At 39.0% G+C, this 144,179-nt stretch overlaps 5 protein-coding genes across 14 annotated transcripts in view; 3 read left to right on the top strand and 2 right to left on the bottom strand.

Annotated features, from left to right (window-relative positions):
- rnf157 (ring finger protein 157) overlaps window positions 1-25,168 on the bottom strand; it is a 36,144-nt gene extending 10,976 nt beyond the window's left edge. For 5 of the 7 annotated variants that reach the window (XM_041815602.1, XM_041815604.1, XM_041815605.1 and 2 more), the window contains exons 1-17: window positions 24,199-25,168; window positions 20,069-20,187; window positions 15,569-15,657; window positions 15,038-15,187; window positions 14,484-14,601; window positions 14,319-14,385; window positions 14,196-14,239; window positions 13,617-13,664; window positions 13,386-13,457; window positions 13,068-13,227; window positions 10,333-10,445; window positions 10,012-10,244; window positions 8,031-8,133; window positions 7,803-7,911; window positions 4,259-4,473; window positions 4,109-4,171; window positions 3,485-3,533 (exon numbers count right to left, since the gene is read on the bottom strand). In XM_041815602.1, the coding sequence (XP_041671536.1) occupies window positions 3,485-3,533; window positions 4,109-4,171; window positions 4,259-4,473; window positions 7,803-7,911; window positions 8,031-8,133; window positions 10,012-10,244; window positions 10,333-10,445; window positions 13,068-13,227; window positions 13,386-13,457; window positions 13,617-13,664; window positions 14,196-14,239; window positions 14,319-14,385; window positions 14,484-14,601; window positions 15,038-15,187; window positions 15,569-15,657; window positions 20,069-20,187; window positions 24,199-24,286 (1,840 nt within the window). In that variant the 5' untranslated portion in view covers window positions 24,287-25,168. The remainder of the gene's footprint in view (window positions 1-3,484; window positions 3,534-4,108; window positions 4,172-4,258; window positions 4,474-7,802; window positions 7,912-8,030; window positions 8,134-10,011; window positions 10,245-10,332; window positions 10,446-13,067; window positions 13,228-13,385; window positions 13,458-13,616; window positions 13,665-14,195; window positions 14,240-14,318; window positions 14,386-14,483; window positions 14,602-15,037; window positions 15,188-15,568; window positions 15,658-20,068; window positions 20,188-24,198) is intronic. The other 2 variants (XM_041815603.1, XM_041815607.1) reach the window with 2 other exon arrangements.
- Window positions 25,169-25,288: 120 nt separating this feature from the next.
- srsf2a (serine and arginine rich splicing factor 2a) lies at window positions 25,289-29,094 on the top strand. Of its 3 annotated transcripts, XR_005993479.1 has the most exons (4): window positions 25,289-25,826; window positions 26,764-27,106; window positions 28,041-28,133; window positions 28,642-29,094. XR_005993479.1 is itself a non-coding variant. In XM_041815610.1 (3 exons), exons 1-2 carry the CDS (start codon window positions 25,471-25,473, stop codon window positions 27,080-27,082), a joined length of 675 nt encoding a protein of 224 aa, XP_041671544.1. In that variant the 5' UTR covers window positions 25,289-25,470; the 3' UTR covers window positions 27,083-27,106; window positions 28,041-29,094. The 3 variants fall into 3 exon arrangements, 2 of the variants coding, with proteins under 2 accessions (XP_041671544.1, XP_041671545.1); XM_041815610.1 differs by having other exon boundaries at window positions 28,041-29,094; XM_041815611.1 differs by having other exon boundaries at window positions 25,290-25,805; window positions 28,041-29,094.
- A 3,443-nt stretch (window positions 29,095-32,537) lies between these two features.
- LOC121528746 (matrix-remodeling-associated protein 7-like) lies at window positions 32,538-46,737 on the top strand. Of its 2 annotated transcripts, none has more exons than XM_041816320.1 (4): window positions 32,538-32,963; window positions 39,495-39,708; window positions 39,819-39,927; window positions 45,379-46,737. In XM_041816320.1, the coding sequence occupies exons 1-4, from the start codon at window positions 32,688-32,690 to the stop codon at window positions 45,491-45,493; spliced, it is 714 nt and encodes a 237-aa protein (XP_041672254.1). In that variant the 5' UTR covers window positions 32,538-32,687; the 3' UTR covers window positions 45,494-46,737. The 2 variants fall into 2 exon arrangements, with proteins under 2 accessions (XP_041672254.1, XP_041672253.1); XM_041816319.1 differs by having other exon boundaries at window positions 39,816-39,927.
- A 2,327-nt stretch (window positions 46,738-49,064) lies between these two features.
- LOC121527839 (alpha-N-acetylgalactosaminide alpha-2,6-sialyltransferase 1-like) lies at window positions 49,065-57,474 on the top strand. Its single transcript, XM_041814848.1, has 9 exons — window positions 49,065-49,328; window positions 49,465-49,765; window positions 50,058-50,220; window positions 51,626-51,788; window positions 55,187-55,325; window positions 55,409-55,512; window positions 56,237-56,320; window positions 56,535-56,634; window positions 57,186-57,474. The coding sequence occupies exons 1-9, from the start codon at window positions 49,228-49,230 to the stop codon at window positions 57,375-57,377; spliced, it is 1,347 nt and encodes a 448-aa protein (XP_041670782.1). The 5' UTR covers window positions 49,065-49,227; the 3' UTR covers window positions 57,378-57,474.
- An 18,349-nt stretch (window positions 57,475-75,823) lies between these two features.
- Window positions 75,824-143,683, bottom strand: kcnh4b (potassium voltage-gated channel, subfamily H (eag-related), member 4b). The gene is made up of 16 exons (XM_041815826.1): window positions 143,575-143,683; window positions 123,186-123,419; window positions 118,888-119,019; window positions 118,359-118,492; window positions 104,251-104,491; window positions 99,787-99,944; window positions 99,249-99,450; window positions 94,481-94,675; window positions 93,827-94,026; window positions 93,314-93,563; window positions 93,013-93,227; window positions 84,855-84,893; window positions 83,879-84,264; window positions 79,848-79,939; window positions 78,925-79,001; window positions 75,824-77,095 (listed from the first exon to the last, which is right to left on the bottom strand). Exons 1-16 carry the CDS (start codon window positions 143,648-143,650, stop codon window positions 76,211-76,213), a joined length of 3,516 nt encoding a protein of 1,171 aa, XP_041671760.1. The 5' UTR covers window positions 143,651-143,683; the 3' UTR covers window positions 75,824-76,210.
- Window positions 143,684-144,179: the final 496 nt, after the last annotated feature.

The following is a 144,179-nucleotide window of genomic DNA, read 5'->3' as shown; positions in this document are numbered from 1 at the left end:
ACTGATTTACATAAACATGTTTCAGACTGTTTTCTAATGAAGGTGACCTTGTTGTTTTTGCTCAAGCCTTCTGGTCATTCACTCACACTCTCAGCACACTACAACACTTCTACAGCATTCTCACTCTAACAAACACAAAGACAGAAATGGAGCATGAAAAGCGTTCGCTTCATGATGCAGCAGCTGCAACAAGCAGAGGCAAAGTGCAGAGCTTTTTGAGTAATCAAATGAAAATGACAAACCCCACAAATGTACGTACTAATGCACAGGCATACACACGCACATACACACACAGATTTATATTAAGAAAAGTGCAGATCATGCATGTGCAAGGCGTTAGCCTAGTGTGCAACAGAACCTTATCTAAGCAACACAGGATGCTTCCATGTTCTCGTTTCCTGAATGAAAGGATTCTCTGATTGCTTTCAATCAGTCCATATTATTTGTTAATTACTTGATGAGCAGGTATTAGATTACTGAAGCAAACTCTGTGAGGATGATTTTACCGAAGGGCATTAGAAATAAAGTTTTAACTCCTGCTTGGTCTTCAGTGGTCTGGTCTAGTCTAGTTTTGCACCATGAGTGAAGTTACTGACTCAGTTAGAGAAGTCCCGCATGTGGGGAGCCACCGCAATAGATGGTATACTAAACATGATGGGAGAGGGCTTCCTGGTTCAATATGCACTTCCAGTTATTGCCACATTTAGTCACTTCAGTCGGCCTACCTTGAGTGGTATAAATGTTCAAGACTGATGTATGTGAAAGACATAAGAGAAAATTACAGTGAATGAAAATATGTAGCTTTATGAAAAGTACCTAAAAATGTTGTTCTGTGTTGGATTTAAACAGAGTTCTTAAGTGAGGGAAAGTTTCAAAAGTGTAGTTTTTTAAGTTATTAATTGAATTGATATTAAATTAAAATGGCTAAGTACCTGCTACAAGTAGCCGATTTGACTTGAAATTCTACTTCTTCACTTAGTCATTCTTGAATTTCCTTTGGGATTAATAAAGTATTCATCTATCTAGCTTGTACATCTTAATTAATCAAGTATTAATTACAAAGTTATCTAAATTTTAGAGCAAGTCCACAACACTAAAAAGCAATATCTTTACCGAGGTCAAACAGCTACTTCTACTTAGTTTTTTAAGGCAGTTAATCTGTATGATTTATTATATAGGTAATCTTGTAGATGCCTGATCAAAACAAAATTAACAGCAGTGGCTGGTTAATGGTACTTCATGGCTCCATAAATGCTTTCTTATTGATGTTAATGTCTCTGAAAACTAACTAACTGCATTGAAATGATCTGATTTTGAAAATCAGTAAATATGAAAGATAATACATTGAGAGGCCCTAGATAAATTTCAGGTGTCACACTGGGCCACAGTACTCTTGAGTTTGGGAAAGGCTGAACTCATGGTGAAAAATGTCATGATACACTTTTAAAGTATGTCTCTAAACATTGCTTTAAGGGGGCAGATTAGGGGCTGGATAAAGTGTTGCGAAAAAGGTGACTCAGTACTTTCACATGCAGTTAAAACAAACTGAATCATTGTATTGAGATCTGTAAAAAGTGCATTAATATTTCTAAATTAATTGATCACATGCTTTATTGTGCCTTTTAGCACTCTTTAGCTAAGCCATTGCAATCTTTATCCACAGCCACAGTGATGTAAAATAAATACACCACTGCTCCTTAATGTCTTGTTTTAGTTCTGTGGACAAGTCAAAAGTCATCTGGGCCTATTCTTATCAAAAATAACAAGTTCTTTTTTCCATTGTTACATCTATCTCATAAACATTGGTCTACCCTAACTTCCTCCTTTTATTTCAAAATAAAAGCTGGTTTGTATCCAAACACGAAGTTACCCTCAGTTTAAAGCACAAAACTTCAAAATTAAACAAAAAACGTTTTAAATACAAATTTGTGTAATTTCAAAGTGCAACATGAGCAAAGTCGCAATTGATTTAAAATTCTGAGATTAACAGTGATAAAAATGTTGATCATTTGAAAGCCTTTATAACAAGTATATACATGTAATTACTGTTCAAAGGGGTAAAAATGAATCATCCCTATAATAATAACTAAGTCTTGACATCAGGAATTTTTACCTGATTGGTGAATCTGTGATATACAGTGCTTAACAAATTTATTAGACCACCACCCAAAGTAAGGTCTATGCCACAGCTGCTCTAAATTAACAGCATTGGTAATTACCAAAGTCATTTTTTATGTTTCTGCAATGGTTAATACACCAATATGTAGAAGCTCTTTAACTGAAATTATATTTTTAATGCTAAAATATAATTATTGTTGTTATCCATGAATTTTCAAATTTACTGATTTACAAAAAAACTGAAAAAATAGTAAAGCACATTATTATTTCTTGATTAATATGTCAAATTATAGTTATTTACTTGCATTCCTGAACAGAAAAAATAGTTTTAGTGGTTGAATGTTATGCTTGATTTCTGACTTCTCAGAGAAGCCCAGTGAGCCGGCTCAAATTTGGGTATAAAAAAGGTGAATTCAGTTTGAAATTCCTCATTCCTGATAAAAATTGTAAAACATGGAGAGCTCACTGAAAATGAAAGAGTCCGCATTAAAGCACTTCATGATGCTGGATGGTCTTTGAGACAAATATGACAGGTGGTCTAATAAATTTGTTAAGCACTGTATTTCGGTTTCTATTTTTAACAAAAAAGTGACCAAGCAGGAATTTAAAAAACAAAAAAGAACAAGGAAGTTTTGTTTCTATTGTTAATTTTTTCCTTCCATTCATCCACCCGTTATTATCCTGGGGTTGCGGAGAGCTGAAGCCAATTCCAGCTGTCATTGGGCGAGAAGTGGGGAACATCCTGGACTGTTCGCCAGCCAGTCACAAGGACCAAGGATATCTTTATTATCCCCAAGGGGCAATTTGCTTGACAGGCAGCAGTACCATACAAGTAGTTCTGTGTTGAAATTGGAAAAGCTTGCTTAATGTAACAGGCTTTGTTGTTTCAGTCTAAAAATATTAGAATTGACCCCAATGTTTCCATCAAATCCCAAAGTCCTAACAAAAGCAGTTGTATGTTGTGGGACACACAGTTATTACTTCCAAGTGGTTTCTCTGATGGAGTTTCAAGACCTCAGCCTTCACTGTGGAGTAGATTAAGGTTCTAATGCACACACATTATATGAGAAGTCATTCCTTTCATGTCATGGTGTTAACAGCCAGCATCACATGCATTCTAAAAGGGACTGCCCCATCTAGAGGACAATATCTGATATTTATGACATCATTTTGAAAAGATTGTCCTGCTCAGCCATGATCCAAAAGGATTTACAGACAGCAACCATTTATGTGTATATATTAGATAGACTTCTGGGTCCATAATATAGTTGGTATGACAGGCGTCTTTCACATGACCTGAGAGCAACAAATGCAAAGGAAGGTGGCGGGTAAGGGGTAAGAGGTGAGGAATGGTCGATATAGTTACCTTTCCCGTTAGATGGTGAGGAGCAGTCCTCCTCAGTGACATCATTTCCCTAAAACAGGAAGGAAAAACAAATAAAAGGTAAGAAATTTAAGCAGCTATAAAAAACATAAATGAGATCATCAACTCTTGCTCTGCAATATAAGAGGGATAATACAGCAGTATAATGTCATTCTGACTCTTGTGATAAAACTTTTAAATGGTTGGTGCCAAATTTAGATGTTTTAATAAAGAAAAGTGCAGCTCTTAACAGATTTCACTGCCTGTTGGACTCACAGCATCAATAGTTCATGAATTATCAGTGTGAACTTTGACAACAGAATGAAAGAAGAAGGCAGCACCAATATTTTTGACAGTGGTGAAATGTTTAAGGATTAGGTGTGAAAAGAAGTAAAAGTGACATTTAAAATGCAGTTTATTAGTAAATGAATGCTCCACTTGATCTTTTAGGGGCCTATTATATTCTTCTGTTAATGAGATATCATAACATCACTGTAGGATTGTCTTATCATACATCAGTTACACCAGAATCACTTCAATTGTGGTATTATTAGAACCACAAGCCACATACTGAGACTCTAATCATATCCATCTACTTCTCTATAAACATGCATGTGTTACAGTCACCTCTGAATCCTGCTCTTCTACGGCCAGAGAGTAGTTTTGTTCCTTTGGCTCCTGGGAAAACTCCTGCATGTTTGAGGTAATGAAACAATTTTAAATACAAGTCAAGGGAATTTTTCTTCATTCATCAATTAATATGTACAGTTTCCTTACCCCGTCCTGCTGTGACGGTCCTCGGCTTTCCATGGGGGCGTCTTGATTCTCCTCTGCCTCCACGTCTCCCCCGTCGTCCCCCGCGGGATCGCCATCGGCCCCGGCCAGGTAGGACCCTGACATGGAGGACATGGTGTCAATGCTGATGTGGGAGTGCTGCGAGTGGGAGGAGGCCATCGACATCACTGACTGGACCAGGCTGCAGCTCACGGGGTCTGGCACACACACGGAGACACACATCACTGTCGGGGTCGATTTATCTGGTTTTCTTTCAGATTGATTCTTTCATTGCCAGGTGAGGTTTTTCGATTTTTACTTAGAGGAAGGATACTTACTCTCATAGAGTTTAAGAAAAGAAGGCTGTTTATTCCCATAGTAAAGGAATAGTTTAACATGTTTGGATGTCAACTGGGATGTTTCGCTGTCCTTAAAAGAAATAGATTAAATAATTGATGACTATTTTTGTTTGCATCTTTAAGTTCTGAGCATGGAGCAGAGGTCTGGTTGATGAACATAGCTAAGAATAAAGGCAATGCATAAAGTTGTTGCTTTTAGAAAGGTCAACTTCTGTAACTTTTTCTCAGCTTATGGTAGCAGAATGGGGAATTTTTTGCAGTAAGGACATGCTGCAGTTAGCATGTAGCTTCCCCCAATAAAACCAAATATGTCCTCTTTACATTTACACATTGACATCACTTTCAGTGTGCTTGAGACTGCACAGATGGGCCAAGTGGTAACATTTTCTGTAACACAGCTGTCGCTCAATAGGGAACAGACAAAAACAGGCGGAAACAGACTAACATCTGTCTAAATAAGGAATAGTTGGATTTAACAGAGATCTAAACTGTTTCCTAAAGACACAGTGGACCGTTGACATTGATATATGATCATGAATCGAGTTTCCTGACTTTATAAGGACCTGATTTTGAATACATAAACCAAATCCTCAAAGCAGACATCAGTCCGGTTCATGAAAGTCAGCAGGGGGATAAAAGCTGTCTGGGTATTGTAAATGATTGGCAGAAATATCTTTATAAGACGCCAGTTGAACATGAGATAAGAAAAGGTAACCAGTGTAACCTAACACATAAATCACACACATCCCGTACGGATTTCTTGCCTTTTATATGGGGTAGCAAGGGGTCACATTGGGGTGGTGGGGTAACAAAATGAAGTATCGTGTTGTAATTCTGCCTGTAGATATCAGATGTGTTGGCACTGGGTTTCGATATTCATCCTGACTGACAAACTGAATAACATGTTAAAATATACTAAAATCTTTATTGCTCAGTCTTTTTAGCAGATAGAGAGCTGAAATAAAAAATGAAAGCTTTAATCTTTAGCCCTAGAAATTTTTAATAATTCTTGAAATCATCAATCAATCAAATCAAAATCAACATCTCCCTCTTTAAACCTGCCCTTCATCCATTCAGGCTTCTCTAACAGGTCTGTAGGCACATCATAAAGCAGGTTCAAGCCATTTTTGTCCTCAGTGTCTAAAATACAGCTGTAGCGGGCTACCACAGCTCAGGTTGTCAGCTATTGTCTGTGTTTCTGTTCAACTTTTAAAAACTTTTCATCCATCAACTTCTGCATGTGGAGGCTAAAGAGGCTGAAACTGAAACTTGAAAAAAAATCCCATCTATCTTCCAGCATGTATTTAAGCAAATCACACCACTGTTTGCTGGTCAGGTGTCTCATCAGGTCTTAAAGGTATTTACATATAAAAGTTGCATCTGGTCTCAATTGGTTAACATAGCTGGTTAAAAAGAAAGCTTCCTGAAAAAAACTCGTCCCTCATGAAAACACACTAATGCAGCTATTGTAGCTGAAGCTAAATGGGATGCCTCTTGTAGCTCCTGAAATATCAGTAATCATTGCCAGCATTCACAGTCTTGGCAACAATACTTTAAAAGTCTTGTTCAAATCAGAATCACAATTTGCAAGGCATTCTGGGAAATTTCTCATAACACTCAGTTTTAAGTGTGCCTTCTGAAAATCTGTATTTGAGTGGCCATGTAGCCTGAGCACTTTAGGTTACCCTCCATTCCAACAAAGATAGGGACAAACCTTAGACGTGAACGTGCATAATATAGAAGTAGGCTTAAGTGTTGAGGTTAGGGGATGTATTGGGATTTAGCCTCGGTCTAACCAGCTAACATAGCCAAGGAGAATGGGGCTTGACTGCCACCTGACTCAGGCTTTAACTTAACTGAAACAAAAAAACAGTGAGGATAGTTTCCATTGGTTAATTGGTGTGATAAAAAAGCAGAAATCCCATAGATGAAAAACTTCTTAAGCCTTTAGTTTCACACTCTTTTGACTAAAAATATTCCGGCCTGAATCAGAACAGATTTTAAGTTTCATTTTTATATCAAGCCTTTGATCCCAGCTGAAATAACAACCCATTCTTCGTGTTTTGATCAAAAAGCCATCTTGCACATTTCCCATAAAATCTGATCCAGTGGCACCGACATAAAACGCTGCTGTGGTTCCAGCTTTTGATTTATTCATGTTAAAAGGCTCCATGCAGTGATGTGAGGTCTGTGCTTTTAGCTTTCCTGCTAAATTTTAGAGATAGTGAACACTACTCTGAGGAGTTTTTCACCACTATGTTACTTTAATAATAAGGTGAAAAATCTGCTGCAGATATGGATTATTTGGGATATTTTTTTTATTATTCAATTTTTTTTTAATATACAAGGTTAGAGAGCATGATCAAGAGGGTTTCCTCTGCTCCAAAGCAGCAGCGAAGTCTTAATGTCATTTTCTTATTAATCTGTTGTTCAAGTGAAAAAGTGTTTAAAAAAGTCATTCATCTAGGCTACAATCATTTATGAATTTGGTCTAAATACATGTAAAATTACAGAGTTGGGGTGTTGGAAGGATTTTTTTAAATTACATTTCACCTAGGGGACAATGTGCTTTCACAGCCAGAGTAACAGAGAACTACACAGATATATAGACGCCAACAGACAAAGATGAATGAATGAAAACTTATAACAGGGTAGTTACTACCTTATTCTTGAGAAATTACTACATAATTACACTTATTACAAAAATTTACTAGGTAATAAGGACCGACTAGAATAAAGTTTTCTACTGGTTGACCTCATGACAAGTAAGAAAGTGTCTAACGGGTGTATGAGGAAGAAGAAAACACAGATAACATTCCAGCTCTATACATTTTGTACATTCCCTTTGCTTTTATTTTGGTACAGCTAGTGTGGACATTATCTCCCTACCTTATGTGGATATCAGAAGGCAGATAATAAAACGTCTTATGCCTTGCTTAGCCTAGTGTTTCCATGCACTTTAAAAAAGTCCAGCTTTAGCCCGACTAATCTGACAGTTACGCATGGATTTGCATTGTATCTTCTTGTTTATTTTGGGTTAAAAAAGCCTCAAAGGATATATAACTAAGGAAAAATAAAAATGCATTAGGACTGCTATGGTTAGTAATTAAAGTCTAGTTACAGGAAATGCTTTATGAAATCCACTGTGCTTGTATACAAAGGCAAACATGTGTGAGTGTCATGCGTACCTTCAGGTGAGGTGATTGTGGAAGACAGCGGTGTCCCGGTGCAGGACGAATGGTCGATGGCACCTGATGAGGAGAGAGTCAGGTTCTCGCTGTCTGGAGTCACTCCATTCTGATTAAAAAAAAAAAAAAAACACACTTAGGAAGAAGCTCAAGTCTCAATACACAAACAAACCAAGAAGTTCATCCATGATAACAACTACACAAAGATTTATTTTCAGGCTCACACACCTCCTGTTGGTCTACAGCGAGTTTGTGCCGACAGGCCTCTGATTCACTGCAAGATTTCTCATCCTCCTCCTCGGGAAGCACAGAGGAATTCTGGGACAGTGACCTGAAATAAACAAAATTCAGAAACCAAAATTAAACAAGCAGAGAAAGGTAAATGTAGCTTTGTTATCAGGAACAAGAGGATTGAAAAAAAAAAACCTTTAACTCAGTAAGATAAATAATGAGGTTTAATTTAAATGAAGTACGATGGGGTTCATTTGTTCCAGTTTATTTTCTCTCTAACAAATCAGTAAAAAAATCAACCTATGTAAATTTTGACATCCCTTGTGATCAAAACAGGAACCCAATTTGCAGATTTTATTCTGTACATGTATAAACAGGGTTTCAACAAAAAAACAACCTATCCTGATGTTGATGAAACAGTCAGATGTGTCTCTGCTGTGGAAATATTATTTTTAAAGGCTGTTTCTGCAGCATGCTGTCAATCACGCCATGTGACTCATACCTGCAGCAGCAGTTGCAGGCCTTAAAAATAACGTAACTGGAATTGTCGATGTTTGATTGTTTGTTTGTTAAGTCTGACATAGAAATCAGAGTAAATCATTCATAACAAGCTAAAACCTCTGACAGGAGATTTGAATGTAGAAATTCAATAATCAAAGAAATTATTAATACGGAAACTCCAACAAATAAACAGTTAAAATCAGCTATAAATACCAAAACAATTTTTCAAATATGACAGGGCAACTAATTTTTCTTCAAATTTTCTTAAAACTTTCAGACTTCAACTCCTCACACCGGTTAAACACTGTATATTTTGTATTTTGATGCTTTCTTTGTCTTTAACTACATTATTTGTTTATTTTTAACAGTGTAAAGCATTTATCTAAATCATTCTTTGTACAAACCTCAATTCCAGAAAAGTTGGGATATTGTGTGAAAATGCTACTGAAACTGGACAAAGTGATTTGCACATTTTTTTCAACCTATATTCAACTGAAAACAGCACAAACACAAGATATTCAATGTTTATGCTGATAAATTTGATTTTTTTTTATAATACACACGTATTCTGAATTTGATGCGTGCAACATATTCCGAAAAAAGACAGGCAAAGTTGTGGAATGTTCATCATTGGTAACAGGTGATAGTACCAAAAACTGCATGGGTAAATATTTCAACACTTAATGTTCAATGTTCCTCTATGTGCAATTGCAAGTGTAGAGATTTCACCATCTATAGTCAAAATATCATCAAAAGATACAGAGAATCTTGAGACATATGCATCACTTTATTCTAACCTTGCAAAGCAGATGGATACGCCTGTTTCCTTATTTCTCACTGGCGAATCCATCTTGCAAAGCTACCATCTGAACCGTTTGGGCCCGGTTAGAAAGTGGACCAATCAGTTTCGAGGGGCAGTACTTTTAAGCACAGCAGAGTGACGTTAACAAGCAGCAGCAAGAGTTGGTGCAGTTATGGAGGGAGACATTAGCGTGGATGCTGCTGAAGCGCCAGTTTTATCAGAACTTGACGACATTTCTTTGTTAAAAGAAGAACAAAGAACAGCAGTGAGTTGTTTTCTTTTAAAAAACGACAAAAGTCAAGTACTTACATGTCTATAGTCGCCATGTTTCGCGTTATTCCTGAGTAGCTGCACACGCGCAGCTTGATAGCGGCTACGTCACGTGTTTTGTTGCCCTGATTGGCCCGTAGAGATGTGACAGACAGAATGTTCACCCAATCACACTCCGAGGTTTTTTCAAAGCCTCTGCCTTTTCTCAAATGTTTCTTATTGAAGCTTTCCCAGATGGATGCGTGAAACAAATCCATCTGGCATGTAAGGTTAAGTTTATTCTGTTCTCATTCATATTTTACAACCTGTCCCAACTTTTTTGGGAATTGGGGTTTTATAACAATGTATTAGAGATTTATGGTTAAAATTAGAGCTAAACTCCATCTTGTTTACTGCCTGACTCACTTTGAACCACTCTTCTTGAGTTTGAGTCCCTGACTGGAGTTCGAGTGGTCTAGAGGGGAGAGTGAGCGGGCCGGTGCTGGGTGAGGCTCGCTGCTGTAAGGGGGCAGTGCTCCGGAGACGTGGCTGGGGCCCGAGTGGAGAGGAGGAGGAACCACTGAGGAGGTGGTGAGGGGACCGTTCAACGCCTCCAGGAGAGACACGGCCTCGTAGCCTGGTGGGATGTGCTCTGACGCCTTTGAACAAAGACAGAACACCAGACATATGAACAAAGTGGTGCTATCACGATTGTTATTTGATATATTTATCATGTCTGTGACTCACTGAGTGCTCTTCTGAGTCAGAGGTCTGTGACGTGATGACGGGGTTATAGTTGGTGGGTGACAGAGGGCTGAGTTTCTTCCTCATGGCTCGGATCTGTAGCAGAGCTCTGAATGCTGAAAAAAACACATTTAAATTTACTCCTCAGTCAAATAAAATCAAACATTGTATGTATATTGTAAGTGCAGGTCCTTTTTAAGATGGCAGCTTGATTCTAGTGCTCACTTAAAACCTATGCAGAAATTGTTGAAACCTGTAGCTGCAGGGTCATATGTGAAGGAATGTTAAGCATTATGATCTTATCAATGCAAGAAAAAGGAATTGTGGGAATTTTAAACAATGCTGATAAGATTATTAATAGACACCGCAAAATACAGAATCCCGTTGACTGTGACTGAGTACAACTAGCTGCTTTAAAAATATTCTGGATTCGCAGGGGTGTCATTGAAAGTAAGGGCAATAAGCAGGCATCAAGTGCAGGAAACAAAAGTTATAAAAATTGTTGGCTGGTGCATTGGGTTTTTTGTTTTGTTTTATTTTGTATTGTTGAGCAGTCTTCCTCGTACTGAATGTTCTCTCTGCTCTAGTTTTTCTCTCTCTCTGTCAGTAAACAGTAAAACAATGCAGCAAATTTTAATCCTGCTTTTCCCACATGTTGAAATTCAGCTGCAGTGCTCGGTCAGCTCTGTTAAATTAGCTGCAGTAGCTATTGTTGAAATCTCTTCAGTGTTGAAGGTCTTTAGATATGGATCATATTGCAGTCTGTTCAATTATTATTTGGGCCTCAGAGGTATTTAGATAAAATCTGATTTTGACCATTCATTGCAATGTACATATTTCAGCTACAGGAGTCTAACTTTCTAACTTTGATGTTTTAAATAACATTACACCAAGTCTGCAAAGGCACAGACTTACTGAAACATACCAGTAAAAGACGAACACAATGACAGTTTATGTGCAGCTGTAGTACCATTAGTTTTGCAATGTGGCTTTTACCCCCACTAGTCACTTGTTATCTTTGACTGAGAAGTCATTTAATCCACTCCACAAGGTTTAGTTACTTAACAGTGAACCACTGTTTTCTTATAATGCAGAGTAACTCTCTAACAAGGGAGAAAAGCTGTTAAAAAGTGTCCATCCCAGTCTGGTCTGTATAAGTGTTGGGGCTTTTCCACTACATTGAGTGACTTGGCACTACTTGGTTTGACTTGGCATGGCAGACCAGCACATCCGGGTATTTGCTTTTCTCCAAAAACTAAGCAACCCATTCGGGGTCTAGAGCTCATGATGCGGCGTTCTGAGTTGATGATGTTAAATAGCTGTGCTTCAGTAAGCACTGTTTTGTTCCACAAGAAGAAGAAGAAGTACTGTTTGGTTTAGCTGTCCACTCACATCATGCCTGTCCATGCTGTTGTCCTGAGGTGGTAGTGGAAAAGCCCCATATGTATTCTAGTACACTTAAAGCAACCATGTGGCTGCTTGCAATACACAATGAATATGGCAAATTCAACTACGTAAGTTAAAAAGGTGATGGTGGCTGCACTAGCAGTAATGACGGCATGGATCTCTGCATTTTATTCTGGTATATTAGTTGTATCTGTGTATAGGATGCAGCAAACTTTTTAGATGAAAATACAGGTATCAAAAGTACATCATACACTCAGTTTTGTAGTAAAAGCATTTTGAAAAAACTACACTACATTATATGTCTATAATAAAGTAACTCCTCTCAGTTTCAATTGTTTAAGTTTGTGCTTAGAAAAACATCATGAAGGGTGTTTCCTGTAAGTGGAGGTCTGCAGGAAGTTCACCTGAGGTTGCTTTTGTCCTGCATGGTTGAATTGTGGGTTTGGTCACTCACAGACTAATGTGAAAGACACCTGCAAAGTCTGCATACCTGCAGAATGCTGAAGTCTGGACTTTTGAATTCACTCCCTTCTGACAACCATGATAAGCTTTATAAATTATTTGGGCCAAGTAAGCAGGGGGGTCTGAAAATTGAGATTTTTCTTTACCTTTTGTCTTTTGTACAAACAGAAAATTCTTGCAGTGTGTAAATCTTTGGGGACTTTGTTTAGGGTGTTGGTGTAGAAACTTTCTGTTGGATGTCACTAGTGAACGATATGACTTATGTTTATAAAGCAACAACAGATACCAAACTTGTGGTGGTGTTCATGTTGATTTTTTTTTCAATTTAGATTTTTTTTTGTCCTTGATTTTTTTAAATGCTTATTCATACAAAACCATTTGCTCCCCAACTAGTTTCATGAACAGGAAAGCCTGAACAGGCTACAGAGGTCACAGCTGCTTCATTCAACACACTGAAGACACAAATCCCACCACCAACATCTGCAGTTTAGGATCTCACCCAGTTTAGGTTGGAGGGAAAACTCTGAAAATGAAATGAGCTGTTTTGACCCCACATTAGAGGACAGACTGCTGTTGATATTGCATGCTCTTTACAGCATATAAGGGTGCTTCTTTGCATTTTACTGTGGATGAGGATGTTTTCTGAGAATGTAACATGTATGGAATTTTACGTGCACAAGCCTCTTTAACCTCTTTATTCCAGAAAAAGACTTGTTTTTGACCCAAATTTGTGTAATATGAAGTCTAGAAAATGAAATTTTAAATGACTTGAAAGTGTTAAAGTCCCTTTTTTCAACATTGGCAACCACTTTTCCACCAGCTGGGAGTCTAATTTGGTAAAGAAATCCTTGATGCTTGGTAAAACTCACGCAGTCTGCAGATGGGGCAGCAGTTGGCCTGGTAGCGCAGTGTATCGGCACAGGCGTTGCAGAGACACAGATGTCTGCACGGCAGGATGAGAGTGTCTCGCACGTCTGACAAACACACCACACACTCAGCACTGTTATCACTGATCTCGTCGTCAGCAACCTGCAGATAAAAAGTATTTGAATGTGAGGAAGAAGGAAAACTTTTAAGTCCTTGTTACAGGCAGACACACTGATTTATTCCAACATGCTGCTACATCACCTCTGATGCACACAAATGCAAGCAGACAGAGAAATCCTGCCATGTTCTCTGATGTTTACCTTTGATTCTTGGCTGTTGTATTTGTTCTCGATCCCATAGATCTCCTGCAGGAGATAACTCACTCCATCCACCTGGGAATGGGAACAAAGTGAAGATTAAAAGGCAGTGGGTCTCATGGGCCAGGTGCAATGATTGAGCTTTGGTGCTTCTTTGTCTTTCAAAATCATAAAACAAAAGTTACACAAAGGAGATAAAAAAAAAAGAAAAATAAGAAGGGGAGATGTACAAACCACTTGTTTCTGCTTCAGAGGCTTTACACAGTAGCTCCCGTCCATGTGCTGCAAAAAGGCAACAGTTTATAATGCTGGTATCATGATTTAACAAACACAATTATCATAAAAATAGTAGGTTTTTTAGTTACTAAAATTTGTTACATTTCAAATGGTATTTTTTAATATTTTTTACTTTTTGATTACTCTCTTCCTGGCATTAGTCTTTTAGGATTTTTTTCTACTTTTGTCAATATCTGTGAAGCACTTTGTGCTGGAAGCTTTCATGCATGGAAAGCTCTCTTCAAATAGAGTTGACGGGAGCTAAACTTCTGGTGCCATGTATTGAAAAGGTAAGGTGATTTTTTGATTTTTACCAGTATAATATTGAAGTTTTAACATTCTGCTGTCATGGCACCCTTACTAAATTCATTGCAACATTTCATTTGCTTGCACAAACCAAAGTCTAACACGAACTACAAACCCAAAACTTAGTGTATGATTACCCTAATAATGGATACAAACCAGAAAAAAAAGGTAAAAACTGGCAAAAACAAATTACACAAGAGTGCACAGTCTTGATAAACATGCCTTTCTCACCTTTTCAAATGTAGCCAGCAGTATGTGAGAGTGTCCCAAATGTTCTATAACAAACAAAAGACAATGCAATGTAATCGATTATAATGCTTGGCTTTAATTCAGTTCCAAAAGACTGTCACTCACCTTCCCCTTCATCTACAACTGCCTGCACCACCATGGGAAAAATCTCTTTGTCCATATCAAACAGTAGCTGAGGAGGAAACAAGGAAAGTGAGAAGAGAAGCAAAGCATCCGTCCAATTACAATCTCACAGATTATTCGGCCTCAGACGACATGCACGCTGCTTACCTCCTCATCAGCCCACTCACTGAGGTTAACGGTATGTGAGGGCAGACAGAACTGTTGGCACACTCCTCTCTTAAAGTGAACCGTCTCAGACTGCAGGGAGCTGTCCTGAGGCAGGTAACTGCAGGAAACACAGGAGCAATCAATCAGTGCAATAAAGTTGTTGGTTTGATTTTCACAGATGTGCTTTTTGAAATTACATGTATCATAGCGGGTTGTTCCTTTTTTGATGTATTTTTTGAATCTTTTTATGCCTTTATTGATTTAATTTAAAAAATCCTTTTCTAATATTTTTATTGTTGCTGGGCTGATTGCCATCAATATCCTTTTATTGTATTCTCTCAATGACAATAATGTATTCAACCAATTTACAGAAAGCAACCACCCCCTCTTTATCAAAAAAAAAAAAAAAACACCAAAAGATGAACACCACACATGTCTAATAAAGGTCACATGACACTTCATTGCTGTTGTGACACTTAAATTTAGTCTAATGCTTGTTGTTTTTGGGATGCTTTAATAGTTGTAGTTGTAGATGTAGTTGTAGTTGTACTCACACTGGCACTCCATTGTGAAACTCCTCTATGGCCTGGTAGTAGATGGTGATGGCCACTTGTGTGTCAGCATCGAAGGTAAACTCTATGTTATAACAGGCCCTGTTCTTCCCAGCTGCCTCATCACCAGGCAGCTTCAGGTCCTCGCTGCACCTATGGGTAGCAGTTGGAGAGGATGCAAAGAAGACAAGGATGAGTGAAAAATATAGGATTCTGACCTCAATACAAAATCAGTTATCATAGCATTTCAGTCATGGAGAACTGGCATTTTTAAAATAGGATATCGAATTGTAAAAAAATCCAAAAATTATCAAGAATTGAATCTCAAAAGGTGGGTTAATCTATAATATATCATTTTTAGTTGGATGCTGTCACAATTTGATTCTATTTTTGAAAAACATGTCTGATTTGTCACTTTTCCTCTAGAGAGATCCTAAAGAGATTTGTGTCTTTTCTAAAATAGCTCAGTGGACAACAGACAACAGTGGTGTAATGACAGGTTTTACATGTGTCTAGGTAAATAACAGCATGTACCGTACGAGCCGCAGCGTGTCCTTGCGGATGTTTATAAGGCTTCGTAACGTCTTTACTGGTTCCTGAGGTGGAGGGGCAGCATATGGGAACTGAAAACACAAAGAAAACAAATTATATATACAAGAAAATAAAGCACATGTTGAGAGACTAAAGAAAAGTAGTATTCATTTTCCCTGAACCGCCCCGACATTCCTCCCTTCACCGCAGGAATTCAGGGTTATACAGTGGCTACTGCTGCTCTCGGTTTAACCTTTACAAAAAAACGTTTGGATTGGTCAGCACCACAAGATGCGAGCTGACAAGTGCTGAGCCAGAACGAAAAAACTGCTCAGACTGTGTCTTTTCAGGGACAAGGCTGACATTTCAGACAGCGTTTTTCTGCACACACAGGGACCACAGGAGTGTAGAAAAGTCCAAGGTCAAGCATGCGTCTTTTATGTTCTGAAGCTAAACTAAAGTAAAAGATAGGCAAAGTTATCCAAATAAGACTGATAAGAGCTGAGGTATTGAAGGAGTTGACTGCCTTTTATGCTGGTTCTCTCCAATCTCTAACAACAAACCCAAGATCTAAAGAAATCGACACCTTTTACATGACCCAGTCTGTGATCCCTTTCTCAGCACTCTTTCTTGTGTGTTCGAAGCCAGGAGCTGCTGACAGAGCGTAAAAGGAGAGTGGACATGGTTTGAGGATCACTGCTGGAGAAACATGCAGGATGTGGTCAGATACCTCCACAGTACAACCCCTCATCTGTTTGAGTGTCTGTATATAAGGGTGTTTGAGTGGTGGTGAAAGGCACCATATTCAGTGCTATTACACATCTGGGATCAGCAGGAGTCACGCCTGTAAACTACACAAACAAACTGAAAAGAGCCATTCATGAGGAAACATAGAGATAACACTGTAGGTCTCATTCATCAAATTTACACTAAATCCATTTTCCTCTGACATCCTGGGCATGCTCACAGTTAGAAATTTTACCGCTGATGCTTTAAGGAGTGCTAATACCACATCCACCTATTCCCTCATCATCCACAACTAAAATGACACTGGATTGTCTAAGAATATGGATGATGAATGTTAAGCTACATTAAAGGAAAAAAAAACGTACTTGATTACTTGATAATCCTTTGACTGCAGTATGACCAAAGCTAATGTTAGTATTCTTGCTGTGTTGGCCAAAAGCGTTACACAACAACCAAATACATCAACTTTAACAGTACAGCTAACAAACTGTAAAAGTGAGCACCACAAGCTGATTCTACAGTAGAACACCATGCAAATGTTAGGCTGGTTATGTTAATTTAAAAACATCTTTATTAAAGACCTTATTGTGATGTGAAGGACTGTTTCTTTATTATCGCCTTTCTAGATTACTGCAGGCTTTTAACACATTCTTTAGATTACTGTCTCACCCTCTTCATGTGACAAAAACAATATAAATGAACTATAAACATAGGCTTATTAGCATGTTTACTTTACTGGCAAAATAAGAGATGAAGTGCCTGTTTTTAGGACCCCTGCTGCTTACTAATTGGCCCACAGAAGTAATATTAGTACTTTTTTAAATTGGCAACGGAGACATAGAACTGCTTTGATGACTTTCTTTTAGTCCATGATGATTAATCCAATATTCATATAGAAAGTTTATTCTTTTTCAGCCAATAATGTCCGTAAAATTCCATGCCAATCCATCCAGCTGTTGCTCAAACATTGCCATCCACTGAGCAACAACATAGCATGGCTAAAAATCCATTTTTTTATATTCATGTGCTTCTCAGAAGCTCTAAAAATAGCTTCATCCATTATCATATTTGTTGAACAGTGGCAGGAGATCGAGAACACAACAACTGCGGTTGGTTTTATGATTCCACAGCACCATCTGCTCAGAAACCACACACATTATATAATGCTGGTAAAGCTTCAGTCACACGTGCAAGGAAGAAAAAAACATGCTATCACGGCTGAATTCTCTTCCCACAGGAGGCTTTTAATCACCCATATAATCTGCAGAAAAACTGCCCTCCTTATTTTAGTCTCAGACTAGACAGAAAAAGCACTTGGACTTTCCATATCAGCTTTACTTTGCCAAATACTTTAATTCAATCAAATTCTTTCATGCTTTAGACTCTTTTCTCTCTAGACTTGAGCTCATTTCTATCTGCAGCTCTCATTAGTTTGACCTTCAGGTTCATGATGAGGTTGAACGAAGCCTCAGGAGGGGCGTCAGTTATCAGCCGCTCCATGCAGAGAGGCAGCAGACTGTCGTTTCACTGCAAATTAGTCTGAAGCTGGAATAAATTTCAATTGGTCACAGACTGAAAGCTTGTTAATTGCTACTGCAGGAGTCAGGGCTGCTGAAATGTATCAGCCTCTGTTTGATGGAGGGAAGACAGTAACACCTTTTGATGCTGAAAGAGACACTGACACATTAATCATTTTCCCGGTGAAAGAAATTTGACAGTTTATCATGAACAAAGTGCAGCATTTTTGCTTTTTAAATTCTGTGAATCCCTGCTTCTCTCTGTGTTAAACCATGATAATTGTCACATTTATGAATTGATTCTTAAATCAAGTGAAAAAGCTAGTCAACAGAGTCACTTTCAGCACTGAGATTGACATTTTTCACTATTGATGACTAAAAGAAATTAATAAAAAATACCTAAATCAAAACGCTGTATGTTGAAAACTGCATGCAAAGGAGAGTATGTAAGAATATTCAGCTTGTCTTTGTATTCTTGGATAATCTCAGTCATCCATTATGGAATAAAAGTTGAGTTTGAAACAGTCAAAACATAGGCAATGAAGCCAAGCAATGTTTGAGCCTTGTATTTATCTGTTTGAGGCTGAAAGCCTCCCTCCATTTTGCCCTGTTTACTTATCATATCTATACGAGTTGTCTAACTATGAAACTAAACATGAAGACAAAAAGTCTATCAGACCAACAAGTAAATCAAGTTTTATTTGAAATACCCAGGAAAAAGACAAATATAAACTCTAAATAATTCCTAAACCACCAGGTAAAAACTACCCACTGACCAAGATAAATTGAAGTGATCCAAAGCTCCGAACCAACAGCATTTGAAAGAAGTGGTTTGCAAATTTCTAACCACCTCTCCATCTTGGTGAGTAAGCCACAAATGGGGAAGAACTTCCTAAGGAACAAAATGCAGCTGTAAAATCTGTAATTAACCGAGACCCCAATGGGATCATAACAATCACAACATTTAAGTTGGCACCAGATAATTAATCAAGTTGGTTCAGTTATAATTTTGGCGTCCTTCCTACAAGCAGGAAAACAAGATAATCAAGATTAAATGGTCACTGTGCCGTGTGGTAAATGAAGTCCACCCTCCCTCCCTTCCTTCACAGTACAGCATGCGCTCTGGCCGTCCCACCAAAAAAGCTCTCACTTTAATTTAAGTGAGGAGCAGGGGGAGCTACGACAACTACTCCTGTTAGTTTTAAAGGCGAGAGAACTGAAGATGTAAAAATAGCAACTGCCGGTTAACAAAAAACTAAGACAGTCTCAGTCGCATGGGATCGCTCTAGTTTTGGGGAGCCCAACCTGGAACAACCCAAAATAACCTGCAGAATATCCTACATGGGTTTGACTGCTCCTAAAGGCAGTACAACAAATTACTCAATCATTTGGTATGTGTGCACAAAGTGGTATATTAAGTTATTTTGATTTTAATATCAATCAAAAATCAAGGTTGAACCAGGTTTTGACATAGAGGTGTTTATGGTGTTTGGCGGATATTATGCTGTAGTGAACTTTTGAAAGGCTAAATGACATGGAAAAACCTCCTCCGTTCTAAAGCTAAATCCATATACATTCAAACCAAGGACTACATCCATTAAAAATTGAATTCCCTGCCCTGTGAATTACAGGTTCCACTTAAAAATAGTATGACATATAGCACTTTCATCTAAAGTGCAGAGAAACAGAAGTTTGATGCTCCTTTTACTTGACAAACCTTTGACATCTGTGAACCGAATAGTTTTGCCTCCATGTTAACAAAAGTCAGAGCGTAAAAATTCAAACATGGGTACGGACATTATTAATGCACAACTATTTCCACAGGCAAGCAAACTGAAAGCTCTGTTGAGTGAGGAAAGTGAGAGAAAATCAAGGAAATATTCCTGTCAAACACTCCTGATCCCTTGTCATCTCACTCTTCCTTTGTTCTTCACCCATCTCAATGCAAATAACACAGAGGAAATAAAATGTCATGCCATGTGACAACCCAATGTAATCATAGCTGATGTTGTTGCTGACAGTAACTCATATCACATGCAGTTAGGACCTGATTTTATGCTGCAGCTCTTTGGATGCAATGCATTCTAGTAAATGCAGGTGTAACGGTTCTGCTATCACAATAATTTAGCTCTTATATTCAACATAGCACACAGCAATACATTTAATTCGTCAGGGGATGATTAGCATCAATTCTGTTTGGATATTCATATAGATTATAAAACCTTTGAGAACAACTCACCGCTACAGGTCTGGTCCCCAGGAAGTTAAGGTCTGTGTTTTCCCCAAACAGGTAACCCTCTGGATGAGTGGAGTCAAACTTTTCGCCTCCCATGATGAAATGGCTGGCGAAGTAACTCCCTGCACATGAGAGAGAGCAACTTTTACTAAACAAACTCAGAATACATAAATTCTACAAAGAATAAAAAAACCTATATTAGTGGAAAAAACACCGTAGATTATGTGAAAAATTTAAGTGTTTAAACATGCTTTCAAGGTATTTAAATTAGTTTTCAATATTCTGTCACAGATTTAAATACTATCAGGTTCTTCACTCAAGTTATTTTGTACATTTATCTCAATCATCTTTTCGATATGAAAGCGACAGTTTCCTGAATCTTTGTGCCTTATTATTAAGAACATGAACTTGATTCTTTGGTGGCTTTGTGGTAAATCTGAGCTGTGGCTCCTTACATGCAAGTCATTCCCCAGTCTCTCCCTGTCTCCAATTCCGCATTCAACCAACTGTCCTGTCAAATAAAGGAATCCAAAGCCCAAAAACATTCTTCAAAAAAGCTTGACTCTTTAAACCATAAAGCAAAGGCAGCTGCTTATTTTAAGATGATCCGTGAATAAATGTTAAATACATTTCTACTCTTTTTTATCACTACAAAAAGTAAGAGCTAAGGCCTCCTAGATTTTCATCTTCAGATTCTTTTGCAGTCATTTTACCCATCTGGCACCTAACTAGCATAAAAAATGAACATTTCCTTTAAATATTTGATCAATTAAGCTTGCACCATCATGCACTAATACATCATGGCAACAGCCAAGTATGCTCCGGTTCTCAAGCACCGGTCACAGTCAATAGTGAGATGTATATGGGTTTTACCTGCAAGTTATCAGGTAGAATTTCAAGTAAGATTACAATGTTAAGAAAATGTTTAGTTTTTATATAAATATAAAGAATACAAACAAAGCCTTAAAAAGGCTTTTCTCTGACTGGTGTGGGGTTGTTTTGGAGCTGCGGCTGGTCTACCTGTTTACCAAGGTTGATGCAAACAGGACTAAATAGTCATTCTGCTTTTTAACCACAGGGTGAGGTGATATCTTAAGTCTGTAATGCTGGTTTGGAGTCTTAAAATACCAGCTGGGAGGACATGAAGTCAGGCATCTCTTATTTAAATAAGGCACCTTTGTTGATGCTGTGAGGAAGGAGTCACCTCAAACTCATATGCTCTAAAAATACAAAGCAACTTTCATGATACTATATTATACTCATTTTGATGTTTTAAAACGATTCAATCCAAATTATTTAATGATTGATATCATCGTACACGCACAAATTTCTATATTTAAGTATACTGCCACTGTTTTAGTAGGAGACATGTGATGCATTTTTTGCAGAAGTTTGCCTGCAATTTTTGTCAGTTATGAACAACATATTTCCAAATATCATGTGCCTTTTACTGTTCTACTTCTACTTCTACTTTTGCTCCCCTGGTATCAAAACACTTATCAGAGTAGCTGTCCATGTTACCGATAATGCACAAGAGAAGAAAATAAGGTCTCTCTCTCTCTCTCTCTCTCTAACACATTATTATTTACAGCAGGTAGGAGAGAGGAACTGGGCCAAAGCTTTGTCACCAGATCCCAGAAACAGGAACTAGGGCTGACAGATCAGTTTCAGCAGCAGCCATCGCCACAACCTTCCTCCCCTCCCAACCGCAACACCACCACCACCGCTTCTCTTTCAGGCTCAAACCAGAACTGCTTCATCACAAATACACACAGTCTGTGACAAATTCAGAGAGGCACTAATGGCTACTAAAAGTCAACAGCTTTTTTTCCTTTCTACCCATAATGTCACTTTAAATCTAAAATATTATTATGATATCAGACTACAGCCTGACTAATCACATCTGAACATGATGTAACTCTACTTTTATTGGACCAGTCCCATCCAATGTAATAATTTGGGACAAATTTAAATTGACTTAATGTCTCTGCCCACAATGGAGCTGAAAAGCAATACCAGTATTTCTTTACAATGCAATTTTTTGACAGCAAAATTGGATTAAAGCTAAGCCATGGACACGAGCTAAACTCATAGCTGCAATCAAAAAATCAGACACAGGGCCAAACAAAGACAGACTGAACACACACAGGTCAGTTTGAGGTCCGATGGGACGTTTGTGAGCCGGGTAAACTGGGAAAAAAGATTATATAAGAGGTTTGATACAGATGCCAAAAACAAAACCTGGGATTTAGTAACAATATGAAAATGGAATCATTTTTTAAAATTAAGAAAAAATGCAATTGTGTGAGTGCCTTCCTAAAGCAAAGATATGTGACAAATAATAAAATCTTCAAGATTAATTTAAAAGAATTACCGACTGAATAAGAGGGAGACAGGACATGTGTCCAGACAGAATATGTAAAGAGTTTGTAGAGATGCGCGTTGTTAAATCAAAACTAGATTAAAAAAATAACATGTTATGCTGTGTTATCAAATGTGTCTTTTCTGTTTTTATACTCTACTACTGTGGTAAATTAATACAATATCATAAAGTCTGAGTTTGTCAAATATATCAATATATCATACATCAGTATTCTGAGTTTTACAATGGACATTATTCCCAATTTGGTTAAAAATATGCTTTATTGACATCAAGAAATGAATTTCCACAAGATGATTGAAACAATACTTAATAAAGGTGCATTTTCATTGCACAACTACTGCTAATATTGAAAAAATGGCTTTATTTGATATCTTGGCAGTGATCTGTTTCTGTCTTTGTTTTTTAGTCAGGTCAAATGACTTAAAACAACCTTTTCTGTCTGATCTACAGAGTGAGTTTGCCACGTATCTCCTTATTTGCATATGAATATTAATGTTGTCATTTGTGTTATATTAAAAAATACATACTGTGCTTAACAAATTTATTGGACCACCTGTCATATTTGTCTCAAAGACCATCCAGCATCATGAAGTGCTTTAATGCGGACTCTTTCATTTTCAGTGAGCTCTCCGCATTTTACCATTTTACCATTTTGATCAGGAATGGGGAATTTCAAACTGAATTCACCCAAATTTGAGCCGGCTCACTGGGCTTCTCTGAGAAGTCAGAAATTAATCAAGCATAACATTCAACCACTAAAACTATTTTTTCTGTTCAGGAATGCAAGTAAATAACTATAATTTGACATATTGATCAAGGAATGTTAATGTGCTTCACTAATTTTCAATTTTTTTTGTAAATCAATAAATTTGAAAATTCATGGATAACAATAATAATTATATTTTAGCATTAAAAAATATCATTTGAGTTAAAGAGCTTCTACATATTGGTGTATTAACCATTGCAGAAACATAAAAAATGATTTTGGTTATTACCAATGCTGTTAATTTAGGGCAGCTGTAGCATAAACCTTACTTCGGTTAGGGTTAGGGTGGTCTAATAAATTTGTTAAGCACTGTATATATAATTTTTGTAATTTTAGATAGCAAAAATACAAGTATTTTGAAGCCACCAGGCTGTGGGAAAGCAAATGTTTTCACTATTTTGATTTTAAAAATTAGGAATAAAATGTACAAGTCAAAGAATAATATATCTGATCACCTTTTAGTACCTTGTTTTAAAGGAAAAATAAAAATTAAATTACAAGGATATGTCTTAAATGTATTTTACAGACTGATGCCAGTGCAACACACTGCTACATGATGCACCAAAATAAGATAGGATCCCATAATGTTTTGGCAGAACATATCAAGTTAGCCTGAATGCACGGAGATAAATGGATAAATAAGCCTCTGTGTTGGTGTTACTATCTTCAAGGACAAAATACTTATTCCGTCCTACAAAAACAAACAAGAATGGATGATTAAATGTAAGATACAATCATTTAGTAAAGGTAATATTGCTAGTATGGAAGTGATGCACTGGCCCTCCCCTCTCTCCACAGGTAGCTGCTCCAGGTTGAAGGCTCGGATGCCCCGCAGGCCTGTCAGCTACAAGGTAAAATGGTGATGGCTATGATGGTGCTGCCTCGGCTACTTTCCACAAATCACAAAATAAACCATATACAGTGAGCTTTACAAGCATGTAAATGTTACCTGTCCTCAGTCTGACCTGTTGTTCGGTAACTTACCAGATTTCGGCGGATAACGGTAGACCGAATTGGACGGAATGTCCACTTCTTCCACGCCTATGTTTTGTCTGCTCGTTAATGCTCCCATTTCCAGTCAAATACAGGCTACACGGGTTGACGGGCATAACACTGAAACGGGTTCGCTTTGTTTGCGGCGTGTCCTTTATTCCAGATCATTTAATCCCGTTCGTGCTGCCCTGACCATTTTCTGTCTGGTCCGAACCCCACCAGCCGCGGATATGATAGTCCCAGGGATTAGTAGTTGTTCTGTGGCTGCTTATCCCTCCCGAGTGAACGCTGCAGATCGTTTTGAGGCAGAAAACAGCCGTTGGAGTCCCTTTAATAACGGATAAGCGCGCTCGTATGATACACCGCAATCGCACAATTGAGCAAAGCGGAGATTTGCACCATGCCTCGCTGTCCTTACTTCTCTCTGGCACTAAACTGCGAGGTCCTCGTCGACATCACCCGGCCCGCTAGATGTTGATCATAAACCTCCGGTGCTTTCCTTTGCTGGACCCTGTCAAAGAGGTCTGTGGCTCCACATGACGTCAGTAAGGCTGAAATCCGGGCCGTGGTTTTTGCGCAGTCCTCCTCTCTCCGGCAGCAGCTAGTGCCGACCCGCTTTGTAACGTGACCTTCCTACGCCAAATGTAAGAGTGGCGCTGACTGCAGTGCAGAGAGGACGTTACTGTGGGGCAGAAATAACTTAACCACCTTAAAGTGCTAGTAGGAAGCAGCAATATGCATAAGGACTGGAAAGACCCTCGTTATGATATAACTGAAGCTATTTTTGCAACAAGTAGGGTCACGTTAATCGACAACAGTTGTACAACGACATTAAAAGCATTGTTCTTAGTGTAAAACTTAAATAATCAAAGTTTTCCAACGATAAATACCGAGGGGAATGTCGTTGGAAATAACTAAACGAAACAAAGAAGAATAGTAGTCAAAATAGCCGTTATAATTGACTCCTTGTCAGCAGGGGGCAGTGTAACGGTTTACATTCGGTCGGAGTAGTCAAGTAACCAATCAGGACAGACCAACACAAAGCGCTAAGCTAAGGGAAAGGGAAGCCTTGTTGCCGCCATTTCACGTGAAAGCAGCGCGATAGGAGCAACGTCCAGCGCGAAACTATCTAACTAAACACCAATAATTTGTTTAAAACAACAACTGGGCATTTTAACGCTGTAGGTTACCGTTTAAGAACACGAAAGAGCCCGACGGTTTTTGTCTTCAGCAGCCCGCTCTGTTGTTGGAAACGAAGAAAAAATGAGCTACGGAAGGCCGCCACCAGACGTTGAGGGGATGACCTCCCTGAAAGTGGATAACCTGACTTACCGAACCTCGCCGGAGACTCTGCGTAGAGTTTTTGAGAAGTACGGCCGTGTCGGAGATGTGTACATCCCCCGAGATAGATACACCAAGGAGAGTCGCGGGTTCGCCTTCGTGCGGTTCCTCGACAAGCGCGACGCAGAGGACGCCATGGATGCTATGGACGGCGCGCTACTCGACGGGCGGGAGCTCAGGGTGCAGATGGCCCGATACGGAAGACCGCCGGACTCCATGTACAGCCGGAGAGGGGCTCCGCAACGCAGATACGGAGGGTATGGACGAAGAAGCAGGAGGTAATGCTGGTGTGGTTAGGCCCAGCTGAGGAACTCCATTAGGTTAGAATGGCTGAGGAGAAGACGAGCACATGGTGGCCTTTGTACTTTGGCTACTGTCCTAGACTACAGTCAGTCTGTAAGGGGAAAATAAACCGCTCGTCTACTGATAATACAGGGTTTCTGCAGATCCTTGAAAAGTCTTAAACTGAACTTTTTTAATTTGCCCTTAAGTCTTATATTTACTTGTGAGAGGTCTTAAATTTTATTATGTAGATTGACAAATATATGCCTTCATCTAATTCTCTTTTGCTAAACTTATTCAACCTTAACCATTCATTTTGCATTTAAGCTTTATAAACAAAACAGCACTCTCCATTTGTTATTAATAAATAATTGTGTATCTCTTCCTGAATCTATACCGTTAATTGTTTCATAAGTATTTATTAGAATGCAGGAAATAATGTGTGGATGATCAAATTGTATCAATATTACACAAGCCTCGTCCTGTTGTGAAACAACTCTTCAAGTCCAAGTCTCCAAACCAAATTATTAGGTAGCTCACCTTTTATCTTTGTATAACACAGCCTTATTCCCTGTTATTCTGCTTTTCAAAAATGTAACTGTACTGTTCAGAATAATTTCTTCCAAAACAGATGACTATAGGGTTTATTGAAACACTAAAGGCTTTCACTGTGCCAGAAATCATCAGATTTGGAGGTTGAAATCAGAAAATTTCGTTGCCCTACCAAGTACCAAGAATCACCCCACTGTGCAAAAACAGCATTAATTTTTCTCAGCTCAGGTCTTTTAATGAGGTCTTAAAGAATGTAGGAGTCCTGTAACAATTTAAAACACAGTCCCTGTAATATATAGGATATAATCCCATCTTCTGTTTCTCACCTTCTTGGGCCTTTCTGATGCCGTTTTGCTGAATGACTTCTCTCCTTATCCACAGCCGCTCAGCCAGCCCCCGTCGCAGGAGACGAAGCCGCAGCCGCTCCAGGAGCAGAAGCCGTTCCCGATCCAGGAGCCGCCACCATTACAGCCGCTCCAGGTCCCGCTCCTACTCCAGGTCCCGATCCAAGTCTAAGTCAAAGTCCAGAACCCCTAGAAGAAGCAAGTCTAAGTCTCCCTCCAGGTCTCGATCCCGCTCCAGGTCGAAGTCAAGGAGTAGGACCCCGCCTTCCAACAGGGGGTCCAAATCAAGATCCAGGTCCAGGTCCAAATCCAAGAGTAGGCCTAAATCTCCAGAGGACAACGGAGAAGAGTCTTAACCCAAACCCGGACACGACATGACGGTATTCAAGGGAGAAGGGGGGGTCATTATTTATGTCACATGATATGTCTGAGATGGCTACATGCCATCAGTCAAGTTTGCATTCTGCAGCCTTGGTGCTTCAATAGACAATAAACGGAAGCAACAATGTTTGCAGAATGTTTGTAGATATTTACTTAATGTTGGATTGATGTAGCCCACAGTCTTTGCTCTGTGTTTGCTTTACATTGCTCCTAGGGTTAATCAATCTAAAGTACACACAGGCAAAGGAAGAGATGGGCTGATAAGAAAAATTATATTCTATTAAAAGAGGGATTAACCATATATATAGATATGGGAGGGAGGGGAGGTTCTGACATGGGGTGCTTAACTCTAAACGTTCACCTAAATGTGGAATTCTTTCCTCCAAGCTGCTGAGTCCTGTTTGCAAAGAGAGGAGAAGGAGGAGATGGGGGTGTTGCAGTGTGAGAGCAGTTAGTGTGTGACCCGCCCATGTGACCTGCCTGTTGCTGAGAGCGATGGCAGTTGCTAAGGAGCAGGTCGTCATGGCGGTGGTTCGGGCTGTCAGTTGGTGTTTGAGGTGGTGTGGTGAGGTACGTTCACGGGGATCACAGGCAGATGCACTGAGCAGTGTTCCCACCCGTGCCTGTGGTTTTCCCTCCGCCTCTCACAAAGGGAACGGACCCCGAGGTTTGTTTTTCAAATATGCCCGAGTGTCATAGTTTCATAGAGCTACTATTGTGGAAGAAGGGGACAAGGAATTTGTGTAAGCAAATGTGAAAATAACTAGAATTGATGCACAAAGATAGATGTCTAATAAAGGTAGATTTATGAATGTTATTGCCAGGGGACAATAAGACCAGACAAGTACTGCTTTGACAATTTCTAAGTCAGCTGCAGATGAGATCGTCTTCTTGCTTTGCTCTTTTTTAACTCTGCTTTGTCTTTCCTTGCAGATCTCAGATGACTGAGCGTTTACGGAGGACTTCAGGAAGAGTCTCACAATGAGCAAGTGGACTCCACTATTACAACTGAATGCAGACTGAAAGGTTATTGAAGCTCGATATAAAATGTTTTAAATGTTTCATTTGATTACATTTTCCTGAACAAATTCTGTAAGTTTTGATGTGATTGTTTTTTGTAGAGTTCAGCATTTTGAAAGGGATTTGTAAGTTTTTTTTCTCATTAAATTGGATTTTTGCATTTTGATTTTATTTTCCTGTTAATAAATCATTTTTTCATTGAAGATAGATTTCTTACTTCAAATCCTCTGTTCAACAAGTTTCTTGATGGTTCTGAGAGTTATGTCTAAAACTGGAGAAAGGGTTGTCATGTTTGGATGTTTAAAGGCTTCAGAGCTGTTAAGCCCCTCATTAAAAATGGCTTGCTGTACAGATTTTAAAAAAATCCACAAAAACGATCTTAGCGCCACTTATTTTGTCACGTGCTAATCCAGCAGGAAAGCATTCTTTTTGTCGCATCACTTTTTTTCCTGTCTCGTTAAAGTTGCTTTCCTATGACTCTAACCCTCTTTCTTGTGTATCTTTTGTGCACTAGGCGCAGTTGTGTAGCAGTTGAGTAATGCTGGTTAGCTGTTAAGATGCGGTGCAGTGCGGTGGTGACATGGTGTGGCGTGTTGCGGTGCTGGGTGCCCGGCGCTGTTCCGGGGCTCGACCCTCCGCTGCTGTTTTCCGGTTTGTAAGCTCACAGGTGTGACAGATCAACCATCCTCTCCTGTCTTGTGACCTTTCCTTCCCTCCATGTGCTGTACAGATTCTTTCCTTTTTCTCTGTGCTCCCACCTCTCCTTTGTCTCCCCTCTGTGGTTTATCCACTGTTTATAACTGGTTTTTGCTCTTTTTTAAAATGGGTCCAGTGTGACTCCCATTGAAGGGTTTAAAGGGCAGTCCATACTGCTTTTAATTTGTGTATTGCATTCCTCTGTGAACCTCTCAGTTGTCTTGTAATTGCTTCAGGTGAATGCCAATAAACATCTTTGTCTTTAAATATGGCTCGAGAGAAGTTCCTTAATTTGCTTCCATTTTTTGGCTTGTAAAATTGTACTTGGGTTTTGGTTTTTTTTTTAACAAATTTTTTTTTTTTTCTTGAAGAAACTGTCTTTCCCCAAAGTATGTTTTCAAAAAGAATCAGAAACCAGTCGCAAGACAACATTCTGGAGGTCTTGTCTCGGCCTCGAGAGCATTCTTACTTGGTCTTGTCTCGGTCTCAGCCCGCCCAGATTTTGTGGATTTTCCATTGAGACCAGCACTAATTTGCTATTCTTCGACTTCATTAATGTGATAATAAGGAGCAGCACTTGCTAAACAACAAATAGCTACACCTGCAAAAACTAAGACATCAGTCCATCTTATTTCTAGTCAGAAATACTTCTGAACACTTACTTTAGGCCTCTTTCACATGACAAATCTAGATAAACGTCTCATTTTTGGATATTTAAAATAATTCCAGACTTGTCAGTGGCTTTTTAAATATATACAAGGATTTATTTTTTTACATGAAGTTCATTAACTTTGATAAAATTTGAGATTTTTCCAGACTTGTGGACACTTTGTTATATCTGTCAAATTTATTTAAAAGAAAAAAAAAGAGAATGCTCTTTAATTACTGTTCAAGCTTGTCATAGTTTTTGAAAATTGATTTTTCTGGTCTTGGTCTTAGTCTTGGCTTGTCTCGGTCTCGACCCCCCTAAAAATCTTGGTCTTGGATCATGCTGTCTTGAGTACAACACTACTTTATACCATTGTCAAGTACTTCTTCCTGTGTAACACTCCCACAATGCCAACATTTTTATGAGTTGGACCATGATAACAGATTAGAGTTTGTCCGACGTGCAACTTCCCAGGACCAATACAAAATCTGATATCAATTCATGCCGCACTAATCGCAGATGTGCAGTGTCTGATTAAAGGGCCAGAAATGTATTCATACTTGTGTATTTAAAAAACTTATGTTTTTGCCTGAATGTCGCACTTGGTGATTTTAGATAAAATGTTAGAGATTATGTGTAAATGGCAGGATTTGCATTAACTTTTATAAGAAACTTTTTTTCTACCTCAAACTTTCGACCCCCTGATTTATTGTAATAATGGCACAACACAGCTGCTTGGTTTTTCCTGTTAGTTGAAGATGACCACTATAATTAAAACTTGTATTTAAGTGAGAAACCGTAGAAGGCTTTGCTTTTTAAACCAAGCATGAGCAAAGACATCTGGATGTATAAAGATTCAAAAGCATCTGTATTTGAACAACCAGTAAACACACTCCATCTTGGAAAACATTTAAAACTTATGAAGTTTTCATATGCAAGTCATGCGTCTCAACCATGTTTTAGCTGTGCAACAGTGATTTTTCCACTCAATTATAGTATGTTGTATAGGATTTCTAAAACAGACACTCAATTAACAATATACTTGATAGTAGCTTCTAGATTACATGACTAAGATATAGTCTTAATGTAAGTAAGTAAGAGATTGAGGAGTTAACACTTCTTTATATTGGATTGATTACTTTTTTAAAAATTCCCTTATCCTATCACTTTTATGGTGTGGGCCTGTGTCCTCAAGTCAGTCCCAGATGTATTAAAATACACTTAGAAAGAAGGCAACTCATTGCACGTATTTTTTTCTGTTCCTGTTTTTATTGCTTTTTTTTTTGTTTTTTGTTTTTACATAATTTATATTATGTCATAGTTACAACTCAAGTACTAGTAAATCAATATGTTGATACATAGCTAAGTATGACATAACTTTTGAATATAACATAATCACTTAAACGTAATCATGCTCTTATTTTCTATATCATTTTTTAATACCCTCCATGTCAGCTTACCAAGGTAACCAAATCAATCTCTTCACATACTCTAGATTAGATAGAACTTTCTACTTTCTACTACTCAAAGCTAAACGCATGAAGTCAAGAGAGCTGATTTCCAGGTCATTAACAGGAACCAGCCAAGGAGTATGTGAATGCAGTATTGTCTCCTGCTATGTATATAACACGAGTCCTGTCACGAACCATTAAAGTCTCCCAATGAGCGCGAGACACCCGCCGCTGATGGGATTAGAAGAAGAGAGCAGAGCACGTTGCAGTGGTCTGTGCCAGCAACACCTGAGCTGTCGGACACAGTGATGTGTTGTTTGAAAACGATATGGCTCTTAGAACTGACTCTTTTAATTTTGAAGGGATTGTTGCATTGCTACAGATGTTGTTTGTCCTGTACTGAAAGTAATATGTAATATTACATGCAATAGTATGTAATGTCTCTGTTTATTTGTTTCTTTGCTGTACATAAATATGTACTTTATATATGAGTAAAATAAAAAAGGAAAATATAGGTAGGAATGATTGAAATTTGCTGATATGTTATATGCCTCTAAGTAAAAATTAATTTTAGCTGATACCAGTATTCACAACGATAAGTAAATCTATGTCAGACCTAAAACTTCCATCCCTAAAACTCTCAATTGAAATTTTTAAAATTAACAAATTTCAGTCTTTAAAACAAACTTTAATGAAGGAAATAATGTTGAATAAAGTAAAAGACTTTAGCTGACATAAGTGTTGATCCAGCTTAAACACTAAAAACATATTTGTTCATACAGCCAAGATTTACAGCTGATATAGGCAGATGATTTTTTTAATGCCACTATATACGTTTTAAATGTCGCCAGAAATGTTTAAACCGGCTGATATGGATAATTCAATTTTTTCATCCAAAGCAAAACCAGGGCCTGGAAGGTACCTATGGCCATGTTTAATTACCCCCCTTCCCCCACCCTAAATATGTTGACTTTTAAATATTTAATAGATTATTTTCCCATGCCACTGGTAACATTCAAGGACATCCAGAGCACCACCTGGGTTGTGTCAATCATCCTTCTCGCCTGATGATGCCCTCAGGTGGGCTTGCCTTCCCATTTCACGCCTTACTTCAGCCTCAGTTTTTGGTCCAAACATGCCTTAAAGTTCTGCACACTACAGACAGTTATATGAACACATATTAACGAAGTAATGAACTACAGGACTATTACTGCTATAAGGAAATATAAATAATGCTGTGAAAATAAATACAGTATGTGACACAACTAGAGTGTGTATGGCAGTTTCAATATTTAATTTGGCTTAGTATGAGGGTATTAGTATCAAAGTTAAAATTTTATATCAACGGCATTTTGTGTGGGAAAAATAGGTAACAAGTGGTGTACATAAACAAATGTCAATTATCAGTTGAATTATTCGTGATTCCAAATAACCAAAATTTCTGAAATGGTTTTTGGTTAATAGCCAGTTGGAGCAAAATAAGGGTCGGATTATTTCGTGGACTCGAATCAAATAGTCCGAATCACTAGAAGAACCGAATTTCCCACTAGTTGTCTGGGATGGAACACAGAGGAACACCGAGGGTTGTGGGGGCGTGACTGAAGGATGTGACGTGCTGCTCGGACAGGAGATTGTACCACATCCAGTAAACTCCGCTCGTTGGTGTTAATGTTTACGGAGGATTACAGCAAGCAGCGGAATGGAGAGCAGCAGACAGTGAGCAGACTTGAGGAGGCATAATAACAAAGCCAAAAATAAACCATCATGGATTTCACTTTTTTATTATCAGCCGCTATTTTCACACTTCTCGCCATCGTGATCGCTACATCCTTATTTAACGGCTCATCGTCCTCTGGCGACGCGACAAACTCGCTGCGATATTTCGGACGAGGTTCAACCGGAGGATTAGACCAAGATGGGCCAAAGCTGAACGGTCATATACCCGACAAGAAGGAGAAGAAACCGGAGACGGGGGACGACTGGTGCGACATCAGCGGGAGCTCACACGACCACTGGGATGTAGTAAAATCAGTGCTTTCAGTAAGTCACCTGGTTCTTCCACAGCATGTACACTCAGGGACAGGTTTGTGTGGTCTGCCTGTTTGTTTGTTTAATTAAGTAGTTCTCTCCTAATCTGTTTAAATGACTCTCCCTCCCACAGCTCACATGTCCAGTCACAGGTGGAGCACTCAGTTCTCCCCTTAAGTAAAAGTTACAATGCTGGCCATATGGAGCAAAAACGCACAGTATCTCATTATTTATCTCATCCTATCTTTTTCTCTTGGTCCGTTTCTTTCTTTATTTCGCTGAATGATAAAATATTTCTCAAAATATGTCTCTGCAACAAAGTACCAAATGGTTGTCACAATAACAAAAATTACAAACTTTGACATGATTCTAGGAAAAAATCAAACAAACTAAGCCAACAAAAACAGAAGTCTCTGACACCAAATTTCAGGCTTGTTGTTTGTATCATCCAATATAGCAGATAAACTCCAATAAGCACTGTCTAAATTGAACAAAAACTTTTGCAACATTTATATTTATATAAAACATCTGTATATTTTATATTATGTTTCAGAATGATAAAATCTCAATTATTTTAATGATTGGCAGTATCAAAATGTACAGAAATGTATTTATCACCAGTCCAAAGGCATTTAAAAATCCTTTTCAGTAGTACTGAAGCACCCTTTAATGTCATTTTAGCACCTCTAAAATACTTAACGTAAGTGCCCTACCAGAATTTTGAAATTTGACACATATTTTGCATTTCTTAATTTGAATCAATTCCACAATAAAAGCAGAAAAATACAGAATCAAATTATGTAACAATAATGATATTTATTTTAGGTCCTTTAACTTTACAGACGTGTAAATTACTTATTAGTATATGGACTCAGAGGTTACAGTGTAAAAAGGTGGTGACAGTGCACCATGTAGATACACAAAAGTCCTGTGTTCAAAACTTCATTGATATGGGGTTGGAATATGGTTCATCAGTGAATATTTCTCTCCTTAATAGTAGTTAAGGAGGGAAATATTCATGCAAAACAAAGTGTAACAGGAGGATTACACACTTGCAAGAAACTTTGCTTGCTACAATTTGATCAGAAGCTGAGCACCCCCAAAGGTCTGCTCCTTCAGATGCCCCTGCATCAGTCATCTTTTAACACAAATGCGTCTGAAACATTTGGAGAAGCTGGTGCAGCTTGTGACGCAGTTACCTGTTATTAATGTATATATTTCCCTGGCCTACTTAAAGTTATGCAGTTGCATCTGATAAACTACTATAATGTTAAAAAGACTGGCACAATAAAGTAAACATAATTGTGGAAAAATAGTTGCAAATGACATCGTGTGCGATAACAATTCACCATTACTAAAGGGAGTCACCCAACTCTGGGCTTTAATGTGATTAGAGTATTTTTTTAATTGTGTTGTAAAAGTAGGAAAAGTACAGTAAGTGTTCGGCTACAAAGGTCATAACAGTAAATGTAATGTAAATCAGAAGTAAACAGGGTTGGGTATCATTTGGGTTTTTTCAGATACTGATGCAAATTGATACTTTGACAACGCCTGGACCTATACTTTCACACAAAAAAAGAATAGTAAACAGCAGTGGATGAATAAAAGCTGTCTTGTAATCATAACCGATTCAAAGAACAATCTTGAGGATGTCAATAGAACATATAAGTTAAGGTGTAACTTCTTTATATAAGATGCTCAGACAGAACACATTTTGTGCCTGTCTATTTGGAGTCTGGTCAGGGGGGCAGGGTACCAAAATGAAGCACTGAAATCTGCCATTTAATTTGGTATGGTAGGTATGTGATGCGTTAGTACCAGCTTTTGGTTTCTCATTTCTAGAAGAAAAAAAGCAAATTTTACCTAGTGAATGTTTTTACAATGTACAGCTCATCTAATTAAAGTCATTCAGTTGTATTGGTAAGAGAACGCATGGACTGGTAGATGAAGCCAATTTCAACTGCTTTATAGTCTTTTGGGTATAATCTGTTGTACATTACACAACATTTATAAGCAGATTCAATACTTTTGCTCACCCAAGAAAAACTTTGTTTTATTTGGTTTTATTTGTATATGACAGGTTTAGGACCCCTTTTGTTCAGACATATTTTACTGCTTTTTGATTCATGTCTGGCTGATTAAAAGAGGTTATCTTGATCAAAATGTCCGTACACAAGGTCAGGTCACAGGTTGGATTTAGTTAAAAGGATGTGGGTTGTTTCTGTATGGTGCACAATGTTCGCTGGTTAGGAAGGGTGAATTGGTTAACCCCAGAACTTTGTTTAACCTTACAAAGCCTGTGGATTGGCCACATTCCACATCTGTCATCAGGAAAATCCACCATGCAAAGCTTGAAGCTGTGGTTTTATCAGAACTGGATGATTTCTTTACGAAAAGAAGAGCAAAGACCCACACACAAAGCTTTCTTTAGGGATGCATCGATTCAACATCAGTATCAGAGGTGTCACAAGGGATGGAGATAGATGTTCTTTTTTTCTTTTAAGCCAAAAATCAATTCTAGCTTATTGATACTGCAATAGAGTGTCACAGGCTCTGTGATATAATTTCATTTTATGTTGTCGCTGGTGTAAAGACATGCACCAGTTTTTGCAAGGGGAGCCTAAGCGTAAAGCATATCAGCATTGTGCAACAAGTCGAACTAAAATGCGGTACCTTTCACCGCTATGAGTGGCATACACTGATATCACAGGCTTCAGCTGCTACAGGACAATTTTGCTCATTCAGATCAGATCACTGAAAAGTGCTCCCAAATTTTGTAGTGAGTCCCTTTACTTAAAAATATGAATCCACCTTTGAAATCAGTGGTGGCAAAATAAAAGTGGACTCAACAAGCTGAAAGACGGTTTTAAGCCCTGTCATCAGGTCAGCTCACATATCAGAGTAATTTCAGTAAAATGATGTAATGTGTTCGAATGTCCCATAACGAAAAGAAAATTCATTTTTTGATGAAAACGTCAATGAATGCAGTTGTGAATATGAGGAATGTGTTTGTATGGAGGGATATAGAATAGATGTATCAGATTTGATCGGAACGTTTTAGCTCCAACTCTACTCGGCTTAAAACTCTCCGAAAATGAAAATGTACTGTCATCATTTAATCTTTCAGCCAAACACATCGAAAATTATAAATAGTGGCACAGATACAAACTCTGATCAATAGTGAGCATCAATAAAGGTATTAATATCAATAAAAATCAACAATCTCCATTCTTGGTATTAGTTCTAATGACAGACATCAACACATCTTCAAATAATCTGGCATGAACAAATATCAGTAGCAGATGTATCTGCTGTGTAGCATCATCATTTTAACGCTGGCATCAAAGAATTCTAATTGCTGATATAGAGATATTTTTAGCAGGCGTAAGTAGTGACCTCTTGGGCAGACTCTGATCTGTTTTTGGTCAAACTTGAGAGAAATGTCAGCATTTTGGGAGCCTTACACCCAACAAAAAGATGAGAAAAAATATGCCAATACTAGAATGTTATTTTAAACATCTCTACAGGCTCTGATTTCCACTATCGGAGCATCTTCACTGCTCTTGGTGGAAAGGATTTTTCTCAGCTTCAGCAAGATTTTGCTCTGCCAGCGGGCTCCTCTGATATTAAAGAGTGATAACGGCTGCATGTCAGCAGTAACATGTAGTAATATGTCATTTTTTTCCCCAGGGAAGTGCATGCATACAGTTTTTCTTTAACCTTTAAGTGTGACCAAAAGGACTGAAATTTCTTGTCCGAAAAGCATATTTAAATATTGGCATGTTGGATATCGACAAAAATCCAACATCATTCTTCTCTAGTTTTTCTCTGTGTTTGGCCAGTAATGACTGTGACAGAAACTCTGAGTTTTGTGGGAAAGGTTCTGCCTTTTGTCTTTTATTTCAGTTGCTGTGTTATTAGATGGGTCTCAATACTGTTTGTTCTTATATAGAACCATATTAGAATTTATAGTTATGTGATTGTGGAAACCATTTCTTAAACAGTTAAAGAAAAAATCTCTATATATATTGAGTATGACCATTCAGCTTAACAAATATTGACATATTATATATAAGCTTTTTGACCATATTGCCCTGCCCTAGGATCATTAAGTTAGGCACAACAGCACATGGGGAGGGGTCAAATCCGCACCCAAGGGTACAGGGTGTGAAACAAATACCTGGGTTTTCAAATCCCTGACACCTGCAGTTGCTGTTGGCCAGATAAGCATCCAGAACAGGTGAGAAAAACACACAGGTGGTTTGTTTGTTGGAGTTCTCCCTTGAGATAACTGCTGGTGGAGCAGTTCCTCGTCACTGACCAGATCAAAACAGATGGATAAGAATATGGCCTGATGCCCTTCACCTGAGCCTTTAACCCTGTCCGATTTAAACCATCAAATAATTGTCAGAAAATTCAAATGGAGCCTAAAAAGAATAAAACCAAAAACTGAATTACACATTTCATGCATGAGTTTTGTTTTGTGTCATATATGATAGTCTACATCAAGCATGGATCCATTTTTCTGATTCAAAAATATTTTATAAATGTGACTGTATACGCAACGGTTTTTAAATAATATAGATTTTTTTTTGGTCCAGTTGAGGTTTAATTGCCAAACATCCAGTCACTCATATGTAGCTGTATTACAACACGATAATTATTATAATTATCCCACTTTACACTCAATATATTTATAAAATTCTGCCATGAATGCTGGCTGCACAGGAGATGACACAGAAGCCTGATTTTGGCCAGAGCTCCTCTTGCAAAAATATTAATTAAAACTCCAATTTCTGCTGTTTATGTCAACAGTTATCTGTAGTGTGCTGTATGGGGCCGGTAAATTTTAACCTCAGTTTTTAAAAAAGTTGGAATGCTGTGTAAAATGTAAACAAAAACAGAATGCAATGATTTGCAAATCTTATAAACCCAAATTTTATTCACACTCAGAAATCATTGTTTTTCAACATTGTTTGCCCATCCATCCACAAAATGAAGTTCAGCGTTCATGCAGGACACGGTAGTCACACACAAAGCCGTGATCAGCTGATCCTACTTATCTCTTCCCAGCTCCCACAGCCAAACACAGCTCTTTCTCTCAACACAGAGATGTATTTAAATATGGCGTAATTCTCACTAATCCCTGCTCGCATTAATGCTGACGCACCACGCTGCTGCTGCTGGCATAGCTTAACCTCCTCCACTCCAGCCCCCTCCTTTATGGCATAAACCTTACTGCATCCTCATATTGAGATTCATGCTGTATTAATTGTTTTTAGACTAATTTTGTATCCATCCGTATGGGGGGTTTCTAGCTATGCACTCCCTTGAAAGTCAAAGCATGCTGTTTGATGAACCCAGGGCGCATCTTTTAAGCAGAGCATTCACCGTCAAGTAAAACCGTATGTCCGCTCTGCAATAAAATTGTTAAAATGTATGATGAGAGAGTTCCTGACTGAATTCAAGTTAAAGCTGTATCATGAACATGATCCATAAACACAGCTGCCTTCTCTGGCCGAAGCTCATTTACATTGGACTGAGACAAAATGGAAAACTGTTCTGTGGTCAGATGAATCGAAATTAGAAGTCGGAAACCATGGATGCCATGTCCTATGGACTAAAGAGCAGAGGGACCTTGTTATCACTGTTGTAACTTTGTGTTTTTTGCTGCTGCCTGTCTTGGCCAGGTCTCCCTTGAAAAAGAGGTTTTTAATCTCAGTGGGACCAACCTGGTTAAATGAAGCTTAAATTAAAATAAAATAAAATAAAATAAAATATCAACACACAGTTCAAAAGCCTGCATCTCTGATGGTTTGGGGTTGCATTAGTGCATATGGTGTGGTCAGCTTACCCATCTGGAAAGACTCTATCAATGCTGAAAAGTATATAGAGGTTTAAAAGCAACATATGCTCCCATCCAGACACTGTCTCTTTCAGGGAAGGCCTTGCATGCTTCAGCAAGACAATGCTAAACCACATACCACACCCGTCACAACAGCATGGCTTCAATGTAGAAGAGTGCAAGTGCTGAACTGACCTGCCTGCACTCCAGACCATTCACCAACAGAAAAACTTTACTGCATCATAAAACAAAATACCCAGCAAAGAAGACCAAGGACTGCTGAGCAGCTAGAAACCTACATCAAACAAAAATGGGACAACATTCCTTTACCAAAACTCTGGCAACTGGTCTCCTTACTTCCCAGATGTGGAAAGTGTGAACATGGCTCTGTCCCAAACTTTTCTGAGATGTGTTGCTTCTATCAAATTCGAATGGAGCTCATATTTTTATGAAATGGTAAAAGCATCAGTTTATGCTCTATTATGAATAAAATATGGGTTTGTGAGATTTGAAAATCCTTGCATTCTGTTTTTATTTATTTACACTGTGCCCTAACTTCTTTGGATTTGTAGTTATATATCTTCACAGATGACACTGGTTGTATTCATCATGTTTTTAAGAAAAGTAACATCATTGAGGATGCAGAGGTCTCTAAGATAGTGTTTTAGATCTGATTTGACTTGTTAACTGTCTAACAGGAGGACACACATTCCCACGCTCCCACTGAAGAGCAGTCAGCACCAGCTGACTGTTCATCCTCCACCTCCATGAGTTTAGAGGTAGACTCGTCATCCGAGGCCTCATCGGTGAAGAGCCGCAGGTCTTTCATTGGGCTCTCTGATAAGGAACTCCTAAAGTGTGCTTTCTCTCACCCCCAGACTGAAGGAGCCACAGAGAGCCCAGGCGTCAATGGTGGGCACTTCTGCACACTTTGAAAAAATTGAAATGCACAGAACCAATTCCTATCTACAGAAATATTTCACACACATTTCCAATCAGCTTGTGTTTTGTTTATTTAGCAGATGAGGAGTCGTCAAATGAAAATGATGCCTTGAAGTACATTCCTGGAAAGGCTCGATCCCACCACTTGCAGATGATGATGTCCACAGAGGAGCTGGAGGAGGAACAAAGGTTGGTAAAAACAAAAATGAGGCTCACTTCCTGATACAGAAGAATTTAGAAAGACTTATATGGTCTAAAGACTGAAGACTTCAGAAGGCCTAGTATAAAAACAATCTTTGGAGAGACCTATCTAATGGATCCCTGTAGTGGTTGAACAGGTCATTTTAGGAGTCCCCAAGAGCTAGCTAATAAAATCACTACATAAAAATAGCACCTATTTTTCGCACAAATTTTTATGTGGTCACATTTAAAATGAGCAGTATGTTTCTGCTGTTAAAATGTCCATTTTAAATATAGGACCTATGAGGTTTCCCTGGTTTGATTAAGTTCACCTCTGTCTTTGTACCTGCTTCACCTTCTGTCCTCTCTATCCTCCTCCTAATCTCCTCTACGCTGTCTTCACGTGTGTTTATGTGTGCTTGGTGTTGCTAGCCTCTTTAGCTGCTGTATCAGCCGGTCTTGTTGGGTCAGTCTGAGTAAGGGCCAGATTGAGTCTCCACAGAGCATTAGCTGAAGACTGAATGACACAAGACTTAAAACAACCACTTGCACTTTTCTTCCGCGACACTTCTCTATACTCCTACAAATACTCTGTTATGACCTTTTCACACATGATAAACTTAAAAATGTTCTGATATTTCTGGGGTGAGCTGCTTGTGCATATCTTCAGCTCATCTGGTGAAGGGGTGGTTGAGTTTGAAAAGGGTTTAATAATCAAAAAATTCAAACTGCAACTGTTTTTCAAAAAGCAATCCAAGGTACATTGTAGGTTTATTATAATCATTTTATTTTACACGGCAAAATACATTTAGAAAATAGCCAATGTGTTGCAACCTACTCAGGTCTTCACCAGTGCCTTTGTCAGCAGTGACCTGCACACCTGTGAAGAGTTGTACTAATCAGGTGAGTGTGAGGACCATTTCCCTTGGGCCATTGTTTAAAAGCGGGAGTGTCATTCATCAAAAGAAATGGGGAAAAAGACAGTGTGTAAAGAAAGAAGGAGGATGTTGAGTGGATAAAGGAAATTAATGTAAAGACAAAAAAGCGAGGTGAACAACAAAAATACTTTTAGTAAACACATTTCCAATCAGCTTGTATTCTAGCATACCAAAACAAAATCAAAGTTGACAAACTAAAGCCAAAAGATGCTGCATTTCTCACAGGCCTCTGTAATACCGCTTACAAATAGCAAAAGAAAAACACAACCATTGAAAACTATTTTTGGCAAATATATGTTTTTTGTTCACCAAGAAACAGAAAGTAGTTTTATGAAAGACTTAAAACTCTCCTACTTCACACTTGCAAAAAAAAAAAAAAAAAAACCAATTCAAATTGATTTTGTCGATGGGCATGGCTAAATGTCTCAGTGTTGCCCCCCTACAATATTTCAAATAACTATCCCCTGCAGCAGGTTAAACCAAGGATTTTGAAATTTGCCTGGCATATTCAGCGTGCCAGGACCTACAAAAAAACCTATTGGGCCAACATTTACAAATCAACAGGAAGACTGCCATTTACTTTTTTGAAAATTGGATAAAGTAGCAATTCCATAACCTTGATGGATCCGCCTGTTTCCGTGTTTCTCACTGGCAAATCCATCTTGCAAAGCTCCCATCTTAACTGTTTGGGCCCGGTTAGAAAGTGACAGGACCAATCAGCGACGAGGAGCAGTGCATCTATGGCGGAAGAGATTAGCGTGGATGCTGCTAAAGCGCCAGTTTTATCAGACCTTGACAACATTTCTTCGTTAAAGTAAGAACAAGGAGCAATTGTTTTCTTTTCAAAAACAGCAAAAGTTGTGTACTGACATGTCTACAGTCACCATGGTTCGGGTTATGCTGTTTTCTATGGAGTTTTTTCCTCAGTAGCGGCGCTCACACACCTTGGTAGCGGCTATGGCATAACGTGTTTTTGTTGCTCTGATTGGCCTGTAAAATTGTGATTGACAGAACGTTCATCCAATCACCTTCCGAGTATTTTTTCAAAGGCTCTGCCCTTTCCCAAACACCATCTATCAGAGGTTTTCCAGATGGATGTGGGAAACACATCCATCTGGAGTTAGATTGACAGGCGGATTGGTGCAGCGTCAGCAGTTTTACAGGCGCTGTACCGTACCGTTGTGGTGACGAGGGAGTTGAGCCAAAAGCTCTCAATTTACCAACCAGTCTATGTCCCAACCCTCACCTATGCTCATGAACTCTGGGTAATGACCAAGAGAATGAGATCTTGGGTACAAGTGGTTGGGAGAGTGGCTGGGCTCAGCCTTAGAGATAGGGCAAGGAGCTAGTACATCCAGAAGGATCTCAAAGTAGAACCGCTGGTCCTTCACGTCGAAAGAAAACAGTTGCGGTGGTTCAGGCAACTGATCAGGATGTCTCCTGGGCGTCTTCCTGTGGAGGTCTCCAAGGCAGGTCCTACTGGGAGGAGACCTCAAGGAAGGCCCAAAACTCGCAGGAGGGATTACATATCCCATCTGGCCTGGGAACGCCTTGGAATCCTTCAGGAGGAACTGGAAAGTGTTGTGGGGGAGAGAGGGATGTCTGGGTTGACCTGCTTTGCCTGCTGCCACTGCGACCTGACCCCAGATAAGCGGAGAAGACGGATGGAAGTTAGGAGAGCCTTCAAGGATGAATAGTTCCCCAAATGTTGCTTCCAGGACAACCAGCAAGTCTTCCTAAAGGGGCACCAGTCACTGAAATCTCTGGAGGCTGCTTCTTTTGACATCTCTCTGTCTTATGCAAACTCTGTCCCAGCACTCCCAGGCCTTCATTCACATTGGTCCAAGCCCAAGTAGTAGCCCTGAGCGCAGTTGGGTTGCCATGTTGTAATCAGAGTCTGCTATAAGCGTGGTCTTGAGGCAGTACAACAGAGAAATACACAGACCACATGAAGGGAACAGTCCTCAAACCCTGGCACTTTAAAATGATTCCCGATAGGAACAGTCGTATCAAGTTTATATTAGGTCCACGCTGCACACCTATGCATGCATCAATCACCCTATGCTGAAGCACACCTCTCCTATCGAGGGCCAAGAGAATGTAACATACTTGAGCTCTCACATTGGTAGAATAAACTGGACTGGAGGGTCAAACTTGCTTGGGCATGATACAGATGCCCTTGTGCTTGGAATTCAGAGTACAATCATTTCAATTAAAGCAATCCCAATGACTCTATCATCTCTTAATCCAGTTTCTCTGTGAGTGAGGGGTGGAAGTGTTGTGGCTGAAAGAAGCTACTCTCATCTCCTGTGCCTTTTCAAGAAAAGCCAAACTCCTGTATTGTTTGCAATGATTTATGCCTCTTTCATTTGTAATCCTCATGTGGCCACGGAGTGACTGATCTGCTGACCTGGTCCCACCCTCTTTATCCTACCCTCCTGCTATCCCTGTTATTCCACATTGGAGGTGTGACTTTAAGGTGTAACAGCAGGTGTTGTTTGGGCCTCAGCTCATCACAGCTGACACAAAGGTATTAGTTAGTTAATCCTCTGAGGACTCCCCGTTCTGCCACAAGGAGGAGGCAGTGTATAATACAGCACTGGGACATTGAACAGGCGGTCACTTTTAAAGCCTTTTAGTCACACTGTGAGGAGTAAAGGTTTCTTTTGATAAAGGAAATATATATTTTTAAAGTTAAAAATGAGGTTGGGAAAGAACCATTGATATTTATAATTGGACTAAAATTCCAAAATGTATTATTTGATACTGCTCATAGTTTTCCATTTCTTAGAAGTGTTAGTGTTAGGTGATGGATGAAAACCCCCCAAAAATTTACATGTTCATTTATGTTGATGTTATACTGATGGAAACCCCTGCAGGAGTCTGATAGGTACATTAAACAGTTTTGAGAACTCTACTTTGAAAGCTGGACACATTGTCTGTTTGGACAGGTTTTTGGTTTGCCTTGTAAGTTTATTAAAGATTTCTGTTGACACATGCATGTCATGTCTGAGACATGCAGGAAGCAGGAAACCACAGTCTAGGTTAAACTTAAGATCGTTGCACCTGAGCAATGAGGTCAAGCTAAAATGCCAAGAGTTTTATTGTTGCATTCTATTCTTGAGACAATGATGAAGTTAATACTGTCCACTGCAAATACTGTCTTCTCCAGGTGGAAATATCTTGTCTGTCTATTTGCTGGGAAACCGGATAAGACCATTGTGCAAATAGAAGCAGCCTTACTGCGACACCGTGACTATTTGTCTTGGCATCGTTAACGACTTTGATTGGATAGTGTTCAACATTTCCAACCTATCCTTATCCAGTCCTAGATTTTATTTCCAAACTTAATCAGCTTACTGCTTTCTTTCTGTGCCAGCGATATCTTTATTAGATGTCCATACCAGCTGAATATAGGGAGATCCTGTAGAGAGAACTGTCACCAAAACCTCCTGGCCATGTCCATACAGTTGGAAGCTCCATGTATAATGAGTTGATAAGCTACAGTGTTGGCCATCTTTATCAGCTTTTATTGCTTGGTGTGTTTGTTTTCCTGCTCATGTGAATGATTAACATGTCAGGTGTCTCAGTTTTCCACTTATTACATCCTCTTAGTGCTGCTTTAAGAGTTTGACAGTGAAGCCAAATAAGAGGATATGAAAGAATAGTTCTCTTATTTTTATTTATTTTATTTACAACTTAAAAACCAGGGACACATTTTTAAGATTAAGAATCTTGTTCACAAGAGTGTCCTGACCAGGATAGACAGCAGCACATTTAACAAAGATACAGACATAAAAAACAGAGCAACTGCAAATATAGCTCAACCAAACCATGGGTGACAGAGCAGTAAGTTGTCAGTCGAAACAACTACAACTTGATTTGTCTTCCTTGAATGCTTTCAATCTATTTTCTAAAAAAAGATTCAGAGATCAGCTTCCCCAGACACAAATTTTTCTGCAGCAGATTCCAGGCTGTTAAAGTACTGATCTGTAGGTTATGCCAAGATTTTGACCAATGTAGACCAATCAACTTGATACAGAGTACAGTAATGAGTTAAAGACTTGAGTCTTGTTATGAACCTCAGAGCCTCATCCAAAGATTATTTTGCCCAGCAATATTGTTGGTGACTTTAATGATCTCCTTTCTTCATATTTTAAGAATAAGCACACAGAATAATGCAGCCGTTTGCTTTTTCCTGCTCCCCAGCAGTTTTTACCAGTCTTAAAAGCAAATGACTGTCTTTATTGTGCTGACATCTGGGATATGTTGTGAACATTATACTGGAGAAAGCCAGGCGAGCTGCTTCCTTGTGACCTGTCTTTTTGCTGAGCTGAACTGCAGTAGAGCCAGGAGAAAGTGTCAGTTTTAAAGAAAAGGGTGGTAATAAGAAACTAGAAAAGGCTCAAGAGGGAATTTCATTTGAAGCTTTCTAAATATGAGTGATACTAGTGCTATATGTTAACAGAAATTTTAGTTTCTGTCCTTCCTAATCTTACATTTCTAATATTTGTCTTCTCAGGGTGCAACGAGAGCAGCTGGCAGCCATCTTCCAGCTGCTGAAGGACAACAAGGAGACATTTGGGGATGTGACAGAGGGAGACATGGAGGAGCAGCTCAGACTTTACTCCATCTGACGCTCCACAACCATCTGACACATGTCGTGTTTGCCATCCTGCCTCTGATGGCGCCCCTCAACCTGCGGGCGCTCCCAAAGGACTACTCCAGTACACCAAATACTTAAATAAACTCTTTCACAGTATTCTACACTCTATACTTCCACCAAAACAACAGTCATCCTTGTGTCAATACGCCACTATATGTTCTGTTTTATTGTGTTGTTGCTGTTAAAGCCAACGGTTAATCATACCAACCACACCAAACAACTCAGGCTCTTTCAGATAAAAGGGAGGATTTTCTAGCTAAGAAGGAATCAAAGACTACAGGAGGATCTCAGACAATTAGAGTATCATGGAAACTTTTTTTTTTTTGCTGAGTTAATTCAAAAAGTTAAACTTTGGTTGAATCTAGTCATTGCATATACAATGAAATATTTTTAACATTTTAATCCTGATGCTTTTAGCATACAAAAACAGCATTTCAAAATATTATAAACCCCAATTTCAAAAAAATTGGGACACTCTTTAAAATGTGAATAAAAATAGAATGCAGTGATTTGCAAATACTCTTCAACTTATATTCACTTAAGTACTGCACAAAGATGAGATTTGTACAAATTCTAATTGATGCTTACAACATGTTCCAAAAAAGTTGGGACAGAGGCAAAATAGACTGAGTAGGTTGTTGAATACTCAAAAAAAAATCTACAAGTTTAATTGGTGAGGTGATAATTCCATGACTATGTAAGGGGAAAAAGCCAGCATCTGTGATGGTGGGGGGTGTATTGGTGCCCTTGACATGGGTAATTTGCATATCTGTGAAGGCATCAATGATACTGAGAGGTACATAAAGATTTTAATGCAAGGTATCTATCCAGACAACATCACTCTCATAGGCATCCCTTATTTCAGCAAGAGAAATCCAAGCCACACTGCACGAGTTACAACAGCATGGCTTCATAGTAAAAGAGTTTGAGTGCTAGACTGACCTGCATGTAGTGCAAACCTATGGCACAAAATACAACAATGGAAACCCAGCACTGTTGGGTAACTTAAGATGTACATCGAGCAAGAATAGGAATCCTCTTTCAATACTTCACCAACTAGTGTCTTCAGGCCCCAGTCTTTTACAGTGTTGTTAAGTTGCTCAACACAATGGTGAAAATGCTCATGTCCCAACTTTTTTCGGATGTGTTTCAGGAATCAAATTTAGAAAACATTGATATTTCGAAAACAAACTAAATAAAGCCGATCAGTTTAAACATTGAATACTTGTCTTTGTGCTGTACTCAATTTTCTAATCACTTTATTTTATTATATACACATTTTACGCATTGTCCCAACTTTTTGGGAATTGGGCGTTGTAGAGTATCATGAAAGACCAGTTTTAAAAATCATTTATAATGTAGAATTATCAACCTTCTGAAAAGTTTGCATATACTTGGGCGCCTTTTGCAGAAATTACTGCATCAGTGCTGAGTGGCATGGCGGCGCTCAGGCTGTGGCACTGCTGAGGTGCTTTGGAAGATTACTCTGATAGCTGCTTTCAGCTCATCTGTATTGCTGAATCTACTGTCTCATCATCCTCTGGACCATATCCCAAAGATTCTTTACAGGGTTCAGGTCAGACCAGTCATTCTACCCAACCAAACACAGCAGTACTATGGCAACTGAATTATCAAGGTCTGCTGGAAAAAGGAAATCAGCATCTCCATAGATGTAAGAGGTCAGAGTGTACTCTAAAATATCCTGGTGAAGCTGTGTTGACTCTGGATTGATAAAACAGCGGACCAACACCAGCAGATGACAAGGCACCACAAATCACTACTGACTGTGGGAACTCCCCACTTACCTTTAAACAACTTGGATTCTGTGCCTCTCCACTCTTCCTCCGGTCCCTCTGACTTTTATTTCCATTCGAAATGAAAAATTTACTCTCATCTGAAAAAGCACTTGGAACTACTTAGCAATAGATTGTTGCCTTGTCATCTGCTCATGTTATGAAAGTTTCCCTTTTTGAATTAAATAACTGAGAGAAATGATTTTTTCTATGATATTCAGATGTGTAGAGATGCACCTGTAGTTTTACATTAAAAATAAAATGTGTTTAATTTTTAACTAAATCTGCTTTTTAACTGAATGTGTTCATCTTTTATGTGAAACAGGGAGGGTACCCATCCTGTAAAGTTTCGTCCTGCAAAATGTCCAACGGGACTCATTCACCAACTGCTCTTAGGAGGAAACTTTTCTTTAAACTCACCTGTGCAATTTTAGAGATATTCTTTTCTCATCAGATTTGTCCTTAGAAGTTAAATTCACAACCACACCAAAGCACAGTGCTAATACACATTTGAGGACTGTCATTCTGTTGCAAACTGATTGGTTATTGTTTTCATTCATTTTACACCTCTATGTTATTAAATAAAATACATAAATGCATCATTTGAATGTAGTCTGCTTTTATTTCAATCATGCAGAGTTCAGTCAAAACTCAGATTTTTTTCATGGATGTCGCAAAGAGAAGAGTTGTTTGCAGAAACAATAACAAACGTTTACATAAGGATGGCCTAAAGCTCCTGTGAGGAAGTTTCTGTTTGTTTTGGAACCCCTGTGGATGTAGTTTTCTGGAGAAAAATCAGTTGTGTCTCTTACTAAATCTTTAATATGGGAATTGTCAACTAAGGCAGTCTCTGCAGCATAAAAAAGCAAAAAAAAGGAGCACTAAACTTAAACTGGGAAGGTCAGTGCTCAAAATGTCCTTTAGAGCAGTCTATTTAGGCTTAAGGCACAATAGACATGGTTTGACCCGTGGTCTTCTTCAGCGTTCTCATGAAAAAGGAACCACATGACATCCACATTCGATGTTGCAGTGCACTTCCTTATAAAGGTGTGCCTTTAATTAAACAATCTAGTTGGAAGGCTCTTTTTTTTTTTTTTTTTTTTTTGCATTTACAGGAAGGAAAGATAATATCTTATTTTCCAGCCTGACCTGTTTCAACCTCTCAGGTGTCTAAAATAAACCTCTGTTCTCATTACTCTGGGTAAACTTTAGATGGATTAGTATTTACTTAAGTAAATATTTAGAGCATCATTTTACTGAAACATAAGTGGTTTGAATCAAAATAATTGTACCCTTACCTGAGAATATTATTAAGATGGATGTTGACATAAAGGGAGTTGGATGTGTTGATACAATACAATACAAGAACTTGATTTATCCCCGAAGGGAAAATCAATCGTCTGGGATTCTCATCTGTTTACTGTAGAATTATAAAGTCTAATAGCTGACGGTATGAAAGATTTTCTAAATCTTTCTGTCCTGCAGCGCAGGGATAAGGAGCCGTCCTTTAGAAATAAAATAAATAAAATTACTTAAATGGGTTTTTCATACAGTATTTATCACAAATTTCCAAAGCTTGCTTCAATTGTATACCACTAAATACCCGTTAGGCTAGTTAACGCCCTTTAATGGGCATTAATGACGGCAAATATGAGAAACCAGCTCGAGCTCCCAACTTACGGAAACGCTCATTAGTAAGGGCACAGGTGCAAACAATTGTGCCGTAAATGAGTAAAAAGGTGTGGTGAAAGTTCAGTGTCTCTGCCTCTGTACACTGAGCAGCAGCCCTGCCCAGCAATCACTCAGGTCTACAGGTCACTTACACGTCAGGTGGTTTTATCCCCAAGTATGAAGGCAAAGAAACCGCTGACACTCGGCTCTTAATTGAACATAAAGCCTGTGGCTGTGAGGAATGGCGCTCCTAAGCCCTAAGATTTTCTATATGGTGTTTGTCACAGTACTTGCCTGCGCCACTTTAATGCTTTCTTGGGAATTTTTACCTGAAAACATCGGGTAAGTTCATTTACACTTCCGTCTTTCAGATTTTATGCTAAGTTTTTTCTACCGCGGTGCGTGAACTTAGCCTATTTAAACCCAGAACTAATATTTTGAATTATGGATATATATATTTTTTAAATTTCCTCGTCAGCTGGCCGACCTTCTCTGGATACAGACCCAAAGATGAGAGCTTTGTTATTGTTGGGAATTTTAAACTCTGGGGCACAAAAGGAAACTCGACTCGACCACCTGATGATCTTAAGACACACGGAGATAAACTTGCTGTTTCAGCAAAGGCAAACTCCGTGTCAAACCCCAAAACTGACCCTCAGAGAGTCTCCACACGTGAACCTGAGACTCCCATGCCTCCTCTCGACATAAAGGCCTACAAGAAGCTTCCTATCTGGGACTTTGAGGATGTTTATAACCAGGATGCCCTACCCATGCAGACTGTAAGCATGTAAAAACAAGATTGGACTGTAAACACCTTGACACTGTTTTAGTGGGTACAAATGGCGTGAGCTGATCTACTGCACACTAGTTTGTCTTAGGTGTGACTTTCGTGCGTTTCTGTTTACTTTCCCTTCATACTTTGACATCTTATTTGATCAGTTACTCTTCTGTGATTTAATTGTTTTCCCATTCTTCCAGGCCTCAAATAAAGCAATAGATTCAGCCACATTTCAGTGAAATTCTACCTTTTCTGCCTGTTTCATAAACTTACATCTTGTCCTTTACTCTCAGACTTGTGCCCAATCTCTGCGAAAGTCCAAGAATGAGAGCTTCAAGAAGACTTTCCTTCCCAACATCCGTATGTATATGTATAAAGACAACGTCAACATGAGCGAGTGGAACAGGCTGTCACATTTTAACAACCCTTTTGGTTTTTTGGGATTCAAGTATGAAGGTGAGTTTGAGTGTCTGTGTTTTTCCATAATTGCTATGTGTGAGTGCTGGCTGATGGATATGCATTTATTGTGGATACTTATTATCTCGGTTTTCTCTGAATACTACAAAACTGCACCTGTCTTTTATTACCATAACTGTGGTTTGGAGTATTCGAAGGATTCTTGCTCACTGGATGACCCATTTTACAGTCCTCATATTGGAAAATAGGGAAAGATTGCAAATCTCAACAATTTTCACATTAAGGTTGCCAAATTAAATTATAGTTTACATTCGTACATACAAAAAATGAAAATGTGTTATTGTAATGAAAAGTTGGATTTCAGTCAAACTAACAATACTTTCTAACAGTCGGGGAAATGACAGCTATGCTCAGAACCAAGCCAGCCCATGACAGTGACAGTCCCCTGAAAAGCCCAATAAAATAGTGATTAAACACGTGTGTTGGATCAGTAACTTTGATGCAAACTTCTCTCTCAGCATTCTGAATTTTGTGCAGGTCGTGGCTTCGCTACGAGGTTCTACATAACCAAGCCAAATAGTTAAGTTCAATGACAGACTAGGCAGCATTCATTTTTTTAAGAACTTAAAAGCTTCCCCAAATTCTACCCAGGTATAATCCACATTATGCAAGCACTTGCCAGGGTCCACACTTTTGACACTTTTTTAACTAATTTTTGCCACTGTTTTGTTCACATTTGACCACTTTTTGCCAATTTTCTTTGTCTCTTTAATCCATTTCCACCTTTTTTTTTTTACACCTTTTAACAATTGCAGTTTTTCCCATTTTTTTCTTTTAACTCATTTTTCCTCTCATTGAATTTTCACTACTTTTTGGCCACTTTCAACAAATTTTTGCCACTTTTTTGGTTGCGTAACCTATATTTTCCTGTTTATGATAAGCACAGTGAGCCCAGCATATACCTCTAGTGGTACTTCCTTTATTTAGAATCAAAATCAAGTTTTATTGGGAAGTAGATTAGGAATTTTACTTTTTATTTGGTGCAAATTTAGAAGAAAATTATCAAAAGATTAATCAAAAAATGAGGGGCTAATAAAAATGTAAGGTTAGGAACTTAAATAGATTATTTTAGAAAAATCTAGTAGAGAAACACGACGTATTGCACGTATAAGGGGAAATGGTGTTTCTCACAGGAAACTTGCCAGTGAAGGTGGTGATGGGATGTTCAGATTTGTGAGTGTGGGAGGTGTTAGTAAACGAAACACAACTTCTTTACGTATCTGTACATGTTTACTTAACATTATACTTAACGGATGTATTGATTACAGAAACACTAGTGCATAAGTTCTGCTTAATCTGTTGGCTTCACTTGAGAAGTTTTCAGTTTTCCATCGAAGAAGTTCTTGATATAAGTGTTAATGTGCATGATTCTTTTGTTTTGCAGAAGTGATGAGAGCAGTGAGGTTGATCCCAAAGCCAAGAGAGCCGCTCTTTGCTCCATTGCCGGGCAGTAATGGGTGTATTACCTGTGCAGTGGTGGGCACAGGAGGGATCCTGAATGGCTCTAAGATGGGGAAAGAAATTGATGCTCATGAATACGTTATCAGGTAAGAGAGAATAATCCTTACAGGATATTTTTAGGACCTTTTGCTACTGGAAAGAAGATTTTTAAAACACTAAAAGGCTTTTTACGCAAGGGATTTTAATTGTATTTGATCATTTGAACCAACATATCCAGAGACTCGCTGAAAAAAAAAAAATTCAGAGGAGCTGGTGGACTGTAAATCTGTTTATGCTCGTTCAAAAAGGTACTGGTAGGCATGAAACTTTATGCTCTTCAAGATAATTGTTTTAGTGACCTAGTGTTGGCTACAGTAGGTAATACTAGTGCAGCTGTTTGCAAGGTGACAGAGGCCTCTGTAAGTGTTTCAGTTCTGTCTGAGGAGTCTGTGCAGGATGGGTCTCTGTGGTGGCTGCAGATCCAAACATTTATTTTTTTATTTTCAAATAAAACCCAGATGGAGAAGAATGGGGACTTGCATAATGTCACTCTGGCAAATGATGACTCAAAGATAAGGAGCAAATGCTCTCCTGCTGGTAGGTGTCAGGACTGACGTCATGACATCAGGTCAGGGTGTCAAACGAGACGGCAATGCAAGAAAAATTCTGACATGCTAGTCTTGTCGAACCGTGGTCATGGGGCGTCTTGGATGTGATGTTAATTATGTCACACTACAAGACAAAGAGCTGTTCTTTTCTCTAAAGCCAGGTAGTAATGGATGTATTACCTGTGCAGTAGTGAGCACAGGAGGGATCCTGAATGGCTCGGGTCAGGGTCTCAAAATAAACGACAGTGCAAAATGAATTCTGAAACCATGGTTGTGGGCGTCTTGGATGCGCTGTGGATTTTGTCACACAAGACCATTTGTTGTTCCCAACATGAATAACTGAGCTTGACATTTGGCGGTGAGCTGCAACGTTACAAATTCATGTAGTCTGATTGGTGCCAGCAGTTTCACAACTGGTGAAATGGGGATCGCCTGAGTGCAGTGGATGTGCCTCAAATGATTGTAGTATAAAGACACCTGTGTCTAGCAGGTCTGGTTAGTCAGTATTCCTGGCTACCATTACACCATATAGACACTCTTGATGATTTAGCAGTTAGTAGCATTTAGAAGTTTTGATTAAGGCTGGAGTTCAGTGAAAGATTTAGGGGAAAATATTAATATGTAATATTTTTAAAGCAGTATTTAGAAGTGGACATTTTTTTCCAAAAATGGTTTATTTGTGTTGTAAAATTTTTAAATGTGATGCAAAAATAGCATTAAAATCAATGTTGTGGATAAACTTTGACATAATCAGGACTACACCAGTAAAACAAAATTCTACCTGATATTATTTCTTTAGAAAACAACACATTTTTGTGATTTTTATTTTTTTTTTAAATTATTATTAGTATTATTTCTGGTCATAAAAAAGAATAGCAGCTTCTTGTATTCAAACTGACATTTAAAGGGTTAAACCCCCCTAAATCTTTAAGTATTAGGTATATTTGATTAGGACTAAAGTTGGGGGAAATAATCAATCAAAAAAGCTGGGGAAAATATATATTTAATACATTTTTCAGAATCTGCTTTATTTGCTTAGTATGCTTGGGAAACAAGGAATTTGACTATGGTTAGCTTTGCTCTCAATGTACAGGAATTAAACATGAAATGCATAAAAAAGCAACTTAAAAGTATAAAAATTAAGATTAAAATATGCACAAGCTTTGGGTAGGCATTTTGTCTAATATAATAAAGTCCGTGTGCTGAAGAGAGGTGATCAAGTGTATAAAATATGCAAAGATGTGGTCAGATTTACATGAGGCACATAAGATAACTTAAGATGGTGGATTAGTGCAAATGTGTATATGAGGTGAGACATTTTATTACAGTGAGCTTTTTGACTGCTTAAAGTACTGAGGCTGCCATATTGGATGCTGTGTTGCAATGCTGGGAATGTTTTTCTATATGCTCATTTTTGTCCTGAATGGGTGCAAAATTTGAACAATACCAGAGGGTTAGCATGCTCATAAAGAGAAGTTATTTGTTGAAGGAGAGCTTACTTTGATTGTGGAGAAGGGAGCAGGTGAATCATCTTTTCCCAGACATGCCAGATATGTGTCCATATTTTGGCATAATGTTTTTTTCAATAAGGGAACACCCAGCCTCTCTCCTCTGGCTACATTACTGGACAAGATGACACACCTGCTTCCTTGTCCACATCAAAGTAAATATGGCTTTAACTTCTCTGTTATTCATATAATCAGGGGTTTAATCAGTCCAGGGCTTTTTAGCAGCTCAACAACCCACTGATTTGTGCTGTGAGCCGTTATGCTTATTGAAGATGTGAATGTTTGAGTTCTCCTTTCCTGCTACATTCATAGAGGAAGCTTTGTGTTGAATAGTGAGGAACATTAATTTTCATTTGTGGTTAAGCCGAAGGCAGTGTTTGTTCAGAGTTTTGCATGAATAATCAGGCTTCATGCAGGGTGCAGGAGAGTGGATGATATTCAATGTGGTAGCTAGAGTAAAAGAAGTCCTATGCAGGGCTCTAATAAATGTCTTGAAATCCCAAGTATTTCCAAGATATATGGCACATGGGCTACTCAGTTACAGTAATATGAGTAAATATAGTTAGTTACTTTCTACCACTGCTCAGGCTTCACATGGTTGTATGTGCTGTTGTAGGCAAGTTTGAGAAATGTATGGTTATATTTACACTGCAGTTTAAAACACAGCCATGCAGTGGGGTCTGCTGCTCCGTCTTACCTAAAACATAGTATTAAGACAGTTTAACAGTGCCTACCTGTGCTAGAGGTGTTGATGTGTCTTGGACTTGAATTTCTCAATCCCCTCTAGATCCAGTGTCTCTCTATTTATTGCTGTGTATGAAGCTGAATGTTTTAGAGTTGGGATCTCGGGGTAAGGTAAACTAGAAAGTGTCACATTGCTGAAAAAGTGGCTAACGTCTCCCAAAATGTTTGTAACAATCAGGTCAGCCGCTATTTGTAGACTGGTTGGCAGCCCCTGCATGCCAGTTGCCATTTAAGGTGGCACCAGCAGTCTCTTGCACATCTGTAGCCACACCATTGCATCTGATAGATCCTACTTTAGGAGAAATAAGGAACCTTTCAACTGGAGAGCATTTGATGTGTTGCTGTGACTGAATCTATCCTCAAATGCATGCTCTGAAGGATTGAACATAGCCACAGATTTTGTACCATAGAGATTTTATGACCTCACAAAGTCGCCAAACTCCATGTGGTAGTCCTGCTGAGAAGAAAGTCGGCTTGTAGGGAGGGGGCCTTAAAGAGACAGTACTTGAAGTTTACTGTGTCAGGGATTTTAGACACCAGTGTGAGATGAAGAGTTTTCTAATTGTTACTTGTGCAAAGCTTCTACAAAACTTGAAGTGTGTGTAATATAGACACTAAATACATTTTTCAATGTTTGTGTGGCAGGATGAATGGTGCAGTCATTAAAGGTCATGAGGAGGATGTGGGAAATAGAACGTCTGTTTATGTTCACACGGCCCACTCCATCACTACATCAAAGTATATTTTCAAGAAGTATGGATACACAGCGGCCCCCAGTGATGAGGTATTCAAACTGTTATAAGAATAGTATGATATTATAACGATGACTACCTCATGCACTCATCTGTCTCCTTCTTACTTTGGCAGGGAATAAAATACGTCATGATACCAGAAGGGATGAGAGATTTCAATTGGCTCACAGGTCTTCTCAAAAGAGAGAGGATTGCTGCTGGACCGTATCGCAACTCACGGTGAATAAAAAGTTGTTGGTAAACAAAAGCACCTACAAGATATCGAGTGTGGTGTAATGATCACAAAGTTTTGATTTTGAGTACAGTTTGGTACATTTACAGTACAATAAGGGAAGCAAAAGCTCTAAGTAGAATTTATTTTAGTTTACTGGGGACTTGAAAACTTCCCTTTTACCCATTGTCTGAAGTGCAGCATCAACAGTGAAAGCTGTAAAGCCTGCATAGGTTTCTTTTTTATATTTGTGAAAAATAAAAACTGTTATACGCTTTAATGTTTTGTCAGTAGCCCCTTTTACATCGCCAGTTCTAGCTAGGACTTTGGCACCTGTTTCACAACCTCTGGTGTTGAAAAATTTACTTTAGGCTGGCTCCAAATGGCATTAGTTTTGCTAACGAAAATAAGACTAAAACTTGTTCTTTTGATGTTTTTTCAATGACAGAGACAGACCCTACTACCAAAAGTTCTTCAATCAATAAAGAATATTGATATGAATTACCAAAAACACCTTTTTAAAGAACTCAACCTTTTTGTCAAAGGATTTTGCACTCCAGGAACTGTATTTTTTTTTTCTCACTTGCGTGACGCCTTCATTTTTCAACACCAGACTCTCCTGCAGGGCCATGGGGTCAACTTGAGATCTGCCTCACACAGACACAGAAAATTGCTCTGCTGGCTCAGTTCCTAATGATCTTCTGTTTTCTCTCTTGACTTTCTGTCCTCCAGGCCGTGGACCTACTATAGCGGTCAGTTTAACGAGAGTCGCTTTTATGTTCTGCACCCGGATTTCCTCAGATACGTTCGAAACAGGTTGACTTCCTTTTGATATTTTTATATAGAATGCATTTTCTTCATAGATGAGAAATTAATTTCACAATATTAAAATAAAAATCTAAAACAATGTTGAATGAAAAAAAAGGCTTTGAAAAGCAAAATTAATGACAGGTTAGAAAGATGTTCAGATGGACAAGTCTGGAACCATTTTTTGTCTTTTTATATTGTATTAATCATTTATTGCCTACAGGTTCTTAAAGTCTCGTAATCTAAATGCTACATTCTGGCCAATCGTCAGACCAACCAATGGAGCGTTTACTGTCTTCTTGGCGCTGCAGACATGTGACATTGTAAGTTATTTTTTTATTATAACTCATCCAAATGCATTATAGAAGTATCCACACTTTTTATCAATCAATCTTTTTTTAATTAGCACCAATTCATAACTAAAGTTATCATAAAAGAGGGCAGGTCTGGACCGTACTCTCCGTCGTGGCCTGTTATAATAGACCAGTGTTAATTACCATGAGCACAGCACTAGCATAAGTATTTAGCCCCCTTACAGCTGCTACACAAACCTTCCCTATTGTAGGTCAGGAATTTCAAACAGACCAGGCTCGGTTTGACAGCCCTCTGCTGAAGCTGCTCTGGGGTTGGAAAGGCCTAGAAGGAGAGGTAGGGGTGGGAGAAAAGCAGGAAGAGGAGAGGGACAAGAGAAACAAACAAAAAAAACAACAAATGAGAGACAAAGTCAAAGCACTTGTGAACTTGTCTCCCATTTTGTAGGATGTGGCTGTAACTCAAATAATAATGGTAGCAGTATTTGAACATCAGACATCAGAAATAACTCTCAAAATGTGAAATCTTCTAACAAATCCTGTTTTTTTTTTGTCACCTCCAGGTGAGTGCGTATGGATTCATGACCGAAGACCACAAGAAATACAACAACTACTACTTTGAGAACAATGTTAAAACACGTGTTATTTTCTATTCTAACCATGACTACATACTGGAGAAAAATACATGGAAAAAACTACATGACATGAAAGTAATAAAGTTATACCAAGGAGCGGACTCAGAGAAAGGAACATAATACTAACTCAAATTATGCTTTGAGAATGGCAGTGCTGATGTTGGGGGGAACTTTAGGTCATTTTGTAGAAGAATAAAATAAACTATTTATTTATTAAGGCTTCTGTCATGGAAAATCAAATGAGGTTTGAGAATGTGCTGTTGCCATGGCCAAACTAGTGCCTGTATTTTTTCAAAGTTTTATTTTTAGGCTTTTGTGCCTTTGTCTGGATGGGACAGTTGATAGAGTAGAGCAGTGGTTTTCAAACTTTTTTGCCCAAGGCACACCAAAATTCAAGCTGACGTCACAAGGCACACCATATTAATGTCCTTGCAAAATAGCCTTTTTAGCATGTGTAGCAATGTCCCAACTGCGTGTAATGTGAGTGAGCGCCAGCTACAAAATCAGTTTGGTTACAGAGTTTCCTTTTGTAGCATCCTGACACCCTGCAAGTGATGCACTGCAGATCCCAGGTTTATCCCCAGTCACCCTGTTCCTATTTCCTCTCTGTCATTCCTATTAAGATGGACAAGTAACAAGGGAAGAGGTTGCACAGAGGATGACAAGGCACCAGGAGTGTCCCACCAGAGGATATTCTTAATTTTCTTCCACTTTTCTCAGTCCCTAAACTTGATAACTTGTTTTACTAAGTGGAGTGTAATGCATGGATGTTCTTCATAACCACTTATAAAATGTTAAGATCTGACTTGTGCTAACATGGAGACAAAACTATGTGGCTCACAACTGTTAGAGGATTTTCCACTTTCTAAGTAAAAGCATGGAATGTCATATTTTACATGTAAATTTACATTTGCATATTGAACAGAACAGATGGACAGTGAGCATGCAATGCTGCATGATGCAATGCAATGTGTAACGCTTGCATTCAGTAAGGACATTGGTTATAGTGTCTTAAGTTTTGCACAGTTGTAGTACTAATGTAAAGTCAGATGAATTCCCAAGGCACACCAGTGTGCCTCAGCACACCATTTGAGAACCACTGGAGTAGAGAATCTGAGAGAGTGTGAAAAAATAAAGGAAATGGGTTACACATCAGGACTTGAACTTGTGCCATTTGCTTGGAGCCCCCAATCAGGTTGTAATCTAGCTTAAAGTCAGGCTTTAAATCGTAGTGTGACCAGCCTAAACCAGTGATTCCTAAAGTGAAGCCTAAGGAACCTAGGAGGGCCAGAATCTATGATTGGCATGGTGGGGGGAGTCAGCCCTGAAGGGGGGTTAGGTTTAGCCATAAGTCACTAAGCAGTTAGAGTTAGGGCAAGGTAGTTGGGTAGGGCATACCTTGGAGCCCACACTAAGTCCTATGTTAGGGTTATTACATAATGCGGCGTTATTACATAATGTGGCGCTACACACCTTTATAAGGCAAATACTTGACATTTAGCATTCCAAAATGAAGGTTTTATAGAAAGGCTTTTCATGAACTTTCATGTTTAAACAGTTTAATAACTGTAAATTTGTTTGAAATGCTATGGATTCATACACATGAAAACTTCAGTGCTCGTGGACCAAATGACCATGTTAACAGGAAGCCATTTATTACTAAGGACATGCCTTAAAGATGTAGTGCAGATACTAGTTGTACATACATATCAAATGCTGTTACTTAACTGGTGAGTGTTCTGCTTACAGATGCAGAAGGATGTGCCATCAGCAGCTTAAAACCATGATGCAACAATCACAGTTTATGACTGCAGAGAGTACTTTAAGGTTGATTGATATGTCATACACATGAATGATACATTTTCCACTTACATGCATGATTGTCTTACAATTATCATGGGGATCTTCTAAGACGTGGTTTTGTGAATACATTGGTGTGGGATGTTTTATTACGCTGGTTGAACATATTGCCTTACAATATTACATATTCAGTATTTAAGAGTTGTGTTTGACTGTTTTCTCTGCACTTTTTTGTCTTTGAGTATTTACTTTTTAAACTGTCCATGAAATACTCCTTGTGTAAATATGATGATGATGATCTTAACAGGATGTAACAGATGTGAATGAGGACTTTTGTGTGAGGGCACAGCTGTGTAGTGATGAAGCAATATTCCTTAATAAACATTCAGAGGGAGGGTGAAGAAGAGCACACACTTTGTTCGTCTTTTACTCTCAACACGGGCTGTTGGTTTTTCACTCTTTGTGTTTGAAAATGATAACCACTACACCTTTAGAACGCTGGTTTCCAACTTGGGGTCTGGGCAACCCTGGGGGGGCGCCAAAGATCTCTGGAGGGCATCGGGTCCTGTTTGTCGTAATTAAATGTGCATATATTCTTTAAATCATAATTGGAAACATAATGTATGGTGGCTTGTTAGGGCCACCCTACATGATAAAAAATAAAGAACTAAGTTTTAAGGAAAAAGTTATTATTTTAAATTTTTTTTAAAGGGGAAATAACTCATAATTTTTTAGATTGCAAAGCAGTGTATTTACACAAAACCAAACTCAAAATATGAATTTTAAAATTCATAATTTTCAGGACCAAACTCAAAATTTTCAAGGTTTAAAAAATCAAAGATTTTGACATAATGCTCCAAAAAATATCAGGTTTTTAAAATTAAAAAAAAAAAAAAAGGCAAAATAGACATTGTGAATCCAAGAATTTACAACAAACCAAACTGAAAACAGTGGTTGGATGACCCCAGTTTACAGCCATTTCTTAGTTGAGAGAATTAAAGGAATGTAACTCTTCTAGGCTAAAATCACAAGTACCTTTTATCTTAGTCCCAGTAAGAAGTATTTTATTTTGGCTCCTGACTGCTGGACGTATGTAAGGAAAAGAGGCTCATCTTCGCTGATTTTCCTCCATGCAATCGGCTGCCTTCAACTGGATGGTTCATGTATAGTCAAGAAAAAGTGTTTGTAGGCCTGTAATGTTTGTATTTTGTCAGTGAAAACTAAACTTACATTTTTCCAAGCAGGTCCTGGGAGGAATTGGCTTTTCTTAGATATGAGTTTGGGGGGGGGGTAAGGTAAAAAATAGAATATATTCATGTACCTTTGGCTGTGATCACAGCTCTGAGTCTGTGTGGATAGGTCTCAGTCAAGCCTGGACTTTACTCCATTCCTCTTTGCGACACTGCTCAAGCATTGTCAGGTTGCATGGGGATCGGGCATAAACAATCCTTTTCTAGTCCCGCCGCTAAGTCTCTATTGGATTGAGGTCTGAGCTTTGACTCTGCCACTCCGGAACATTCACCTTGTTGTCTTGAAATCATTTCTGTGTAGCTTTTGCTGTACACTTCAGGTCATTGCTTTGCTGGAAAATAAATCTTCTCCCAAGCTGTAGTTTTCTTACAGACTGAATAAGATAGTCCTCCAGGATTTTCCTCTATTTTGCTGTATTCATTTTACCCTCTACCTTCACAAGCCTTCTAGGGCTGGCTGCTGAGAAGCATCCCCACTGCATGATTCTGCCACCACCATGCTTCGCAGTGGGGATGGTGCGTTTGCGGTTATGTGCAGTGTTTTATGTCTGCCAGATATAGCATCTTGTCTGATGGCTAAGGAGCTCCATTTTAGTCTCATCAGGCCAAATAACTTTCTTCCACTTGACCATGGAGCCAAACAAACTCTTGTCCAGATTGAATCTGAGTTTTCTTCAACAGTGGCTTTCTCTTTGCCATTCTCCCAAAGCTTTTATTGTTGAAGAACCCTGTACAACCTATCTCAAGCTGCTGAAGCTTGTTTCTCTTCAGAGTAGTCACAGGTGTCTTCCTGTTTGCATAGCTATGAAGACAATGGTTCTTTTGTGGTGCTGTGACATCTGTAGAATACCTGCAACACTAATAACATCTGTGGTTTTTTATCTGTATGGACAGTTGTGAAGCAAAGTCAACAGAGGTTTCTTGTTTGAACTAGCCATCCTCCTCCTGCTTGCATAGCCATGAAAATAATGGTTGTTTGTGGCGTTGTGACATCTGTAGAATACCTCCTACACTAATAACATCTGTGGTTTTATATATTTATGGATAGTTGTGAAGCAAAGTCAACAAAAGATGAGATAATTTATTTGAGACTAGCCAGCCTCTTCCTGCTTACTCAGATTTTAAAAAGATAGGATCTTACACAGCATACACCTGAGCAAAGGGCAGGGTCTGCCTGTTCCCAACCATCCACGTGGATCTTTCTGTTCCTGTCTTTCGTCTGTGCTGAAGTGATCAGCACCTTGTAAATCTTTTTCTGGATCTGTATGTTAATCCACAGAGAGGGGGCAGATAGAGGAATAAAACACGTATAGAGCCTAAGGTAAACTTAATACTAAACTTTGAATTATTTTAGAAAGCAGCTGGACATTTTATAAACCCCTTTGGACTTTGAGATCGGTAAAAGAGACTTGTAAAGTTGTCAGACATGCCCTAAAGCTTCTTGAGACAAATGGCACCATCTGCTGGATTACTAAAGCTTTCAGAAGACTTTTAACACAGGAATGGGTAGAAATAAACACTGGTTATATGGTATTAAGTATGAATGGATAATACTATCCAAGAAACCTAAAGAGAAATATAGACCACATATGCAGCACATGTCTACTCTGATGGTGTGTCCATGGGTGTAGCACAGGTGGGGAAAGGGGTACTGATTGCCCGGGCTCACAGTAGGGAGGGGCCCTTGAGAAGCCTGAAATAAAAAGTGTTTTTTAGTTGATTTTTTCTTAGTAATTAGTGTCATTTTTGAACCAAAAGCGACTAAAAAAAAAAAAAAAAACAATCAGACAACAGACTGAAATTGTATCAAATAGAATAAAATGCAATACTGGGGGGGGCCTGCTCTTCCCCTAAAAATATCCAAATGGTGCAGTCCATAGTAAAAATATTGTTTTTATTGTCATTAAAACCCTATCTATGCCCCTGGGTGTGTCATTGGAATGTGCAAACTGTGTTAATATGAATCTGTTAATTCTGGTGGCCATTTAAAATCTAGTCATAGTCTACAGATTACATTTTTTCCTGGTTTTAGTCACTTTTTCAGCCTTTGCATTTAAAGATATAAGAACTTTATCATAAGTCATAATCATCAATATTTAAAAAAAACTTGAAGTATTTCACAGGGGAAAAAATGTTTTCTAATTCTTTGAGATGCACCTGTATAACTTCATTCATCACGGTTGTGCCACTTAACATTTACAACTGATTTCAAATATTACAGGTAAATACTTTGACATATATTATTACTTTTGTTTCCTTCCAAGGTTGTTACAAAACTAACGTAATAACTAAAACTAAAATTCAAAAATATTTTAATTCACTGAAACTAAATAAGCTTTACCAAAAAAAAAAAAAAAGCTAACAAAAACTGTATAGTGTGCTTACAAAACTAACTAAAATAAAATAAAAATGGAGACAAAATATCTTTAGCTTTAGTCTTTGACTCAACCATACTGACTGGCACCTACACACATGTCTGGGGAGAGTAAAATTGCCTGATCTGACTGGTTAAAACTTCACACAGTGGTACTACAACTAAAATAATGAGGAGCTGAATATTTACAATTAACATGAAGAACACAAAAAAAGCCTCTTACGTCAATTCCAGCTCTCCCTTCTCTGATTCTAAACCTGGAAATTTCCATATCAAATTTTGGGAGACAGCACCCTCTGGTGGCGAGATAGAATGAGTGTGACAACCAACCTGTGTGACAACCAATCCCGTTTCTCCCTACCCTCCTGTGAGTAAAAGAAACTTCAGAGATTTAGGAGATGTAGAGATTTATTTTTACTTAAACAGAATCTACAAACAGGGCTTAAAGGTGAATATTGTGAAAAAGTTCAATATTGGAAAGTCATGGTGTCACACCCTAATCAGCTAATTAACTCAAACCCCCCTGCAAAGGTTTCCTGAGCCTTTAAATGGTCTCTCAGTCTGGGTCAGTAGGCTACACAATCATGGGGAAGACTGCAGACTTGACAGATGTCCAGAAGACAGTCATTGAAACCCTTCACAAGGAGGGTAAGCCACAAAAGGTCATTGCTAAAGAAGCTGGTTGTTCACAGAGTGCTGTATCCAAGCATCTTCACAGAAAGTTGAGTGGAAGGAAAAAGTGTGGGAGAATGAGGGAGAACCGCAGCCTTGAGAGGATTGTCAAGCAAAATCCATTCAAGAATTTGGGGGAGCTTCACAAGGAGTGGACTGAGTCTGGAGTCAGCGCATCAAGAGCGGATACGCACAGACGAATCCTAGACGTGGGCTACAAATGTGGGATTCCTCGTGTCAAGCCACTCCTGAACCAGAGACGTCAGAAGTGTCTTACCTGTGGAGAAAAGACCTGGACTGTTGCTCAGTGGTCCAAAGTCCTCTTTTCAGATGAAAGTAAATTTTGCATGTCATTTGGAAATCAAGGTCCCAGAGTCTGGAGGAAGAGTGGAGAGGCACAGAATCAACGTTGCTTGAAGTCCAGTGTGAAGTTTCCACAGTCAGTGATGGTTTGGGCTGCCATGGCATCTGCTGGTGTTGGTCCACTGTGTTTTCTGAAGCTCACAGTCAACGCAGCCATCCGCCAGGACATTTTAGAGCACTTCATGCCTCCTTCTGCTGACAAGCTTTATGGAGATGCTGATTTCATTTTCCAGCAGGACTTGGCACCTGCCCACACTGCCAAAGGTACTAAAAGCTGGTTCAATGACCATGGTGTTACTGTGCTTGATTGGCCAGCAAACTCACCTGACCTGAACCCCACAGAGAATCTATGGGGTATTGTCAAGAGGAAGATGAGAGACACCAGACCCAACAATGCAGATGACCTGAAGGCTGCTATCAAAGCAACATGGGCTTCCATTACACCTGAGCAGTGCCACAGGCTGATGGCCTCCATTCCACACCGCATTGATGCAGTAATTCATGCAAAAGGAGGCCCAACCAAGTATTGAGTGCATAGAAATGAACATACTTTTCAGAAGCCGGACTTTCTGCTTAAAATATCCTTTTTTATTGACCTTATGTATTATTCAAATTTTTTGAGGCACTGAAATTTGGGTTTTCTTATCTGTAAGCCATAATCATCAACATTTTAAGACATAAAGGCTTTACATATTTCCTTCTATGTGTAATGAGTCTATATAATATATGGGTTTCACTTTCTGAAATGAGTGACAAAAAATATTGAACTTTTTCATGATAGTCTAATTTTCTGAGATGTACCTGTATGTCAGCTCTTTGCCAAGTGACAGCTGGGATAGGTGACTTTTTTCTTGTCCACTGAGGTTTTCTTTGAGGTCTTTTTTTCCAAGTAAATGAAACATTTAGGAGCAGTGGTAGATTGATTTAACATCAATGCATGGAGATGTTAGAGTGTTTTAAAGGGCAAAGAAAGCATGCAGTTAATGTGATAAAAAAGAATGAATGCACTAATTATGGACATTAATTATACAGTGATTTATCGCTAGATGTTTTTCAAATCTATCGTCAGGCCTTGATTTCAAAAGTTGACCCTTGACCTTGAGTCTCGGCCTTGTTAGAAACCTTTCCCTATTTTTATGTGTGGTACATTTAGTTCACTGTGGTTTCAACATCGTCCTTCCCCATTAAAGTTGCTAAAATGTCGCCTGTTAGGAAACCTCAGCGTGAGTCCATCACTCTCTCTGATGTCTTCATACTGATAAAAACATCTCATTTTAGAGCACCCTGGATCAATCTTCATGTTTTTATCATTTAGTGAAGAAAGTCCTTTAACCAGTGTGGTCATGGTGGGTTTTCCCAGCATTCATATCAGTTGTTCTGGTCCCCTGAGAGTCAGTAAATCACTGTTAACAATCACTGAGGTCACGATAGAACGGATTTTCATGGATTGCACAACAAGTTTAGATAAAAAGGACTGAGCCGGGCAGCACGGCACACTTTCAGCTCCTGCAGGACATTCAATCAGGTAGGAATGGATCAAGACTTTAACATGTTGACTGTGCTCCAGTCAGACTACAGCATCTGATTCCTCCTTCTTTATTCTCACAGAGGCTGGTGAACGTAGGTAAAGACTCTCAGAGAAGATGAAGGCTGTGATCGTTGCTCTTGTGGTGTTGGTGGTTATCAGTAAGGGTGAGTGAATGTTCTGGAAACACAAAGAAATGGATAAAAGTAGAACAAATGTCTCTTTTTGATGTGCACTGTGACTGTTTCAGCCACATTTAAAGCTCTAAGGTCTTATTTTTAAGTGAAAAGGTATTTCCAGTTTGTAGACAGATTATTCTTCCTTCTTTCCCCAGGTGAGTCCTTGATTTGTAAGTGTGCAGGTCAAGCCAGACAATGTCCGAGCCCAGTGGAGACCTGCAGCCCTAAACAAATCGTCTGTGGAAATCTCATCATGAATGGATGGCCAGGTAAGTTTCCTGTGCTGGTTAAATATTCTTCACAGCTAAGAGGACACAGTCAGTCATTTCTCTCATTTCATTTACTTCGAGATCACCTGATAATCCTTTTTCTCCTGTTGCTGTTTTCACAGGTTTTTTCTTCCAAGGCTGCATGGAGCCAGTCGAGTGCTATGGACAGAATAATCCACCTTCGACCTCTACAACCTGCTGCACCAGAGATTTGTGTAACGCTGGGGATGGTATAATGTCAACAATCTGAAGAATCTACTCCTGTGTGCTGTTTCCAACTATGTCATAATAAAGCTCTGTCACTTGCAACTTTTCACCTTCTCAGTCTTCTTTATTTTTGTCATTTTTTCCAGTTGTTTTTTTTTTTCATTTCTCAGCAATTTTTTTTTTTTTTTTTGCCAATTTTAAACATTTTTTTGCCACTTTTTTGGCCACTCTCAACCCATATCGTGTCATTTTTTACCACTTCAAACCCATTTGCACCACTTTTTTGCCTCTCTAGTTGCATTTCCGCTACTTTTTGGGCCACTTTGACCCATTTTGTGCCATTTTGTGCCAAATTGTGCCACCTCAAACCCATTTTTGTCTGTCTTAAGGCATTTTTACCACTTTTTTTGGTCACTCTTAAACAATTTTTTTCTATCAATGCCATTTTTAATCAATTTGCCAGCCTCACTCCATTTTCGCCACTTTTTAAACACTTTTAACCAATTTCTTGCTAGTTTTTGGAATTTTTAACCCATTTCTATCGATTTTGCCACTTTTGATTTCAGCCACTTCTTTTTGTGTGTGTCATTTTTGCCATTGTTTTTTGGCCACTCTAGACCTGTTTAGTGCCAATTTTTGCCACTTGTGTGGCAAAACATGTGTGCCAGTCTTTTTGCCTCTCTTTACGCATTTTCTCCACTTTTTCGATCACTTTTAACCCACATTTGCCAGTTTATGCCACTTTAACCCATTTTTGCCACTCCTAATCAATTTCTTCCAAGTTGTGGCATTTTTTTTTTACACTTTTTGCCAATTTTTGGAACTTTTAACCCATATTTGCAAAACTCTTGCCTCTTTTGACAAATTTCTGCCACTTTTTTATTTTATTTTATCCATTTTAGCCACTTTTCTTTGGCCACTTGTAACCCATTTGTGACCATTTTTGCCACTTTCAAACAGCTTTTAATCACTTGCTATCTTTTTTCCTCACTTTTTGGCCAATTCCAACCCTTTCTTTGCCACCTCTGGCCAATTTTCAACCCATTTTTTCTAGTATTTGCCACTTTTAACCTTTTTGCCACCCTCAATCCATTATCGCCATTTTTTTTTTTTTTTTTTGGCTGCTATAACACATTTTTGTCAACTTTTGCCACTTTTAACCTATTTCTGCCACATTTTTAACCCATTTTTGCCACTGTTTTTTGGCCACTCTGGACCCATTTTGCGCCAATTTTTGCCACTTTCAGCACATTGATACCACTTTTTTTGCCACTCTTTATGCTTTCTGCCATTTTTTTGCTCACTCTTAACCTGTTTTTTTACCCATTTAATCTGTTTTGCCTCTCTTAATGAATTTTTGCTACTTTTTTGCCAGTATTTTCAAAACACCAGCACACAAACCCATCATATATCCAAACATAGTTTAAATTCTTACAGAGACAGAATAACCATCACTGTCTCATTCTTACATACACTGACAACTCTCAGCAGGTCATCCTCGTTCACGACAACAGAGGGCGACATTTCCACATTTATAAAATTTGCACTGATTGGTTCAGTGGTTCCCAAACTTCTTCTGCCTGTGCTATCATGATGTTCACTTTAGAGTTATACCACAATGTGCTATTAAACATAAAAAGTGATTTTATATGAAATTATCTACAATTTTTTATTTTAAAATGAACTGATTGTATTGGATGTGTTTCTCTGTGTTAGTGAAATTCTTTCTGCCATGCTTGTGAGAACTATTTAACATTTTCTTGAAAAAAAAATCATCAAAATAGAGACAACATCTGTGCTGAAAAGGTGCTGTTGCAAATGGATCTCTGAGTATCCCAAGACTTGGTTAAAAAGCAAACATTTGCAGCCTGCCCTCTTATTATTTTGTCATGATAGTCGCTGATATCAGCCGTCACCTCGTCACAGTCTGCTGAATTTTAATCTTCCTTCCTTTCTCATCCCTCTTCTCTCCTTTAACCAGGAGGACACTCCTGCCATGACACATTTTTAAAAGGATGACACAATCCTGTACTGCACCCTTAAATTTCCACTTGAATAACATGTAAGAGTGTATATTTATGTGTCTCTTTTATATTTGTCATTGTCAATATCATTTGGCTATTGTGACCAAAAGGTAAAATAGGTGAAATGAAAAAATAATACCCCCGCTTTGAAGTGACTGATCTAATGGAAGGTTCATTCTTCTTGGCCACCATTACACCATGAAGACAAAAGAACACTTTAAGCACTTTAGAGAAAAGATTATTGAAAAGTAAGTCAGGGATGGATACAAAAACATTTCCAAGGCACTAAACATCCCTCAGAGTTCAGTTAAATTCATCATTATCAAGTGCAAAAAGTGGCAAAAATGGGTTTAAAGTGCCAAAAATTGTCAACATGTGTAAAATAAAAACCAAACAAATTGGTGAAAAAGTATTTGAAGTGGCAAAAAGGTTTAAAAGTGGCGGGAAAGAGGAAAAAATGGGTTAAGAATGGCCAATAAAGTTGCAAAAATGCATTTAAAGAGGTAAAAATGGGTTAAAAAAATTTGGCACAATTGAGTTACAAAGGTCCAAAAAAAGCTGCAAGAAAGCATGAGTGGCAAAGAAGTGGTGCAAATGGGTTTGAAGTGGCAAAATTGGTTAAAAATTCCAAAAACTTTGAAAAATGTGTGAAAGGTGGCCAAAAGGTGTAAATAATGGGTAAAGACTGTCAAAAATGGGTTAAAAGGGGCAAACAATGAATAAAAGAATAAAAAGTGGCAAAAGTGGATTAAAAAGTGTTGCCAAAATGGGTTAAAGTAGCAAAAAAAATCAGCACAAAAAGCAAAAAGTGGTAAAAAAGTGGTGAAAAGGGGATAAAAAAAGTAGCCAAACACACCAGGTATATTTGCCAATCAGAAACACAGAATCCATCTGCTCTGCAAGGTTAGATAAAAGGGACACAATTAAACAATTTCAACATTAGACTCAATAATAGCTTGACACACTTTTCACCTACAAAATCAGGTAACTGTTGACCAGGATGTTTGCACCAATGCTACTGATCTAACACATATGCATTGCCATTTTAAATAAATCATAACTGGGGAGCGCTCATTTTCTGGGTTTTCAGGGACTCAGCCAATTCTGTGGGCCGGCCTGATTCTGACTAACATTTTAAAGAGCTGTGATGCTCCAACTTTTCTTATTCTACCTGAAGAACCATTTTTAACTATCTTCACCTTCTTTGCTTAACCATGAATGAAGTTAAAGAAACATGATTATGTAGATTTAAGCCACTGTTGATGAGAAAAAAACAAATAAAGAAGACTGAGAAGGTGAAAAGTTGCAAGTGACAGAGCTTTATTATGACATAGTTGGAAACAGCACACAGGGGTGGATTCTTCAGGTTGTTGACATTATACCATCAGCAGCGTTACACATATCTTCGGTGCAGCAGAATGTAGAGGTCGAAGGTGGATTATTCTGTCCGTAGCACTTGACAGGGTCTATGCATCCTTGGAAGAAAAAACCTGTGAAAACAGCAACAGGAGAAAAATGATTATCAGGTGATCTTGAAGTAAATGAAATGAGAGAAATGACTGACTGTGTCCTCTTAGCTGTGAAGAATATTTAACCAGCACAGGAAACTTACCTGGCCATCCATTCATGATGAGATTCCCACAGACGGTTTGTTCAGGGCCGCAGGTCTCCACTGGGCTCTCACAGGGTCCAAATGGACCTGCACACTTACAAATCAAGGACTCACCTAGGGAACAAAGGAAGGATATGCTGTCTGCAAACTGGAAATACCTTTTCACTTAAAAATAAGACCTTAGAGCTTTAAATGTGGCTGAAACAGTCACAGTGCACATCAAAAAGAGACATTTGTTCTACTTTTATCCATTTCTTCGTGTTTCCAGAACATTCACTCACCCTGATTGATAACCACCAACACCACAAGAGCAACGATCACAGCCTTCATCTTCTCTGAGAGTCTTTATCTACGTTCACCAGCCTCTGTGAGAATAAAGAAAGAGGAATCAGATGCTGTAGTCTGACTGGAGCACAGCCATGTTAAAGTCTTGATCCATTCCTACCTGATTGAATGTCCTGCAGGAGCTGAAAGTGTGCCGTGTTGCCCAACTCAGTCCTTTATATCTTGTGCAATCCATGAAAATCCGTTCTATCATGACCTCAGTGATTGTTTACAGTGATTTACTGACTCTCAGGGGACCAGAACAACTGACATGAATGCTGGGAAAACTCACCATGACCACACTGGTTAAAGGACTTTCTTCACTAGATGATAAAAACATGAAGATTGATCCAGGGTGCTCTAAAATGAGATGTTTTTATCAGTATGAAGACATTAGAGAGAGTGATGGACTCACGCTGAGGTTTCCTAACAGGCGACATTTTAGCAACTTTAGTGGGGAAGGACGATGTTGAAACCACAGTGAACTAAATGTACCACACATAAAAATAGGGAAAGGTTTCTAACAAGGCCGAGACTCAAGGTCAAGGGTCAACTTTTGAAATCAAGGCCTGACAATAGATTTGAAAACAAAATGTAGCCATAGAAATCTTGAGTTTAAATAGAAAAAGCATGATCATTATAAATAGTTGAGCTTGATTAAAAACTCAGAGAAGCTATGTGGAAGAGCACCAAACTGGGATGAAAAATATATTCTCTTAAATGTTGAGTAAAACTTACAGAAAAAACTAAAGGTTTGAATAAAGTCTTTAAAATTTCACAGAAAATTCCTGAACATTTTTACAACCCAAAATTTAAATGCAAATTCCCCCAAATTTACTAATATTCCCCCGAAATTCCTCTCAACAAAACCAATTCCCTATTTCCATTAAATGCAGGAAAAAATTTCGAAGGAAATTTCCCTAAAATTTCCAAACAAAATGCACAAAGAAATCACCAACAAAAGAAAAAAAAATAATCTGTGGAAATCCCTGAAAATATTCAAGCAAATTCCCAAAATTTCAAAGCAACGTACACCCAAAATTTGCAGTTGAATTCCCCAAAATTCCTTGGACAGTATGGAAAATTTAAAAGTTACCCCAAATATCCAAAGGACTTCTCCACTTGCAATGTCCAATCAAATTCTGGAAAAAATTACAAATAAATTCATAAAATTCCCATTAAAGTAATTCATCATTTCAGAGAATTTCAGAGAAATTTTTCAGGAAGCAAACATAACCCTAAAAAGATAATAAAAATTCCCAAAAAACTTTCAAGCAAATTCTCCAAAATTTAAAAGCAAATTTAACCCAGAATTTTAAATCATATTCCCTAAAATTTACTAATAAATTTCCCCAAAATTGCATGAAAATTATTGAAATTTTACCCCCAAATTCCCCAAAACATCAAGCAAGTTCCCTAATATATATCCTAGAAAATTCAGGAAAAATTCCAAAGGAAATTCTGTCCAAAATTTCCAATCTCATTATACAATCATATCATTTAAATTTTTCAAGAAAATTCCCCAATAAACGATGCAAAGTACATCCAAAATTTACAATTGAATTTCCAAATATTTACAAATGAATTCCCCTAAACCCTCTTGAACATGATGGAAACTTTATTAAAAAAATTACGTTAAAAATCAAGAAATTTTCCAAGAAATTTTCCTCTAAAATTTCCAGTCAAATTATGAAAAATCTGCAAATAAATTCTAAAAAAATCCAGTGAAATTACTTTAACATTTTAAAGCAACCCCTCTAAAATCTTCCAATCAGACACTCCAAAATAAACAAACATATCTCAAATAAAAAAAATGAAAATTCCTGAAAAATTGAAATTACAATTCTGGACAACTGTCTCAAAAATAGCTCTACTATAGGGAAGCCAAAATGTATACTCCTTATATGAAAATGCAGGACCTCAGGAGGTTAATCATGTAGTGCCTTACCTCAGCTTAACCTCTTCTGGTAAATAACACTGCGGACACAGAGGATTTTGGACTTTGATGTTCCACCACTTGTGTTTGTTTTTCAACAGATTTTCTCTCAATGTGCCAATAAACAAAAGAAAACTTGAACTTTGGCTGGTTTCTTGCAAAATCACAGCTACAGTAGATATCATGGAAATCCCACACTGAGTTATTCAACTGCTCATGCATGAATTCATGATTGATCAGGGCTTTTTGTCTAGTTCCTTTAACTGCAGAGTTGACTACATGAAAATCATGAATATCATTACTAACTCATTAATAAGTCAAATCCTGATATTTCAACAATCTTACTTTGAACTGATTTGTTAAACCATTATGAGGATTCTTGTTACTAATTGTTCTTGACTGCTACACATATCTCTGCCAGTGTTGCTGACATTTAGCCTTAAATCTGTGTTGTTAATTATTGCTGTTGTTGCTCATGGTGCTGTTAAACGTGATTGTGGTTCTGCTCATGGTTTCTGTCTGTTAAAGGGCAGGTTTTCCCTATCACTGAAACTTCACTTAATGTTGTGTCTATAAATATATTGTAAAAGAAATTGCATTCCAACTGCAGTAACTCCCCCAGGAACTAGGACACATCTGAGGAACTGTTGGCTTTTTGACTACAGGAACCAGGGTATAAATTTAGTTCCAGGGTAAGAAAAACACAATCGACCCTGGTAACAGTCCTTGCTCAAGAGGTGATGCTTTCCAAAAGCCCTGGAGCTTTGAAACAACTATCACACACACGCTAAAACTTTCAAAAATACTGCATTAATTAATGGTTAGGTTAGGGCAAGGATCAAGCTGAGAGCTAGGATACTAAAAGTAAAAAGTAAAAATCTGACCTGCAAAACCTGAGAGCAAAATGTGAATAAAGCTGAGTTAGCAGTCTGCTGACAGAAGAAAATCCTGTACCACATAAAAAGCTCTAACACAGCTACTGCAGCATAAGCTACATATGCTATGTAGTTAACATAGCTACCTTAACTAGCTAAATCTAACAAAGCTTTGTTAGCTACATTTGCTTATTCTGTTTTCTAAAGCTTATAGTTTTGTAGCTATGTCAACTATGTAGCTTACAAATCATGTTAGCTTAAGCAAAAGCTCATGTTGCCAACGCTAAAGCTAATGTAGCTACTCTGGCTTATGTGGTATGTTAACTACATAGCTAGCATAACTATGTTAGCTTCAGCTAAAGCTCACAAAGCTAAAGCAAGCCACTGTTGGTGTAACTGCTGCTAAAACAGGCTTATATATAATTTATTTTTTTCTATTTTATTTTATACAAGAAATTTTGTTTAGTCTGTAATGTTTGCAGTGTGTTTTTTTCATGAATGCAACAGCCAAACTTTGTTTAAAAATAAAAATGAATGGAGGAAAAAGTCAAACTGGAAAAACGTCTTAAAGAAAAATTATGCTATTTGACTAAACCATGACTGAGTGACTGAGTACCTACAGACATTTGATAGGATTACACTTATATATGATAGATTATACAGACCGTCAGTCCTCCGACTCAGACCCTTCATTACAACACATCCAAACACAGATATAAATAGGGCGACTGTGGCTCAGGGGGTAGAGTTGGTCGTCCCGCAATTGACCTATGGCTGAGTCCCGCCCTCAAACGCGATGAGCCAATCACAGTGCGTATACCACTCCAATACACTCGGGCATCGTCTGCCTGGAAGTCCATTGAAATGAATGGAAGAAAGTCAGTTTTCGTCCGGTTTTATGAGGGTTTTTTTTGAGATTTTAAGTTTAAAAATGGTCAAACGGTGTTCGTGGGGTACATGCGACTCCAACACAAGGTATCCTGAGAGTCTTGGCGACGGAGTGTATTTTTTTACCCTTTCCTAAGCCACATCTAAACGGAGAAAAGTGTCTTCTTTGGATAAAAGTTTTGCAGTAGACCCCAACATCAACCTAAAGTGGATAAAATTAACATCTGTTCTAAGGTAAGCCAACATGGTCTTTGAGGCATATTGTCACTTTGCTGGAAAGAAATATAAAGTTATCTTTAACATCTCTAACCTTAGCTAAAGTTAGGAGTTAGCTCCTAGCTGCGTTGTTCGTTGTGTCACGTTGTTTGTTGGGAGTTCACTGGCATTTTTTGTTCTAGTTTTTGTTCTTTGGTGATTGTACATTATTGTTAGCTGTTGTCCAAAGGGCTATAGTTAAACTAACGTTAACCTCTGGAGCTTAGCTTCATTAACTTATCTGTAATAGCCGAGATAACAAAGTTTGGAAAACTTTATGCTGAATGAGTCAATGTAAATATAATATAGCACCAAACTAACGGAGAGACACTCTAGGTAAAGATGGTAAAATGGCCGTTATATTTTTCTCATATTCTGAGCCAAAAACCTTAACTTCAATGGCTCTCTGATGCCGATCCTCTATCTTGTGGTCTGAGATGGTGATGGCAACGAGATGCAGTTTATCACGTTTGCACTGGGACCTGTAAGTTTGGGCTTGTTACTGAAGCTTTTTATCGACCTTCTCAACAATAAAATGATTAATAGATCCTTCCAGTGCGTAGTTTAGACCCTTTTGGGGACTTCTAGATTAAATGTAATCTTTCTGTCTCCAAAAATCATCAATGGCCTCCAGCTAAATGTCTCCTACTGTGGCAACTGCGTCTGTCAGTGAATGCTCATTGTTTGTCCGAGTGTGTGGAGGGGGCGTGGCTTAGCCATAGGTTTCGATCCGCAGCTCATGCAGTCTTTGGCTGTCTTGGGTAAGACACCTAACCCCAATTTGCTCCCACTGCTTTGTCGGTGGCATGAAAATGTGTATGGATGCGTATGAATGCGATTAGCTAATACTGATGGACAAGTCTCCATAGCAACCTCTGCCATCGGTGTGTGGATGGGAAGGTGTGACCTGCAGTGTAAAAGCACTTTGGGCAGTCTGAGGTCTAGAAAAGTGCTATACAAGCTCAAGTCCATTAACTATTAACTGTAAATAATAAATCCATATATATAAACTCTAAAAGGCCTTACTCAGATCAACAATATAAATATTAATATTGGTCTATTAAATCTTAGATACCTGGCATCTATAAAGAGATGTGTCATGGTGTCTGTTTTACAGTTCCTAGAACTAAATGTTCCTGGTACTTTTAGGTTAAAAACACCTAAAGAATACAGTCTAGGTCTGCTCTTTTAATAAAACTGTCCTGACATTTTTGTTCATAATGAAAACTTTGCCTCTCTCATGTGATGTTACTCAAATAAAACTGAACCCAACACATTTGTGCAGCAACAATTTGTGCTTTCAAGTAAGGAGATCATCTTTCAGACACAGGTTTGATCCCTGGAAAGAGATTAGAAACAATTTTTCAACAGCGATTTAAAACACAAACATGACTGGCATCTATATTTTATTTTTCCATTAAATGTATCCATAGAGATAGAGGTCCTTTTGAATGACACAACAATAAAGGACACTGCCACAGTTTTCTGCATACTTTATTTTTGTCAGCCAAGGAGAAATCATTCAAAAAGAACAAAGTTCCTGAATACTCTGAATATCTTAGACTTTAAAGAGTTACTAGTCTTCCCAGGAGGCATTCACACTGTAATTTAATGGCTGTGCTAAATTGTTATCGGACCAACTTTTATCCTAATATGTATATTCAGTAGTGTATATTTATTAGCAGCTTATTAGGTGTTTATAAAATTTTGATCCCTCAGAGATTTTGTAAAGAGAGAAATTTAATCTATTTCCAAGTGCAAACTTTGATGCTTTAGTGAGGAATAAAAACAAACATGTTCAAATATCCTGCAGGATCATCAGGAGAGAGATGTTTTTGAAATAAAGCCTGAAATCAAAAGTAAAGTAGTGCTTTGTTGAGTTTGGATGATAGCTATTTATAGTCCAAGAGCTAACAAATAAAAAACTCAGAACAGAGAAAAAAAAACATTCATTATAAAACAATAAACAATCAATGCTGAGTGATGCACATACATGTGTCATTTCTGCCCCTTGGTATCTTTAAACATCCATCTCACCTGTCTACATACAGCAACTGTGTACACAATCAACACATTGTCATGTAGAATGCTTACACATTGATTTGAAACCTTTTCCTTAGGAAAAAGAATAAACAACTTTACCATGCAAGGAGGTAACAGGTCGTATCAACTGCAAAATGCTTTGAGGGTGTTGGAAAAAATATACAGTATATACTGGAGCCCACTGCTGTGGACGTTTTCTTAAAGACACACTTCAGTAAAGCTGACAACGCACAATGACATGCTTTTGCATAGAAACGGAGGTGAGAGCCCAGAAATAAGAGAGGAAATACAGCACGCAGAGTTTTTGAACACTGTCAGGTTAATGACTTGAGTTTGTCCTCCAGCTGCAGTGGATGTTTAATCTGTAAGGTCCAAACACCACGACTGCTCTGTGCTCTGAGTCTGCACGCCGATGCTGGACCTCCGAGATGACATGCTTTCACTGTCCCTGCTCTCCGTAGACCCCCTGTTTCCCAGCAGGCACTCCAGACTGGTGTGTTCTATGGCGGATGCGTTGCCCAGAGGTGATTGGGAACCCAGGGAGGATCTGAGAGGTTGTCCAGGCAGCGGTGGTTGGATTGAAGGGTTAGAGTCTTCAATTTGAAATATGGAGGTGTCCTGAATTAAATTATTGGGGCAGGACTCTGAGGACAGGCAGAGGTGAGGGTAAGAGCTGGGTGATGCGTCCAGCAGGCTGTGTGTGGATGCACCTGTGGGCGCTCCGGACAGAAGGCAAGAAAATTCATTGGTCTCGCTGGGAGGCTGCAGGCACAGAGTGGGCTGGGACTGGCTGATGCTGCTCGGGCTCGCACTCAGAGGTCTGTTTTCAGAGTCTTCATGAGGCCTCAGGTCTGGGCCGACACTAAGAAGAGACGTGCCAGTCCACAGATTGGGTTTCTCAGAGCTTTGACACGGGTCAAACCTGGCTGCTGAGCTTACCGAGAGCTGTGGAGCGGGTGGAGAGGAGGATTGAGGTCTGTATTGGGTCTCTGTTTGGGTTTCAGCAGCTAAACTGAGGCTCCAGTGTCCAGCAGCGGGGACGCTCTGGTGGCTGTCATGGCTCCCAGAGTCGCTGTGGAAGTGGTAGGATGGAGCTAGGTTGAAGGGTGCACCTGTGTTTGGGTACGAGTATGAGGGGTGGGAGGTGGTGTAGTGCTGCAGGGACACGTGGGCCTGGAGGAGGTGCAGCATGTGGTGCAGGCCTTTCCCAAGCTCAGAAACTTCCTGGTTTAATGCGCCCATCTGTGTAGAAAGAACGTAGTTTCAGTTTGAACACTCGGCAAATGTGTAAAAAAGCGCAAGCACAGCTCTGCCCAATTAAGTCTGAGAACAGAGAGAAATGAATCAGCTTCTATCTTTGGGTTTTAATCTCAGACTCATGTCCAGTAATTTTCTGATGACCTTCCAAAAGAGGACCAAATTATTTATAATCCTCTCTGTGACTCGTAGAAATAGCTTTGTCCACAGTCCTGAAGCCCAGAGGGACCCAGATCGAGGTAAGTGACGCAGATAGGGGAGATAGTAGACAGAAAACCAGGAGCGAGCGAGTGAAACAGGAAGAGAAAAGGGGCCAGAGGAGGGCCACAAGTAGAGCGTCAGATTTTTAGATTGTTGAGTCAGCAGTGTCAGCGATCCTCTGCAATGCAGAGAGCACCCTGCTGGTTAATTAATATCGACTTCAGACAGACGCTACCTGGGCCCATCTGGATCCTCATTCTGCACCTGCTTGAGCTCTATCTCCACCCAAATAAAAAAAAAAAAACCACAATAGAAGGCTGAAACAGAGAGTCTCTGATTTCATTGTATGTTTCCCAGAGCTTATTTTGAAGGAAGATAAATTCTAAATACATTTCTGCTAGTTGATTTTAAAATGTCACATTTTCTCTATGACTTGAAACCCAGATTTCGACTCCTAGGTTGGTAGATTTTCATGAATGCCGTCTCTTTTTCAAATTCTGTCTCTCTAGCACACTTGATAGATAGATGTTGATAGTGCAGTACCCAATCTTGATTGCTCTTTTTGTTTTTACATCTCCCTGTTCTCTTTTTCTGCATCTCCCTCTTCTCTGTCTTTCTGCTCCTATTTTCTGTAAATCCCTCTTCCATGTTTTCTGCATCTACCTCTTCACCTTTTTCTTCTTCTCCCCTCATCCATGTCTGTCTACAACTGCTTCTCTGCATCTCCTTCTTCGCTGATTGTCTGTCCTTCTATTCTGTCTTTTTGCGTCTCTCTCTTCTTTCCAAATCTCCCTCCTCCCTCTTTCTGCATCTCCCTCATCTCCTTTTTTCCTGCACTTACCTCTTCTCTCTTTCTTCTTTTACACAAATTTTACATTTCCATGTTTTTGCATCTACTTCTTGACTTTTGATCTTTTTCTGCATCTCCTTCCTCCATGTCTTTCTACAACTCACAATTTTCTCCATCCACATCCCCCCGCATCTCACTCTACTCTTCTTTATGTATCTCCTTCTGTCTGTCCACTTCACTTTTTCTGTGCAAATCTCCCACTTCTCTGTCTTTTTGCATTCCTCCTCCTTTCTTTATTTCTGTCTCCCTCTTTGTTGTTTTTGCATCTACCTCTTCACTGTTTCTTCTTTATTTCCTGCATCCCCCACATCCATGTCTTTCTACAGCTACCTTTTTTTCCCATATAATCCTTATCTTCTGCATCTACCTCTCCTCTGTCTTTCTGCATCCCCCTCTTCGTTGTCTTTTTTGCATCTCTCTCTTCTCTGTCTGCCTGAATTTCCCTTTACCCCTTTCCAACCCCAACACAACTTTAAGGGATGGCTGTATAACATGAGTCTGGTTTTGGTTGAGGTTTCTCCCCAGTAATGGGAAGTTTTCCTTGCCACTGACACTTTGCTAAATATTCCTTAGTGCTAAGTTCATGGAGGTTTATGTCAAGTTTTCATAAAAAATACAACAAAGATTAAGGTCCACATCTGCCCTCTTAGTGTCTTAATATAACACTGGTTGTGAATTGGGGCGATTCAGAAACACTAGTTGCTTATTGATGATTTTCTCTGGTCAAATCATTATTTATTTAGGTTAACAGGTGGTATCGTACCTTGTGGTTGAGTTGACTGATGCTCTGTTTGACCTCCTCTGTCTCCTGCAGCAGGGTGGCGTTAGCGTGAGCTGAGTCTGGAGAAACGAGGAGGGGAAAAGGAGATGTAGCTGGATTAGTTACATGTAATTTAGACATAAAACAGAGGCTATAGCAGAATGGTTACAAGACTGAAGTATGAATTTTAACTCAGGAGTACACCTGGTAATAATCTGCATGGGGTTTTTATTTTCAAACAAACAGCAAATCTCGGAGAAACAACTTCTATGATTTTTTTTTTCAGTTCTCCTAATCTTCCAGAAGTGCTGATAAAATCCTGAAGGGAAGTTGGTATAAGTTTAAGTGTTCCCTACACAATAACAGGAATACATTTAAATATTAAAAACTCTGATACATGTGATGTTATGTGTTCCCTTACTGTATGCCTACATGTTCGTATCTGCTTCCTCCAGCATTGTAGAAAGTGTCTTAACTAAGTGATTTTGCTTCAGTATCCTGTTACTTAAAACAGAGAAGCCTTTGCGGTTATGAAAGCTGACAGATGTTTTGAGAAATCAATGAGGAAAAAAAACTTAAAAAGTGCTTTGGATGGCAAGTTTTCAAGCTGTATTCTTGAAAGCACACACTGTTTAAAATGTGTGCGGGCAGAGGTTAGATAGCTGGACTTAAGCTGAACTGCATGCAGTATTCATCCCCCACTGATCATCAGTGAAAGCTCAGGCCATATAATCTGTGCCCTGCTTTGACCTCAGTTGTCCTTTAACATGTTCTCTGACTCTTTGGACACCCTGCTGTCATTTCACTCCTCTGTGCTCTCATGTTTCCCCAGAAGGAGGCAGCGCAGCGATGTCCTGTCCACCGTTTGAACTCTCCAGCCATCTGGCACCCGTGTGACCCTCGCAGCTGGAGGCCGTTCTGCTTACCTTGGGCGCTGCCTCCTGCGCTGGCTTTGGGCCGGCCATGTTCCACATTGAAATGGAACGTGTGCCCGTTGTCTTCGATGCCGTCTACCACCCTGCAGGGAGGGAGGGGATGAGGAGAAGGGAAAGCCAGAGTTAATGTAACAGTAGAGGCCATTTCAATTATCACCAGAGCCAGCAGCTACCCGGGAATGTGCCATGAGAGCTGCTGTTGGCAGAGGAACATGAGGGTCTGAACATGAGGAGAAGCAGCCAGTCTGGAGGGGAGGACACCTGAGCGCTATGAACCAGCATGTACCCATCTCCAGGACCTACTGGATGACTCAGGGATACATTATGAATACAGATGGCAGAGGCAGGAGGATAAGGTGCTCTATTAATGAAATACGATGACATCTGCTCAAATATGCAATGCAAATACAACCCATTTACATTAAGTGGATGATTAAGCTTTTTTTAGCATGACTTTAAGTGTCCATTACTGGGACATTTTACTTGGAAATCTTAAACACCCTCAGGGGATCATAACTGGTTACTATAAGGGCTGCACATGAGAGAACTTCCTCATATAAAACTTTGTTTGATGTGAAACTTCTTTCTTTGCTTCTCATTTGTTCACCAAACAAGTCTCCTAATCAGCCCACTTGTTTCTCCTTTATCAGTGCTTTACTCAGTTTTGTCAGCCTGACATTTAAGCATTTATGGTCCACTTCTCTTTTTTAGTGTTTCAAGTAAAGTCGCGACCATTATTTAGTTCAGCAGCATAAAGGGCTTTGATGAACTTGTGAGCTGGAGTCAATGGCAGCTCAGCTCTCAACCAAAAAAGCTCCAACAAAGAGCACAAAAGAGACAAACTAAACTGAAACTTCTCTACTCAGTATGTTTACTAGTTTTATTTGCTTGGTATGTTTTTTAGTTTCACAAGGGCTAAAAAACTTGTGATAGCTAAAAGGAATTCTGGCCAAAAATCAAGCTAAAACACTGGGAAAAAGTTTGCAGCAGTTGGTGTGCAGCCCACACAATTGTGATGTCACTCATTACAGTGGATGGTGAAAGTGCTGGTATTAACTTTAGGCTACCATGTTGTGGATGTATTTGGGAGCAATAGAAACAAGCTAAAGTAACAAAATAAAACACGCCCACTAAACATAATTGTCAGTGCTACCCATAGACTGTGGAAAGAACTGGACAAACCCTGTGTGACGTCAGCCGTCTGCTATAGGCGGACTCAAACAGCTCTTGAAGCCTATCTGCGGAGGCTTCCATATTGATATCGCTGTCTCAACCGAACTTTGGATCAACCTGATGGCCCGCCCATTAAGCGCGACTTCCTGTCGACTAGCTAGCTAGCATTCTGGTAGACAAAAACGTAGCCTCTGCCTGTCGAGCTATCCGTCAATCAAATGAGACGCGCCAATCAGCGCGAAGTGAAGTTTATCCTAAATATAATCCAAACGATCGTTGTACAACAAAATTCCCCATACAGTGAGACAAGACACTAGCTAATGAGACACGTTCGGTATTTTGAACCAGGCTGTAAACTAGTTTATTTCTAGTGTAAAAACCAGCTGTTTAACAGGTGTCCAGATGGGATTTGCAGTGTTCCTGCAGCCAGCCTCAAGTGGACACTCGCAGTATTGCAATTTTTTGCACTTCCGCATTGGCTTCATTTTTCAGGACCGTATGTTACCGCTTGGTGTTACCTGAAGGGCACTCATAAACAGAGAAACTTGTGAAGAACCAGACTGAAGGGGCGTTTCTCCATACACTAGCAATGATCTTAAAGCATAAAAAAAGCTTTGATGCCAAGTAGCTGTCCATGCAAATACCTCTTTCTTTTGTTAAACGTCAAAACTTGCTCACCAGAGTACGCAAAGAGGTATTGGTGAGTACTCTTTCTCTTCCTCAACATCTCAAATTTCAACATTTCTAGCTTCCTAAACTTTTTGTGTACAAAATGTACACTATACAAATTACTGCAGGGAATTTGTTAGCAAAAGGGTCTATAAGCTCAAGACAATCAGAGAAACTCTTATCATAACATAAAACTCCTTTTCTGCTTCTGCAGCAGATAATTAAGCTCTCGATTAAAGCCTCTACAAGCACTTTGACTCTCTGACCCTCAAGTTATTTTTCAACCATTTTGTCTCACCTGGAATTACTGTCTTAAAAAGCTGTCATAACATCAACTCTGTGGTGCAAAGTCAAACATCCTTTTTTCCCAGGAAAACCTGAGTTTTAAGAATGTGTGCAGCATCAATGGCATTTGGATTTTTAAAAGTTATGGGACTATAGAGATGAAAGAGAAAAACAAAACAGAAATTCAAACTCAAGGATTTTATGTGCTACACAGTAAATGAAAATGACTTAGACTCCTTTTTGCACAAAAAAAAAAAAAATCCCTCTGTGACAAAAGTCTTCAAAATATTCACATATTTCCCAAAAAGTTCTTGTGCTTTCTGGATTTGGCTAAATTTGAGCCATCATTCAAAGCAGTTTCTGTCTGCAGTGACACAGAGGGCTACATCACAGACTCTCTCTCTCGCTCTTTTTCTGCGGTATGAGCCATTCAGGCTGTTTCCTTCATGATCTGAGAGTAGAGGGCATATGTAACTTGGCAAAGCATGACGCAACGATGGAACAGCCTGACATTGGTTGTTGCAGCCCATGTGACAAAATAATATGGTGGATAGCATAAGCCAGTGGACAAAACACAGCTGAGTTTTTACATAAAAATGGGTAATAAGAGGGAGTCTTACACAATGGATTTTATGGTACAGGTATTAAAAATAACTGTACGGAAATGATCAGTCTCAATGCTTGTAATCTTGTGTCTTTTTTTTAGCTCACAAAGAAACAAGAATATTACTTTCAGTCTGTTTCATAACCTGTGAAACAGTCCTCACAGGAGCTTTAAGGCTCATATTGAAACTATATATACATTTCACAGTCCACCTGGCTGTTTCTCCTATATCAGTATGTGATGACGCTGATACAACAGAAGTCTGGAGAATGAATGGAACAAAATCAGCTTGTGGCGATCATAACTTGTGAATTAAACCCTGTATAGACACATTGATGCAATGCTATTGGGAAGATGATGACAAAGAAGACAACAAAGCCTATGGTATTGTCATATAGACCAGTGTATCCCATCCTGGGGAGGGGCTGTAAGCTCTGACGTGGTCACAACTAGATGTGCATATTTTCTTTTTGTAAATCCTGATTAAAAACATAATGTACAACAGCTTATTATGGCCACCATAAAGATAAAAAGAAACAAGAGGCTCACTTTGTTTTTAGAAAAAAAAAAAAGATTGAATTTTTGAGACTACAGTCATATAATTTACGAAAGAAAAAACAAAACATTTCTGAGATTAAAAAGTTGCAAATTTAAAAGAAATAAAATACAAACTTCCAGTTTAAAAAGTCATTAATTTTGAAGTTATAGATTTTTAGAAGTCCCATTTTGACTAAAAAATTGCAAGTCTTGTAAGTCATTAATCTACGATATTGTAAAGTCAAAAATTTATGAGAAATATGTAAACAGTGCTTGGATAGCCCTGAAGTCAATATGACACTGATAATGTAATGATTGTGAGATAAAATTACAAATATTTCTTTACTGAGCTGTCCCAGAATGAAATAACTTGATAATCTCAAAATTCGACGTTTTGGTTTATGTAAATCTCTGACTTCATAAACTTTAACAACTTTCTCATTTATTTACGACTAAGTTAACTTCAAAATGTTTGGTTTTTTTTTCTCAAAATTGAACAGATCCTCTTAATTTTTAAGATAATGCTATCATTTCTTCTTACCAATTTGTGTTAAGAACGTGTTTGTAGGCCTATCCTGTTGGAATTTTGTCAATGGAAAAAAAATTTACTTTTGATATTTAATTCTTCCAAGTGCATCCTTGGTGGGCTTAGGATTTCTTAGATACGAGCAGGGGGAGGCCCTGAAGAAAAAAGGGTGGAACCACTGACAATTAAAGCAATCTAAATGTTTGAAGAATATGACTGGATCAATACCTGGGGCTCAGATCTGGAGGTGCAAAGCAGGTGACCGTTGGGATGAGCAGCTGTGAAGGCTTCTGCTCAGCCCCGCACTCTCCCTGTGAAGAACTCGATGACTGGGCTGAGGCTGCAGTGGGGGTGCTGTGCTCTTTCTTCGCCGATTGCTGAGGGGACGAGTTCTGCCCGTGGAAGCCTCGGCTGAGGTTGGGTGAACGACAGCGCCGCAGGGCGTTGAACTGCTTTAGCTCATCCCCTAGAAGGTTCCCCAGAGAGGTGCGGCGGACGGGGCTGCTGAAGCTGGGCAGCAGGAGGTTTCGGCGAGAGCGGGTGGCCGGAGAGAGGTGGTAGGAATCGTCAGAGTCGTCTCCTTTTGTTTCGATGATGGAAGGGAGTCTAGGCTCCTGTAAAACAGCAAATACAGCAAACAGCGTTACTAACAGCACAATAGCTGATGATATTTTAATCACATTCATTTAATCCTGTTAAAAATCTATTATGCTGGAACAGCAGCTGCATGTGTGCTCATGGAGAAAAATAATTAGTTTTAAATTAAGTAGAACTCTTAATAACAGACCAAGCAAGTGCTGCTAACACCTTTTAAATAAAACAAAAATAAGGCACGGAGATAAGCATGCAGCACAAACTGTAGTGAGAAAAGTAGCTCATAAGATTTTCTATTAGGAGAACCACTGACCCAGTTAGTGAGCTAACTCCAGGGACTAAACTGCTCTCTGTGATCCAAATGAGTTTCAACCTGTAGGGGAAGTCCTTGCTGTAACCCACCCACAGCATCACAAGCCATAAGAGTGCCCCAGAAAAAAAATCAGGGGTTCCGCATTGAAAGCCAGACCATGCTTGAAAATAAAGTGACATGAAAAAAACTCATGCAGCTTAAACACAAAAAAAAAAAAAATCTTTGCATGCAATAAAAAAAGAACTAAAGAAAGACTCCTATGAGAAAAGAAGACAACTGAACTTGAAGTGAACTCACGTGGGTAAGTCTGGGTGACCTTGAAAACCTGCTGAGGCCCTGCAGGAGCAAAAGCACAAAGCTATAAGATCACAAATGACACCGCCTGGAGCAGAATTTATTTATTTATTCAAATTTAAATAACCTGTTTTACCTTGAAAATCCTATAATGAAAACTTCATCATAATAAAGTGTCCCTGAGGGTTTTTTTTTTTTTTCACAAAAATTGTTTTGGATTCAGTGTCTCGAGTTGAGGTGAACAATTTTTGTCAAATACAAACACTGATTCATTAAAGACATGTCCAGTGAGGCAGTTTTTCACATTTTGCACACATTCTCCATGTAAAACCTAAGTGATAGAACATTTTCAGTGCCCAGTGTGCAAAAACACCCACTGTTTTTCTTCACCCACAGCACTGTCAGTTTGAACACTTAATAAAACGCCAGCTTCCACAGTGCCACAACTCCCTTAACAGCCCGACCTGACACGGGTGAGTGCCAGCTCAGGCCAGAGCTCCTCACCTTGTCTCTGCTTCCCCAGTCCCCTTGCTAACTTCTCTCTCCAGACTTTTCTTTTCATTCCCATTTTTTCTTGTTCTATCTCTGCAGTTCTTTCTCATATGTAATGTTGGCACCAGGAATAGATGTCTTTTTGTGGTGGCAACTATGAGTCATGTGTTAGTGTAGGTAGTATCAGTGTTGTCACTACCTGGAGCCAGAGTCTGTAGAAGGTGGTGGTGCTGCTTTGGCTGTGATGGCCATGTGGTAGAGGAGGTAAGATAAAGAATGTCTGTGTTGGCATTGCAGTCGGTGAGAGCTAGCATGAGGTGGTTAGAAATCACTGTTAAACCCTCTGGAGGTGTCATGGGGCTAACTGAATGAAAAATGAGCATAAGTAGGGACAGCCCTGGTGGAGTGCTGGCTGTTTTTCTGCCCATCATAAACAGTTGACGCCAGTGGACCAACATTAAGGGGGTTTGGAGATTCCTTTGCCAATTGCCTGTTCTTGAGTAGGATGTAAATACTTTGTTTACTTCAAATGACCAATCAAAATCAAGAAGGTGCAGGACTTCTGATATCAGCTTCATCAGTAAGAATGAGTCAGTCTTCTTTCAAACATGGCTGTAACTGCTAATTCTTCACATGTTGTTATCAACATTAGTGACATAATAGTCATAGCAAAGTAAGTAAGTTTGAGATTGATTTATGGTCGAGACAGCCATAAATTCATCTTATTTATTGATGTTGCTCTGGTTGTCTTCTTGCTATCTATACTTCTCTCTTTTCTATTTCTACATCTCCCTCATCTCTCTATAATGCATCTTCTTCTAGCCCCCTTCTTCTCTCTTTCTACATCCATTTCTTCTCTCTTTAGGTACCTCCCTGCACTCTTTCTGCATCTCCTTCTTCCCTCTTTAAGTAACTCCCTCCTTTCCCTTTTCCCCTTTTTCCCACCTTTCTCAATTCAATTTCTGATAGTATTTCTGTATCACCCTCTGTTTTATTTCTAGATCTCCCTCTCTCCCTTCTCAACCACAGCATAGCTATAGCAGAAGGCTGTTCACATGAGTCTGGTTCTGCTTGAGGTCTCTGCCCAGTAAAAGGACGTTTTTGCTGCTGTAACTCTTCCTAATGTTTAATTAAAGTTAAACATCTGGAGCATCTTTACATCCAAGTTTACTTCATATTTATTCCATGTCTTTGTCAGCACATAGTTGAGAATCTTTACGTTATCGCCACAGATTGATGAGTGCAACACCACTGGTAGGACTGTGACTTTACAGGTCAAAGAAAACCATTAATACATTTAGGTATCACTCCATTTTTACAACTGAGTAAAGTACACAGTAGTTGTCTAATTATATATCCACAGATTCCCTTTATGCAAACATTTACATAACTGTAGCCTGTGATTAATCATTTGTTACACAAGCTGAATCATGTTGCTGTTTTCAACAACTCAGGATGGATTCCAGTAAAAGTTTCTTTCTCTTTGAGTTGAAATAAACTGGGAGCTTTTTGGCGGCATGGAAAAGGAAACTGTGATATTGTGAACTCCTCTGTCATGTGTGAAAATGTGAGTCTCTGACAACATGGCTAAATGGGACAGCGCAAATCACAGTCTGTCACACTTGTGATGCACTGTGTTAAATTTAATCCTTCATTATAAAGCACTCTGGAACCCGCAAAGCAATTAAAGATAATGCATGAATATTTGTGAAACTTTGCATCTCTTTAGATGGTGATAAATGAAAAGCTAAGGGGCCGAATGACAGTCTATTCAGAACAAAATCTCCTCATAGGGAAACAAACCCTGGAGCAACACTGGATGATTATCCATCATGAAAGATTGGTGCCAGATGACATTAACTGAACATCAATATCAATTAATGGGGAAATTATGCCAAGTGTCCCACATTGCAAAGTAGGATGTATTTGAAGGACTTTTCCTGTCGGGCACAAATGTGATTTTTTTTTTCATAAGAACTGCATTTGCACACAAGTCTAACATTTTCATGGTAGTAAACAAAACTATTAGTCCACAATAGTGTGACTATCACACTGTTCAGGTTTATAAGGGGTTGAAGGCAGATAGATGAGCATTATTTTGGAAAGCCTGGCTTTGTTGGTACCACAAATTAATTTAGAAACTAGTCTCGGTGTGAAATTTCTGACAGAAGCCACCTGGATCAGTAGATGAGACATTTGTTTTTGTCATCTCCTCTCAGTCATTCAATTGTTCCCTTGTTATTCAATCAATCATGCACGCTCACGTAGCTCATCTCAGTGTTGCAAAAAAAACTACAATGTATTGTTTCTTGTGGTTGTTTTTTATCAACTTTGCTAAAGTGTTGTCATACAAGGCTCCACAGGGGGCCAAATGATCACCATAACTCCTCACTGACCAGCTTGGTCTTCACACTGCATGACAACCAACTACTGAACTCTCCCTGTGGTGTGTGGTGATTATAGTCAAACAAATTTTGACTCAGTGCTGGCTCCCTGGAGGGGAAATGACCTTCCAGCTTTGCCTGGATTGCACAGTCTCTTCTCTTCTGTGCAAAATTGGTATCCCTTAAGTAATAAGCTATTCTCTTTGATTTTGACTAAATGCAAACCAAAAAAAAAAATGAAACCTGCAACCTTTCATCTGAAAAAAGTTATTTTCTGCCACTTAGGAACAGCTGAAACCATCACTGCAAACTTGTGCGCAAGTTATAGAGCTGTAAAAAAGCTTTCCCCTTTCCTCAATTCTTTTTTGCATATTTTTCACACTTTAATGTTTCAGATCACCAAACAAATTTAAATAACAAACAAAGATAACCTGAGGAAATGTAAAATGCAGTTTTTGAATGATGATTTCCTTTATTAAGGGAAAAAATCATCCAAATCTGCCCTGTGTGAGAAAGTAACTGCCCCCTAAAGCTAATATGTGTGTTTTCCACCATTGGCAGCAATGACTGCAAGCCTATACTCCTCATACTTCACAGTCCAGTTTATTGACATTCCTGTATTATTTGCTGCTATTTAACAGCATTTTCAACAGCAAGTCAGTCTACAGCAGGGAACCCTACTGGAGGGGAACATTATCTTCCCTTAAGAAAATGACATCACTGTTTTAAAACTGCATTTTGTATTTAATCAGGTTATCTGTGTCTAATCATTAAAATTAGTTTTATGATCTGAAACATTTCAGTGAGACAAATATGCCAAAAAATAAATGAGAAAGGGGGCAAGTACTTTCCACAGCTCTTTAGTTAAAAAGCTTACAGTTATTTTGAAAATTAAAGTCCAATATATTTGCTCTTCTTGCTCTGTTTAAGGTTTCTAGAAACTCCAAATTTTTAGAAAAAAAAAAAGAATCTTCAGTTAGGAAAATTACTCCATTAGCATATTTAATTAAATAATCAATTTTGATAATCGTATGACACGACTGAATTGTAAAGTTTCAATGTGTCTGCTCTTGTCTTTAAGCCCCTGTCCCTTTGTGATAAGTTTTTCTTAAAAAAAAAAAAAAATTTTAATTTAACAAAAAAGGCAAGAAAAATATCTCAACACTAGACAAAATTTGTGGCAAACTTTAAAAATGTAATTAACGGTAGAACCATAAAAGTTAAATTAAATTACAGACTTGTTAAATTAAATTACAGACTTGTCACAAAGAAAGAAAAACTATGCCTCCATCTGGCCGTATGGGATTTTCCCTTTGAGAATAAATAAAATAATCTCTTTGTGTCCCTCATGCTGTAACAGGCATCCCTACAATCTGTCTGTTTGGCAGCATTTCACAATAACTGACTAATGACTGTAAAGTCAGCATACAATGCCGTAGTATCTCTAATGTATAAAAAAGACCTGCCATCTTACAACAATTCAAACCACCCACTGTGGAGATGAGACCACTATGACTGTGTCTGTGTATATCTTTGTGAGTGTGCGTATCTGTGATGGGTTTGTGAGATCTGGCAGCTCCACCAGGTAGCTGAGCACTCTGTCATCCTGTCAGGGGGCAACAGCGCCCTGGTGTTATGTTTTAAACTCAGAGCAGATGGTGCAAGAGAAGCAAAGAGTGAGCACTTATCAACCAAACCTGCTATAACAGATAATATTTACAGCTAATAATTCAAAAGCACACGTTTTACATGGCATCTGTAAGCCAACTAACAATCAGACACTGTTTTTAGAGGAACCCTTAATGAGATATCGTTCCCATACACATGGGTTCTGTTAAATGCAAATTTGTATCTAAGATGTACTGTCATTGAAAGAAACACTTCAAACATGATCGTTCTCTTTCTGAAGCCCTTAAAAAATACAGTTAAAGCTGATCTTTCACAGCATGACTGATAAAAATACATCCGGTAATGAGCACAGTCAGCACAGATGTCCCATCCTTTAGGTTCTAAACCACATAAAAAAAAACTACTAACAGGGAAAAAAATTAATACCAAGTCTGTTTGACCAAAGAGGAAGGCCAAAAACAAGCGCAGATGTTTCAGAATGACATTGAGAGTTTGTAAGTCACACATCATTACATTTGTTTTGATCCAACTGTTAAAAAGATGCCATTCAGAACAGCCACTGATCTTTGTTGCTTTAATTCATGAAATTATTCAATTTGATGGTTTGGAGCTGCATCTTTTAACAGATTACATAACATTGCTTGAAAACGTGGCTTCATATGCAACATCAACAGGCGCTTTTTTCTACACAGCGGAAAGATTATCTGGCCTTACGTAATCCTTTCTTAAATAACTGTTAGGGCTACCAGGCAGCTCCAAGAGGAGGTCGGTGTCTGGGTGTAATGTCATCCCGCTGTGCTCTGGGGTGGCAACAGGGAAGCGATACGGCTGCCTGACAGTGGAACCCACGCTCAGTAATTGGTGTGACAATCAAGCCACCAACAGGCCTTTGGAAGCCGTGGTAGAACAAGTGTCAAGGAGAGTGACAAAGGCACCTTAGGGGGTACAAATGTGTTGTCTGCTGCGCTTTATGCTCTAGTCTACGGTGAGGGGAAAAGAGGCGGGTGATGTTGAGGTGCTGAGATACAATGTGAGATGGAAAAAACCTTGAGCACATGGATTTGAAAGAAAATTGATATCAGGTCACTTATTACATGTTTGAAAAAGCTATTTGAGTGTAAGCTATGAACAAGTCTCTGATCATAACTGTTATTTTCATATTTTACCACAGAAGACAGTGCACTAGTGACAGTGCATGAGTAAATAATGAATATTTGTAGTGGCTATTGTCGATTATTCATAGAATTATATAGAAAGCAGCAGTTTATGCTACCTCGACCTTTAACAGACAACTAAATACTATTGTTACCTAGAATTAAAGAGCAAATGCCTATTTCTTGGTCTTATAATCAGCTCTGACCAATGATTTTACCAAAAAAACAAATCTTAGTCACTAAATTTATAGTCACTGCACAATAAATCTGTCTCTACAAGAATGAGAGCACTGCACACTTGTTTTTCTAATCATGATAATTATGCTGTATTATTCCTGCATGAGCGTGATTTGTCTTTAATTCCCTTAAAAAAATGAAAAAAAAAACACAAAAATGCTTTACTAGCTCAGTCATGTTATAACTAAATTATAGTGCCTATAAAAAGTTTGTTTTCGACCAAATGACAAAAAAACTCTAATATCAATGCGAAAACAGATTTCTACAAAGTAATGCTAATAAAAATATGTCAAGCAAAATAAGTGAGTGTTTAAGTATTCACCCCCTTTAAAGCGACTGACCTAATTCAACAGAGGTCCAGCCAAATGGTGCTAGTAGTCTAATAATTAGTGAAATGGGGATCACCTGAGTGCAGGGAATGTGTCAAGTGACTCTAGTATAAAAAACACCTGCATTTAGAAGGTCTAGTCACTGGTTTATCAGTATTCCTGGGTACCATTACACCATGAAGACAAAAGAACACTCCAAGTAGCTTCAGTGTTTCCCCTACAATTCTATAGGGAGGGCGCCCCGCCTTGCCGACGGCACCCCCAGCCCCCCTTGAATGTCGAGTCAATTTTATTTAATTGTTTTTTTCTATATAGCGCCAGATCACAACAAAAGTCCTTTAAGAATACCTTTCCTACAGAACAGGTTTTACTTGGTCCTTTCATTAAACAAACTTAATAGCCCAAAGTTTTTTATCCTGTTTATATTAATGTATTTAATTCCTTAGTCCTGGTTTTCTGCTTGTTCCCTCTGACTACATGAGCAGAGCTGAGCAAACCGCTCACTGAGCAGAGAGCCCCGCCCCCTCCTCTCTGTGTCAGAGCTGCGGTCACGTGTGTGCTGGGATGCTTTGACTCAGCATCATGAGAGAGAGTTCTCCAACTGATTTATCCTCTAAAGTTGTGTATGAACCGATATCCCGCTTGTTTTACGTCTGAGATGGTTACACTAGCGCTGACCAAAGGCATTTGGGAGACTCCATGGTCAAGTGGGAGAAAGTTCTTTGGTCTGATGAGACCAGAGTGGTGCATTTTTGGCTATCAGACAAGACACTATAATTGGAGCACATCAAACTCTGTATGTCACCACAAACACACCATCCCTACTGTGAAGCACAGTGGTGGCGGCATCATGCTGTGGGGATGCTTCTCAGCAGCCAGCCCTGGAAGGCTTTTGAAGGTAGAGGGTACGGTTAATGTAGCCAGATATAGAAAAATCCTGGGGGACAATCTTATACAGTAAAAAGATCTACAAATTGGTAGAATATTTATTTCCCAGCAAGACAATGACCCAAAGCAAACAGTGAAAGCTACACGGAAATGGTTTAAAGCCAATAAGGTGAATGTTTTGGAGTGGCTGAGTCAAAGCCCACACCTCAGTCCAATAAAAAATTTGTGGCTTGACTTTAAAAGAGCAGCTCACAGTTTTAAAATCTTTAATTTTTGTCTTTTTATTTTGCAAAAAAAGAAAAATTATTTTGACCATGATTCATTTGATCAAAGGGATGAATACTTTTTATAGGCACTCTAAGTGTCCCATAATGCTGACACCGTACAAGAATATACAAACTTGCTGTCGGACTTCCTCATAAACAGAAAAAAACACAATACTTTCTTGTTTTAGTTTCTTGGTTTTAGGGTCTCCACTGCAGCCTTGTCCTAAAAGGCTGATTTAACTGTAACTAAACATAAAGACCCCAAATGCTTAACTTATTTCAAAATATATGAGCTTATATGAGGAGCATCATGGCTGTGCTCTTAAAAAAAAAAAAAAAAAAAGTAAAAGACTGGGATTCAAATTACATTGTCACTTATCACTCTGCTACATGACTTCTATTTACCCACCACTGTGGCTGCTAGGTTGTGCAAATTCACCCATCACTGCACAAAAAGACCAGCTTTTTGCAACTGGCAGGTGCTAATTTCTAGCCCTGCTTGCAATGTCTAAAAAACCAGCTGTTAGCAATTTTACAAAGTTAATTGCAGGCAACACCACTAGAGATAGTGATTTGTGTTCCCTTGGTGCCAAAAATGGTCTCCTGGCTCTGCGATAAAAAGGGGAGGGATGGAAAAATGGACAAACTATAGACTTTAAAACACTAGTTCAAAAAGAAACAAATGAAATCCCGGGAGCTAGTTACTTTTTCCAAAAGTGACACAGTCTCATTTGGAAAAAGTAACCACACTAAATCAGTGTAAGCATCAGTGTGCTTCATACCTCGTCCTGGCTGCCCTCTCGTAGGTTGTAGGTGAGGTTGTTGCGGATGTCAGATGCAAAAACACTGCCGTACTCCGGGTAGAGCTCCAGCACTTCTCTGAGGCCTCGCACACTGATATACTGGAGGTCACAGTAAGTCAGAGCCTTCACATCAGCATTGGTTTTGATCACCTGGTCTGTTCCAGGCAGGTCAGAGCCAATCAGGTCCCCCTTTCCTTCAGAAATAAAAAACAAAACATGTCCCCTCACACACGGATCTTAAATATTAAGCTCCAAGCATCATTTAAGAGTATTTACAAACCTAATATTGCGAGCACCATGCTGTCTTTCAGCACCTCCAGAGACCCCGAGCAGACAAAGTAGTTGGCATGGAGCGCATCACCCTGACGGATGAGGTACTCTCCAGGGACACAGAATGAGGTTTTTATATGGAGGGAGAGAGAGCGCAGACAGCCGCGACTTGCTCCTTTAAAGACGGGTAGCTGGAGGATGTCCTTATTCAGATGCATGGCGATGTCGGCCCGCAGCTCATCAGGGAAGTCGTGCAGGAGCTGGGGAATGGTATGACAGATGTAATGAGCTGTGACAGTGATTTGTAATTAGGGGACAGATTCTGTAGCCACCAGTTACTCTCTTTTGAATTTCAATACAATGTCAATTGGTAGCGTACAGGCAGCAGTGTGCTGCAAAAGATCATAAACAGTTTTAGCTGCACAGGGTTCTGAATGGATTATAGAACTCATTTCAGAGCTCAAATAGGATCCTGAGAGTGACAAAAGTGTTACATGATGCCAACAATGAGAGGGACTCGTACCTCGTTTGCATCTATTCCATTGTTGACAGACCATGTTGTCTGGAAGTACTCCAGCATGCGTTGTTTGAGCTGCTGGGGCAGACGGTGGACGCGGATGAAGTCCTTTAGGTCCTTCATGCGAGTGTGATAGAGAGATCGCCTCGAGTACATTCTCTGGATGATGGCCGTCACGTTGCCAAAGACAAGGGCGTGCATCAGTGCTGCATGAGAGATGGAAAGACAGTAAACGATCATAAAATCTTTTATCCTTTAACAATTCAAAGGGCTTTAATTAAGGCAAAAACAAAATTACTCTTTAGTTGACTTTCCTACTTTAAAATGTATTTAATATTGATCACTTCCTAACTCTTCTACCCTTTTCGCTTTTTATCTTTTTAATGACCTTAACGTGGACCACAGAAATTTACAGCTTAGTTTTTTCACTACTCTGACAGAAGCCTGATTAAAAAATAATAACAGTCATTATCCCCAGGGCTTTTACACCATTAATTGCCACCTCAGCTAAAATAGTCAATTTTTCCTCCAAAGAGAAGAAGCAACAAGCTGTGTCCTAAAGGCCAGCCAAACTGTCTCTTCCAAGAATTACTTTCGCTATCGTGCTGAACACAGGCACTGCAATGCCAGAGGGAGAAAGTACCCTGGTGTAAGACTTACCGCCAACGAGCATGGTACAGATGGAGAAGATCTTCTCAGCATCGGTGTTGGCACAAACGTTGCCAAAGCCCACACTGGTCAGGCTGCTGAGGGTAAAGTAAAGGGCAGCGATGTAGGAGCTGCGCACCGACGGGCCGCCAACCGTGCTGTTGAGGTAGGGCATCTCCAGACGTTTGCCCAGCTCGTGGAGCCAACCTAAGGTGAGAGAGAAGAATATGTTCAAATGTTATCATCAAATCACCTCCAGGTCTGTGTGTAAACTTGATCCTAGTGGCATGTAGTGTAATTTTACCAGTGGTGGACTCAGGATGTTTAAGGGAATAAGGTAAAAATGATCAGCTCCTGCTGGGAGGTCACCAGCACAAAATAGCTATAAAACTCTTGCTCGGATTCTTTTTTTTTTTTTTTTTTTTTTTTAATAAAACTACCAAAAAGGGGAGAAATCATTAATTTCTGAACCGTTTATTTCACAAAGAAACACAAGGGGGATGACAGTGAAAATAAACTGAAGGGGCTTATGGCAGTTTATTGTGTATTCTTGAATTTCACTAAGGATTTATACAGAATCTGTCAATTCTCTTCTATTGGACATGCGCCAGTAAGGGTACAAACTTTGTCCATTTAGAGCCTTGGTTCTCAACTTGTGGGTCTGTATCCAAAAGTTGGTCGCAAAGCCACTTTCAGTGGGTCGCAGATGTATGCCTGGAAAAAAAAGTGCTTTATTTTGAAGGAAATGTCCCCAACTCTTTGTTTTGTCACATCTGATGTTCCTTTTCAAGTCCAAACTACCACATTTTTCATTAAAAGTATTTGGGTATGGTTAAAGAAATCAGAAATTTGGACCACAATTGGTCAACAAGAAGGTGGTAGTGGGTCCTGAATCCAGGCCAGTTAAGAATCACTGATTTAGAGGACACCAAAAAGGGCAGTCTATCAAACGTCGTCAATTTAAAAGGCACGCTAGGGGGTCAAGTCAAGTTTTGTCTAATTACAAAAAAACAGGTAATTTATTAAATTTTGCCCATGTAGAAGCAGCGAAATGAGTACTCTGACAAAGTGCCCTGACTTTGTAAAATCTGTCATTTTTGCCAATTTCAGCGTGCCAGAGAAGTCACTTTATCAAATTATGTCCATGTAGAGGGCAACAAAGATAGCAAATTGTAGAATTTCCCTTTAAGAGGGCACTTTGTCAAATTTTGTTCATTTAGAGTTTAATAGAGATGGCAATGACATTTTTTTTTTTTCATTTTGAGGGCAACAGAGGTGGCAATTTGTAGATATTTTTGCTTTAAAAGCACTTTGTAAAAGTGTATTCAATTCTGACAACCATATAAAGGACATTTTTCCATTTTCCTTTTCTCATATAGCACCAAAAAAGAAATATGTCAAAACTTGTTCATGTATAGTGCACCAAAAACGCTAAATTGTAGAATTCTCCTGTTAAGAGGCACTTTATCAAATTTTGTTCATTCAGAAGGCACCCAAGGAATCAAATGTTAAATTGTGTTAAATCAGAGGCCACAGAAGAGAGCACTATGTCAAATTGTGTTTATTTTGTGGGCACTACAGAGGGCACTTTTTAAAAGTTCTGTTAATTTCTAGGGCACTAAAGACAACAAAAGGCATATTTGGGGAAATTACAAGGCTCCAAAGACAGCCAATTGTTACTTTTCCTTTGTAAAGTGCACCAAAATAAGTACTTTGACAAAGTGCCCTCATTTTGTCACATTTGTCAGTTTTCCCCTTTTGAGGGCACTAAAGAGGGCACTTTGTCAAAGTGTCTCCATGTAGATGGTGTCAAAGATGGAAAATTTTAGATTTTTTCCTTTGAGAGGGCACTTTGTCAAAATGTGTTCATTTTGAGGGCACTAAAGATGGCACTTTTTAAAATTGTGTTTATTTACAGGTCACTAAAGACAGCAGTTCGTCAAATTTTCTCAGCTTACATGGTATCCAAGATGGCATCTCATCATGGTGATCTACCAAAAAGGCATCCATAAGGGCACTTTTGCAGCATCTATTTCAATATATGGGCACTAAGAACCCACCAGCGATTTTTTATATCTAGTCCAACAGAAGAAGAACTGTATGTTGGGGTGACTGTGTGGATTTGTGTGTTTAATAGGGTTTTCAGCAGTGTCAAGAGGTTGGCATGTCAGTGCAGAGCAGGCAAGAATTAGACTGGAACCTCCAGGGATATACAAGGCCCAGTGTTAATTAGCAGGTCTGACCTAACTCCCATTGTAGAGTTTTCATACTCAAACAAATATAAAACAACAGAAAACTGGAGCAGGTGTATACTTTTGCTGAGCAGACAGGATGTCACAGCACGTTCTTAATGAATCATTTAAAGCTGTTGTTATACATTATCAAATGTGTTTTGTTTTCATTTTGGTGGTATTAAAGTCTACATAATTGTAAATACATACTTAGATCTGCATACAAACATTAAGACAAGCTCTCAGTTCGTATTAATCACAGAAAAGGAACACAGCCAGTTTCTGGGAATGTTTCTAAGGTTCCCATGTTAAACCATTTTCAAACAGTGACAGAAACAACACATCAGTGCACTGCCTCCTAGCAGTCAGTTTTTCTATCAGTGTCTGATCTGCTATCAGACAGGCCTCATTAGAGTATAGTTTCACCACCATCTCTCCTCTGAGCAGAGATAGACATCCCTATAGGTTAGCCAAGGCTATTTATAGATGAGTGGGGACACAACAATGTCTACTCGTGGTATTGGCAGAGTGTAATCTATGAGTTGGTGGAGTTTTATTCTGTTTAAACAAAGAAGCGACTGATTATACAGACCATACGGTAACTAAACAAGTCCGGGCTGACAGCTTTGTGTCTCATCTCCAAAACTGGCAGTTAAACTATGCATGAGAGTGTATTTCATTTTCAGATATCTTAAATATTTGAACATATATTGCATTATATCCTTGTGAAAAGGTTCAGTGAAGGTAATGAACTATGATATCATTTATTTTTCTCTGGCATGACAACGATATCTTTATCCTGACTCAGAATTCCCTAGTAGTTTTATCACCGCATCGCCACGTCCTCACCGTGTTGCCTATGACAATAACGAGGGTAACATGAACCGAAGTTAATTGGCCAAAATAAGGAGACAGCAGGATAATGTCATCTGTGAAAGGAGGTGAACGGTGAAGCATGATAAGAGCAAAGACTGACACCAAATTGCAGTGCAGAGAATATATATTTTTATCCTGCACTTTACCTTTAAGGCGACATTTTCTATTCTTGAATTAATCAGACAAAGGGATTCAGCTGAACATGATCGCCTTGTAATATAATATTAATTTTATTTTTACAATTTATTCGTATAGCACTGTCCAAACAATATATAATGTATTGTAGAGTCCTTGTATCATGATATCTTTATTGTCTGCCAGTTGTTGTGTAGTTTTATCACCGCATCGCCACGTCCTCACCGTGTTGCCTATGACAATAACGAGGGTAACATGAACCGAAGTTAATTGGCCAAAATAAGGAGACAGCAGGATAATGTCATCTGTGAAAGGAGGTGAACGGTGAAGCATGATAAGAGCAGAGACTGACACCAAATTGCAGTGCAGAGAATATATATTTTTATCCTGCACTTTACCTTTAAGGCGACATTTTCTATTCTTGAATTAATCAGACAAAGGGATTGATCGCCTTGTAATATAGTATTAATTTTATTTTTACAGTTTATTCGTATAGCACTGTCCAAACAATATATCATGTATTGTAGAGTCCTTGTATCATGATATCTTTATTGTCTGCCAGTTGTTGTGATGTGTTGTACCATAACTAGGGCTGTCAAAAGATTAAAATTTCTGATCACAATTAATCTCAAGATTTCTGTAGTTAATCACAATTATTACAGCCTTTTAATCATTCATTTAATTCCACAATTTTGCATTTAAAATGGTTCTTAGATCATTCTGGATTTTTCTACTGTCTTTAAGGGAAATTGTCTTCCTGTTCGTATATAGACCTGTTTTACAGGAAGCGATTATGACATGAACTTAACCATATAAGAATGAACTTATTATGGATTGAAAAGGAAATAAAGGAACAGTAAAAGTTAAATGTTTGATAATATACAGTGCAAGTAACTTCTGACTTGTCCACTGAGCTGTCTGTGAGTTTTTAAAGTAAATGAGACATTAAGGAGCAGAGGTGGATTTTTTTTAACATCACTATGGCTGCAGGAAGATGCCGACAGGGTCTAACCAAAGTGTGTTGAAAGGGACGATAAAGCATAAGACTTATTGTGATTAATCTTGACGGTCCTAATCATATCGTATCATATCGTTTCGTATCGTGTCCTATCGTATCCTATCATATCAAATTGTTTCGAGTCCTGCCGTTTTGTATCAACTTGTTTCGCATTGCATTTGGTCCTGCTGAGCATTATCCTGTTGTATGGCACTGTATCATATCCTATTGGTCGGATTGTATCGGCTTTACATGACTGCCTCATACTATATCTATATCAATACTATATCAATACTATATATTGTAGAATCCCTGTATTACGGTATCTATTTCATCAGCCAGTTATCATGTTGAGTGGTATTGCATCGTAGTGTTTTGTCTCCTCTTGTGTTGTATTGTATTGCATTGTGTCCTATCATATCATATCCTATCGTTAAAAATGCAGATTTATTTTCGTACGTACTGCAGAGGGAGCATAAACAAGTATTTATCCCCCTATTCCTTTCACTATTCATTTCTGTAAAGCATCAGTCAGACTTACCTATTTCCCAGTTGTTGTTTGTCTCTATCTCCTTGCGTCCAATCATGTACCAGATACAGGCCATCCAGTGAGCCAGCAGGGCGAACACAGACATCAGTAAGGTAAGCACCATGGCACTGTACTGGGAGTAGCGATCTAGTTTCTGAAGGAGTCGAAGGAGGCGCAGCAGGCGTACCGTCTTCAGCAGGTGGACCAAGGAGGTCTAAGGAAAACAGGCGTGCATGGCGGGCAGAGTGATAGAGAAAGAAAGAGAAAAAGTGGATTCCACCATGATGTAAATGTACACAGTTGAAAAGAACAGCTTGAACAAACAGTGATTTTTTTTTCCACAAACAAATTTGCCTTTCTGGTTTAAAAACCATCACACAGACTTACAGTGCATTAGTGGTTTAGAACAAATTAAGCCTTTATCTTTTTAAAGCCTTCAATATTTAGTGGATTCGCATCCTTTATTGCATTAATTTGTTGTGTGTGTCAGCAGTCACAGAGGGCAGGGAAACAATGCACACTGACCATGTCACTGCAGACTTGTACTCACCACTGTGATGTTGAAGGCATACAGCAGGTCAAAGGGCAGGGCAGCCACCAGATCCACAAAGAACCAGGTGGTGGCATAGTGAATGCAAATGGAGCGTGACTCGTACACCACCTGCCCTGACTGGCTCACATAGGTGGTGCGAAAGTTCAGGATCATGTCTGCGAATTGAGAAGTTGAAAGAGAGTGAAGTTACATTTATTATCATGAAACTGGAGGAGATGAAAGTGCTTTATGACAAAATAAAAAAGACTGCATACTGTGAGGAAGAAATGTCTAATCTAATTGGTTCAGTGGTTCTGAAACTGTTTTGGAATACCCCCTTTCAATACTGTATATCAGTGCAATCCCCCTGCATTGTAGAATATTAAAATCTTATATTAGGAGTTATACTTCAGCATTTTTGTTGGCTGATTTAATTGGATATAAAAGTAACAGTGCAAGAGGTGGATTTAATAATCTAAAAGGTAAAAAATCAAAATTTTTGTTAATGGTTTGTGTGGTACTGCTAGCTGTGAAGCAATGTGCCCCTCAGGGTGACAAAGATATCCTTAATCCTTGAACAGGGTTGTAAAAGGAATTATCCTGATTCTTACTAAATCATTTAGGCTCTGATCCCTCTATGTTTCTAGCTCCTTTATGAATTTCAGCTATTATTCTTCTGCAAGAACAAATTGTTTAATGTGTTTATAAAATATTAAAAATATTTTTTACACAAATGCTACAGTGTTTTGGGGTTGCAGTAGTTGACAATTCTTGACAGATACCTACTATATTCAAAGCAGAAATATCAGACACAAACTGTAGATTATTTACAGACTGCATGCAGCAAGTCTATCTCCTGCCTTAACCCTCGGATCCTACTAAGTCCATTTTGAGGACATTCATCATTTTTATCATCATTATTTTGAGTTGATAGTCATATTTTTATAGATTGAGGCATCAAATTTGGCCAAAGTTATTACTTTTCTTCATATTGAAAAAAAAAAAATGTGTGGCCCATAGAACTCTACTGACCCCAAATAGCTCCATCCATCCTTGTTTGTCCAAAATCTGGACAATAGACTTCCATTAAAAACATGTTTTTTGACTGTGTGTCTATGGCACCAAAACAACATATAGCAACCTTTTCTATGCAGTCACTCGATCACCAGGGCCCTAAATTTTAACATTCCACAGTGATCCAGCAGATAGTGCCAGCGCACCATTTTAACCCCTTCAGCAACACACATGCAGGATTTCTTCCATGGGCTCAGACTGTTGAAGCGCTATTTCATCCACTAAACATCATCAGAATTAAATGAAACGATTCATGCCACTAGATATGGATGTCTGAGAGTGGGATGCATGTGTAAGGAAAAGTTTGTGTGCTCCAATGTGTGTGCTCGGGTGCGAATCTGCATCTATGTTTACAGCCGGACATGCCGTAAGTGGAGTGTTTTAGTCGAAATTGCTACTCCTGGGTTCTGCAGTCTGGGACTAAGAAAGGGGGACATTTGGACAGTTTCAACTTTGCCCTCACTTCATAGCAAGTGGATGGACATGCATGAGGACGCACAGGTCCTTTCAATCAATAGGAGAGCATATATCATATCTAAAATATGCAGTAAATTTATATATGCGTGTAATGAGCGTAATCACAGTTATATTTCGGTTACAGGTGGAAATGCATGTGTTCATGATTCATATCCTACATATTTCCTCTGATTTTTTATGCCTGTACATAAAATAAACCTAACATGAACAAATTTATTTGCTCGCATATGATTTGGTAGAGGAGGAGGCTTGAGAGAAGGATGGTAAAACTGGGGAGTTTTTCACTCCAATAGACTCATCTGTTCCAAGTCATAGGCATAGTGTACAATAAGTGGCAAAAAAAGGGTGTAAAATTGTTTTTGTTTTTTTTTTCTTTTTTTTATAGTGGTCACAGTTGAAGTTGTGGAAGAGATTTGAGTCAGTGAAAGCTTAAAAAATATTGAAAAAAAGAGTGTTTTATTAACAGTTTTCTGTATGTCCAGAATATGGACATACAAGGACAGATGGAGCTAAAATATGGCATTTGGCACTACAGAAAAAATTTCAATGCATCAAAATCAATTTTACGACTCATAATTGACATGGCCAAGACTGTATTTATTTAAAAAAAAAACAGTTTTCTTTCTGGACCATTTTATATGGGGAATATGTTGTTTTTGTGTTTTTTACCATAAAAAATAACGGTGACATGGTGTACAATAACTGGCATAAAAAGGGTGTAACATTGAATTTTTAATTTTTTAATTTTTTGTTTTTTTTTTTTTAGTTGAAAAATGATTATTTTATTAACACTACTCTGCATGTCCCATTTCTGGACATACTGGCCTCAACCATGCTTAAACCTACAAGGGAGCGAGGGTTAATGGTCTGAAATAGCCCTTTAAACCTTCAAAACCATAGAACAGAATAGTGGAAGGTTTGTTCACTGCTTGAACAATTGGGTGTAAACATAAAATAACATACATTCTAGGGTATGTTTTTCTACAAAGGAGCCAAAGGCTTAGACAGATTGAGGTCAAAAATGATTAAGCTAGAAAATGTCATTGTTTTCATGTATCTGCAACTTTGGTAGATTAATCATCTAATCTCTGTGTCAGAAAGTGGCCAGCCTCAAATAGGCAGACCTTCTTCTGTGTGTGTTTGTGTGTAGCCTGACAAAGCAAACCCTCATCTGTCATCCATGCTGTCACTATTTGCTGAGATGATGGCTCATCACTCGATACAGAGTTCAGTTCTGAGAAGTTGGGAGGATTTAGAACTAAAATTTCTAAGCAGTAACTCATGAGGAGGTTTCCATCTCCCTATCATTTTTTTAACAAAAAACCCCAACAAAGGAATAAACACACCATTTCCTGCCTAGTTGATAAAGCTCAATAATGTATTTTACAGTCCTCATAAAAAGAATCGGATGTTTAACCCTTTAATTGATTTTATAAATCAATCATTTTTGACAAAAAATCTCTTTGTTAATGTCAGTGAAAGGAGATTTCTACAAATTAATGTTGTTTAGTGAAGTTATTTAAGTTAAAATAAGTGACTGCATAAATACTGATCACCCTCAAATCAGAATTTAGAAGATACGCCTTTGGCTGCAATCACAGCACTGTGTGGATAGGTCTCATTCAGGCTTGCACATGTGGACAATGTAATTTTAACTCCATTCTTTGCAAAACTGCTCATGCTCTGTCAGGTTGCACAGGGATCAAGTGCGACAGCCCTTTTCAAGTTCATAAATTCTTTATTGGATTAAGGTCTGCGTTTAACCTCGGCCACTCCAGAACATTCACCTTGTTGTCTTCAAACCATTTCTGTGCAGCCGTTGCTGTATGCTTCAGATCGTTGTCTTGCTGGAAAATAAATCTCCAAAATGGTAGTTCCCTTGCAGACTGAATAAGACTGTCCTCCAGGATTTTCCCATATTTTGCTGCATTTATCTCACCCTCTACCTTCACAAGCCTGTTGAGAAGCATCCTCACAGCATGATGCTTCCACCACCGTGGTTCACAGAGGAGGTGGTGTGTTTGCAGTGATGAGCTGTGTTTAGTGTCAAAACCTGGTGTCTTATCTAATAGGCAAATAGCCCCATCTTTGTCTCATCAGACCAAAGAACCTTCTTAGACTTGACCATGAAGTCCCCCACATGCTTTTTGGCAAACTCTTGTACAGATTTAATATGAGTTTTCTTTAACAGTAGCTTTCTCTTTGCCACTCTCCCATAAAGATTTGACTGTTGAAGAACCCAGACAACAGTTGTTGTGTGCAGAGTCTCCCCCATCTCAGCTGCTGAAGTTTGTAACTCTTTCAGAGTAGTCTTGGGTGTTTTGGTGGTATCTCTCTAGAGTGGGATGTGCGAGGCCTTGGAATTTTTTTGTATCCATCTCCTGACTTATACTTTTCTCTAACCTTTTCTCTAAGTTGCTCAGAGTATTCTTTTGTCATCATGGTGTAATGGTAGCCAGGAATACTGGTTAACCAGTGACTGAACCTTCTAGACACAGGTGTCTTTATACTAGAAACCTTTTCTTCACTTTGGCATTGAAGAGGTTTTTGTCCTTTTTTGTAAAAAAAAATGAATGCATTGCATTGAGTTTCAACCATTGTATAAAAAACTGATTTCATCTATAGTTCAGTCATTTGAGTTTACCCTTGGATTCTTCAGATTGGAGGTTAAAGAGGGAGAAATCCCTGGGAGAGATCCTACAGGGACTTCAATCTCCAGGTTACCTGGAACTATGGGAACCTTCAGGGGAAAAGGATGTGAGGGTTGTTGCCCTGTTGCAATGTGTAGCAATAACAGCAAGGAAATGAGAGCATTTGGATGAAAAACCTACCATTTACTCAGATCTGAAGAGCTGAATATGGTTTGTTTTGAGTGATAGCTTATCCCATTGTTGAGCTGATTTATAAGGATGATCTTTCACATGCACTCACCAACTATGAAGAGCATCTCCACTGCTATGTCGCTGACAATGGTGGAGCGTGCATCTGTGACTGAATCTTCATACGGCGTGAAACTGACATTGTAGGGCACGGTGACAGCCACGTAGAAGGTAGCCAGCAGGATGAGCCAGTCCCACAGGGCTTTGGACACACTGTAGTGGAGTAGGATGAAGCGTGACTTCTGCACTGCTGCTACTTTGTACTCCGGTATCGAAGGCTTGTCCATCATGCCCTAAGAGAGCATATAAAAAACATTTGACTCTTTACATTCACATTAACAGCCTCTTGAGTTTCCAGCTTGAGTTTATAAATATACAAAATCTCATTAGAGAAGCTGCATAAATGAATAACCATATTGTCACGAGGTGGAGTGCTGTGAAAATAATCAGACAGATGTTGCATTGCCAGGATTCTGCAGAAAACAGACAGCAGAAATGTCAGAGCCCCCTCTTGTGCTCTGACCGCTCATGATTAAGTACGTTAGGTAACTCAACTGAGACAGTTATGGTAATGCAGCTGGTTATCTGTTTGTGACAGCCTCATATAGAGTGTGATAAACCTTTAAAAGGGCTGTGCATTAACAAAAGAAGCTGACAACGATAGGAGGGTGGTCAGTGATGGGGAAAACTTAATACCAACAATGACTGCTGATCATTTCATACATGACTTGGTTTTGTCTTTACTTCATTCCTCAAAATGCCATTAGTGCTTTATTTCTCAGGTGCAAGATCAGCTGAGGCAATTTTCTGTAATGAGGGGAACTGGAACCATGCAATGCTTTTATTTTTGAAAGTCATGCCTATTTATTCCACTCATTTAATTTTTTATTGGGCAAAATCCAATAGCAGAAAGTATGAATAGCCTTTTCTGATGGGTTTTTCGGGGAGTCCATTCTGAACATAATGAGGCTGCAGCTCTCCAAATGGGGCCATGCACTTGGCACATAATAGCCTCAACAGTCAGACTGAGGGAGGAAACAGAAAGGCGAGATAAATGAGAAGTAATCCATCTGAGAACAATGTGCTCACTTCGCAAACAGGTGTAGGCAAGAAACAAGGAGGCTGGTAAATGAAGTCTTAACATCAGATTTTTCAATTTAAGGGCTCTGAAGCTGCCTGGAAGGGAATTTCTGTCTTTAAAACAAAAATGCGAGACAATCTTTAAAAATAAGAGAAAGCTGATAATAATTGAGCATTCAACTGAGTTAACACTGAATTATTCCTTTATATTAGGCGTATCATTGTGGCTGTTAGACATCAATCATCTGTGTTTTTTGTGGTTGTCATGTTGTTTGGAAAAGCTAGAAGAAAACACCCTGCTGACTGTCACTAACAGCTGTGTCCACTTCAATGGTTGCTGAAGCCATGTCAGCAAAAGCTGTTGCTGAAACTGTTTTTTTTTTTTAATTTGCCTTACATCACAGAGGTCAGGACGCCCACCCGACCTTTAGCATTGAAGGCGGTTGGCTGAGCACATCCGAGTGATTAGAAAAGAAAAGCTCAGCCACAGTGAGGACACATGGGACGACATGCCACACGGCTACAGCTGCTGTTCACACTTTATTATCTCACACTTTAGCCCAGAGCTTAGTGTTTGAACTACATCTCCCAGCATGCTTTGTGCTTTGGCGCTGATAAAAGCCTGTCCATGATGGAGAAGAGGATGCATGCAGCTTTAAGCTCCTGTGGAAAGTTTTTGCTCACATTGATTTTGTCTCATCTCTTAAGACCCTGAGCAGAAAAAAAATGCGCCCCAGCGTCAGCATTTCTTTGAGGCCGGGCTCACAGCATTCCCAGATGAAAACGGATCAAGTTTTGGAACAGCACCACACTTGTCAATGTCACTTCTCCCTCACTGGCCGACCAAAAACTTCTGATTATCTGACTCATCTTTTCAGTGGTAAAGTTTTTAAGTCTTCAGCTGCTATTCAACGCAGGAGAGGATCCCTTTACATAGTTCTCATGATTTTGGTGAAATCTCCCTGAAAAGGAAATACGAAGCACATGGAGCGATTTCAAAATGATGTCATAGATATTCATGAGGAAAGCAAACGCCAACTTTCAGACACAATGAAAGCCAATTCAGAAACTAGGGATGGGCAGCAGAGGATTTTCGATGACATCCAATATGCTGGTATTTGCAGATGAAGCTTAGCTTTAGTTGATGCAAGAGACAGCAGATTTCAACATTTGAAATCAGCTAGTTTCAACTGTTGCCTCCCAGCTTTTACAGTCAATCACAGCTCATTTTCTCAACACGGCAGTCCATTTAAATATGGCATCCTCTTCTCTCCTCCCTGCTTCATCAATGCCAATAACATTAAGGCAATTTTTCCCCGAAATATTAAAATGTGCTTTCCTAGGCCAAGCCTATAGGATGAAATTAGATGATGCATGAATCTATTAGAGGTGGGAGAAAAAAGTTGATTCTTAGATGCATTGTGATGTGGAGGTGGAGGTGGAGGTGGAGGATTCTGATTCGATTTTTAAATGTCCAAAAATCAATAATTATCTACATATTAAATATGTCAGAATAGCAGGCACAAAAAGTAGGAACTCTGACATGCCGCGCATGCCAGCAAAATTTAGATTACCAGTTGTTCATCTGTGAAAAAGGACATTTTTATGTTTGTAATTTCAGGTACTGTATGTTACAAGGAAAGGATGCTGCTACCTTTGGTTCGGTGCAATTGTAAATTTCCAGTTTACACACATCTTCCATTAGAGGATAGTGGAAATTTAATTGATCTCCTTTTTTCTAAACACAAATGTAATTTCTTTATTATGTTTAACAGTGAGAAAAACAGAAATGCAAACAAAAAAAACAAGTGAATCAAAATGCATCAATAATCCATTAAAAATCGAATCGTAGCCCTATGAATTGTAATTGAATTGAATCCTGAGGTGCCATCTCTGGAATCTATGCATTTATTACACGTTTTGTTAATCTACTTTAATCACAGTTTTATAAATACTAATTTGATTAACTCACAGCCTTGAGCAAACTTAACGACAATCATTTTTGACTATTTTAAAAAATCTAGACCTGAATGTTCGTAGGATGTGTGGGGCATAACAACACTGCTGCAACAAAATTGCAGTGGGTCATATTGCAGTCTCTTCTGTACTTCGATTCATTGCTCAGCCTTTGATAACACCACACTGCTAATGGCAAAACTTCATCTCCATTATCTAAGAAAAAGTGCCTTTAAGATTGTATCCCGAAACAATACTCGACCTTCTCCTATATGACATTATTTGAGCAAAAATGCAGCAGGGGGAAAAGTAACAGAAAAAGACCCGTCCTAACTGAGGACATATCAGTCAACTCATTCTGAAGATGTGCAGGATGCATCTATACTTCACAGACTCCGCAGGCCGCCTCGAAATTTGTTTTCTTCTATTCTTAGCTGCATCACAATATGGGGGTAAAGCTCAAGTCAAGGACTATTAGCTTTTATTTACCAGTCTAGCAAACAAGTATAGGAGTCATAGCTTTATAAAAACCCTCCAGATTGCACTATTTTCTCTTTGGAGCACTTTGACAAGTGCATCAAAAGGAAAAAAAGAAGCAATAGGGCCTCTCCCTAGAGAAATTCTTGAAATCGAGTCAAAGCTTCTTGTCAGCGTGCCTTGGAGTTGTTACAGTAGCTAATACACTCACTGGTTTGACAGGCTCAAAACTGACAACAGCAAATAACAACGCAGTTAGCATGAGAAAGAAAAATTTAAAGAAAGAGGAAGAGAAATGAGGTTGTGCTGCAGTGGATCATTTCTAAAAGTTTGAAGCTTCTAAGTGTTTAAGTGTGACACTAGTAAGCTGATTTCCATGTGAATGATATTTTGCATTACAATAATTGATACATTAAGCAGCTGCGTCCTACCGCTCACTCTGACTGTGTTTTGAGTCTGCACTCCTATTTAAAGACACATTGTCAGGGTAGATGTGGCTGGCCTCGGTGTGGAGGAGCATAAACACATTGTTAGCGAGCTGCTACAGAGAGACAGACAGAGAGACAAAGTGAGAGAGAAATGAAGAGGCAGACAGACTGAGAGGAGGGAAACCAGAATGGGAAAAATATAGTCGAAGTGGGAGGATGGCAATGGTGGAAGAAGTATTTTTAAACCATTATCTAAGATAGATTTGAATGGCACATTGTAAAAATACTGCATTGAGAGAAAAAGTCCTGTACTCAATATTCTACATGTTTTTGGTAAGACATGGTAACTCAGAGTTCACATGATGCAGAAAGTTTGCCCTTTTCAGAGTTCTATTTTCATGAGTGATAATTTGGATATTATTCCACTAGTAATTGTAAAAACAAAATTTAAAAGATGACGTTTTAAAGATGATTTTTTTTCTCCTCTTTCTAGGCTCTCTGTCAGACTCTCTGTCCTGTTTTCTCTAGTGTTATTGTTGTAGCTCTTTTTCAAGTGTAATGTTGCCACCAAGAGTAGTTGTCTTGTTTGTGAGGGCAATCAGGTAGTGTAGTGGTCACTACATGGAGCTTACAAGGGTCTGCTGAAGGAGGCAGTGGAAGTTTGGAAGTTTTGAGATACATGAGATGGAGGAAGGGCATTGGGGCTTAGCATAGAGGGGGGTGGCTCTGGAACCAGACCTGCTAACAGATTTGGCTGGGCCCCAGAGAAACCCAGCAAATGGGCCCTCACCAGTTGTGATTAACTGACAGTATCATGTATGTGTATTGGTTCCATAGCATTAGTGCTAGCAAGCGTCCTGGCGCAAAAAAAAGAAGGTGTAGAACTGAAAAGTGTGTTGAACTTTTTCTGCCTATTTTTGCCACTTAAAATACATTTTGCCACTTTAAAGCCTTTTTTCCCACCTTTAAACCCTCTCCACCACGTTTTATGCCACTTTTTAACAATTTTTGCCACTTTCCACCAATCGATATCTCTGTTGGCCCCTATTTTGCCACTATTAACCCATTTTCACCACTTTTCACGCCAATCTTTGCCAATTGCATCTAAAATTCACTATTTGCTATTCCTGTATTTGCCACTTGTAACCCTTTTCCAACATTTTTTCTGCCAGTTTTTACTTCTTTTAACTATTTTTTGCCACTTTCCTTCATTATTTTGCCTCTATTAGCCAATATTTGCCACTTTAAACCCATCTCTCCTACCTTTAAAATTCCATTAAATACCTTTTTGCCCATTTTTGCCACTTACACCCATATTAACCACTTTTTATGTCCATTTTTACCTACAATTCACTATTTGCTCCTTGTTCCTCTTTTCCACCACTTTTTTTTGCCATTTTTTTTACCACTTTAACATTTTTTTCACTTTTTTCCTACTTTTGCCTCTGTTAACCCCTTCTTTCCACTTTAATCACATTTTTGCCTTTTTTAACCCATTTTGCCACTTAAAAACACTTTTTCCTCTTTCAATTCATTTTTGCCACATATGACCCATCTCTGCTACTTTTAAAATCCCATTTTACCACCTCCCGCCCATTTTTGCCGCATTTAACCCATTGTAATTCTGTTTTAAGATTATGGGTTTACATTTAAAGAAGGCTTTATATATATGGCATAAATATATTTTCAAAAATTATTGCTTTGATAAGTGTGGATATCACTGAGGTAAAAAAATATTTTATGGTAAGCAAAGCTTAAAGAGGGGGTATTATGCCTTTTTTCAAGGCTTTATACCGTCTCTCTGATACCCACGCAGTAGCTTTACATGGTTTACAGCTCAAAAAACTCCTCATGTCTGTCACACTGGCGTGCTGAAAAACCCTTATTTTAACCTCCGTCTGAAACGCTTCATTTTCGCTGCTGTCTCTTTAACACCCCCCACCCATCCCCACGGACCTGCTTTCCTCCGATTGGCCGATTTTCCGGAGGCTGGCTGGCGGCAGGACTCAACGTTTTGTATTTATGTTTTAAAAATCGGAAAAGTATAATACCCCCTCTTTAACTTTACAATGGACCATGATTTTGCTGACCTCCATGGGCCCCTAATTTGGCTGGCCCCAAAAACCTCTTAATCTCCCTAATGGACGGCCTGTTCTGGAACTTGAGCTCAATGGCCTTCTGGAGGTGTTGTGGGACTAACTGGATGAAACACCTGTGACAGGTGGCTCCAAACTTACAACCCCAGTGATATCCTTGTCCATAAGTCTGCGTAGTTGGGTAGGGGGCCTGTAACGGCCATAGCAGGGATGTTGCAGCTTGCATTTGTGTCTGTTAAAGGTGGGGATACTGTGGCAGCAAAGACTGGGCAACTTTTTGTATGTTTCCTGGCAAAAATGACCACGTTTTCTTTATGTGTATTTTTTTTTTAATATTTGAAATTGACCTAGTCGTATTAATTGAGGAGGAGGGTCTATGTGACCCCTGGGTTGCCAGTTGCCCAACCTCATTTGTATTATTTTTTTAAATTAGTAGATATAATTGGCTGTGTAAAGCTTTATTATATGCATAACTAAATGCACTAATACTAATATAAAAATGTAAATATATTCAAATGACGACAAACTACCATGTCCCCTGCATTGAAAAAGCAGCTTGAATTTGATTAAGTTCTGTTAATTTCATTCAATTGACATTTTCTATCAGAACCTGAGTTTAAAAATAGGGTATTATAGATCATAATAAAAGCAGTATTCTTCCTTTAATTAAATTATGACTGATCCCAATGCTTAAATTATGAATATCTGTCAGTTTGTAATAATTATGACCTTTGGCATTGACAATTAAATGGATGTGTCCCTCTTGGTGACAAAAGTTTCCCTTCCTTGGCATAGGAGCATGGTTGAAATTTGAGTTTTTTCACTGAGCATTAATCCTTTCATTAGGCTTTAAGAATGCTGTTCAAACATTTTAAATAGATTATAATGTAACTAAAACCCATCATAGATTTTATCATTTGACATTCTGATCTATCAGTGCAATAAAAGACAACCTTTTCCACTAAAATGCACTGAACACTTTGAAAAATAGTAAGGTTTTCTGGTACAAGTAAAAGTATTTTAAGTTCATAAAAAGTGAAGTTGGAAACAGAGAAAAAGTTAGGGTAGAGATCATTAAAAATAGAGAAATATAGGGGCTACAGAGCGACAGATAGACAATATGGGGAGAGGCAGCAGGATCCAGAGGGATGAAGCCAAAAGGAGATGAGGTTAGAGTGACAGATGGAGAGGGAAAGAAAACATGTAAAAGCAGCAGAGAGGAAAAAAAGGCTGGCTGAGGCTAAAAATTGAAAAGGATGAGGCTGAGAGATTAAGAAAAGGCCCTACTAGGCGCTTTTCTGAATTTATAATGTTGAAAAATAACTTCGTGAATACTAATGACTTGGCTTGGTCTCTAACAGTCTCTGGTGGACGTGGGTTGCCTTTAGAGTGGCTCTCTCAAAGTCAATTAAAAAGTTAGCAGCCAGATAATGTCGTGTTGGTGTAATGTTGTTTACTGTCAGACAGTTACGGTTTAACTTACCCGCGAAGGGCAAAATAAGCAGGATCTGTAATCCATATCTTCCTCGGAGTCGTTGTCCTCCTCCGCCATTGTCTTTATTTCAGCCAGCTCGAGACGATGTTTTAGCTAGCTAAACTTCTGCCCTGCAATAAGAGGCTGTTCCAACGGTTACCAACCGTTTCTATCAGAGTCAGACACGGTCGACGACTTCTGAGCGCACAAAATAAATATATTCAATGAATAAATAAATTTAGCCTACTGTTTTGCTGCAGTTTTTTCTTTTATCTTTCGACATGAAAAATAAATCGGAAATTAAAACATATGGTTTAAAATGCGAGGAATTGCTGCTAGCTTCAAAAGATCACTGAAACAATCCAAGAGCTAGCTTAACGTGCAGATTTAGTTAAATTTGGGCAAATTTTGAATAAATACATTTGTATAAGCTTACGTGAACTTACATGAACATACAGTGCTTACCAATTTTATTAGACCACCTGTCATATTTGTCTCAAAGACCATCCAGCATCATGAATTGCTTTAATGCGGACTCTTCATTTTTAGTGAGCTCTCCACGTTTTACCATTTTGAACAGGAATGAGGGATTTCAAACTGAATTCACCTAAATTTGAGCTGGTTCACTGGGCTTCTCTGAGAAGTCAGAAATGAATCAAGCATAACATTCAACCACTAAAACTCATTTTTCTGTTCAGGAATGCAAGTAAATAACTATAATTTGACATATTAATCAAGAAACAATATTGTGCTTTACTATTTTTCCTGTTTTTTTGTAAATCAGTAAATTTGAAAATTCACGGATAATAATTATATCTTAGCATTAAAAATATCATTTGGGTTGAAGAGCTTCTACATATTGGTGTATTAACCATTGCAGAAACATAAAATATGATTTTGGTTATTACCAATGCTGTTAATTTAGGGCAGCTGTAGCATAAATCTTACTTTGGTTAGGGTTAGGGAGGTCTAATAAATTTGATAAGCACTGTATGTGAACACAAACAAGTTTTGAATACAGAAACATGCATTTTTCTGTATTTACTGAAATATTTCACTTGGGAAAAAAACTTAATGAATATTTTTTTTATTGTTATTATTTTAACAAAAAACATGTTTTATTTAAACAACACTTTTTTCTCTTAGTTGTAATTTGTTAATAGTTTTTTTTTATTATTATTTTATTTTAACCAGTTACATAAATGCAAAGCACCACAGTGCATGTCCCTACTAGTGATGTGTCCTTGGTAAAGGAGCAGGTACAAAGAGCTGGCTGTTTTCTGAGAACAGTACGATCCTAATCCTATTCGAGGGCCATTGTGCAGTTTTATTCTTATTATATTATTAATATTATTATTATAATTAGTAATAGTATTAATATTATTATATATTTTGAATGTGTCTGTTATTAGACTGCACACCATGCATTAGGGAAACAAGCTTATTTTCATTATCTAAAAAAAATGGTATAATTGGAGAAAAATACCAGTACAAATATCAGTCACATGCCATTACAATGCTAAATCTGGCAGGTCAAATGAAGCCAGACTGGTACCCAAATGAGGAGCCTTTGAGAGCTGAGCCAAATGACTCATCAATAAAAAGAGCTGAATTCTCATCACTAACCAATGTTTTCAGTTTGGTATCTTGTAAACTTACAACTTAACTTTTTTTTTTTTTTTTTTTTAATTTGTTTTAAAAAATTCAGTCCAATTACTAAAATGGGTATACTGCAGAAGTGTGGGGTTTTTTTATTTTGCAAACTGACAAAGAAAAAGTATTTCTTTCTTTAACACTTTAACTTATTCCATCATATTACATAACTTATTGAAGAGCGGACTGTCTTGGATCTCAAACAGCTTTTTCATTTGAGTACCAGTTTGGCTTCATTTGACCTGCCAAATTTAGTGATGTCATGACATACAGTATGACTGAAATTTGTGCTGGTACTTTATTCCAACTGTGCTTAGTTTTATGTTTAATGAAAATATCACGTAATTCTTTTTCAAAATATACTGTCTCCCCAAAATACATGGTGAGTCAAATAACATCTGCTCCCTGGCTGGGTTGATATTATGTTACTCTATCAAGCACAAGTCTTTAATGCATGGTGTGCCTGTGGTAAAGCAGTGTGGAGGAAAGATAAGAAACAGCTCTCAAACAGGAGCTGGATCTTATTGTGTATGGAAAAGAGCCAGCTCTTTGAACCGACTCGTTTATGAACAACACACCACCAAGATGTTGGATTGCCTCAGTGTACAGAAATGTCTCTTCTAAGTCCAGATGATAATGATACATGATAACGTGATGATTCTGGGATAAAACCACAAGTATTTCCTTATTGATCAGTCCCAGGAAAAGGTATAATTTCATGAGGCGTTCATCTGCAGAATTAACAGTTTAATCTGGGTTGATTTTCTTCTATTCGATTGTCTATTTTTGACTTTATAATTACAATTTTGACTATGCCGTCATAATAATGGATAGTTTACAACTATCTGGCTGGAACCTATTTAGTAAGAAGGCCTATTTTGTTGAGATTTCATCAGTGATAACAATCAAAACTGATGTTTAATTTTCCTAAGTGGGTCCTGGGGGACTAAGCTTTGCACCCACTGGTGTAGGCTATGGGAACATGTGGACTGCATGTGAATATAACTGCAGCTGAATTAAGACACTTTTTGGTGTGATGTGTTTATGACTATCAAAGCATACAAATACAACACTTGCAACTTTTATTTTGAAAGTGCTGCATGTCTTTATTCTCTTTCCACAGGCTCTGTATCTGTTTGACACAGGTGGCAGCTCTGCATGATAAACATTTTCCAACATAGCAGAAAGATTAAGAAGAGTCAGATGAGCTGTCAAAGATCCAGATAAACAAAACAGCCCGGTAGAAAACACTGCTTTATATTCTCTGCAGTAGACGTGTTTAGTTTGCATCTAAAAAGTGGCATTCATTTTTATTATGCTACATCATCGCAGTATTTCCTCCATGATAGCGCTGTAATCAGTGTTTATGTTGGCACTGAAACAGTCCCTGAGGTTAGAAATAAATAGTCAGAAAGGCTGCCTTTTGTTCTCATTTCCTGCATGGAATGATAAATTTAGTGATTTTTACCTCTGCTAGGTTGGTTAAATCTGACGGCTGAAGCACTTTCCTATTATTTTAATATATCTCTGTGTGTTTGAGAGACAATGTGTTGATGTGACATTGCAGCCTCCTGCGAGAGAGCGTGAATAAAATTTGAATGATAAATATTGTTGCATCTGATTCTGACTGTGTTGACGTTCGACCATATGTTTGTGCCGGCTCTCGGCGGAGGGCGAGCCATCATTCACGGTCTGTTGTACATGTGTGAATGTTTTCATTGGTGTTCGCACTACTGGAGCAGGTGTGTGCGTGAGTGTGGTGTCAGCACACAATGCCATCTGTAAGTAGGTGTAATTGGAAGCAGGGAAGCAGCAGGTTTAGGAAACACTACCACTACCTTATCAGAAAATTATACACTGGGGAGCAAAACAGCGCTTTATGTGGGCATGATTATTTTCATTATCACTCATACATACAGAAAATATTTGTTTCTTGTACCACTTGGTGCTGTCTTTTGAATATCCCTGATAAAATTGTGATTCTGATGCTTTTTAAGGCCTGAATAGTCAGTTGTCTTCAGCATTGCCATTGCTGTTTTAGCACCAAGGAAGGGAATGTGGTGTCAAGTAGGAGGAATGCCAATGAGTGGAAGAAAGAGAGTGGAAAATCTTGCTGCTTAATGTCTAAAAGCAATTCCTCTTTATGTCTATGCTGAGACAAAGCAGTGCTCTCAATCTAGGTGTAAACAGACGACCAAATCACTCCCTTAAAACATTCTTTGCCTTCCCCACAGATTCATTTTCAATTTCTAAAAATAGCACCCCGGATCACCAGTGTCTCACAGTCTTTCAACATTTTTTACATTGTAATTCATCCCTGGAAATATATGAATTGCTTTTAGGCCCCTTGGGGGAAAGCCACACAGTGAAGCGCAGGTTTCAGAACAGACCCAGCTGGTAGCTGAACTGCTGCAGGGAGCGAGTGGGATTTTATTCCAAATGGTGGTCTTCCTGCAAAACTGTTCTTGTTTGTGTCAAAGAGGAAAAACGTGATCTGGTTCCCATGAATAATATTTTCTTGGAGACTTTGTTCTGTAGAGATCAAACAAGTTTAAATGAAAAAGTGAAGGCCTATTTTACCACGAGGAACATTCTTTTTGTGTAGATGAAAAGAAAACTGTAAAGACAAGATGACACTTTTCTGGAAGGATTAAAAATTAGGGTGTATATGTCTGGTATGCCACAAAATATCCACTAAATAAAAATGCAAAAAGAGCAGCAGCGAGATTACACAATTTACAGCATTATGCTGCAACCTGGCCCTCCACCCACCCACTAAAGAGAGGGAGAGTGGGAGGATATAGTTAATGAAATCTATGCTACTAAAATATTACGTCCTCACTGTGTTGACAAATTGACAGATTTATTCAGTTATGGTCGTGATGGATTTAATATGTGTATCAGTGAAGTCCACGCTCTTTAAAAAAGAATAAATAATAGATGCTGTACTGTCTACCTCCTATATGTTATGTATACGAGTACTGGTGCAGCCAATGCATGGACTTTATATCATCTATAGATATCTATTTTATTCCTTTTATGTTTAAATCTTTTCTCATCAATACTCTGCTTTTAAATGTAGAAAACTTGTTAATATTCCAGAGTCATCTGTAAGTGATAGAAAGTGGAAGCGTTTAAGAACAACAGCGGCTCAGCCATAGCTGAAGAGTTCTGAACTTCCACTGGCATTAATGTAAGCACAAAAATGGCGCTGCAGGAGCATCATGGAATGAGTTTCCATGGCTGAGCAGCTGCATGCAAGCCTCACAAAATCACTAAAAGATTCAGACAATATATAGAAGTCTCTACTTGTAAGGGGCAGGGCTAAAAAGCCAACATATTTAACACCTGTGATCCTCAGTCACTCAGGAGGCTGTGCATTAAAATCTGCAGCATCCTGTGATGGATATTACAATATGGGCTCAGGAACACTTTAAAAACCATTGCCAGTTAACACAGTATGTTGCCGCATGTACAAACTCACGGTAAGACTCTACTATGCAAAATAATAGTCATATATCAACATCCAGATTCTCTAGGACTCAGCTCATGTGAGAAGGACTGGCCTAAGGTGGAAAAGTGTGATGAGACCATGTTTCACTTTTTTTGTTTTTGGAAATACTGGCAGAGAAGCTTTGGCTTATATGAAAAGGACCATCCAGATTTTTATCAATGCAAATTTTAAAAGCCAGCATTAGTGATGACATGGTGGTGTATTAGTGTGTACGGCATGGGTAACTTGCACATCTGTGAAAGCAGTATTAATACTGAGAGATACATAAAGGTTAAGGAGTATGCTTCCACCCAGACAGTGTATTTTCAGGGACATTTATGTTTATTTTAGCAAGACAATGCCAAAGCACATTCTGCATAATTACATAAATCTGTGCCAAGCTAGAGCCATTTATTTGTGGGAGTATTTGGAGCTGTTGTTGGGTGCTTGTAAGCTTTTTCTTGATTGAATGGCAACCCCCTGTTTTGTTTTGTAAAGATCCCATTTTTCCCCTAAAAAAACCCTATTCCAAAAAAGTTGGGACAGGCCAAAATTGCAAGACCATCCACACTGCTATCTACAGCAAGTTCTGAAGCCAGCCTCTATGATAGTGTGCGAGTGTATTAGTGCCCATGGCATGGGTTACCTGCAAATCTTTGAAGGCAGTATTAATACTGAGAAGTACATAGAGGTTCTGGGGCAACATCTATTTCCATCCAGGCAATGCCTTTTCAGGGATGTTTCTGTTTATTTTAGCAAGACAATGCCAAACCATTCTGCAGGAGTTACAACAGCATGGCTTCACAATGAAAGAGTGTGAGCACCATGCTTGCCTGCAGTCCAGACCGGTCTCCCATTAAATATATACGACATATTATGAAGCATAAAACATGATGATAGAAACCTCACATTTGAAAATTCTACCTTCCATATTTCAACAATTAAGGTCTTCAGTCCCCAGATTTTGAAAACCTGAATATATAATATGCTTTTTCATGTCCGATGATATTTGGCAGCTCCTTTTTGCACAACAGACTTGAAATAAGCTCCCAAAATAAGCTCCTCTGTGTAACAAATAGGGAATGTGTTGTGAATCAGAAACTAGTTAGAATTAAAAAAAATCTATTCTGAAATTATTCATGACTCTGAGAATTAAAAGAATATATAAGTAACAAAAGAAATAATAACAGGGAGACATGATGAGTCTAACGATTTGGTTTTGTAGTTTATCCTTTATGCTGCAAAAAGAGAATGATCAAAAGTGTATTAGTTATTTTAAGAACTGTATCAACAAGTAAATAGATTCAGATAGGGGATGAGTCATGATTTCTGTGTAGAGAGCACACATATTTTTGTAAAATTAGACACCCGTAAAGCTGTAATCGACAGATCCTTGCTGCTGTGTAGCGATGCTCCACTATGAAATTGGCTGTGAAATGAGGCTCATTCTTACAAATCATCAAATAAGCGACCCCTAGATGTGACAGAGGTAAAAGTACTCACCCCGCCCAGGCTGACGTCTCCTTTGCCTCCCCGTGAGAACTGTCGGCTCAGCTGGTACAACATGGTGCGTCCTCGCTTCCTGGCCTCACTGAAGTGAGAGCTGCTCTTCCTCCTGCGCCTCTTGTCCTCTGAACCTGCCACACAGTCATTCTCAATTAGCATATAATTACAACCATAATGGCAAATTTTCATTCCTGTTATATAAAGCCACAAATCACAACAGCTCTTATGCATTTGGCTGTCATTCCCCTGCATTATGACAAACAGGCAGTTGATTTCCCCCCGGCACAGTTCAGCCTGAGTCCAGGTTCCACTTGAAAACGCACCTCCGCCCAAATCAAACTAACCGTTGCAAAAACATTGTGTGAGTTCAGTGAGCTAACACGGGCCCAAACAAAACAGCAGGGCAGAGTATGACAGTGATGAACAGGAGAGCAGAGAGAGTGTGAACACTTGGGGCCATGAAGACCGCCGCCTCGTAAATCATCCTCCAAGTAAGCAAATAACTGAACATTTGTTGTGAACTTACCATCTTTTTTGCTGTTATGATGCCCCTTTCCATGGGTGTCGGTGATGTCCTTGAACGAAAAGAGGAAGAGGACCATTTCTCCCTTCTCGTTCTTTATTGGCACAATGTCTAACAGACACCAGAAGGCCATACCTGAAACAAAATCAGACAGGTTTGTGTTTTTTTTAATTTATCCTCTGTAGACATAAACCAGGCTTGTGATATCCCCCCTGTCATGCCAGCGCTCACTATCTTTGAGTCTTGTCGAATACCAGCATATCTTTTCTATAAATACTTCAAACTAGACATGGATCTTGTTCAGGAGGACTGTGCAAAAAAGGAACTGAGAGGCTTGGATGTTGGATATGACAAGTCAAGCCGCACCAAAGATACAAGACCCTGCCATAACCTGGCTCTCTCATTAGCTGAGGCTGTACTCTGCTGCCAAACAGATGTTTCACTTCTCCTATAATGTCCCAAGTGGGCCTCTGTACTGCATGTGTGTGAGGCAAAGATCGGGAGAAAGGAGAAGAAAACAGTGTGGGCTTTCATGTTGTAGCCCGAGGTTACTGGTGTGACTATGACATTAGAGTGTTGGTTTTGTTTGCTTTGCTCCTCATGAGAGTTGTATGTGGCTGCTGCATGTGTATATTTTAATCAGCATGTACATTGGCACTCTCACTAATACTAACAGATTCAAAAATAAAGACAGATTGCTTCACAGACATGAAATTATCTTCTTTACAAGCACATGAAAAGTTGTTTCAATTATCCATCTTTCAAGGTGACATCAAATAATACTCAGTCCTCCTCTTCATCGTAGAATAAATCAAGATATGTTCACAAAGGTGACAAATGCTCCATATCTTTTTTATCACATCCTGATTTTCTTTCCACATCTAAGTCACTTTCTCTGCAGAAAATATTATCAGCACTTTCCTAACCCAGACGGTATCATTTGGCCTGCTTTTCTTTATCAGATATGTTGCAATAGATCTTTTTGCATGCAAGAAGTAAATAATTATCTGCTCAGATCTTGTAAAAATACATTCTTGGAGTATAACCCTTAAACTAGAAAAAAAAACACTGCAACATTGCTTGAATGTGTGTGCATTTTAATAATTTATATATTCTGTTCTGTTATAGTCCCATGTTGCTATCTTTAAATTACATTTTAATTGTCCCAGAATATTCCATAATTTTCCCTTAGGAGCAAAGGACCACCAGACTTTTTTTTAATATATAATCCTGTTGTATGAAAAGTGTTACAGAAATCAAGTGTGATTGGTTGATTGACTGATTTCATAAAAGTTCTGCTAATACCAAACTAGTAACGAATATGTGGTTATTTCAAGTAATTTTAAATCTTCTCCATGGTATATACATCTTTTGAATAAGTACCCCTTAAAGCCAGAGATAAGTCTAAAAGTATTATGTTTATCAGGTTTCTTTTCATCTGTTCATCCATCCTGTACACATGAATTTATGTCCAGACCAGACTCCTAAGATTTTGCTGGTCATACCACCACCACCAAAAAAAAAAATACTTGCACATCTAATTTTGACAATGTCAGAGCAGACAGGGTCCTGCCCCCAGACCCCAGGTTAGGAACCATTGCTTTAGGTCATTAAGCCTCATATCAGTTCAGTGAGTCTCATATGGTCTGGCAGGACACACAGGTGCTGGTGTGCCTCTGGGCAATTTTAAGTGTGCTGTGGGGATTTATACAACCACATGGTGTTGCTTGAAACATACAACTAAAGCTACTTTAACATGTGCTTTAGAGACTATTTTGCATGGATGTGAACATTTTGTGCATTGAGACTGGCTTGATCTTAGGAAAATAAAGTGTAAAATCCACTGTAAGGAGGACTGAAGGCAGAAAAAAAGGTTAAAACAGTAAAGGCTTCCACTGAACACATGGTACAGCTCTTTTATTCTCCACCCTCCAAAACTGCACATCTATTTGCTCAGCAACCACAGCCAAAAAAGGGGATCATAATTTAAACTGTGAGCAGATGGATGTTTTGTTCTTATCAAGAAATGAGAGGATGTAATTTGCTGTAGTTGTTTATGTAAACCCTTTTTTTTTTTAAAGTTAACTAAAACTTAATTGAAATGCCAGTTATGCCAATTATCATCATTATTTAAATTTGTGTCTTAAAATATAAATTAGAATCAGAATCAGCTTTTTTTGGCCAAGTATGCTTACTCAACAAGGAATCTGACTCCAGCTAGCTTTGCTCCCAATGTACAGGATTCAATCAATGAATATAGGAATAAATAATCTAAGAAACTAAGAATCTGAGGCACTCTGATGTAAAAATCCTTTCTTAAAAAGGGATATCTACGCGTTTCAACTCCAATGATGTGTCCTGATAAAGACTCGGAGTCGAAACGAGTAGATATCCCTTTTTAAATTACATCAGAGTGCCTTGGATTTTAAGTTTTGACTGTCATCTATACTATGGACTTTTTGTGCAAGTAATCTGGGAAGTCATTGTTCCTCTTTTTTACATTATACCCTTGCCCTCTTATCCTGAAGATAATTATGATTCTGGCTACACGGTTTGGATACTTTTGACCACCTTTTATTCTATATAGAAATAAATTAAACTGAAAATAAGTTTAAAAATTACAATTTAAATCTCTACAAGCTCTGTTAGGTGTTTTTTCTAGTATATTCAAGTCTGTGTGCATTGATGGTATGGCTGAGAGATGTGCAAAGGGTGCAAAAATGCTGACCAGACATGATCAAAAGTATGAAATATGCAAGGATGTAGGCAGAATTACATGAGGCAGCTAGCATCATTTTTTATTAAGATTTATTTTGGGTTTTTTGTGCCCTTTTTGATAGAGGAGGACAGCGGATAGAGCCAGAATCAGGGACAAGAGAGTGGGGAGACACGGGCAAGGGTTTAAGGCTGGACTCGAACCCTGTGCCACCGGGTTATCTGCGCCCCATCATAGCATCATTTAGGATAGTTTGCACTAACTAGTGCAAGTGTGCATGCTGTATGTGATGCAGCCTTTTACTACAGTAAGCTTTCTTACAGTTACAGTAAAGCAGTAAGGAGAGTGCAGGATATTTTACATTCAGCAGGGGTTAAGTGCTTGTTATTAAAGATAAAGGTGAAAGCGATGTATTTATTCCTTTTTTGAAGTTGTAAGTCATTATAATTGTCAAATTTAGAGTATTCTACAAATCAGGGATGCATGATAATGGATTTTTGCAGATAGCCAGTCTATATGAACTCATAAGATGATTCTGATATCAGTACTGAAATGTAAATACAATTCAGACATTTAGTTTCAGACCTTAAAACACACTTTTGAAGTATCAGTCTTAAATAAAAGCCGAAATTTCATATCTGCCAGTACCAAAAAACGATTTCTGATGCTCATATCTGCAAATACTGACATCAAGCTGATAATATCATGCATCTTAGCTACAAATCCACTGGCAGTGAAAATACAACTGGTGGTAACTTCAGTTGCTCAGCCCTGCTTTAAGGGCTTCTTTAAAGAATGTGCTTGTGCACAAATTAAGAACTGAGCTGCAGATGTTCAGTTGCATGGCAGAACTTTTGATCGTTTACTGTACTTTAAATAAGTAAAGCATGTTTTTTTTTTTCTCTCATAGCACAGATTTAGCAATCCTCTAGCATAATTGGTCAACTTTTACTCTAAAGCTGCAGGTTTGGCTCTCTGTTTAAGAAGAACATAATCCCGTGTGCCGGCTAATAGTCGGAGAGGCTTAAACAGTTTTATATGTTCGCTTTCATGCACGACATGGTAGTTCAAGTCTTTGTAAGGAGGATTAGCTGGAAGTCAGAGGGAATTAGTTAAATTCATGCTAATAAACACACACACACACACACACACAGACAGTATATACATTACTTCATTTTGAACATTAAGGACATGTGATTTGCATTGAAAATAGGGATGGAGGCTGACATAAGCTTATTATTGGAGCACCATTTCTCATGCAGAACCCATCGGCTGAAAATTTTCTCTCCATGTGAGAGGTTTTGTATTAATAATAAAGAGCATGTAATGCACTGCTGACCTGCCGTGTTTAAAATTCTGTGTCATCCAGAGGATTCATAATTCGACCACCTGGCTCTCATCGAAAAATAAATGTGCTTTTCATGATGTGGAGGACAAAAAACATCTCTCCGTTTACATTTAATTCCAAAAACGAGCAGATGATCAACATAACAGATGCTGAAGTTATCAGAAAGGTCTGATCATCTGAAGAAAAGATGACAAGATGACCTTTATAATTCCTCTACCTTCCCTCCCGTGCACTCACCATTCTTCTTGTAAAAGTGGACCTCAGACTGGTACTCCTCTCGGCCTTCCAGAGCCTTCTCCATCTGCTGGGCCACGTGCTCGCTGGTGTCGGCCCCGTAGAGGAAGCGGCAGGTGCAGTTCTTCTGCATCACCTCAGTTCTGGTGAAGCCGGTAAGCTCGCAGAAGCCGTCAGAGCAGTAGACAATGGGGTAGCCGCGGTGGCCTTGGGCGTTACCCAACAGGAAGTTACTATCTGTGGAGGAAGAGGAGCATGAGAAAGTGTTAGAAGAAGTGGAGTGATGTGAAAAAATGAGAGCTGAAGTTGAATTTTTGGGGGATTCTTTTGCTTAAAGTCCGAAGTTTGGTGCTTCTTGCACTAGTATGAAAGTTTTCCTTTGAACTTGAGTTAGCTCTGCAGGTTAAGTTCATAACTATATCACAAGTTCAAAGTAAACATGAATCAGCCTTTGGTGTGGACTCAATAGGGGGCTAAAATTAATTTCCCCGGGGTGTCATCGTCTGATTTCTGCTGCTGGTGGCAGTCAGGGCGACTGATGTTTGCTGCTGAAGGAACTGCTGCAGACTGAAGATATAAAAACAGATGTCTGCAGTTTGAAAAGAGCACAAAAATTAGCGTTTGATCTCCATGTAACCCTTTGCTACGAGACAGGATGACATAACTGTCATAAAACTTCAGACTGTGGACTGAAAATGATTGCACAATAATCAGAGCATGACATTGAGGGGAAAAGGGGGGAAATATGAGTATAAAAGTGAGATTAAATGAATGAAAAGATGGAAAAGATTAAGGATGGCCTCATTGGGTCTGCTGAGTTTTGATATTTTATGAAATGCTAGCTATTTCAGACTTCTTTACGGAACCAGATGTTAAAGGAATTAATTTGATGCCCATGTTTCAGTAAAGATAACTGACAAATCATTAACCTTGAAGATTCAAACTGCAAATAATGAGCATAATAAGGGCAAAAATGCAAGGGTTCTCTCCAAAAACAGGCTCATTAGGTTAATTGTCGAATTTAAATTGCCCATAGGTGTGAGTGGGAGAGTGCCTGGTTGTTTGTCTCTATAAGTCAGCCCTGCAATTGACTGGCGACCAGTCAAGGGTGTACCCCACCTCTCGCCCAATAACAGCTGGGATAGGCTCCAGCCCCCCTGCAACCTCCAAAGAGATAAGCGGTATAGAAAATGGATGGATGGATGGGCAAAACTAAAGAGTGAAATCCTCCTAGCTTTTTCCTTATACCTTCATTTCAATTCTTGTTTTTCATACTGCATATACATATATAAACTTCTAGCTTAATCCCCTATGTAATGTATGAATATAGCAGTACATTTGCAATCCACCTTATTTAAAAATCCAATAAAAAGTGCTCTATTGACAGCATCCCCCTCTCTTACAGTATGTTCCTTCACCTGCATGTGCATGCTCATATTAGACTAGAAAATGCAATGTGACTCATTGACCCAGCTGAGATCCCTCTCATGAGATCCACCCATCTAAATGTCATTTTAAAGTGGGAGCATATTAATTCCCAAGTGCAGGATCATACGATGTGGATATTGCACTCAAACTGTGCTATTTATTCAGCATAGAAAACACATCTTTATTTGCCTCTTGCCATGATTTCAGCACCATAGACAGCTCCCCAGCAGCCTTACTGCATACCATGTGCTGTTTTTCTCACTGCTTTTGTTAGGACATTTCTTTTTGTATGCCTTCTAACTTTTACAGACAGATATAATTAGACGCCTTCCCTCCATTGTTAGGCACATGTGGCCTTGCTAAGTTAAAGCAGGTTTCTTGCTGCAGGGTTTTCTTCTTTGTTTGGGTCCCTGTCTGCGAAAACTAGCAGTGAAAGAAGCTTTGAAATACAAACAAGAGTCCTTTCAGTGAATCTCTGTCAAGTTTCAGAGTACAGCAGAACATTCAGTGGTGCTCAAACAAGATAAAAAAATCATTGAGGGACTATTTTCTTTTCGCAGTATTCGATATAGGGAAAAAATCTCTCTGTGTCTTATTCTATCTGAACATTAGATACTGTCCCATGTTTTCGTTCAGTTTCGTTCACCCACACTCAATTATGCCTTGTGATTGGTTGTGAGGACTTGTGTAATGTCACTCTGATAAATGACCAGATAAAGATACAAAGATAGGGAGCATACTCTTCTATTGGTCAGTGTTAGGATGCTTGTCATTGTAGTCAGGTCAGGGTGTCAAACTAGACAGATGACGTTAGTTGTTGTGAGAGGCCCAAACTTGATTTGGCTCAGTGACCATCTCCCAGCAACACAAAAAGTACAACCCCCTTCAAAATAAAAGTCTCCTGGAAACCATACAGATTACTAGTAGGAAACTGAAATCCCCTTAGCTTTATGCTACCCTACAGCACAATAGCTTACACCAGAATAACTCTGACTCACCAGTCTTGTCAGCTGTGGTGGGATGTCTTAGATTAATTGTTGATTATGTCACACTATATGAGCAATTTTCATATACTATGTTGACATTGAGGCCAGTTGTTTGACAATAGGCTGCAAAGATGCGGCTGTGCCAAAATCGGGCTAAATTTGTGTAAGCTGATCCAGCCTTAAGGCTGCAGTCAGACAACAATTTCTTTTTCTGTTCTGATGGTCACTGAGTCTGACCAAGCAATCACAGAGCCACAAATCTGTGCTGTGACTTCTAGACAGACTTCACAAACATTGCATACAAAGGTATGCAATTAAACACTGCGACTACTGTGAGGACACTGTAAGGAGGAAGGGCGGAGCTAGACTACAAAAAAGAAAGTAAAAAAAACACACACTTTACCTGACTATTTTATATTTGTCAATCCAAATATAATGATGAATGATCCTTTATGTTGGCCCTCATACATTATCTTTATAATCATGATTTAAAAATATATACACGTACATCTAATTTTGACAAGATCAGAGCAGACAGGATCCCGATCTTTGGGCCCCCATAGGGGCCAATGCTCTACAACACATCATAAAGCAGGGATAACGTTGTCAAAGTTCACTAAACATTTCCTCTGCCTCATAGTTCCGTCTCACATGATCACCTTCATCACTCTTCTTTCGCATTGCCGTTTAGTTTGTTTACATCTGTGACTACTGCACGTTTAAAGCACTCTATTCTCTTATTGTTAAACGCCACTGAAGTCAAATCAAAGAAGGCAGGACAGAATTTAAGAATGCAAGACTCCCTGTCTGGAGGTTGTGTGGTGTCTTAGATACACTATATTGCTAAAAGTATTCACTCACCCATCCAAATAATTGAATTCAGGTGTTCCAATCACTTCCATGGTCACAGGTGTATAAAATCAAGCACCTAGGTATGATGACTGTTTCTACAAACATTTGTGAAGGAATGGGTCGCTCTCAGGAGCTCAGTGAATTCCAGCGTGGTACTGTGATAGGATACCACCTGTGCAACAAGTCAAGTCTGAAATTTCCTCACTTTTAAATATTCCACAATCAACTGTCAGTAGTATTATAACAAAGTGGAAGCGATTGGGAACGACAGCAACTCAGCCAGGAAGTGATAGGCCACGAGAAATAACAGAGCGGGGTCAGCGGATGCTGAGGCGCATAGTGTACAGAGGTCGCCAACTTTCTGCAGAGTCAATCGCTACAGACCTCCAAACTTCATGTGGCCTTCAGATTAGTTCAAGAACAGTGTGCAGAGAGCTTCATGGAATGGTTTCCATGGCCGAGCAGCCGCATCCAAGCCATACATCACCAAGTGCAATGCAAAGCGTCAGATGCAGTGGTGTAAAGCACGCCGCCACTGGACTCTAGAGCAGTGGACTCTGGGTTTGGCGGTTGCCAGGAGAACGGTACTTGTCTGACTGCATTGTTGCCAAGTGTAAAGTTTGGTGGAGGGAGGATTATGGTGTGGGGTTGTTTTTTTCAGGTGCTGAGCTTGGTCCCTTAGTTCCAATGAAAGGAACTCTGCATGCTTCAGCATACCAAGAGATTTTGGACAATTCCATGCTCCCAACTTTTTGGGAACAGTTTGGGGAAGGCCCCTTCCTGTTCAAACATAACTGTGCACCAGTGCACAAAGCAAGGTCCATAAAGACATGGATGAGAGAGTTTGGTGTGGATGAACTTGAATGAACTTGAATGAATTAGAGCGGAGACTGAGATCCAGGCCTTCTCATTCAACATCTGTGTGTGACCTCACAGATGCACTTCTGGAAGAATGGTCAAAAATTCCCAGAAACACACCCCTAAATTTTGTGGAAAGCCTTCCCAGAAGAGTTGAAGCTGTTATAGCTGCAAAGGGTGGACTGACGTCATATTAAACCCTATGGATTAAGAACGGGATGTCACTTAAGTTCATATGCGAGTCAAGGCAGGTGAGCAAATACTTTTGGCAGCATAGTGTATGTCCTTGATTGTTGTTCACTACTTTCGTGGCACAACCCTATGATTTTTGTATCCGGTTAAAATCACACCAAAAACATGCAGTCTGATCCTGCCTTAAGAAGTTTTGATGCACCTCAGTCATTACCTACCCTCCGTTCTCTGCATAAGAAACTTCTGAGGCACAGGCATCCTCAGTTTTAATCCCTCCTCTTACACTTCATTAAATGGGGATTAAAGCCCCCAACACCTCTAATCTACAGCTCTATTTGCACATATTCTGCTAATTAGGAACCTTACCTATTGACAGGAAGAATAAAGGCAGGAGCAGCTCATCTGGACTTGAGTTGGGAACCAGAGCACTGCCTGTTCAAGTTGGACCAAGTCTGGAAGCTGGAGAGGTGCCAGTTCAGATCCTGAGTGAATGAGACACTGAACCCCGACTGTTCAGACGGCACTTTTTCACGAGCAGCAGCCTTCACTTTGACATATTTCTGCACGCCCAGAGCATCCTGTTTGTGCATGTGCTTGTACTCAGCCTATGTGTGCAGCATGTTCAACAACAGAGCATAAAAGATTGAATTTCCCCTTGAGGGATTAATAAAGTACACCCCCTTCCTTTTCTAATCACATATTAGGAATTTCAGAAGCACATTTTCTGGCTAATTCTTTGCACGTCTGATTGCTTTGAAATAAAAGTTCCCCTCACAGTAACTGACTGCTTCTACAGCTCAGCTGCAAACATCGGACTCCAGATTTCTAAATGCCAAGTAGACAGGCAGCACATGTGTATACAGACATACTAGTCTCAGTTCTCCTGATTTTACAGAGGGCAGGAGTATTAAGCAGCTGCTACAGCGCTTCCCACAATCTTGCGCTTTAATTGGCCAGCATAAGCAGAAATCAGTCCATAGGGGATGTCTTTTCTGAGCAGTGACAACCTTTCTTGGGTGTGCAGTGAGCAGCAACTAAACTGTCACTGTGGAATTATAAAAAGAGACAGGCATTAGTCGGATCCATCAACAGGCGCAGGAGCTTTTATGCGTTGCTACAGTTGATGCTCAACATGGGGGAGCTAAGATATTTCTGTTCTTTAGTCTGCCGCTGATCTTGTGTTCGCAGCTTTCAAGGAAAGAAATTTCTACCTGTTGCTTTAAAGTCACAAGCAGCTCTGGATGGCTCAAATCTATAAAAACATCATCCAAGGAACAATGGCAGAACACTAAGTCATAGCCTATTGAGCTGGAAAAGAGAAGAAAGTACCCAACAGGCGTGCCCTCTTTTTTATGTTCTATAAATTTCTTACTTCACAACTCAGTGAGCCAGCAAGCCTCGGAAAGCAACTGCATTCATCTCTGGTTTATGTAATGTTTTCTTGGAATAGGAGCATCTTTACTTAGCATCCCTAAATCTGTACTTCAAATAGGTCAAGGGCAGGTGCAGTCATAAATCACTTCGTAAGGATGTGATAAAAGCAAGAAGACGATGTAGAGGAAAACTTTTATGCTGTGTCAGTGAAGTTCATGAGCGGTTTATTTAGGTTGGGATTGCTGGCTCTGGCACAATGTATTCATTCATTTTTTTTAGGCTTGTTATGCATTCAGAACAGTAGTGGTCAGCAGCTTAGCTTAAAATAATCAATCAAAAGAGGAACTAGTGGACCTTGCTCTATGATAACTACCACCAATGCCTCTAAACAACATTAAATTATATGTTATTTATCTTATTTGTTTATTTCTGGGTACAAATGCGTTTGTTACCCACATTATACAATAATTACCAATTACTTTGGCAAGCCCCTGCTTCTGGCTGGGAATAAAAGGTGTTTTTATGCTTTGGTTTTAAAATGAATTTAAAAAAATTTCTTGTCTTGAATCATAGACTCATCAACAAAAATGGCACTCTATACGGTGCAGTCGCTGAACAGTAAACAGTAAACAGTGGTGTTTTGGTTCATTGAAGTATTTGACGTAATGAGTGAAAAAAGCTGTTAATTAACTTTTAAGAGCTTTTCTCCCTCGTTATGTGAAATTTGTGAAACAAAAACACCGGTTTACTGTTTAGTGATTACGCCATATAGCACTGACCATCAACTGGTGGCCCGAGGGCCATATCAGGCCCCCCAGAGTTTCCTAACCAGCCCTCAGCAGATCATTAAATTCAGAAAAGGAGGAAAAGAAGATGCATTTTTAACGATATCGTTTGGCTTTAAATGCCTGCAGCTGTTAAATCCATCCCAAAAACAATTAATATTGAAATATTTTTAGAATGACTTAACTTTTGATCTGTTTTGACAAAAAATCACTTATCAGTCATTATTAGCATATATTTTGAAAATATATTTTCTAAGAAGGGGTTAAGATGGGTGGAAATGTTGCAAAAATGGCCAGATAAAGTGGTGAAAAGGGGTTAAAGAGTGGCAACAAAGTGTGATAAGCAGCAAAATGGGTTGAAGAGTGGCACAAAGGAACAAAAAGTATCAAAAATGGGTTAAAAGGGGCAAACAGTATCAAAAATGGGTTAATAGGGGCAGAAATATAGCAAAATAGCCTGGCAAAGTAGTGAAAAGTCATTAAACAGTGGCCCACAGAGGCAATAATTGGCAGAAAAGTTGCAAAAAGGGGTTATAGAGTGGCAAAATGGGTGAAAAGTGGCAAAAATTGTTAAAAATGGGTTTAGATTGGCAGAAAATGTTGGAGAAATGGCCAGATAAAGTATTGAAAACGGGCTAAAAAGTGTAAAACATGAGTGAGTTAATATTGGTGCTAGATCATGATTGGGGATGGCACATTCTCTGGGGTTTTCAGGGGCCCAGCAACTGCTGTGGGCAGGCCTGTCTCCTTGTGACCTGCTGTATTATAGATATTAGGGATAGATCACACTGTTAATGCCTAAACACTGTCTACATTTGGAAGGAAAATACAAATTCTAATCAAATATATGCTAATTAGGCCAAAACATTTTTTTTTTAAATTTTGGTTTATTTGAAAGTCCAGCCCCCAGACCCTCTGTCAAGACTAAATCTGGCCCATGTGCAAATGTACTTGATGACCACTGCCATTTCTGTTTTTAATGAACACAGTCCTTAATTAAGAACGAGGAGTTAGCTGCAGATGCAGGCCTGCTGAGCGGCACAACTGGGCCTGAGTGCGCCAGCTGGTTGTACTCCTAGTGTGGCGTAATGTTACGTCCGACTTAGAGTTGGAAGTTATGACTTACGTTTTTTTTTTTTTTCCAGGTATTTATGCATGTCCTGTTTTGGCACAGATAATTGTATTTCCTGGAAACAGGACAGATGTTGCTTTTTAAATCCAATGTATAAACTGAAGTATTTCACTTTACACTGCAGCTTCTACAAACTCATAATTATTTCTCTTTGTTTACTTCCTAAAATACCCACATGAAACCCATTTGATAAACACTTCCTGCAAGTTTGTTTGTGTGCATAAGATAGCGACAATGCCTCATTTCTCAGGCCTTAATCCTCTGAGGGATATTGCATTGAATGACTGCTCTGCTGCGCCAGCTTCCTTAATTACACATCTGTGCTGACTTGCTACAACTATAATCTGACATGATGGCGCTACGTGCTAAAAGCTAAAGGCTAGCAGCCTGCCTGAGTCTCACAAGTTCCTTTCAGACAGATGAAGCCTGTGAGGGTTTGCCCCTGCTTCACCAGCTAATCACTACCCAGGAGCGTGTAATTACTTGTTTTGGCAGAAGGTCAAGGAGTGACAAGTGGAAGTGGACTTTACAGGGAAAAGGTCACTGGATTGGTGAAAAAGAAGACGATCAGTTGTTTATATCAGAGAATTTTTTGATCATCTAGAGCTCATTTGACAAAAATATCTGTTGTTGTTGCCTGAAACCAAAGAAGCCAAATAGACTGATTTTGTGTCGTGCCTTTATTCTCAAAGGGATGCATAGGGCTTTACAAAGCCTTACGCCAACTCACACCTACATTTATACAAGGATGGAGGCGTAGCTGCCACGCATGGTTCTGAGCCTCACATCAGGAGCAGATTTAGATTTCAGTGTCTTTCTAAAAAACATACATCCACTGTAGGAGGAGACAGGGATCAAAGCTAAATGATATAAGAGACCTTTGCGATGCCAAATAAATCAAACCTGCTAAACTAAATACAAGGCCACACAATAGCTTAAGCCATCCAGCGGCTCCTGTCTGCAGCCGCCTCTTTGGACCCATTCATCAGCCGAGCTTCGTAAAGTTCAGTCTGACAGCCTGCCCCATCTCCTTTTTGGTTCCTCTGTGGCCTTTTAACAGGAAAAGTGTTTAAGGGGGAAAATAAACCTCGTTCTTATCTCCGCCTGCAGCTGCCCTATGGTTACTCTGCCCCACAGGGCCAGCGCTGCTGTCAGTGTGAAACCGCCACCGGGGAGGTCGTGTAAAGGAGCAGGGGGGGAGGTGGGATGCGGGTGTAAAGGACAGGCGTGTATGCTGCCACACAAACATAACTGGCACAGCACAGTTTGTCCTACAAGTATAAAGTGGAAGGTTCCACTTCTAACATGTGTGACAATAAATGTCTGCCCTCTTGAGATGCCCTGAAGCAGAAATACATTTTCACAAGTGCTGCTCTGCAATGTGGCCCTAACCTTTGACCACTGAGAATTTCCCTTCAGGGATCAATACACGATTGTCACAAATGTATGGACACATGAAATCAGCGCACAGACCCATGACAAACAGAGCACCTAAAGGGCATTTATGTACTCACATATAAAACACACAATCCCTCAGGGACAATGAGCGCTGACATTGCCCTGAGCTAAGAGCTGCTCTGTTCAGTGCCAAAGGTTACTGACTTAACCTGTTGTGACATTTTGTTTATAGAGGAGTGAGCGATTTAGCCAAGAAAGGTTGAAATAAAACCAACAAATGCAGCAAATGCTTACAAAGGTTATTCCTGTTAAATCAATATGTGAGAGCATGAGCAATTCTAAGCTGTAGAAATTAGGCTAGAACCTCTCAAATGCATGGCAACAGTGAATATGAAGCTGTATTTTAGTCTTTGTGAGTGAAAAAAGTTAATGTTGCACTTGTAGTGATATTTGTCAGCCTCAGTCTTTAAACTGACATGTTGCAAAACAGATGTAATGAACAAGGAAGCTTTCTTTATAAGAAATAAAAAGATGATATTATTTGTTTGGTTGTTTTTGTCTGTTTTTTTTTTTTTCAAATTTGAAGGCGATAAAAAACTGTGTCTTATCTAGTGGATGTAAATGTAGCATCTAAACACTCAATATCTAACGCAGTGTAAAATGTGAATAAAAACAACATAAAATGATTTGCAAATTCTTTTCATCCTATACTCAATTGAATACAGCATACAAATAGGTATTTTTGTTAACTAAAAACACATTCTGAATTTGATATATTCCAATAAAGTTTGGACACAAGCAAGAAAATTCGGGCAAAGTTTTGGAATGCCCCATAAACACCTGGAACGTTAAACAGGTAAGCAGGTTAATTAGTGACAGGGGATAGTACCATGATTGGGCGTAAAAGGAGCACTCCTGAAATGCTCTGTCATTCAAAGTCGACAATGGTCTGAGGTTTTCCACTTTGTTACCTCAGCAAAGGAGGCTATGTGATCAGGTCCGTTTGTTTGTTAGTTAGCAACATGACTCAAAAAGTTGTGGACAGATTTTGATGAAATTTTCAGGAAATGTCAGAAATGGCATAAGGAAGAACTGATTAAATTTTGGAGTGACCCGAATCACCATCTGGATCCAGGAATTTTTTTAAGGATTCTGTACTATTGGGAGGTAGGGCTAACGGCGGAGGTCTGCGCTGTTACCACTTTACACCAGGAGATGGCGGACATGAGTAACTTCAACCCCAGCAGCATTTTTGGGTGTGTTTCTATTCAAAGTTTTGGAGTTTATGGAGTTTGAAAGACGCACGCCCGGTCCAGGAGACGAGTCAGAGCATAACAGAGAGAAAGACAGCGAATTGTAACGAGAATACTCACAATGCTGGGAGGAATAGAGGAATATTCACCCTATGCCATGACTTCCAGTCATCCGGTGTGACCATGGGTGAGACTGTCAGTGCATCTGTTGGCACCAGCAGCCAATGCATCCACCATGACAGTCCACCTATAGTGAAGCCAATGTTATGCCTCACCATGTTTCCATCCCACCGGTGAGGGAGTAATCGGCGAATACCGTGGTGGGGGGCACATGGGGATGGATCCAGGAATTGTTTTAAAGGATGCTTCACTATTTGGATGTAGGACTAATGGTGGAGGTCTGCGCTCTCCAAGTGCTTTTCTAGTTACAGACTGTGTGGGAAAATAGTCTGACAGTTTTTGAATGATCTTCCTAAAATGCAAGGAGTTCAGCATCAACATTTAATTCTATCATCAGGAGATTCAGAGGATCTGGAAAAATCTCCACATAGAAGGGGCATAAAACCTCTGGCTGCAGACCTCTACAGTGGGGTGACTTCAACTGTGAGACAGGAAGTGACGTACTTTACCCAAGCAACAACAAGAATGATGTATTGAATGATGTACATTTTCTGCTCTCTGTCAGAGGTTACGGTAAATGGCTATTATGAAGAAAACTTTAAAATTTACTGAGGGGATCAATTTAGATTTTACACACCACAAACTAAGGAAAACCTAAAGAAGTTAGGGTTAGGCACCTGAACCCTAAAGGTTAGGGTTAGGTAAGGGGGGTAAGTTAAAAATAACAAACTAAGGAAAATCCCAACAAAGGTTAGTACGTCACTTCCTGCTCACAGTCTGTCCCATTGTGGAGGTCTGGAGGTTTTATTGGCCAAGTGTGCTTATGCTACAAGGAATTTGACTCCAGTTAGCTTTGCTGTCAATGTACAGGAATTAAACATTTGATAGAAAATAATAAAATTAGGAAAAATATCAAAATTAAGATTCAAATATGTACAAGATCTTGTTAGATATTTTAACCAGTACATACAAGTCTGTGTGCAATGATGGCTGCAGGGTGTGCAAAGGATACCAGAATGCTGCATAGACATGATCAAAGTCTGAAGAGAATTCATCATATGGCAGAGTTATATGAAGTAGATAAAATAACTGACCATATTTTACATTAATTAGTAGAAATGTGCATATGAGATGAAATTTTACCAGTCAGGTTTTTTATTATAATATTTAGGTAAAGTCGTAGAGAGACTGTGCAGAATATTTCAGCATTAATCTTGAGATTAAACAGGGCTAAGGTGCTTGTAAAATTCAAGTTTCATTTTCTGACACTGTGACTGTTAAATGGTCATCAGATTGTTGATGTTCTTTTTATTTGTTACTGGATTATGCTGCTGGCTGATCAGTGTCAGAATAAACAAATTCATCTACTATACTATCGCTTTGCCTCCAGCTATTTCTGATCAGGTCGGTGGGTTAAATTTGTCTGCTACAGCAACTTTAGTAAGTTCAGAAAGTTCCTCACAAACTTCTAGATATGGAAGAAGTTACAAACAGATACAGAATATTGAACATTGTATAACATTGTATATTCTAGTCTCTTTGGAGCATTTAAAATGCTGACACTTGCATGAAAACCATACTGCAACTGCTCCCAGTGTACGTAACAGTCTAGACTGAGACTGCTGAGTGACACATGTGCTTAAAAATGTGGACAGTGTTTGACTTTAGGCTGCTCCATCAGCTCTTTTTGGTTTTGCTGATATGGAAGCACTTTTGTTATTCATTTTTTTTTAGAGATTTTTTAGGCTTCCAGGCATAAGACAGTTTGTGATCAATTGCTATGATATGCACTGCAAACATGTCAAGTAACGTTAGTTTATGTAGTCTTAATAAGGTCCAGTATTGACCTTATCTTTGACCTTTTTTACAATCCATTTTCCAAATTTTTTTTTTAACATAAAAACACCACTTCTCCAGTGATAAATGGTTGATTTATTGTGATCTTATGAAACAATCAAAATCAACCCCAAACCATGGGAAAATCAGCATAACTAGAAAAGCTCTCAGGGAGCGCAGACCTCCACCATTAGCCCTATTTCCCAATAGTGCAGAATCCTTAAAAAAATTTCTGGATCCATCCCCATGTGCCCCCCACCACAGCATCTGCCGGTTACTCCCTTCCAGGTGGGGTTGAAACACAATGAGGCAAAACATTGGCTTCACTCCAGGTGGACTGTCATGGTGGATGCATTGGCTGCTGGTGCCAACAGATGCACTGACAGTCTCACCCATGGTCTCACCGGACAACTGGAAGTCATGGCAGAGGGTGAATATTCCTCTATTCCTCCCAGCATTGTGAGTAATCTCGCTACAATTTGCCGTCTTTCTCTCTGTTACGCTCCGACTCGTCTCCTGGACCGGGCGTGTGTCTTTCAAACTCCATAAACTCCAAAACTATGAATGGAAACACAGCCAAAATGATGTTGGGATTGAAGTCACTCATGTCCGCCATCTCCTGGTGTAAAGTGGTAACAGCGCAGACCTCCGCCATTAGCCCTATCTCCCAATAGTACAGAATCCTTAAAAAAATTCCTGGATCCAGATGGTGATCCGGATCACTCCCAAAACTTAATCAGTTCTTCCTTATGCCATTTCTGACATTTCCTGAAAATTTCATCAAAATCCGTCCACAACTTTTTGAGTTATGTTGCTAACAAACAAACAAACGGACCCGATCACATAACCTCCTTGGCGGCATCAAGGAGGAGCTTGGGGGATGCTGGAGCTACCCATGGGATATCTAAAGTCGCTCCAACAAATTTCTGTTTTGATATTAATGCCCCATTTAGTTTCATTTCCATGCTAGTTGTAAATATTTTAATTTAAATTTTCAAAGAAACAAGAAAAGTGATAAAAAGGAAAACTATGCAGGAGAATAAATTCAGCCAATCAGACAACAAAAAATTCTCAAAATGAGATGGTATGTTCCAGTAGTAACCTGAGCTCAACAGTCAGGCACTGTCATGGTTTATGGTAGCTTGTCGGTGGTCAACCTCGTGCCAAGGAGGGTCGGCAGAGGGAAAAAACATCTCTCAGCTTTCAGTGTGGCTTTTTGCTCTCATTTTAATAAAGCAATGCTACCCAATTCTGATAAAACTGATGCTCCTCTATAGCTACATCTGAGCTAATTGCTACATCGACAGCAGCCATTGCTATCGTCTTCCATTAGAGCACACCTGTCCGTATCTACCGCCTCCTCCTCAAATGACACTGGCTGGTCAGGTCCGTTTTCAGACCTGGCACCATCATTTCAGATTGAGATAGCTTTGCCTGGTGACTGACATGGAGTCTGGCCAGTCCATCTGCTTTGCAAGGTTAGCCAGGCCACGCAGGAGAATAAATTTAGCCATTCACACAGCACACTTATCTCTTGACCAGTTAGTGACAAGGGCCTGGTGTGCCATGAATCATTTTGTTCCATAACAACCAGTAATCTGGTACAGCTGGTGACCAGCACAGAAAGAACAAAACAAACCACTGATGCCTTCACCCCCAGCCATAATAACAGACAGGTTTCTTTATAATGAAGACATCAAAGAGTAAGTGCATGTTTTTTCTAGTTAATCACTGTTTATTCATATTTTTATATATAATGAATAAATCAGTTTGTTACCTATTTATATCATGACTATGATATTGATTTTTCTATATTGTTGATTTTCTAGCAGTGATGGTTTGATTGATCTTTGTATCTGAGGCTGTAGCCCTGCATGCATGTGCATTATTACTGATTCAGAGGTGTGTAAGCCTGGTTTATACACCTGCCTTCATCCAAATTTTACTCCTGTGTTCTAACAAAGATGTTTTAAATGTGGTTGAACAGATGTTTAATGGACACTTGCATACTGGGTTGTGTGGATGTACTCATACAATATGCATGTTTGAGGTTGTTGGCAGGGCATCCTGAATTTAATTCACTAAAAAAATAAGCCAATGGGATGCACCAGTGCATTAGTTTAACATCAGTATCAGCCATTATAGGTTTAGCCAGTGTTTATCTGTTGTGTTGCATTTGTTGCTAACATCTAGCACAGTGGTTCTCAACTGGTGGGCCCCAAACCAAAAGTGGTCATGATGCTCTTTCCAGTGGGTTGTGTATTTTTAACAAGGCAAAAAATGTAACAAAAATTCTATGTACAGAAGCACTAAGTCAGGGGTGTCCAAACTTTTCCTCTGACAGCCACATGCAGTAAATTTTAAGGATGGTGGGGCCACCTTCATAAACCCCAGTTAGTCAGTCCTTTCCAGTTTAAGTAAACATATACAAAGTGATTTGAGATGTTTGAGCCAGTCATTTCAAGGATTTAAGAGGAGGCCAGTCAGATTTCTGGGGAGCCCTGCTTGGCCCTGGCTATCACTGGCTCCTTTCCGGACGAGCCCCCAAGGTAACACAAAGATATTTTTGTCCGTCAATAAGATAACACAGATAAATTATACACTACAGTCAATCACAAGCTCCATGTTCTAATGTGGGACTTTTTTATTAATATTTTATAATTTGCTGCAAGCCAATTAAAAATGGGATGGGGGCAGCATTTGGCCCCATTTTGGCCATAGTTTGGACATCCCAGCCCTAACTGTACACACAGTAAATCCTTACATGTATTTCAGTATATGTCTCAAAACCTATGTTTATGTATCTCCTTTTGCTCTGTTAATAAATCTGTTTTTCCCAAAATAACAAGGAAATTCCTTAAAAAATACCCAATTTCTATGCTGTCTGGGAAAAGGGTGTAATATAAGATGTATGCATGCATGACCTTCTGTATCAGTGTGCTTTATGAACGTTTGTTTTGTCCTGTGTCTTTGTTCAGTTATGTTTTGTTCATTGGGTTGTGATTTCACTTAAAGAGCTGGTCTTTGATCCCAATGCCTGACCAGTTGAGAACCACGGATTTAGCACACCTAAGGCTGTGTCAAAGAGGAAGCTTTATACTGTGCATAAGAAGTGACCTGTTTGGAAAATTCCAGTCTGTATTTATGGTCGAACATGCAAGAAAATAGTGGCACTGTGGATTTGTTACACAACAAGAAAAGAAAAGAAAAAGAAAAAATATAAGCAAAGCTTGCAAAGCCTCTCACAAAGCCTTATGCTAAATTGGTTGTTCCTGGTCAGAGAAAAACCGGACCAGTTAGCATTGTATAAGGCCAATGAGGCCGCAGGTTTTGTTGTACTGCAAACTGTTAAACCATGGTGGACCCGACTGACTTAACAATAAAGCATATCCAGGCAAGGACATTAAAGAAGGCAGTCAAAGTGCAATTAGCCAATAGCGTGCTTAGAGCAATATTCACCTGCTGACTCCACGGAGAGAGAACAACACAACAAGCTGTCAGCTGTCTGTCAAACTCAGGTTATGTAGTTTACTCCTTAGGGCTGTGAAAGTTTACTATGCTATGTCACGTTTTGTTGCTCTGATGAAACAATCGTTCAGTCAGTTTTGCCCTTCCCAAACACCATGTATGGGCTGTTTCCCAGATGGATATTCCCTGAGTATGTAAAACAGTCAATCTGGTGTGGTTACTGTCAAACAGATGAATTAGGATTTAAACACTGGTAGTATGGATACTGACCCTGATTTTAACAATCTGTGCATGTGTAGAAATCACTCATTATTAAAGGAAATGGAGTAAAAAAAATTTATTGCTGCATGTGCTCTAGAAAAACTCCAATGAAAAACCATAGTAGGACTCTAAATTTAATAATTTAACTGAACCTAGGAGATAATAAGAGAGCTGAGAGGAGCAGGTGTCTAATTTTCAAGTTGTTTCAGCGTCTCTCACTTTGCATTGGACTGGTAACACTTAGCTCCATGTCTGGCACCTTTCTAAAAGTAGATTAAAGGAAGTACTAAAAGAGAATCTCCAGACCTTTAAACGTACTCTACCTCTAAACAGAAGAAGAACTCGTTATTTATAAATCTGAGCAAAAAGGAAACATCTGTACCTTAAAACAGGGGCTTATACTGTATCTATCATGGAAAACCACTTGTAGCAGCAAAAAAGGTTAAAGGCCGTTTAAGGTTAGATGAGGCCGCAGCTGCACGACCCACCGTGCCACTCGCTCTAGCAACAAAAGACCAGCTGCATTAATTGGAAAGGAAGTTGGAGTGTTTTCTCTTTAGCCGACTGTCGTTTTCCTCACAGACCCAAACATGTTCAAGCATCATCCATGTCAAGTGGCGGGACCCTGTCGCCCCAGCAACAGGAGGGAAGCTATTTTGAGCGGCGGGCAGTCTGCCACTCCTTGAGGAGCCGCTTGGAGGAAGGATTGAAAGTGGTGAAAAACTGGCATGTTGTCAAAAAATGTGTGCAAACATGTTTTATGTTGGATTTCTGTTGCTTAGATTGGATAGTTTTTGGTTAGTTAGGTTCAAGACAGGGATAGGGATCACAATGACTTTAAAAACTGAGGTTGATAGTTTTTATAAGTGTTGATACACATGAAGTGCTAGATGCTTTGTCTACAGCTACTACTGGACTGTTAAAGTCCAGGACTTTATCCCTAAGGAGCTACTTTTTCCATACTACTATCAAAGAAAAATAATAAAACAGTAGGGCATACTTGCCAAACAGGACGGTTTTCCTTCTTTATTTTAAAGCTCCTGTTAGAAACTTTTAGTCTGTGTTGATTTTGGTGCAGTTATGGACAAAGTAATGCCTTTATCTCTCTATACTGATTGTCCTTCACATGTGTTTGTAGTGTTTCTCACAATAATTCTCATCCTGCTTTCTCCACAGGAGCTTCCATTTGCTTGAAAATCACATGTGCATAATTAATAGCGTGTATCTCTCTCCAACTATCAGCCCTATTTGAATCATCAAGGTATCATGTTCAAGGGTAACCTTGCAAAGACGATGGATTGGCAAGATTCCATGTCTGCCATCAGGCAGATTCATCTCACAAATCTGAAAGGTTAGTGCCCAGCCTGAGAATGACCCAACCAATCAGTGTTATTAGAGGAGAAGGAGGTGTTATCTATGGGCGGGGCTTATTAGTTTATTCACTAGGGTTGCACATGCCTTTATGTCCCGTGTTGTCGCTCTAATTGGCCCAAAACGAATGTGACAAACAGGGTGTTGGGCCAATCACCTATCAAGAATCTTTTTCAAAGGTTCTGCCTTTTCCTGACCATCTATGGGCTGTTGCTCACATGGATGTGAAATATTTCCCATGTAATGTATCAGGTAAACAGTCAATCTGGCATGTCAGGTTAATAAAAGAGAGATCTGTTCAGATGTTTAAGTAAATGTGTTACTTTGCCAGAATAGTTGAGTTTAGCAGACAGCATGAGTGAAAATTTTTGTTTCTGCCCCCCCCCCCCAAAATTAAAAATTGTGGAATGAATTTCTCTTCTGAATCATACAAGGCGCTATGTTTGGTGTATACCAAAGACTGCACATCACCACAAACACATCATCCCCACTGTGAAGCATGGTGGTGGCAGCAGCATGCTGTGGGAATGCTTCTAAACAGCCAGCCCTGGATGGCTTGTAAAGGTAGAGGGTAAAATGGATGCAGCAGAATACAGGAAAACCCTGGAGGACAATCTTATTCAGTCTTCAAGATAACTACGACTTAGGAAAAAACGTATTTTCCTGCCAAACAATGACCCAAAGCATACAACAAAAGCTACATAGAAATGGTTTAAAGACAACAAGGTGAATGTTCTGGAGTGGCCGAGTCAAAGCCCAGACCTCAGTCCAATAGAGAATGTGTGGCTTTTCTTGAAAAGGTCTGTTCACACCTGATCCCTGTGCAACTTCACCGAGCATGAGCAGTTTTGTAAAGAGCAATGGAGTAAAATTGCAGTGTCCACATGTGCAAGTCTGAATGAGACCTATCCACACAGACTCGGTGCTGTGATTGCAGCCAAAGGTGAATCTACTAAATACTGACCCGGCGGGGGTAAATATTTAAACAGTCACCTTTTTCACATTACATATTTTTATTAAATTGACATTATTTTTAGAAATCTGTTTTCATTTTGACATCAAAGAGGTTTTTTTGTCCTTTTTTGTCAAAAAAGCCAAATTATATTGACCATGATTGATTGAATGATACCCATTCAAAGACAACAATACAAAAAAAACTTAAGTTTAATTCAAAGTGGAGCAGCTTTATGGCCACTGAAAACTGAATTGCAAAATGCAAAACCACAAACTAGAGCGACACTGCTACACTGAGTCTCAGCTTTCAAATTACAACCTATCATGTGTGTAGCACTAAGTGGTATACAGCTAGCAGTGATGATGTGTAGCTAGGTGGCGCTACACCTGTTTTCATTAGTGGTTATTAATTTGCTTTGTGTTTTAGTTCTGTTTCGTGTAGGAAAAAATCGTTAACATGAGCATTTTTTTCATTAAACTTGATGTGCAACAAGCTGTTTATAAATGATCAGGGTGGTCTTTGATGCACTTTGACAGAGCTCGAGGCAGAGCCCAATTTGACTCCATGCAGGCCTACAGGGTTAAATAGTCAAATGCATCAGTTATAGTAAACGCTTGATGTGGAAAGTATAAAAAAAAGGCAGAGTTTGTATGACACCTACCCCATGGCAGCAGTTTCACATATTATTTCAACAATATCAAAAGTCTCTTTTGTGGTGCTTTGTGCTTGCGTTGGTCAAAGAAAGGTAAAACTATCCATTTCAGCCTGACTGATTACCAAACAAAAAACTTCTATGCTACAAATAGTTTGACAGATTTAAAAAGAATGCATTAAAGTGATTTTTTTCTTTTCCTTTAGAGTGGTTCAGCCCTATGGATTTGGCCTTGGGTCTATGTTTAGCTCAAGTAGCCCTCATTAGGGCAGATGCATCATGAGGTCAGGACCCCTGCTCCTCCAGCTAAACTGCATCATCTTTACATTCAATGTTTCATCTCTCACAGCTGCTAATTTGTATCTTAAACTACAGTAAGTGTAAAGATATGAGAAATATCCCTGATGTGAGCTGAGAGATCCCCAAACGCTTCATTAGAACCCCCCGGCTCATACGAAAAAGCTATAATTGCACACCCTGCACTCCAATTACACTAAAATGTTGCCCATTTTACTCTTTATATCCTCAAGTCAAACCAGCCCGCAGCCATCAAGGCGTTCATTCAGGGCTGCTGTGAAAGCAAAAGGGAGAGGAGGGCTGAATCGACAACGAGCAAACACAGATGTCCCCGTGGTATTTGTTTACAACGAGCTACAGCCTCCCCAGAGGTGGCACAAGGTGCAAAACAACGAGACGCAAGCCAAGCAGAAAAGTGCAATGTTGCCCGTTGGCTGCGGAGGCCAGTTTTGGAGGTAAAAATGTGGAAATGCAGTGGATCAATTAAACTGTTGGAGTGCAAACACACATTTTTCCATATCTTATTGCAACAGCCAGCAGGAGCAGCTTTAGTTAGGCAGTGTTTTGTTGATACAGACCAAAAGGAGACTCAGATTAATCAGTCTTTCTTAGCTTCTTCTGATGGCAGATTTTATTTTGAGCACACTGCTGACTTACTTATTTTTAAGTTCATTCTCTGGGCTTCTATTGCATAAGAAATATGGGATTTAATTCTTTTATTGAGCCAGTAAACCCTCTAGAAACTAGAAGATTTTGGCTTTTTCTGCATGTTATCTAGCAAGAAAATTTTTCCTTGTTGCAGCAAGAAAATCATTTTCTATCCATTCATCCCCTTAAACTACAAAATGCACCTCAGGATAACATATATATTGACAGAATGACCCTTTAATGTTATTAATTTTGCAGCATTTTTATTATCAGTATTGATTTGAGCTATTTTCTACATTTTACCACTTATTTATGATTAATTTGTTGTGTCTATGCTGTCCTTTTATGTGCACAAGCATTTCCAAAACTATTACCTTCAGAGGGATTAATGATTTTGTTGGATTGATAGCCACAAGTCGTGCAAAAATGGTTCCTAGCTTGGATTAAACCAGCAGAATCCACAGATTTACAAAGATGTATCCAAAAATTACAAGACCCAGAATGATTCAATCCTTAAAATACTTACGGGTGCCATCAAAGCGTGTAGCAATGGTGTCCAGAAAGGTGTTCTGCGGGGCCAGTAGGCCCTTCATCACTGGCATTGTGACCCAGATGTGGGGCAGCCAACAGCTGGCTGGACGTCACACCATCCCAGAGGCACAACAGGGGGCTTCCAGGGGCTCTCAGCAGGTGCAGGAGGGTGACACTTAGAGGGTGACAGTCCAGTGCCGATCGCTGGGACACACATTTACAGTAAAAGCAGCCACCCTTTTCTCCTCCTCTGAAAACAACAGGGCAGTGTAAAGACGGAAATAGCTCCTTGAAGTGATGCAAAGCAGGCTCAGGTGAAGGTAGGTGCAGAAAGTAGAAAGTAGGATCACCTGGAGCTGCACATCCAGGTGATTTTGAGATCCAGAGAGCGTCAGAGCAGTCCACCCAGCTGTTGCTTCTCCTTAGGAGTCATCCCAGCTGCAACATGAGAGAAGTTATCCTTTAAATCTGCATATTTCCATTGACAAACAGAGCATGAAAGACAAAACAAGATGAGAGCTCATGTGTGGGCACCTCTTGCATCCTTCAGCTCAGCGCTCTGCCAGGATGCTGTGGCAGGGTAGTTGCATCTTCTTCAGC

This window comes from Cheilinus undulatus, linkage group 20, assembly GCF_018320785.1.
Source record: "Cheilinus undulatus linkage group 20, ASM1832078v1, whole genome shotgun sequence".
NCBI lineage: Eukaryota > Metazoa > Chordata > Actinopteri > Labriformes > Labridae > Cheilinus > Cheilinus undulatus.
Note: the sequence above shows the minus strand (reverse complement) of the source record. Positions and strands in the feature narration are given on the sequence as shown.

What these genes read in the sequence shown, in the direction of transcription:
- LOC121527839 (XM_041814848.1), top strand. Translation starts at nt 49,228, where the DNA reads ATGGCGCTCCTAAGCCCTAAGATTTTCTATATGGTGTTTGTCACAGTA. An exon ending in TTTTTACCTGAAAACATCGG is followed by an intron (nt 49,329 to 49,464) that starts GTAAGTTCATTT and finishes TTTCCTCGTCAG; the next exon opens with CTGGCCGACCTTCTCTGGAT. An exon ending in CTCAGATACGTTCGAAACAG is followed by an intron (nt 56,321 to 56,534) that starts GTTGACTTCCTT and finishes TATTGCCTACAG; the next exon opens with GTTCTTAAAGTCTCGTAATC.
- LOC121528746 (XM_041816319.1), top strand. Translation starts at nt 32,688, where the DNA reads ATGGATTTCACTTTTTTATTATCAGCCGCTATTTTCACACTTCTCGCC. An exon ending in TAGTAAAATCAGTGCTTTCA is followed by an intron (nt 32,964 to 39,494) that starts GTAAGTCACCTG and finishes ACTGTCTAACAG; the next exon opens with GAGGACACACATTCCCACGC. An exon ending in GAGCTGGAGGAGGAACAAAG is followed by an intron (nt 39,928 to 45,378) that starts GTTGGTAAAAAC and finishes TTGTCTTCTCAG; the next exon opens with GGTGCAACGAGAGCAGCTGG.
- kcnh4b (XM_041815826.1), bottom strand. Translation starts at nt 143,650, where the DNA reads ATGCCAGTGATGAAGGGCCTACTGGCCCCGCAGAACACCTTTCTGGAC. An exon ending in GAGACGTCAGCCTGGGCGGG is followed by an intron (nt 104,492 to 118,358) that starts GTGAGTACTTTT and finishes ATGCTCTCTTAG; the next exon opens with GGCATGATGGACAAGCCTTC. An exon ending in GGAGATGCTCTTCATAGTTG is followed by an intron (nt 99,945 to 104,250) that starts GTGAGTGCATGT and finishes CTCAATTCGCAG; the next exon opens with ACATGATCCTGAACTTTCGC.
- srsf2a (XM_041815610.1), top strand. Translation starts at nt 25,471, where the DNA reads ATGAGCTACGGAAGGCCGCCACCAGACGTTGAGGGGATGACCTCCCTG. An exon ending in TATGGACGAAGAAGCAGGAG is followed by an intron (nt 25,827 to 26,763) that starts GTAATGCTGGTG and finishes CCTTATCCACAG; the next exon opens with CCGCTCAGCCAGCCCCCGTC.